A 131,944-nucleotide genomic window follows, 5' to 3' on the forward strand; every position below is an offset into this window, starting at 1 on the left:
TGGGCCGACTTCCGGGGGAATCCTTGAGGTTGAGCAGGACAGAGGCAGTAGACAGCACTAGAATGCCTCTGTACCTGGGACACTCCTCGAACTCAAGGAACTGGTGCGACCAACGTCGATACACCAGCCTGCTTGCATTTCTATGTTCGGCTCATCACTTACTTGAGTGCAACGAGCTTCTTGGGAAAGTTTCTTCTTTCAGCGAGCTGTTCGTTACTAATATTGTCACTACGCGAAATGGGCCGGAGAGTCGTCAAATAAACAGCAGACGGTTTATTAAACTACTTGGTAGCAAAAACACAAGAGTGATAGCTCTCTGAACATAACTGAATCCAAAGAATGAATGCTCCAGCCCGGAGCGCACAAGCATTTAGGCGTCGCGCCGAAAATTCTAGAAACAGCACGTGCGTTTGGCAGAGAGCAGGCGATGTGTACAGAATCTTCTTGCTTCTGCTCCAGCACACGCCGGGATGAGATGTACCGCTTCGTGCCTGCGCTGGAAGTTTCTCGAAGATGATTCGTGGCAATATGCTATTACTGTAAGTGCAGTTCTTTAAGTGCATACGATCGATCCTAGTTTATCTCAAACTCTCGATTCCCAAATATTAGGCCCCGATAATAGCGGAGCATCCAAATGTACGGAACTCTTCAGGAGGTGAGTCATCCGTCATCAACAACAGCTGTGTCTATTTGGGAGACCATAGGAAACTAGTCCATCGTGATACGCATAATTATTACTTGTTGGACCAGTTCAGATACCGCAGTGTTTCCCAAAGCGTCGGAACTTTGGAAATAAGAGGGGAAACCGACTATGTCCTTAGCGACATTGTGCCCTCCGACTGTTCTGGGTCTCCAGGAAGCTCGTGGTAGCTCACTCCGAGGTACAGAGAGAGACAAGCTCAGTTTCGTGAACAGAGGAACATCAATTCCCTCTGCCACGCGAACACGTGTTGCCCGGCTTGTTCACACTGACCATGTCCAGCGTCAAGTGAAATTTCAGCATCAATTTCGCGTATTACCGTTCATGCATTCAACATGAACAGCTTGTGGTATCGCGAAAAGCATCGGGGGGACAAGACACGATATCTATGTGTGATAAGTCGCGAGATAGCAGAGTTTAGGACGCCCTGGCTGTAAGAGATACGGCTCCTGTCAATACCCATCTGTGAGGTTGACTTTAAAAACATTGGTCTTCTGTTCAAGTAATGCCGGCGCAGATCTCATTGGACTTCGTGCAGGTTCGAGAGTCAACACGCGGTGTTCATAAACCTTAAATACTCGAACACTTCGTGGATGATTTTTTATTTTTTTATAATTTTATTATTTTTATTTTATTTTTACTCTTTATTTTTGCGTATTCTTCAGCTTCCTTGACGATAATCATGATGATCATAAAGCATGTTTCATAACGACATCAAACGACTGAACTGGTCAATGATATATGGGTGTATATGGGATATCGGGTGCATATAGATGTATGGTATAACTGGTCAACTGGTATATGGGTGAGATAGGAAAGGGGAAAAAATATCTGAAATCGGGGCGTGACGGAAGCTTTTATTTCGTTACAAAAGTGTTCGTCCGTTCCAGGAAATTCACGTGCAAATTGCTGTTAATGTTAATCTTTTCCCGGGACAACCGAGGCGATAGCCTGCTCCTTCACCCTCCGACATTTAAGGGTGAAGGAAAGAGGCGTCTCCCTAGATGCGCCATGAACAAACTAAAGCAGAAAAATTGTGTTCCCCTTCACAATCTCCTTCTTTCTTTTTTTGTTTTCTTTTTTACTTTTGTTTCTCGGACGATCTATCGTACTGATTTTTGTTCTCCGAACTGTCGCGGTATCTGGTGTACAATGTAATTATATGTTCTCATTGGGACGACCCTTTTGTAACTAAAAAGTTAATTAACGAGTCGTATTGCCTACAGCGTTACGTGTTTCGTGGAACGTACTGTCTGTACGAAACTGCACTGTACTGTGGAACGTGCACAGAATGCACTGTATACGAAGTCACGTGTCTCGTGGAACGTGCTCTATGTACGTTCCGTATTGCAACGTGGAACGTACCTAGATCCAGTGTTCGGAGATTGCTTGGAAAGGTAGTTAAACTATTGCATAGTGCCTGAAAAGTAGTTAGAGACCAACCCCTGGCAATGTAATTATAACTAATAGTTTAACCACCTTTTTCTGTAGTGAACTACAGTAGTTAGGTAACTGCGGCCTACAACTACTTCATATTTTCCAGATTTGGGCAGTTTTCACTTTGGCTCACTCAAGTCATCTTCCCGCTTTTCCAGAAGTTCTCATGCAACACGAACAACCCCAATTCTTTTTGGGATTATCCACGTATGCCATACGATCATCCAATTCTAGCAAGCACGAAGGATTCCTCGTAACAAGGACGGCTCTAAATTCATATTCTACCAAGGAAATTATGTTTTTTGAAAGTGAAACTGAAATGAACTGTACTGAAGTGACACTGGCTGAGCAACGATACAAAAGGGAAAACACCAATAGAAACAAACGGTAATGAGAATAGAATCGGAAAACGTAATCGCCCGTCACAAAATGCACAGGAAGATTCGCCCGCCTACAAGCAGGTGCAAAGTCAGATATAGTATATATATAGCCACAGAGAGCACTGTGATCAAATACGTGTTTATCTTTCGAATGTACACAATAACAGAGTGAAGATTCGTGCATCTTACAAGAAACCAGATTTCCGAGAACATCGCGTTAAGAGCATCCTTATTATAGTGGTACACAGTCTATGCTTTGTTTCGAAAAAAGCAGCTTGTCTCAGGCATAGTGAAAACAGGAACTGAAACTTACCACACGTCGATGCTGAAGGATTAACATCGAACAGCGTTCGCGTCCGTTTATACGGGCGTCTGTCGTGACTTCCGTCCGTCGCGCGCACCACACGGGCGTCGCCCTAATTGGCTACTCAACTTCAAATCGGAAGTGACGTCACCCCGAGATTGTAATGAGGGTCACGACGAAGGGAGAGAAGTGGATGTGAAGGAGATTATCTCTCAGGGTTCAGAATCGACTCTGAGGCCACATGGAGAGGAGGAGCCCCTTGCGATGACTGAACAGATGGCTGAAAGGAGAGCGAGTATTATGTATGCATGCAATGCAACATGTATACAACAGGAGTATGCAACAGGAGACACACACCTTTGTAGACCTCATTGTACGGAGATTACCTATCGGTAGAGATGATGGTTGCTTGTAGGGAAAGGTGTAACAGGTGGTCGTGGTCAGTGCGAAGAATGTGTGTTCGATAACGCTAATCGTCATCTTAGAGAAATAAAAATAAACGAAAAATGAAAACTCTCGAAAAGAACTAATCGCACGGTGGGTTTGCTGAACGAATGCTGATGCATTATCAAATGAATGAAGAATATGAATACTACAAAGTAAAGGAATGAAAAATACGAATGGGGTTCTGGTTCTATGAGATACACTACGTACGTACCAAATCACCAAATCACAAACAGGTCACTTCCAACCGACGACATGCACACGAACGCAGACATTTATAGAAAGGTGTTATCCGAATTGTCTCCCATGATCTCTCTCTTTGACGTTGTTCGAATAATTTGCACGGTGGATACACTAAAGCACCAACTAAAACCAAACAACGGTCCGTGAAGATTCTGAAAGGGACCGCGTCATCCGGGACGATACATCCGGGACTGCGTGTATGAGAATATGACAGTAAACAGTGCACTCACGCGAGCGACATCCTCATGAAATATTCTAGTGGAAGAAAAAGCGAAAAGACTGCTCCCATAGACCAAGTTCCGACCCGTGTTATTTTGAGCATTCGCATGCTGCGGAATTTCGGGGGTGTACGTGCTGCGCATTTAGCAGACGACACTTAGCAGACGACACCGTCGGCGTGTTTTCCTGTCGTCTGCTACGGAATATCTTATGGCTGTAAAGCGAGGTATTCCCCACGGTTGGCAGTGTACATTAAGACACGTGGTTTGAGCGCTCGCGATCACGTGACAGCAGAAAGCTATGATGCTTTTCGCACCTTCCGCTTCAGGGGGAATGTCGCTGGTGTGAGCGTCATGGTTGTGGTCACAACTGCACTCTAAAAACACAACTTCGCCACATAGCACGCTGTGCGCCAACCATTGCCGAGTGTGATAGGGGTTATATCTTCTGATTCCAACAGAGAAAGGGGTGTGGGACTTAGCCCTTTGGTGGCGATTTTCATATACGCAAATTGCCACAAAAAGGCATACGTCCACCTCTCTCGTTTGCATCGGCTTCGGGTTCTACCGCATGCACTCCAAGAAAAAAAAAAGGAATAAAGTGGGGAGTAATTGCAGCTTCTAGTCCCCTAGACTCCAAATACTCTACGTTTTGGTCCCCTCACCCCGACATTTACTCCCCAGGACTGCTAATTGTCACTGAGCTTCACAAATGATCTTCCGAACGGATTGTGTAAGTATGTGCTCTTGGTCAATTTGAAAGGCATAAAGCTGTATTACTCAGCCAAAGTTAGCGCTTCTTTCTTCGCAAATTGTTCGCTATGTACGGCGCAACATTTTATATCACGCGATATATCACGGTTGACGGTTTGCTTCAAAGTATTTTGATGCATGCATACCAATGATGTACCTGGGCCTGTTACAACACCGCGTGAAACGCAGTCTCCACTCTGTGACATTCATTTACTCCCGTGCATTTACTCCCGCAAGACACTATTTTTTGTTGCAATGCATTTAGTCCCCGGAAGGAGTTAAAGCACTCCTTTTTTTTCTTTGAGTGCATTTGGGTAATACCAGTAATTGAAAAAAAAAATAATGCAAAGCATTATTCATGTTGATAGGCATAAAATAATTGCTAGCGAACAATTTGGCTGCAGGAAGGGCCTCTGGACAAAACGTGCGCTTTTATATCAAAATGAGTGCATTTTTAAAAAGTCTTGAAAAGCGTATCCTAATGTTGCGTATTTTTTTAGGACCTCACAAAGGCACTTGGGTACAGCAGTCATGGTATTCTTTTGTCGAAGTTGTTCCTTTATGGGATTTATGTAAAAAAACATTGGAAATTATAACGTGCTATTTAGGGTGTTGGAAACAAAAGATGCATTTAACGAAGAGTACATCCACTTCGCTTGACGTTAGAGCTGGCGTTCCGCAAGAAAATATCATTGGTCCCTTGTTATTCATTTTGTACTTTGATGACATAATTTCAGTGGATCGCACGGTACAATTTATCTTATATGCGGATGATACCACTCTATTAATCCCCGCCGTAAATGAATTTCAGCTAATATCTGAAGGCAATGCGGTGTTACCTAAAATAAAATTATGGACTATAAAAAATGTTTTACACACACCTCAATACACCTAAAACAAAGGGTATAATTTTCAGGCAAAATGATAATTTTTTGTCATTTAGTAATTTCACGCGTATTAGCCGTGGCTTATGCGCAACTTTTTTTTTTCTCTCACTGGGCGCTCTGCGGCTTATCCACCGGTGCGGCTTATCTGATGACTATTTTTTCCTGCTCTTTTCCCCATACGTAGGTTCTAACGAAAGGGCCGACAGTGTTTCTGGAACGGCAGTGCCCTGCCGACGCAGGAACAGTGCGTAATAAGAACGGGTCCACGTTCGAGCAGCTTGATCGTCCTGGTACATTCCCGCAAGCAACTCTAAAGAAAGTGGTGACAGTGATTCACGTCTTCTGGAAGACCACCGACCCATCAATTACATGAGGAACGCCCGACAAGGACACAATCCTCCTTTGCAGTACACTATGCCGACCCAGGAGTATATGGACCACAGTGTTTATGGTCTTCTCTATGGTCTCGCTTGTTGCACAAATCAGTCGTCTCGTATTGCACGCGGCTTATCTGCAAGTGCGGCTTATCTGACAGAAAATTTTCAAAACATTCCTAAAAAACGGGTCCTGCGCCTTATCTGCGGTGCGGCTTGTACGCGTCAAATTACGGTACTTGTCTGTACTTTCGTGACCTAAAAATTGTGTATGTGAGCCGTGCAAAATCTCTTGCTGTAGTATTTTCTTGGAACGATCACCTTCAACACATGGTAAGTAAATTGTGTAAAGTAATCGGCATAATTAGTAAGTGGAGATATTTCCTTCAAAAAGATGTTAAGTTGGTTTTATACGCTTCCTTGTTTCTTTTTCAATTGTCTTAATGCGTACTGGTTTGGTGCACAACTTCGAAAACGAATCTATGTAAACTCGACGAAATTAAAAAAAAAAGGGCCTTGCGTATTATTGAAGACCTTAATTTCGTAGTCCACGAGGATCACTTGTTTTTATACACTTGAAGTTTTCAAAGTGGATTCATTATGTAACAGTCGTTTCCTGCAGTTTTACAAGAAGATCGTTAAAGCTGGCAATTCCTTTGAAGGTGTGTGTGTGTGTGTGTGTTTTACAACGGACTTACTGACTTCGGAAGCATCCTCCATTTCTTCATCCACCCTGTCGAACAGGCTACGAACTTCAATCTGTGCAACGTCAATTACCAATTCTCTTAAACGATATGGCATCGAGTGGCATTGACATCATTACTCTAAGCGATGTAAACATTAAGAATCTATTTCTCCGTTAGGTTTTCGTCGTTTTGTGTTTGTTTTCGTTGTGACATCATCTAAAACGTACATATTTTGTTTATTTCTAGGCGTCGTCTACACGTCGTTGTTTCTGGCTTGCAGCGCACTTTTTTTTCCCCTTGGTACTCATGTATAGTGTTTGTTACGGTTGGGTAGGGAACCTATTCAGTGTTTTGGGCTCTTTTTTTTTTGCCGTAGTTTGCCCACACCATTTCGAGTGTAAATAAATTCTATTTCGTTCAATTCAGTAACGAATTCCATTGACCGTAAAGTAAAAGTATGGTTGTAAAATGTTACAACGCAGTACCCGCCCTTCTTCGACTTTCAAGTACCCTGCTCACTGTGAACCCCTATTTGTGAAGAAGAAGACTAATGTCTCGTTGCGGCTCTAAGAAATGCACTTGGAGTGCAGGAATTGCTACTTACAAGAGAGAACTGATGTTCTGACGCTGGAGTAACATACGACGACAAATACACAAAAAGCCTCAAATTGCCTAAGAAATGAACGATGGAAGATGAAAGTCACTGAAAAGGTTAGCCAGCTGTAGGAGTCCTGAAGATGTGGGGTCGGCTCCTACAGCTGGCTAACTTTTTCAGTGACTTTCATCCTTCATGGCTACTTAGCAACACAAAACGAGCAAAGAAAATAGAAGAAAGCAGTAAAAGTCCTAAATTGAAAGTATACAGCGTAACGTGAGACTTAGGGATGGTGCACGGTAATTGCAGAGCCATGCGACAGCGACAGCAACGAACGCATTCTGCATACAGGGGGATATCCACACCAGCGACATCCTGACGGAATATTCCAGGAGAAGAAAAAGTGAATACACTGCTTAGAGAGCCCAAGTTCCGACCCGCGTTATGTTGGGCATTCACACGGCGCGGAATATCGGGGGTGGCGATCTGCGAATTTAGCAGAAGACGCTGAGCAGACGTCGTTTTCCTGTCGTCTGCAACGCAATATCTTCTGGCTGCGTCGCACGAATATGACCTACTAGAATATAACGACCATGTCATAATCAGCAACCCCTATGAGGAGCCCGTCCGCACAATCCGCTAGGGGCGCTACTCATCGGCACGCCACGATTGGACGATGGAAATTCGAATTCTGAACGCGCAGAAGGCGCAGAAGTGACTACCGTAGCAGACGACAGCAATAGCTCGTTTGAAGAAAACGCGTAAAATGATGATGATAATCAACCTCAGAATGAAACATCTGTGGAACGTCCACGATTTGTACAGAAATACTAAGGTAAGCTGAAGTACAAAATATTGTAGAAGTTGACGAAGCAATAACTGACGCGATGAGTGGCGCCACCGCTCTACCGTCCAAAAATGCGGCGCTGGGAAGTGGTGCCTACGACGTGGTCGTTATAATCTAGTAAGTCGTGAGCAGGACACGACATCGAGCGCTCGTGCTCACGTCTGTTACGTCACTTAGCAGACGTCGTTTCCTGTCGTCTGCTACGGAGTATCTTGTGGCTGTGTAGCAGGACACCCCCTTGAGCTCACGTGACAGCAGAAAGCTATGACGCTTTTCGCATCTTCCGCTTCTGCGGGAATGTCGCACGTGCGAAGACGAGGATGCGACAAGTTATGTCCAAAAGATCTCGAGCGATGCTCTTTATTTCACGTTAAAAGTGGGAGAACCACTCGTATCGATGACCCCTGGACGAGCGCCATCTATAGGTGCCGTCAGCAGTGTATCCAGGGACCATTCATAGGGCAGTGTTTCCTATGACGCCGAGCACTTCCAGAAGACCACTCCGGGGGTGGGAAGAATACTGTGGGAGAAACGAAGCGGACGAAAGTTAATCAAAATACGTTTTGCTTTTTATGCATTCACGTTCTTTTTCCGATTTTGATAGTCTCGTTCCACTTAAAAAGGATAGGAGTAGTCTAGTTGGTCGGCTATCAAGATATTACTGAGCCGGGGATAGGATGACAGAGGACACACAGGGTGCGTTTTCTTATTCAACTCTGGCAACTCCGAGTTACTCTCAGTCGGCGGGAAATAGCTAGAGTAACCGGAGTAGGGGGAAACGATGTCGTAACTCATACGGCGAAAATTAGCCAGAGTAGCCAGGGAGTGGCAACTGTTCTCTACTCTGCTGTGAAGCAGGGTAGCCGTTATTCTGACGTCACACACAAGATAGGAGACGACGATGCGTCGTCTGCTAACAAGCGTCCCGTTGAGAGGCCATACGGGTGGTGTTCAATTCCAGGATGTAGGACTGGTTAAAAACTGTCGAGCATTTTCAAAATCTGCTGCAGTGCACGCGTCTGCGTTAAGTTCCACGATGTAAATCAGTTACCACGATGAGAGTGCCAAGTCTGCCTTCGTATTTTCTGCGTGATTAGAATGTTACATCAGCAATAAGTGTGGGGAAAAATTAACAGCATGACCTTAATGGCTACGAAGAGAGAAGGCCTGAAAATTGCGAGCAAGCTGACTGCTTGAAATGGTCAGTCTTGAAGTGAAGGTTATCTTTAAAAAAATAAACGACGAATATATAAGATATTTTCAGCTATGTCCTCCGCCAACGTACTTTCTAAGCGCTGGACTTTAATATATATCGGTAAGAAATAAAGAAAAAAAAATCTCGGAGATCGACCGGACCACCCTGCCTGACTCTGCTTGAAATAAGCCAGAAGGAGAACGTACCAGTTGATCTTTCTTGTCAAAGCTGCGTACCGCTGCATGAAATTACCCCTCCTCGGCATGCATCAACGTTCCTCAAAGCGTAAAAAGACTTTCGATATACGCCCCCCCCCCACACACACACACTCTGTCATCTCATCTCCGGTTGGTAACACACAGCTCTATTTTGGATATTTTTAATGCACAAATTTCATAATCGCTGCACATTTTCATCATCCGCCAGTTTGTGCTTTTAACGTATGGTGCACTCTAAGAAGAAAACAGGAGTGAAACGGGGAGTAATTACAGCTTCTACTCCCTATTTTAGTCCACTAACCCGACATTTAGTCCCGACAGTTACTTCCCAGGACTGCAAATTGTCATCGGACTTCGCGAACGGTCTGCTGAATGCAACAGTCTACGTAAAGATGTACCCTTGCTCAATTTGAACGGCTGTATAACTCATCAGGCTGTATAACTCAGCCAACGTAGCAGTTTTCCAGCCAGACAGAGTAAGAAACAGTTACCGCACCTTTCTTGGCAGATTGTGCCCTATGACACGGCGCAAGATTTTATATACCTCGATATATCACGGTTGAAGGTTTGCTTCAAAGTATTTTCATGCGTGCGCACGAATTATGTATTTCGAACTCCTATAACAGGGCATGAAATGCAGTCTCCGCTCTGTAACACTCAGTTACTCCCGTGCATTTACTCCCGAAATGGAGTAAAAATACTCATTTTTTTCTTAGAGTGTGCATGGCGCGCCAGGCCTATGGTTAGTGCGTAGCTGCACCTATATTTCAGGAGTCTTTGACCCCTATTTCTCCGCCTCTACCCTATACGATCAGGGTTGTCTCGCCTCGTAAAGCCACGAATCTATCAAGAACGCCGACGAACGCTATGTTTAAACTAAGGCCATGTCAAACAGGATGCACAGAACGTGGCCGATACATCCGCAGACATTGATATCGAATGCGCTCGAACGCTGCTCATTACTTCGAGGAAGTGGCCGCATATTTCAGGACTGCTCATTCTCTTGGATCGTATCGAGAGCTTCACGAAACAGCGGGAAAGTTGTAGTCTGTGTTCCAGACGTCTACTCTGCATCCTGCTTCTGAGGTCGTAGCTTGGAAATGGGGGCCCATTACTGCTAGAGTTGTACGTAACGAACGTAACGTAACGTTTGTTACGTTAAAGGGAGCCAGCCAATATGACTGGTCTTCCACGATGATGCCGATACATAGTACGTAACGAATCAATTCCTTTCTTTAGCATTTTTTTAAACTTAATGAATGAATTTTGGGAGCGAGTAATTTTCTAAGTAATCTGATTACAATTTTCGGCAAGCAGTTACTGAGTAATCGATTACTTCCATTCTGTCAACTACCTACCTGTCAATTACTTCGATTAATCGATTCTGTCAACTGCGGCAACGCTTTTCAGCGAGCCAATCTGTTCTTCTGTTCCACCACGAGTTCGACCGAAGCAATGAGGCAGAGGCCGCTGTGACGGCCGTCTCTAGCCCACACGTGTTCCATGATAATCTCTTGCAACCGCGACCTACTGGAGCAACAATAAAATAGGTCACTGTATTGATAAATTGTGCGGTCTGAACATAACAATAGTAACAAACCGAAGAGGATGTTTGGATGTTGTTTTAAATGTGTATATAAATCTGTAATAAACGAGTGTACGTGTATTGTATATGTTGCTTTCAAATGTATTTGTGAATTTCACTTATCATGCATGTTGGTGTCTCATATTAGAATTTGCAACAACAGCTGCATGGTTGCATTCACTGCAGGCATATTGACTTTGCTATGGTCCACAATTTAAAAGTAACCGAAAAAGTAACGCGTTACGTTTTTTAAACGGTAAAGTATTACATTTTGGATGGAATAATTTGTAACGGTAAAGAATTTCCGTAGTAGTAAGGGTAATTGTAATCAATTACTTTTTTCGAGTAACGTGTACAACCCCGCCCATTAGTGGTTGCTATCGAGGCGCCCATAACGAGTACGGTATGTTAGGATCACTACGAGAGAAATGAACTGCTGCGTACGAGCGGAAGGGCTGCGGCCGCCAACACCACAGGAATATCAGGCCTCGCATGCGAGAAGCAGCGTTGTATCCGATACAAAAGAATGGTATCGAGTTACTGATACTCATGACCTGATTTATACGTAGGGTTTGTGGTTTTCGGCATTTATTTTCCACCCAATTCGGGGGATGTTTATCGGCATTGATATGGGGGACTATAAATCGACTAGAGTAGCTTGATGGGCTTGTTGGTACATGACTCGGAGAACAAGGAGCAGTCAAAAACAGGGACAACGACACAAGAAGACACACAAACAGAGGCTCCACTATCAACAAGTTTTTACTGAACTACACAAGCACATTTATAACCAATGGTGTAGAGGGGAGAAAAAAAAAGGGGGCAAAAACGGAACACACGTTGTGTCGTTGTCCCTGTTTTTGACTGCTCCTTGTTCTCCGAGTCCGAGACTATAAATCGATTTTTTCGGCATCTATATTCCGCCCAAAAAATAAATGCCCGAATACGGGCATCTATTTATTTCGCATGAAAGAAAGCCTATTTTGCGCGCGAAGTAACAACGAACCGAAAAGAAGTGAGTCGATTCATGGTTTCATTAACAATGTCTTTTATTGCCTGTGCCAAACCAGCAAACAAGGAGACTACCTCTTGTTGTAATACATGCAAGCGTACATCATCATGCTCGCATCTGTCATAGCGGCTCACTCCTTGCGATTAATAACACGCAGTTTAGAGAAGGCGCGCTCAACATTAGCGCTAGAAACAGGAATAGCCAGTATGCTTAAGGCGCACTGCGATAACAAAGGCCATGTGCTGGAACGGGCCGTCCAAAACTGAATAGGAGATATATCCACCTGAGGGGCAGGGCATACAGCATATTCGAAAAGCTCGCGCTTGCGTATAAATTATACGTAAGAAAAGATCTAAAGCATGCGGTGTTTTAGGTAGGCTGTCCTTGCCACTGTCCGGAAACGAATAAAGGTAACGAATATAACAGGCACAGGAAGGGCGGGATACCAAAGAATTGCCATTTAATTACACGATTAATTTCTAAGCGCAATAGTGTTCTGATATCGATAGAAAAAACGTTCGTGATACTTACGAGACAGACATGGACAATATACAGGGTGTGTGCAGAAAAACATGACCCGCATTTGTACATGTAACTCGTTGTCTACTTAGCCGAGAAACCTCCGGTGGCGCACGACGGCGTATTTATGCGTGCGAAAGCTACAAAAAAATCCTGGAAGCCATACTCAGTGTAAAAAAATAAACAGAGCGCGAAAACATGGGCTTCCATGCATTAGAATAGGGCGGTCATGACAGTGCATTGTAGTGCATTTCCGTCTCATGAGAGTTATGTGCAGGCACCGCTAGGGGTACTGCCGATGAGCATCCATGTGGGACATCGTTTCGATTTATGCACCGATAGCTCCCCTAGCGGTACTTGAACACAACTCTCCTACGTGTACCATGTTGCCCTTTCACATACACCCTGTTGTCCACCATGTTGCCCTATTCTTATGCACGGAAGCCGACGTTTTCGTTGTTCCGTTTATTTTTTAAGCTGGGTATGGCTTCCACAATTTTTCTACAGATTTCGCACGCATAAATGCGCCATCGTGCGCCACCGGAAGTTCGTTAGTTAGGTAGGCAACAAGCTATGTGCCTAAATGCGGGTCATGTTTTTCTGCACACACCCTGTACAATGTGTGTGTGTGTGTGTGTGTGCTTGCATAGTGTCATTTCATTTGATTTATTTAAACCAATCATGGGCGAAATTCAGCCGCAAGCAACTAGTGACTACAGGTTATGCTGCTGTGATTAATCCTCCTGTCGTAATGATTAATCCTTATACCAAGACATGTAAATCCTTTGCCATCGGAATTAATCCTTCCTGCATTATTTTTAATCATGATGTCACATAATTTACTTCATTTGTCTCGCAATTTTAATTCATTTTCATAATAAAATCACTAGGTCGTGACTATATACGTGGGTTACCCGACTTTAGGGCGTATTTTGGGACTATTCCCATGCATACGCAAATTACCCATTGTTTTCATTAAAAATGCAGGTTTCTGCACTGTAATGGGATACCGTGGGCCTGTGAATCTGAATCACGATATTGTGGGACCGGGCAATACCCATGCGTTGTGCGTGTGCAGCGCTGGAAGCTGCCATGTCACACAACAATATAGTATATTATCGCGTATTGCACTAGAAGTATGAAGTAGTACAGAAGTGTATAGCATAGTGCATAGTATTACACAGTAGGTAGTCCCACAGCCCCACATTAGAGTACAAAAAACACGCATTTTTGATGAAAAGCATGGGTAATACCCTCAGACAATGGAAATAGTCCCACAACATCGCAATCCTGATGCACTGTCCCCAAACCCCATTACAGTGCAGACACCCGTATTTATCGTGAGAAGCATGGGTAGTGCCCGCAGCCATGGGAATGGTCCCACAATATCGTAATTCAAGACAGAAAGTCCCCCGGTGTCCCATTACAGTGGAGACACCTGTATTTTTGATGAAAAGCACGGGTAATATCCGCAGCCATGGGAATAATATCCCACAATATATAGTAATCCAGATAGACAGTCCCCCAGTATCCTGTTACAGTACAGACACAGGTATTTTTGACGAAACGCATGGATAAAACCCGCAGACATGGGGAATAGTCCTGTAATATCGTAATACGGATAGACAGCCTCTCAGCGTTCCATTAGAGTTCAGACATCCGTAGTTTTGAGAAAAAGCGTGGGTAATACCCGCAGCGATGGGAATAGGTCCACAATATCGCAATTCCACATAGATAGTCTCGCAGTGTCCCATTACAGTGGAGAAACCCGGATTTTTAATGAAAACCATACATAATACCCGTGGACATGGGTTGCGTACAGTGCAAAGGCATGGGAATAGTCCCACAATATCACAAAGCCAGATAGACAGTCCCACAGTACCTCATTACAGCGATGAAACCCGCATTGTGAATGAAAAGCCTGGGTAATACCCGTAGAAATCGTAATAGGCCCACAAAATGGTAATCCAGATAGACAGTCCCAGAGTATCCATTTAAAGCGCAAAAACTTGCATATTTAATGAAAAGCATGGGTAATAACTGTATACTCGGGAATAGTCCCGTAATATCGTAATCCAGATAGACAGTCCCGCAGTGTCCCATTACAGTGGAGAAACCCGGATTTTTAATGAAAACCATACCTAATAACCGTGGACATGGGTTGCGTACAGTGCAAAGGCATGGAAATAGTCCCACAATATCACAAAGCCAGATAGACAGTCCCACAGTACCTCATTACAGCGATGAAACCCGCATTGTGAATGAAAAGCATGGGTAATACCCGTAGAAATCGTAATAGGGCCACAAAATGGTAATCCAGATAGACAGTCCCGGAGTACCCCATTAGAGCGCAGAAAGTTGCATATTTAATGAAAAGCATGGGTAATACCTGTATACTCTGGAATAGTCCCGTAATATCGTAATCCAGATAGACAGTCCCATAGCGTCCCATAACAGTTCAGAAACCCGCATTTTTAGCGAAAACATAGATAATAGCCGTAGACACGGGAATAGCAACACAATATCGTAATCCAGATTGACAGTCCCACAGTATCCCATTGCAGTGTCAAGAGTCAAGAGCCCTATCAAAGCGTGCTAGCACGTGGTTGTGGTGGTGGTGATAGGGCTTGCCGTCGTCGGCCTCACGTATGTGGGCAGCGTCACGACTCACGCCCTGGGGGAATGTGCGTCCTGGGCCGACTTCTAAGGGAACTGTGCCAACATATGTCTGAAAGCGTGTGAGGAAAACCCAGGAAAAACCCCAGACAACACAGCCGGCACCGGGATTCGAACCCGGGTACCTCCCAGTCTCGACGTGACATGGCCAGCACGCTAACCACTGAGCCCCTGACTATAGTTGCAAGAGATGACCAATGCACACGCCATCCTTCTGCGAGTATCTGTACCTAGTGTTTACAGCGCCGAATAAGCTTGGGGGACTGTGTTTGCGAGTAAATCGGGAAGGACCTTCTCTATTGGACTGCGGTAAGAAACACGCAAAGCCTCATGTCCAGTGCCGATGCAATGTTGTATACGAGATAAGCGTTTCCTGTGGCAGGACCTATGTGGACCAGTCAGGATGTGTTAACAATGTGTTAACGATGTGTTAACAATAGACTCCGGAAACACGTTGGGTCACTCACTACACAGAAGGGGAGCAACGTAGCCATTCATTGCCGTGATTGCAGATGCGGTCCTCTGCTTGAAGACACCCGTGTGTTAGGCCTGTATCGACATAAAAGAGCCAGGGAAATCTTCGAAGCTATTCAAACTCATAACAGAGATGGTAACAGTGTGGGCATGCCTTCCATTGACTTCCTTTCCCACGAGATCCGGTATGTCAACCATTAACTTGTTTTCATTCCTTCCCAATAAACCAGAGGTGTTAGTCAGCACTTCGTTTTGTCTACTCACGTCCTGTCTCTGCGCTGTTTTTTTTATCTTCTTTTTTTTGTGTCAGTTACACCGTTGCTTTGACTGGTAGAATGTGATTGATCGTGATGTTTTGATAGATGACGATCGAAAGTTGTGTGTCTGGCGCAATGGGATACCTGTTCAAAAAACAAGCAAAAAAACTACAAGTCCTTCCATTCATATAGGTCCTGTATAAAATTATATAGGAAGCTATACAATTTCCGTGTAGGGGATTATGAGATTATTCCATATGAGCCCATGCAGGAATCATGTAGAACAATGCAGGAGCCATGAGGTCCTATACTGAGAATCTAGATGTTACGTGGGGCCCTGTATCTAGGTCATGAAGGAGTCGTGTAGGGTCCTATACTGACCATATAGGACTTGCGCTATATCGACCAGTTGTGGGTCCCTGAAAACCCGAAACAGGAAAAAACGTGTAGCGGCACATATCAGCCCTCTGGAAATCAATATAAATTTGTTAGTGCTTAAAAAAAGGGGTGTTCCATTCATTTGTGGAACATCAATACGAGTCCATTACTAGTCGACCAAACATCAAACATGCGTCTTACACACAACGAAGCTTTAGCCTATATTCGTTTTTTTTTTTAATTTTGCGCACCTTGTACTTGAAAATATTTTGAACGATCATGCAGTGTATTCATGGCAGCGAAAATCGAAGACACGAAGCACCAGCACAACGTCACTTTCATTGAAGACGTTGAATTTTATTATTTATTTCTGATACCTCTTGCATAGTGCCGTAGAAGGAGGGGCATTCCCCAAATACAAATCGTTGGAACATCTTGAACAAAAGGAAAGAAAGAAGAAATACATATACAATACATAAGAGTAGAAGGAACACTCTATATTATATGTTAGCGGTTGCTAAAAATACTGTGTTTTATGAGTTGCTGTGTACCTGAAAATAAAATAAAAAACAGGCTAGTGACAACCTCAACGAAAGATGGCAGGGTGTTACATGCAATAACGTCCCCGGGTAAGTGGTTCCAAACATCTATGGTCAAAAGAAAAAAAAAACGAGTTCTTCAGACAGTTAGTGCGGAACCCATATTGCTCGTTGTACTTTGCGTGCTTCAGACGTGAACTACCTCGCTGAGAAAAACATACATATACATATTCATTCGCCTGGTTACAGGTTTGGTCATAGCAGATACTCCAATGTCACCAGATACTCCGTCCAGATACACTCTGCGAAAAAAAAAATAGTAAAACGGGGATTAATTGCAGCTTCTACATCCCTACACTGTAAACTTTTTCACACCTTTAAAGGTGTGCGCTATGCACATTCAATCTGGTTGCGTAACATTGCATCTCCAGTATGATATTTTACAAAATTCGGAAAGCATTACTAAAGATCAAGTGTCAGTGCAAATCTTGCTTTCATTATGTCTTGGATATCGTCGGTACGAGCTAATGCATATATGCATCGCTATCGATAATCGAGCACGCGCAAGTGTCTACAATACTGTTGAACAATGTTGAGATGTTGCAAGACTAAATTTTTGGAGGACAGACAACACTCGAGTAAAGAAAATTTGTGCGAAACCGTGCTCCATTATGATGTTACCAAAATTACACCTAAAAAGGCGTGCGCCATGCACGCTATTACACCTTTAAAGGTGTGAAAAGATTTAGAGTGTAGTCTGGAATTACTCCCCATTTTAGTTCCCTAACCCGACATTCAGTCCCGGCATTTACTGCCCAGGACTGCAAATCGTCACTAAACTTCGCGCATGGTTTCCTGAATGCAACACTCTACGTAAATATGCGCCCTTGGTCAATTTGAGCGGCACAAGGCTGTATAACTCAGACAACGTAGCAATATTCCAACCACACAGAGTAAGAAACAGTTAGCGCATCTTTCTCCGCAAATTGTGCCCTATGTATGGCGCAAGATTTTATATCACGCGATATATCACGGTTGACGGTTTGCTTCAAAGTATTTTCATGCATGTACACGAATTATGTACTTGGGACCTTTACAACTGCGCGGGAAATGCAGTTTACACTCTGTGACATTCATTTACTCCCCTGCATTTACTCCCGAAAGGGACTATTTTTTGTGCGAAGGCATTTAGTTCCCAAAAGGACTAAAAGTACTCCTTGTTTCTTAGAGTGTACTCCAGGTATTACGAATATCCGTGGTCTCACATTCTCAAAAGCAAAGTACATAAATGTTCAAAGAACATGTACGTTGCTTATCGCCATCGAAATACACCTAAACAGATGTATCTTCTACTGTCCGCTCATCATCTGTTCAATAACACGGTCCAAACAAGAACATACGGCCGCTATGACATTTCAGCGTTTTCTGCTGCTAGCGGTATACGCCGCCGCCGCCGCCACGCTAAACGGACACGGCGGCGGCGATCTGTCGTCCAGGAGCGGGTTTCGAAATATGCAACCAGCAGGGTTGTTAAAGGGAGACTCCGGGACAATCTGAAACTATTATAATGGCTGTGTAAATATGTCCGATACATTCTTCCAAAATGAGAAATACAGTTGGTTTGGCAATATGGGACTCATTAGTTACCAAAAGAGCTGGGAAGCTCAAAACGAAACCGAAACTGAAGTTGAAAGATGAAAGTCACTGAAAAGGTTAGCCAGCTGTAGGGATCGAACCCACATCTTCTGGATTGCCGGTCCAGAGCTCTACCAATTGAGCTAAGCTAACACGCCTCTCCAGTGACTTTCGGGGTGCGTCATCTGAAGGGACGACAAACCAGCCACTCACTCTCACTCACCCTCCTTTCACTCTTACATTTTTGCTCACTCATACACACATTCATACGACGGAAATCGACGCAAGCGGCACCTGTTGAACAAGAGATAAACTGATGTTCTGAGGCTGGAACAACATAGAAGGGACAGATACAATCCAGAATACAATCCGGCAATCCAGAAGATGTGGGTTCGATCCCTACAGCTGGCTAACCTTTTCAGTGACTTTCATCTTTCATCGTTGATTTCTTAGGCAATTTGAGGCTTTGTTTGTATCTGTCCCTTCTATGTTGTTCCAGCCTCAGAACATCAGTTTATCTCTTGTTCTTGAGGTTCCCTCTACTACCTCCTGTACCATGCGTGACGTCACCGGTAGTCTCGTGTGTGCTACCGGCTGTTTTTTGGGCACGCGCTTTGTAACTTTTTCGTGTCGCGTGGATGACCAGTCGTCTGGTTCTTCGATTTCGTTCTAATTTATTCGCCAGTTGTAAAAGCAAGACCTACAGAAAGCCGTACATGAGGAATACCGGTGAGGTGAAGCACAGTGTTGCTTGACTGCTTTTCCGTGGAGCAGCGCTTGGTCACTCGAAGCAAAATATTCATTTTCTAATCATCTGGGCCACTTGGGGGGTGAGAAATTGTATTCACGGAAATATCATAGGGTACGGATTGATGTCGCACGGTTACCTCAACACGTTTTTGTTGCGGAGTCTCCCTTTAAAAGTGACAGTAAAAGTAGTCTGATTACGTGTACTTAGATACTTTTTGTGTATCTCGAGGAAATATTAGATACATTTTCGAACGCGCACTTCTAACTGTAACTTCATTACTTTTTTCAGTAACTTGTATCTGTCTTTTTGAGTATTTTTTGAGTAAAAAAAACGACGAAACACCGTCGCCGAGCCGGACGTGGCGCGAAAGGCGCGCCGGCAGATCCTCCATGTAGCTGTGGAAAGGGGGGGGGGGGGATATGTTTAATGCGAAGTAAGAAAAAAAAGGGAAAGGTTAGCCACGGTGTGGGCTTGCTATTCCCTAATGTTTTCAAGCAAACAGAAAACAGCTGGGATACAGAACATTATCAAAAAATACAGAAGAAACAGCTCCTTCACTAATCGTTGCGCATAGGACGCATCAGAGAATGCCCAGGAGTTTAGATTCCCGAAGGAATCGTGTCAGCGCAGACGTGACTTCGGCGTGCTGGGTAGGGCCAAGTAACACGGCGAGGGAAAGCTCTCGGTAGCCTAGATGAGCAGGGCGGCGCCGGAGACTCGATCGGTGGTCTTCGTACCGCTGGCAGGCAATGAGAATGTGTGGCACATCGGCTTCTACGTTGCACGTTGGGCAAAGAGGTGATGGGTGCTGATTCATCTTAAATAGGAGGAGAGGAGTTCGGGCCACATTCAGCCGCAGCCGATGAAGCAGCTGTGGAAAGGCTTTACAGCCTTGGAAGGCTTGTGGGCACTTGTGGGCCACTTGTGTGGGCTTGTGGGCAAAAATGTGCAGCACGCATACAGTGCTGTGCTGCAAATTTTTTTTGCTTGTGTGATGTACTGCATTCATTGCATGCGTTTCATATAATTTACCCACCAGAATCTCAGTCTCACAGAGAAGTAGTGGAGGCATCAGATATTCAGTCCATGAATATGATGGCCATGCGAAGCTCAGTGAGATTTTTTTTTTGCAATTAAAATGTTTATTTCTTGCTCAGTGAGCCACTTTTTTTTCCCTACCTCGGTTACACCCAGTTTAGGCGATCCTTTCAACGTTTTGCCTGCAATTACGTACACTCTTAAAAATGAACTTCACCACATAGCACGCTCCTAGCCAACCATCATCCCGAATGACAACGTTCTCGCCCCTGATTTGTTGAAAACGGGAGGTGGAGCCTATTCTGTGCCGTGCATAATGGGCACAAAATAGGCTCCGCCTCCCGTTTTCAGCAAATCTAGGGCGAGAACGTTGTCATTCGGGATGATGGTTGGCTAGGAGCGTGCTATGTGGTGAAGTTCATTTTTAAGAGTGTACGATTACCCAAGATGGGATGTTCCTGCGGCTCCAGAGTGACACCTATTATGAGCCGAAGGCGAAGGATATGGTCTGGGTACAGAATATTCAAAGAGTAACTCCTCCCTTACTCGGTTACTTTTCCAAGGCATTTGTAACTGTATCTCAGTATTTTTTTTTCTAGTCAGTAACTCTAACTGTACCTTAATTACTTTTGAAGCTGAGTACAGTGAACCCTCGTTAATATGACCACCGCCGCTTCCGAAGATTTTGGTCATAAAGCAAATTGTCATACTAACGAGAAACTCGCAATCTGCTGACCTCAGAGACCGCTTCGTTCCGGCCATTCTTAGGTGCGCAGTGTGACCTGGTCTCGTGGTTACTGCTGTTTTAAGCACTACAGTGTTTTGGCAGTCCGAAAAGCGCTATGAGTAATTCCGAGGTCAACAATATCAGGAGTCACCCCAAACCTTGGCGCCCCACCCGTGTCAACCTCTGCCTGGGACTACTCTGCGGGTCATATGACGTGGTCATAATAACGAAAATATAATACCTGTGTTTGACCCTACTTGTGACAAAAATCTCAGTCATAGTCGGGTAAGCGGATTGTCATACTAACGAGATGGATTTACATGGCGGCGGAACGGTTCCCAAGAAAAACGGTCATAAAGCCAGTATGTCATATTATCGGGTGTCATATTAACGAGGGTTCACTGTATCTGTAACTGTAACTTAGTTACTTTTGAAAAGTAACTTTAACAACCCTGGCAACCAGGATATCTGCCGTTGGAAGCAGACGTGCCACAGCTGGATCACTGTGGAACCATCTGTAGAATGGGATAGACTAGTACGAGGAGGATTGGAGCGTCACACGACAACAGCGTGGAGAGCCAATGACACGCAGCGTAATTCCAAACCATTTCCAGAAACAACTGACGAATACCACCGACCGTAAAGTAAAATAATAACCCTGTCACACGGGCATTTCGATCCTTCTCGAATCCGATCTCCATCGAACTTCCCGAGCACGCTCGAGTTTTGACGCTGCTACACGGCCACTTTCAATGCTCATTGAATGGTTGACCTGTGCAAATGAATAAACGGAACTCATTAATTTCGCGTTTCCTATATAACAGCGATATTAGTGGTAATTTATCGTATATCGATGTAAGCATCACTTGTAGCTCCGCGCGCATGTCCGTCTTAAGTTATGACAGTCCACCGGGGTCGAGGATGCAAATGGCGGCCGTCGAGCTGTCTTGAAATTCTCAATCCTGTTATGGGAACTGTCTTTAGTCAAGCAGGATCAAAGTTCGATCCTGCTTGGAAGCGGCCGTGTAGCACCATCCGATCTGCATTGCGTTCAAGCAGGTTCGGTCGAGCAGGATCGAAAATGCCCGTGTGACAGGGGTATAAGGTTGTAAAATGTTACAATGCAGTTTTCCGCCATTCTTAGACTTTCAGATGCACTACCCACTGTGAACCTCGATTTATGAATTTGTTGTATGAACGATTTTCCGTGGAACGCGATTCATAGATCGAGAGTTGACTGTATCTAGGGTGGGCATGGCTACTTAGCCACGCAATACTAACAACACAAGAGCAATGGCAAAAAAAAAAGAAGAAGAAGAAGATAAAAAATCCTAAATTGAACGTACACTTATGGTTCTTCGTTGTCGGGTTTTATAATTTTTCAAATTCAGGAGGCAAAAATCGGGTACCATATACACACGAGAATTCGGGAAGAAATCGGGCGCTATGATCTCTGTCTGTCATGTTACCGGGTAGTTTTCGGATGAAACGAAAGACATACGAAACAAGCCACTGCTGTGACACAGGGACGAGAAACAGTCATCTTTATATTTCCGCTCGGAACCGGGATAATGAAACGACCGCGGTATTGAAACACTTGCTCGAGCTCTACAAAAGCTTGCCTTTGACTCCTGGAGGTGGGGATTATATACGGAGGACAAATAGATTGCCACAAAGAGCTCTCTTTGATGATATTATGAATGATTCACCTTTCCAACGGTTTACCGAGAAGGAGAAGTTGAAGTACCGCGAGGATTTCGGCTAGATATCGGGTTTTATGCTTGGTTCACACTGTTGCATTTTCATGCGTTACGTATGCGGCGCGACACGGTTGTCATGACAACGAAGCACGACACTCCGAAAAGCACACGCACCGCAAGAGTTGAGCTCGACCGAAGTCCATGCGGTACGGGCTACCTGCGGAGATGCAGCTGACCAATGAGCGAACGCGCTCCACGCAAGCGCATCACTGCTGTGCTGTCGCGTGCTTTTCCAACATGGCTGCCTCCGGTGAAAGCACGTTAGCAAAAGAAGAAGCTCTAATTTCAGAGATCGAGAAATACCCGTGGCTCTACGACCCACGCCGAGCCGAGTACAGAGATTCATTCGGAGATTCAAAGTTTCGCCGACCACATCACGTTGCCCGTTCATGGCTGCCTGTGGAATGGAGACGTGGTGGAGTGGAGACGTGATTGGTCAACCACAGGCGTTTGACGTATCAAGAAAGCATATGTCTGAACAGCGTGTCGTACGACAGCCGCCTCCGCACTGGATCCGCACCGTAACCGCAACGGAGAGAAGTTGTAGTGTGAACCACGCATTACTCGAATTCTTGAAAATTTGTTCGGGGGGGAGGGGGGAAATACCGTGAAATATTGGTCTTTAACCCCAAAACGAAGAACCCTACGTACACTGCGTGACGTCCGTCTTAAGTATGGTGTACGGTAATTGCCAAGCCATGGGACAGCGACACCAACGAATACGTTCTGCATGCGAGAAGTTTTGTCCAACGTATCTCGTGCAATGCATTTTTATTTCACGGTGAAAGTGTAAGAACCACTCGTATCGGTGACCCCTTGAAGAGCGCCATCCACGGTGCCGTCAGCACTTGCGGGGTACGACAACGGGACCATATGGCTCGTAGCAGGTCTTCCTACGGAGCCGACCAATGCCAGGAGCCCCCAGCGACGAAGGAGCGAAAGCTGTGGGAAAAAAACAAAGTGGACGAAAAGTATTCAAAATACGTTGCGCATACATGCGTTCATCTTCTTTTCTAATTTCGATAGTCTTGTTCAACATTGAAAAAAAGGAGCAGAAATCTAGTTCCTTCAGCTGTCAAAATATTGCGCCGCAGATAGCATGACTGGACACAGAGAGGTCACGTTCCTCCCTACGCCAGGTGATGGAATCCATCGTCCTCCCTCTGCTTCCGCATTGGTTGTTAACACTGCCCGCATGACACAGCGCTGCGGCAGAAAACGCGTTTTGGCGGCTGATGGTGGCGCTGCTGTAGTCTTCTGGCGCGCTATTGGGTCTGGTTATCTCCAACGGTGTACGTAGTTCACGGACTAGTTGAACGCGACTATAGTCATTGTTATACTGAATCCTTATCCGACCACCGGAACTGTGAACGTCCACAGTGTGTGTGACATAGGTACACCTCACAGGGTGTGAACTGTTGACGTCACCACGAGTGCCGAGCGGGTGGATCTTCCACAGTGGCCCCTTCGCACAGGAGCTGAGACCCCTGTTTCACCTGGACCTGGACCCTGGACCCTGAACCTTTCACCTGAAACCTGGACATTCCTAAAGGGATCCTCGGTGCAGATCAGGACATTCAGTCAAACCCAGGGGGTGTCGGACTTGGTCGCGGAAGGGTTACCATAAGGGAGGCACCATCCGTTGGTCGTGGAAGGCGTTACTTTCCGTTGGTTGCTTCATTCCGCTAAACTTGACTTCCGTTTTCCTAAGTTATCGTAAATTCGGCATATTATCTGCGCTTCTCACATAAATTTGCTCAACGAATAAATAAAAAGAAACATTATAAATAAAAATATATAAATAAATAGATAGTAGGCAATGAATATTTTCCACTACATCTCTTGCTCGTGTCCTGTCGTTCGTACGTGACTTTACCATTACAGGAACTCAACAGACCGAAACAAAATGGCGGACTGTTAACAATTCCCCGTCACATTCGGATTCGGGAAAAAAAAATCTTCCCGGGAAAAGGACCGCAAAGCATACAGATTGCTGTGTCCCTGCAAAATGCATGCATGTTCCTTACGACTAATTCCTTACTTATGTTGCTAGTGGGGCTGCTCCATATCGTGGCTTCAGCACTTCATACGCCGTAGACATGTTCATCCTTGCCGCTGGAAAGCGAAAGGTTCCCGTCCCGGCGCCGAGGACGATCTCACAGATAACATATCACTAATGACGCTTAAAGGGACTATGAAATTTCCTGAACCCCCATACTTTTATTCGATGGAAACTGTTCTTCCCGCAGAGAAACTAATATGCCACAAATTTTTGCGGACGAAATCGCTCCACTCTGCGAGGAGCGCGCGCTGGAAATGTCTCTTCCGCGTTCCTCCTCTCCCGCGCATATTTCCCTGCCGATGGTGTAACTGTACGGACCGCACTTCGGTTCCCCGTTACGTCACCGGTGTTGCACAATGGCAAGTAATGCCGCGAGCTCGCGCTGTGGCTGCCGCCACTGCCGAAACCTGCCGATCGCGCGAAAGCTGCTGTCATGAAGATTTCCGCTCCCGATGAACGCATACGCGGGATCCTACGGCGCATGCTCCTGGCGGGATTCCTCGGCTCGGCAACACGTCACGATGACGTGTTGCTGAGCCGGCCGTGGTCGCGTCAAGTTACCCGTTGTGTCTCCGCTCGGCAGCTCGCCACGGCGTGGCGCCAGCTGTCCTCCCTTCGCCGCTCCGTTTAAATTCGCTCCCGAGAAATCCGCTCGCGCGACGAAAGTAAAATTTCGGTTCTAGACCCAGAAAAATGTCTTCTTTCGAACGAAACGAAGAAAAAAATCATTTCATAGTCCCTTTAAGCTGTGAAAGCGATACCGCTGCTCAACTCAGTACGCTCCCGAAAGAGCCGTACTTGCCGAACACAATAGGTCTGTTCGATTAGACTTGCACTCCCTGAACCAGTTCCGGGCGCTGCAGAGCCAGTTCTGAACTAGCGCAACACTAGGCCAGCTCCACTTCAACGGTGCAACACTAGTTTGACTGCGAAACGAATATCGAAGTCCAGCGCTAGTGCGGACCTTCTGCTCTCCGCGAGTCTTAACACCGCTACGGATTGTAAGAACGCGTGTGACATCTCAATCACATGTGCATTGCTGCTTTTTAATTTCGAACACAATGAGCTGTTCAACTATGGTGCAAACAGACATGGAACTTGTGGATTCTGACAGCGAGGACGAAGAATTCGACGACCTCGTAACCGTGATAGCGTTGAATCTTCCGCGAACTGACAGGAACCATGTACCAATGTACACCGAAACTGTGGTGAATCGTTATTTCGACTTCGAATTCAAACCTCTCTCCCAGCATCTACATTAACTATTATTTACCTTGTGTCGTCTGCTGACATATTGCCGCCATCACTCTGCACTACCGTTGAACTGACCCCTGCGGGAAAGCAGAGTTTCCTTACACTAGGGCTACACCTGGCGTGCACTGGTTTGAAACGAACGAGACGGTGCAGAGGGCGCTCGGCTGTACTGGCGAAACAGGTCCCCCAAACTCACCTCGGAAAAGCGTGCAACGAAGAAGGCCGCCACTAGATACCCCACTGTTGCCGTTCCGGATCACTTCAGCGCGCTAAGTTTAGCGGCAAAATGTTTTTGTTGTTTCTGCGAATGAATCTAGTCTTTATATGTCCAAATAATACGCGTATAACAACTTTCTCTGTCGTATTTCACTTTTTGGTCCCGTTTTTAAACGTGTTGAGCGATCGGAAGGATCTAGTGCACGGCTGCGTGCATCACATAGCGTACCTGTCGTACCAGGCGCCGCAGGCGCTGCAGTCGTCCATTTCTCCTTCGGTGACTTGGCCTGGCTTGGATTGTGCTTCAACTGGATCTTTAGCGCGCTACAATCCAGGCAAGCCAACGTCTGGTAACAATGGGGTATCTAAGGGCGGCCTCCGGCATTGCACGCATCGGGATAGGAACAAATACATGGGAAAATGGCGACCTTGGGGGACCTGTGGCGAAACGAACGGGAGAGTGCAGCACCACCGGAACTGGTTCAGGCAGTGCAGGCCTAATGGAACGAACCTAATGGGCAGGGCTTGCTTCGCTACGTTCGCTAGCCATCGTTGCCGCCGTCCGTACCGCCATCGACCCGATCCTCTGTTCTGTTTCTGGCACGTGACTTCTCAGTGTTGCTCGCAAACGGTGCAGCTCGGGTTGCGCTTTCCGCTTTCCCCCTCCTCCCCCGCTACACGCTTGGACATAGAAACCTCCTCCCTCCTCCCCCACGTGATGATGTGGTTGCGCCCCTGTCCTTCCAGTTCCCGTGGAAGTGAGAATTTAGACACGCATTTTCATATCTAGCATCGCGACCGAGCAGTTCAGCACCCGTTGCACTTTTGTGAACCCAAAGCACTTCCACACTCTTTGCTGTGTCTCTAGGGCCTTACCTTGGGCAGCAGCCCTGATTGAACGCTGTAAGGCACCATGATGCAGCGCTTCTACCTCGGAAACGGCGCCTGCGGAAAGGGTCGCTATACAGTGCAGCTTATCATGCACGAAGGGCGACACGAATACCCACCCCAATCGACCAGGACGAACAGAATCACGATGGCCGTCTTCATGATGACAACAACAACTTTATTTTCGGTCTTGGAGAGTGGGGAGTTTCATCGCAACAGGCGATACTCTACCCCAGTGCTTGGTGGAATGGGGGGAATAAAATAACGAGCCCCTTTACAATAACGATCGAAGTCCGATGGTGTCCAGAAATGTCAGAAGAGCTCTGAGCGCAGAGCGTTGCTGGGCTGGATTGGGCCAGGGACCAAGCAATTTCGGTAGGGAGAGAGGGCGAGAGTCCAGCTGACGAAGAGACTCGGAGAGTGTGGTTCGGGAAGGTTCGTAGTGAGGGCAATGAAGAAGAATGTGCTCCAGATCCTCAAGAGCACCACAGTGGCAGCAGGTGGGAGAATCAATTTGTCTCAAGCGGTAACGCCACTGAGCTGTAAAGGCCACATCGAGGCGCATGCGGTGGATTAATGCAGCATCCTGACGAGATGTGTATCGTGGCATGCGGAAAGCGAGCGTGGGATCAACTCTGTTCAACATAGAGGGGGGAAGAATGTCGGTTGTCCGTTGGCGGGAAGCCAGGGGTGTCACTAGACGTCGCAGAATTGAACGGCGGTCTCCTCTGAGCAGAACAATGCGGGTCCGGTTCCGAGACGAGAGTGCTGCTTCTGCGGCGCTGTCGGCCTGCTCGTTCCCCACGACACCACAATGGGCTGGAACCCACTGGAGAACTAGCCTGTGGCCTGCGGCGTAGATAGTGTGGTAAGCCATTAACACGTCTGTGACTAGGGGTGCGGATGGGCCTCGGATGACTGTCTTCAGAGCGTGCTGTGAAAGGTGGAAAGTGGTGATATAACAACCCTTCCTGATCTCTGTGTTTCCGATTATCTAAGTTTCTGGGGCGGCGAACAACACTTTCTTGTGGTTCTTCATCGTTTTTTTTTCAAGGATTTTTTTTGCTTCCTTGTTAGCGCCGCGAAGCAACTGTGGCTATGAGCAGCGTACATACGTGGACACATGGAGAGAGGACAGCGGAAAGGAGTGGGGGGAACAGGAGGGTTAGTATGCGTCCTGGGCAGAGTTCACGGGGAATCCTTGAGATTGAGGAGATAATAGGGGCAGAGGCAGTAGACAGGAAGGAGAATTCCTATGTCCCTACGACGATCCTCAACCTTAAGGAACTGATACCGCCCACGTCCATACACCAGCCTGCCTGCATCTTAATGATCGACTCATCACTGTCTTGAGTGTAACGAGCTTCTTGGGAAAGTTTCTTAGTTCAGCAAGCTGTTCGTTATTAATATGTTGTTATTGTAAGTACAATTGTCTAAATGTGTATGGTCGTTCCATGTTTATCCCGTGCTCGACATTCCCTGATAATCGGCCCGGATAATAGGGACCGTGCGACACCTAAAAGGGGGGCGCTGCTCCATCGTGATACCACGCCGCCCGTTCTATGCATTTTCAGGTGGAACCGTACACTGTAAACCGGAAAACACCCTTATGGGTGTAAATGGCTTGTCCTATAACTGATACCTCTTTTTACACCGTACATGGTCTGGAACACCCTTTTTAGAGGGTGTATTCCGTGTAAATCACCCCTGGAAAGGGTGCTTTTCTTTGAAAATGCCCTCTTTTGCACCCTTTAAACACCTTTACACCCTTTAGGGTGTAAGATCGCTAAACACCCTCCTAAAAAGGTGTATAAAGGGTGCAAAAGACGGCATTTTCAAGGAAAAGCACCCTTTCAAAGGGTGTTTTACACGGGATACACCCTCTAGAAAGGGTATTCCAGACCATACGGTGTGAAAAGAGGAGTCAATTATAGGACAAGCGATTTACACCCATAAGGGTGTTTTTCAGTTTACAGTGTAGCTTGCGTGGCGACCGCCGTAATTAGAAGGGCAAACTTACCAAGTGCAAATAATGTGGAGCCTTTCTGAGGCGCGAACGATGAGAATGGAGACAAATTGCACAGAAGCAACCACCACCGTACTTATAATGTATCTAACAGTGCGGGAGGAGAACAGCCACTCGCGTCTGTTTGGTCAAAACATCTGTAAGTGATACGTCGAGAGGATGGTTATTTGACGCCTCACAAAATCCTGGCTTGCTAGCGAAGGCTATGTACGTGTATTTCTCTGACTCCAGCCATTTGTAATACCATGTTTTTGACTGAGTCTTGTGTTCCTGTTGTCCTCTTTGCACACACATAGCTTCGTCACTGAAATCTACATCGTGCGTCCGTTTTATCCGTACAAATAAACACGTCAGGTCACAACTTGTTGTCTGAACTTCTACTGCAGTTTTTCCAGTATCTTCAGTTACAATAACGTTAAAGAGACACTGAAAGAAGACATTATATGAGTTTCTACCTCAGCTACCGCTGTGAAATGGTCAGTGCGTAAGTACTGAACCTTTTGGACAACGCAGAACTCCTTTGTCACTGTGAGACTCGTCAATCAGATTACCGGGAGCAATATCGGCTCCGGGCATTGGCGATGAAACACCTCAATCACTAATCTCGAAATATGTTGCCGTTTGGTTGGCGAATTTGACGGCAATACAGTATCCAGCGGTGTTGCACCGTCACAAAAGTGGCAACTGTAAATCATTGATCGTTGTGCAGGTCCCCATTCAGTTTCATTGAAACTAGAACAAAAGAAATAAGATATATTCGCTCATGTTGTGCACACCTCGTCCAATGGCCGAACGCGCTTCACAAAGGATATTCGCTGCGACTCTAATGTCCTCGGTGGTATTGGAAGCATAGAAATCACGAGAAATGAAACATCTGGTCCCTAATGAAGAGTTCTTTTAGTTGCTGGCACAGTTAGCGATGCAACAGTTCCGGTGTGACAAAAGAAAGACGCCCGTACATCATATGTAAACAAAGCTGGCTACCCGGCGGCTATCACGCATGGAGGTAAGAAACTAAGGAGATGCCCTAAGCGCCTCTCCCAATGCAAGCGAGCGTGCTGTCACCCGCGCATGGAATTGTGGTTAGTTGCCCACACACGTGACCCATAAACGTCACGGCAAGACGTCATAAAACATGGCGTTCTCCATGTCCGCAGCGTATCTTACCTGAATACAGAGACGAGCTGCGGCCGAATAACTTGTTTCCGCTTTCATAACATCTTTGGAGTTAGAAGTTATGACACCCGTTGAAACACAAGATAGATCATCTGGGTGTGGAAGCAATAGATCACTAAATCGCTAGAAGACGTACGTCATCGTGACATTGCCTGACTTCCCTTCTGTTTTGCTCAACTTTTCCTGTGATTTATCACGCGGCAAATGTTGAAACAACCCATAACCTTCAAAGTATTGTGCGAATGAACTCTTTGAAGGTAAGACGTTTGCTGAAGATGAGGTTTGCTAAACTTCCAAGCCTCCGCGCAGACCGCCATAACGCCGAAACATGTGGGGATCACGTGAGCGGGCAACTAGATGGGCGTGGTATTGCCTGGAGCGACCGCTAGAGGGGTCCCACGGCCCTCCGATCTTATAGCCCTCTCCTTAGTTTCTTACCTCCATGCTATCACGCAAGGTACTTTCTCCGGAGGCCGCATCGAGGCGCCACCACTTTGTTACACAGTCCCTACACCGGGACATCCAGATAAGCCCTGCAGGAAATTAGTGATCCGTTATCAAGAACTCCGTCTATTTCAGACAACGTAAGAACCTAATAGACTAGTTTATGTTCTCTGAAATGGACGCAGTTCTTACGTCATCTTTAAAAATGCCTCGGTTCTGCATTAAAATCTGTAGGTTCCTTGCGTCGACGCGCGTCCCCATATGTTCGCGTGGAGCGCTGCCGTCATCACCGGGTGCGGTATTTCTATCGCATTCTGACCCCTAGTCTATTTAATTTATCAACATGATTTCTCTGATTCTAATAAAACAGGTAATGAGGTAACATGGTGGAAAGTTTCACGTTTGTACATAGAAATATTTCGCTGCCTTCGCCGGCGCGTTTCTCCAAATTTTCGTCATCTTGGCCGACTTTAGAGTCCTATATATCCCAAACTATTTTACTTATCAAAATGCACTCTGGGATTCTTATGCTGCAAGTTTAGAAGTGTCATCTTGAAAAAAATGTGTCAGTTCTGCATTAAAATCTGTAGGTTCCTTGCGTCGGAGCGCTTCCCCAAATTTTCGCGTGGAGCGCTGCCGTCATCACCGGGTGCGGTATTTCTATCGCATTGTGACCCCTAATCTGTTTATTTTTTCAAAATGATTTCTCTGATTCTAATAAAACAGCTAATGAGGTAACATGGTGGAAAGTTTCACGTTTGTACATAGAAATATTTCGCTGCATGCGCCTGCGCGTTTGGCCAAATTTTCGTCATCTTGGCCAAATTTGGAGTCTTATATATCCAAAACTATTTCACTTATCAAAATGCACTCTGGGATTCTTATGCTGCAGGTTTAGAAGTGTCATCTTGAAAAAAATGTCTTTGTTCTGCATTAAAATCTGTAGGTTCCCTGCGTCGGCGCGCTTCCTCAAATTTTCACGTGGAGCGCTGCCGTCATCACCGGGTGCGGTATTTCTATTGTGTTCTGACCCGTAAGCTATTTAATTTATCAAAATTATTTCTCTGATTCTAATAAAACAGGTAATGAGGTAACATGGTGGAAAGGTTCATATGTTTGTACATAGAAATATTTCGCTGCCTGCGCCGGCGCGTTTCTCCAAATTTTCGTCATCTTGACCGACTTTAGAGTCTTATATATCCCAAACTATTTTACTTATCAAAATGAACTCTGGGATTCTTATGCTGCAGGTTTAGAAGTGCCATCTTGAAGAAATTTCTCGGTTCTGCATTAACATCTGTAGGTTCCATGCGTCGGCGCGCTTCCCCAATTTTCGGGTGGAGCGCGGCCGTCATCACCGGGTGCGATGTTTCTATCGTGTTCTGACCCGTAAGCTATTTAATTTATCAAAATGATTTCTCTGATTCTAATAAAACAGGTAATGAGGTAACATGGTGGAAAGTTTCACGTTTGTACATTGAAATATTTCGCTGCCTGCGCCGGCGCATTTCTCCAAATTTTCGTCATCTTGGCCGAATTTAGAGTCATATATATCCAAAACTACTTCACTTATCAAAATGCACTCTGGGGTTCTTATGCTGCAGGTTTAGAAGTGTCATCTTGAAAAAATGTCTCGGTTCTGCTTTAAAATCTGTAGGTTCCCTGCGTCGGCGCGCTTCCCCAAATTTCCGCGTGGAGCGCTGCCGTCATCACCGGGTGCGGTATTTCTATCGTGTTCTGACCAGTAAGCTATTTAATTCATCAAAATGATTTCTCTGATTCTAATAAAACAGGTAATGAGGTAACATGGCGGAAAGTTTCACGTTTATACATAGAAATATTTCGCTGCCTGCGGCGGCGCGTTTGGCCAAATTTTCGTCATCTTGACCGACTTTAGAGTCCTATATATCCCAAACTATTTCACTTAACAAAATGCACTCTGGGGATTCTTATGCTGCAGGTTTAGAAGTGGCATCTTGAAAAAATGTCTCGGTTCTGCATTAAAATCTGTAGGTTCCATGCGTCGGCGCGCTTCCCCAAATTTTCGCGTGGAGCGCGGCCGTCATCACCGGGTGCGGTATTTCTATCGCATTCTGACCCCTAATCTATTTATTTTTTCGAAATGATTTCTCTGATTCTAATAAAACAGGTAATGAGGTAACCTGGTGGAAAGTTTCACGTTTGTACATAGAAATATTTCGCTGCCTGCGCCGGCGCGTTTCTCCAAATTTTCGTCATCTTGGCCGACTTTAGAGTCTTATATATCCCAAACTATTTCACTTAGCAAAATGCACTCTGGGATTCTTATGCTGCAGGTTTAGAAGTGTCATCTTGAAAAAAAAATGTCTCGGTTCTGCATTAAAATCTGTAGGTTCCTTGCGTCGGCGCGCTTCCTCAAATTTTCGGGTGGAGCGCGGCCGTCATCACCGGGAGCGATATTTCTATCGTGTTCTGACCCCTAATCTATTTATTTTTTCAAAATGATTTCTCTGATTCTAATAAAACAGCTAATGAGGTAACATGGTGGAAAGTTTCACGTTTGTACATAGAAATATTTCGCTGCATGCGCCTGCGCGTTTGGCTAAATTTTCGTCATCTTGGCCAAATTTGGAGTCCTATATATCCCAAACTATTTCACTTAGCAAAATGCACTCTGGGGTTCGTATGCTGCAGGTTTAGAGGGGTCATCTTGAAAAAAATGTCTTGGTTCTGCATTAAAATCTGTAGGTTTCCTGCGTCGGGGCGCTTCCCCAAATTTTCGGGTGGAGCGCTGCCCTCATCACCGGGTGCGGTATTTCTATCGTGTTCTGACCCGTAAGTTATTTAATTTATCTAAATGATTTCTCTGCTTCTAATAAAACAGGTAATGAGGTAACATGGTGGAAAGTTTCACGTTTGTACATAGAAATATTTCGCTGCCTGCGCCGGCGCGTTTGTTCAAATTTTCGTTATGTTGGCCAAATTTGGAGTCCTATATCTGCACTATAAATGCACTCAGGGGATCCTTATGCTCCAGGTTTAGAAGTGTCATCTAGTCGTCTAAAGTCTTTTCATTTCTCGTCGTCTCGCTATTTCTTCTCTAAAGTCGTCTTGACAAAATGTCTCGGTTCTGCATTAAAATCTGTAGGTTCCTCGCGTCGGCGCGCTTACTCAAATTTTCGCGTGGAGCAGGGTACACACTAAAAAAAAAATATCACACCTCTTTAGGTGTTAAAAGGGTGCATTGCACAATTTACACCCCACACTTAACTGTCTAACACCCATTTGAGTGTAAAAGTGGGTGTATCCTCCTGTTTACACCCTCCTGCCTGCTTTTTACACCCCTCCGTGAGAAGGTCATCAGGCCCATAGGGTGTAAAAGGCGGGTGAGCTGCACACAGCATTTCTGTAATTTTCGCAGCGATGGGACTTATGCACCTTAGGTTCTGTTCGTTCTGTGCTGTGAGGATGATCCATGCAGTCCAGTGTTTTTAAGTGTGGCACTGAACATCATGCACATTACTTAGAACTGCACAGAATTAAATGATATAGTTCAATAGTACAATAGTTTATTGAAAACATCAAAAACGTACATATAAGCAAATAAAGGACCGAGAGGGCAGGTCCTGTAAATCGGTCCTTATAAATAATAAGTGATGCATAAAATGAACGTGTGGGGAAATATTATTACACGTAAAAATTACATTCATCGTTACATAAGACAGCACTACATGCTACAACATATTATTATACATATTACAATGCTGCTATAAGAAGAAAAAAGGAAATAAAATAGAAAAAAAAGAAAAAGAATGCAAATGATGTCAGCCGACTTCTTACCCAGGCCAACTACCGAGACCCTATATATACAGTTTGGCGCAGGAAAAGTGGATCAGAGCACCCTAAGAGAGCGATACACAGAAACCTGAGGCTATATATTTATGGTACCAGAGTTAAACAGGTGTTACTGTTGACGTGCACCTGTATGCAACTCAAGTACCACAAGTATAGCCTCAGGTTTTCGTTGACTGCTCGTTGGGATCTGCCACTTTCCTTGGGACACCCTATCTAGTACGTTCCCAGTGGTCATTAGTGGGACGAACCAGGTACACCGCAGGGGGCATGGAGGTAAGAAACTAAGGAGAGGGCTAAAAGATCGGAAGGCCGTGGGACCCCTCTAGCGGTCGCTCTTGGCAATACCACGCCCATCTAGTTGCCCGGTCACGTGATCCCCACATGTTTCGGCGTAATGGCGGTCTGCGCGGAGGCTTTGAAGTTTAGCAAACTTCATCTTCAGCAAACGCCTTACCTTCAAGGAGTCCATTCGCACAATACTTTGAAGGTTACGGGTTGTTTCAACATTTGCCGCGTGATAAATCGCAGCAAAATAGCAAAACAGAAGAGAAGCCAGGCAATGTCACGATGACGTACGTATATCTTCTAGCGATTTAGTGATCCATTGCTTCCACACTGAGATGATCTATCTTGTGTTTCAACGGGTGTGATAACTTCGAACTCCAAAGATGTTATGAAAGCGGAAACAAGTTATTCGGCCGCAGCTCGTCTCTGTATTCAGGTAAGATACGCCGCGGACATGGAGGACGCCATGTTTTATGACGTCTTGCCGTGACGTTTATGGGTCACGTGTGTGGGCAACTAACCACAATGCCATGCGCGGGTCACAGCACGCTCGCTTGCATTGGGAGAGGCGCTTAGGGCATCTCGTTAGTTTCTTACCTCCATGGCAGGGGGTGTAACTGCTTACACCCTACAGACTTTACATCCAGGGTGTGAGTTATCAAACACCATTTTTACACTGGAAAGGGTGTAAAAAAGTTTAGTGTGTAGGTCAATAACCCTTCTTTTGCGTTTTTCGTGGGTGTCGATGTGACCTTTTTGTCATCGTTGAAGGGGAATTCCCGGATTCTGCTGGCACGGTCCTCGCTCAAGCTTTCAAGCTTAGACGATGAAGCAATGTTCCCAAACCCCCAGTAACGCATAACGCCGTAACGCGTTACTTATTAAAATGTAATAATGTTATGTTACTCATTACTTTCTCCCAAATGTAATGCGTTACCATATTTCACTCCACGAACGTAACGCGTTACCGTCTACGCTCTGCTTTGTAACGTGTTAGTCCCCACCTGTGCTGTGCGTATTGTACGTGCCATTGTATACAACGTCACGTGTTTCGTGGAACGCACTGTCCCTACACTCTAAATAATTTTACACCTTAAATAGTGTAAAAGAACATGTGCATGGCGTACACCTTTTAAGGTGTAACGGAACACCCTCAAGAAATCAAGGGTGTAATTGTGTGGAAGGGTGTAATGTAACCTGCAAACCATAGAAGAGGTAGCTGGAAATTATTACAGCTTCACTGCGAAAGTATAGTGTTTCTAGTTTTTACAGAAGCCACATGCTTGGTACTTTGGAGTGTCATTGTGGCTATCTTGGCATCACTCTTCGATCACAGCCATGCAAAATATTCTTTAAAAGGCCAATAATATACTTTTCTCACACTGAACTTGTAATACTTTCCAGGTATACGACTCAGCTGTACCCCATGTGACGCAAAAATACGACATTGCAGACACATGTTGCACAGCACACACATGTTATAGGTGATTGATGGGGGTATATGCGGGCATCATACATATAAGGCACAATCACGGGAACTGAATGGTTATGCTTTTATTAGGTTGACATTAGGCCATGCAGCACACATATCCTACATTACGTAGGCGAAAAGCTATACAAACGTATCACTTAATACAGCTTTATCACATAGTCCTCTAACCTTGAGGGGTTCTATGACACTGTACCAAATGTTGAGTAACTGGGCATTTGGTCTTTATATCACAACTTGTATCACAAGCTTAAGTTTTGAGCACCAAAAGCACTTCAACACCGCACAGAAACAGAAATACATTTAGCCTGTGTAATGGAGCCTGTCCCACCTCCAAATACACCCTTTGTTGCACCCTGATCACACCCTCCTGACAGTGTCTCATAAAAGGGTGTAATCCACCATAGTTACACCCTCGAAAATTTTCAAGCCAAGCTTATAGGGTGTAAAATAGGTGTAATACGTGTGAATACACCAATTTTACACCTTTAAAGGTGTGAAAATATTTAGAGTGTACGTAGTAGAGGTACAGTAGAATGTACGTAGAACGCACTGCATATAACATCACGTGTCTCGTGGAACGTACTCGCACTGTACAATGGAACGTACAGTAACAACTAGTGCTGGGAAGTTAGTTAGGAAGGTAGTTAAACTATTGTATAGTAGCTGAAAAGTAGCTAGAAACTAGCTCTGGGAATGTAATTATAGCTAATAGTTTACCCACATTTTTCTGTAGCTAACTATAGTAGTTAGGACACTGCGGGATACAACTACTTCATATTTTCCCCTTTCCCTTCAGCGGCGTGACGCAGCATAGTGTCCAGGGAACAGGCATGTTCCAGACCTTCCAGGCAGTTTTGGCTCTCCCTCACTGAAGTTATCTTCCCGTTTTTCTAGAGGTTCTTATGCAATGCGAACAACCCCAACTTTTTTGGGATCATCAAAGCAGGCCATGATCGTGCACGTCTAATACCCCTGTCACACGGGCATTTTCGATCCTGCTCGACCGAACCTGCTTGAACCCAATGCAGATCGGATGGTGCTACACGGCCACTTCCAAGCAGGATCGAACTTTGATCCTGCTTGACTCAAGATAGTTCCCATAACAGGATTGAGAATTTCAAGACGGCTCGACGGACGCTATTTGCATCCTCGACCCCGGTGAACTGTCATAACTTAAGACGGACATGCGCGCGAAGCTACAAATGATGCTTACATCGGTATACGATAAATTACCACTAATATTGCTGTTATATAGGAAACGCGAAATTAATGAGTTCCGTTTATTCATTTGCCTATATTCTCGACACCGCGCCACAACAGCCGGAACAGCTAATCGGATACGTACTCAGACGGCGACGGTTGCGCCGCCTCTCGCGCCACAGGTCAACCATTCAATGCGGATTGAAATTGGCCGTGTAGCAGTGTAAAAACTCGAGCGTGCTCGGGAAGCTCGATGCAGATCGGATTCGAGAAGGATCGAAATGCCCGTGTGACGGGGGTATAACAAGCACGAAATATGTAACAAAGTCGGCTATAAATTAATGTCGTACAACGGAACTTATTTGAAACTGAAACTGAAATGAACTGTCCTGAGAACAACGACACTGTTTGAACAACGACGCAAAAGCGACAACACCAATACATGTTCGGATTGTCGCCGCGTGCAGGAATAGAATCGAAAAATGTTATCGGCCGTCACCGAATTTACGAAAGATCCGTGTGCTTCCAAGGGGCCGCCGAGTCAGAGAAACCACATTTATAGACACAGGGGAGGGTGATGAAACATGTTGATCTTTCGACGGCACACTACTACAATCGACCAGTGATGGCCACTAACTACTTCTACACTAGTTCAACTATAACTACTAACTACTTTGTGATTGAGTAGTTTAACTAGTAGTTCAACTACTTTTCAGGGGAGTAGTTAAAACTAATTTTTTTAACTACTGCAATGTAGTTTAACTACATCTATAACTACTTAACGTTGTCCACGAACACCAATCCCTCGTAGTGTCCTTGGAGAGCTAAATATGAATCACAAGCAATAATAAACTTTGGCTCAAGCCGTTGCTACGATCATCAAATACAAAGCTTGCGGCGGGATTCTTTCTGTGCCTACGCGATAAACTAAGTTGCAGAATTATTTCGCAGCAAATGAGGCTTCACTATACAAGCATTAAAAGTGAAGATTTAGTACACATGCACGACACAATTGCTCTGCACCTCCGTTCTCATCAAACAAGTAGCTCAAGGTAAAAGTCGGAAGCACAATCGTGCCATAAAGCTTGCGGCAAAATCGGAAGTAGTTGGCGCCTTCAGTAACCTAACTACTGTAGTTAACTACTTCAAATAGTAGTTTAACTAGTAGTTGCCACTACATTTCTGCAAGTAGTTGATAACTACTTTTTAGCTACAATCAGGTAGTTTAACTAGTAGTTTAACTACATGTAGTTAACTACTGGCCATCACTGCAATCGACCAAGCTTAACATCCGTGAATCTTACGAAAAGTGTCCTTCTTTCGGGTAAGAACGCAGTTCGAGTCACTGCATTTCCGACAACGTCGCGTTAAGAGAAATCCTTACTATAGCGTTACACAGTTGATTTTTGTTTTGTAAAAGCAGCTCGGGTCAGGACTAGTGAAAACACGAACATAAACTTACCAGACGTCACTGCTGAAGAATTAATATCGAACAGCGTTCGTGGCTTTTCTAAGGGCGTCTGTCTTGACTTCCATCCGTCACGCGCACGACACGCGCTTCGTCCTGATTGGCTGCTCGACTTCAGATCGGAAATGACGTCATTGCGAGATTGTAATGAGGGTCACGACGGGAGGGAGAGAATGGGATGTGAAGGGGATTGTTTCTCGCGGTTCGGAAATCACTCCGAGGCGACGTGGAGAGGAGGAACCCCTGCGATGACTGAATTGATTGCTGAAAAGAGAGAGGGAAAGAGAGAGAGAGAGAGAGGTAGGTAATAGCAGTGATGGCCAGTAGTTAACTACATGTAGTTAAATTACTAGTTAAACTACCAGATTGTAGTTAAAAACTAGTTATCAACTACTTGCAGAAATGTAGTGGCAACTACTAGTTAAACTACTATTTTAAGTTACGAAGGCAGAAAAAATAGGCGATGTCAAGTTGCCGGTGGTGAGAAAATCAAAGAGTGATATTAAACGGTAGGAACAACTTATTTATTTACACATGGTAAACAAGACTTTCGTGCACGAGTCTGCACTTCTTCAGGTTACAAAAATATAAACATGGTTCTCGTTTCCTGTGTATAAGCCCTTGGGCTCTCGTTATGTTTCGCTTCTGATACCCTTGCTTTTGTATTTATGTTCTTTTGATTTTTATCTGTGTTTGCATCCTTTCCATCAACCTGTTACCTTCTCATGCCAGAACTCCCCCTTCAACTGTATATATGTGCCTGTACCATGTTTATATTTTTGTAACCTGAAGAAGTGCAGACTCGTGCACGAAAGTCTTGTTTACCATGTGTAAATAAATAAGTTGTTCCTACCGTTTAATATCACTCCTTAGTATTTTAAGTAGTTAACTACAGTAGTTAGGTTACTGAAGGTGCCTACTTGCGATTTTGCCGCGAGCTTCAGGGTAAGATTGTGCTTCCGACTTTTACCTTTTAGCTACTTGTTTGATGAGAACGGAGGTGCGGAGCGATTGTGTCATGCATGTGTACTAAATCTTCACTTATAGTGCTTGTCCAGTGAGGCCTCATTTGTTGTGAAATAATTCTGCAACTTAGTTTATCGCGTAAGCACAGAAAGAATCCCGCCGCAAGCTTTGTATTTGACGATCGTAGCAATGGCTTGAGCCAAAGTTTATCATTGCTTGTGATTCATATTTAGGTGTCCAAGAACACTACAAGGGATTGTTGTTGATGGACAACATTAAGTAGTTGTGGATGTAGTTAAACTATATTGCAGTAATTAGAGAAGTAGTTTTAACTACTTCCCTGAAAAGTAGTTGAACTACTAGTTAAACTACTCCATTGTGAAGTAGTTAGTAGTTATAGTTAAACTACTGTAGAAGTAGTTAGTGGCCGTCACTGGGTAATAGGCAACACACTCGTTTGTACATCTGAATGTACGGTTACCCGCTATCGCTAGAAGAGGGTTGCTTCAAGGAAAACGTATAACAAGTCGTTGTGGTCAGTGCGGAGAATATGTTTACGATAACGCTAACCGTCGTATAAAAAAAAAAAGAGGAATACTGCTTAAGTGAAATACACTACATATACGCACCAAGTCACGAAGTGAAGAGAACGTCCCTTCCAACCCATAACATACACGCCAACACACACACATTTTTGTAGAAAGTTGTCATTCGAATGGTCTCGCATGGTTCCCCCCTTTGAAGTCGTTCAAATAATTTGCACAGTGGTTGCACTAAAACACCAACAACAAGCCAAACAGCGGCCATGGAGGTTCTTAAAGGGACTATGAAACGATTTTTTTCTTCGTTTCGTTCGAAAGAAGACATTTTTCTGAGTCTAGAACCGAAATTTTACTTTCGTCGCGCGAGCGGACTTCTCGGGAGCGAATTTAAACGGAGCGGCGAAGGGAGGACAGCTGGCGCCGCGCCGTGGGGAGCTGCCGAGCGGAGACACAACGGGTAACTTGACGCGACCACGGCCGGCTCAGCAACACGTCATCGTGACGTGCTGCCGAGCCGAGGAATCCCGCCAGGAGCATGCGCCGTAGGATCCCGCGTATGCGTTCATCGGGAGTGGAAATCTCCATGACAGCAGCTTTCGCGCGATCGGCAGATTTCGGCAGTGGCGGCAGCCACAGCGCAAGCTCGCGGCATTACTTGCCATTGTGCAACACCGGTGACGTAACGGGACACCGAAGTGCGGTCCGTACAGTTACACCATCGGCAGGGAAATATGCGCGAGAGAGGAGGAACGCGGAAGAGACATTTCCAGCGCGCGCTCCTCGCAGAGTGGAGCGATTTCGTCCGGAAAAATTTGTGGCATATTAGTTTCTCTGCGGGAAGAACAGTTTCCATCGAAAAAAAGTATGGGGGTTCGGGAAATTTCATAGTCCCTTTAAAGCGACTATCTCATCCGCAAACGCGTCTATGAGAACGAGACAGTAATGAGAGGACAGAGCGTGTCATGGTTGTGGTCACACCTGGGCGAAGAAGCAGGTCCGAGGGAAAAAAAACTTGCAGAGTGTGGACAGAAGCGCACGGGACGGGATTCAGCGACGAAAAAGACTTCGCGCTGACAGTCTGCATCGGCTTCGAGTTCTAACCGCCCGGCTCTTACTTCTGACTCCTATCTGGTCTTGGGTTCTTGGTTCTGGCTGCTGTTCTGCCCATCAGGTTGCCGCCTCTGGCTGGGCGTATTGCTTGGATGCTGGCGTTGCGTTGCCTGCGCCGAGGGTTTCTTTACCTGGGTGTGCGTGCGAGATGCTTCCAGTAAAAAGGACAGGGTCTCGAACTATGCTCACACTCTAAATCTTTTCACACCTTTAAAGGTGTAACAGCGTGCATGGCGCACGCCTTTTTAGGTGTAATTTTGGTAACATCATAATGGAGCACAGTTTCGCACAAATTTTCTTTACTCGAGTGTTCGTTAACGTCGTGAACTTCGTTATTAACTTAGTTACATTTTGCACACGGTAACTTAACTTGTAACGAAGATGGGTAGAAATCCAGCGAACCGGTAGAGATGTAGGAAGGGAGTTGCCTCAGGACAGAAGCCGCCGATATTTCGAACGGAGACTGTCATGTACTCAAGTTTAATTATGTAAATATTTGCGAACTGAACTCGGAAATTTGCCAAGTAAAGGTCACTTTTTTACCCCACCAATATGAACAGCGTGCCGAATTCACTCAAATTCATGATAATTGACAGTGATGTTCACGAGCTATCCCATCGGAAAAAATAGCAGAATATCATGCTTTTCGGGGCACCGGACCATAACGCGCGATGACTTTTTGAGCGCAATCGCTCTCAGTGCGACGAAAGGAGGTTCCGAAGCCAGCCCACAGAGTGATAGTAGAAAAAGTAACAGTTCCTAAAATTGGGAGAGGGAAAGCATTATCCCAGCGAAAGTCGGACGTGATAAGCCCTGCCTGTTTTATCTCTTTCTACGATGTCGGGCAGGGCTGGGTTTCCAACCTCTTTTCGTCGGACTGACAAAGATTGCGCTGAAAAATTCATCGTGCGCTATTCTGTGCGACCTCCGTAGAGCATGATGTTCGGCTATTTTTTCCGATGGGATAGCTCCTGAATATCCCTGTCAATTATCATTAATTTGACTAAATTAGACACGCTCTTCAAATTGGTGGGGTAAAAAAGTGACCTTTACTAGGGAAATTTTCGACTTAAGGTCGCAAAAATTTACATAATTCAACTTTCGTTACACGACATTCACACGAGGAGGTGGCGAAAACCCAGTAAGAACAAATGCCATTGACCGCATGACCCTAGGTGGCGTAGTTTTTTTATTATAATTCAATGACACGTTTTCTGGGACATCCTGTATACCTGTGCGTCCTCCGTGTTTCCTGCCTTAGGACGCATTTGATGCGACGTAATTTCCTGGCAGGTTGATCTTGACGTGGTCTCAGATTTTGCTTGAAAAATTAATATTGGCCAATATTAGTTCTTGGCCAATATCCGTAGCTGACGAAGGCCGTTTGTTTCACGTCTCTATTTCGACTCGTTGCCTAAAATAAAATAAAATAAATAAATACATAAATAAGCGAGACGTCAGGCAGGATTTGCATTGTTATTCTTGTTATCCACATTGAGTGAAGTGAACTGAGGTGTACAAAACTGATCTACGATTTCCCAGCAATCTGTGAAGAAGAAAAAATGGCAAACGAGGCCAGTCGTTGACTTTATTGTTGTACTCAAGTCCGTACCGCGCAGCATCCGTGAAAAAAATCTCTCATGAGCAATGTGCCATTTTGTTCCATGACGAAAACCCGAGACTGGGAAAAAGACGAAAAACAGACGACACAACGTCTTTTTCCGTCTTCGTCTTCGTTTCCTCTCGTCTCCGTCCGTCTCGTCCGTCTCCTCCGTCCGTCTCGTCTCCGTTTCCGTCCGTTTTCGTCTTTTTCCCAGTCTCGGGTTTTCGTCATGGATCTTAGCCACCAGCTCGCTTGCTTTTTAACCATTTTATGTGTACCATTTTGTTAGTCGTGAAATGTGCTTTCCCGTGATGTGGGTGCAACGGGATGTGTACAACGAGTCATACACTGCAACCGATCAAATATGGGAAAAATAAGAAAGTAGGTAACACATTCGACCCCATTTCTGTAAAGCCGCATCATTTATCGCCTCGCTGTTGTTTTCACGGTTGTCTAAACGCTTGCAGTTGCAAAATGTACGTCAATAACGAAGACTGCTTTATTTTACCGGGCCAACCCCGATAAACTGCTGAGGTTTTGACTTTGTATTCAACGTCTTTCATAGGAAACACAAAGGAAAACATTCCCCATGACATTGCGGTGAATGAGGCAGTTAAGAAATAAAGGACGAACGCAACAGATGCCCGACAACGTCCAATTGTCATGGACAGTCCGACGGTGTGAGGTCGCATCCAACTATCGTTGTCTTTTCTTAAACTCTCACCATTCAATATTGCGTATGTAAGTATACAGTCAACTCTCGATTTATGAACACCCTCGGTTCCCCGAAAAATCGTTCGTAAATCGAGGGATTCATAAATCGAAAATTTCGTTAACTGAGTACAGCTCCGGTCAACCTTAATAATAACACAGGAAAAAATTTGGTCTCATTTCCGAGCGCGATAATAGCCACCCTTGGGGCACTGGGGGAATGTTAAATGAACAAAATCTTTGCGTTAAACTAACATAATAATTTTGTTCAATTAAGATTTCCTGATAGCCCCAAGGTTTGCTGTAATCGCGCTCGGGAACGAGGCCACATTTTTTCCAGTGTTATTATTAAGGTTGATCGGAGCTGTACTATCGAGCAAATGGAACAGTATTTCCGAGTTGGGATTGCGTTTATAATGCCATATATTGTGTAATTTTGCTTTTGACCATGCCTTCTGCTGTATCAACCTCACAAAGAACGGACGTTAGTGCATTCACACTCTGTTTATTATGGAATACTAAATTGTTTAATTTTGCTTTGTACCATGCCTTCCGCTGTGTCAATCTGGGAAAGAAGAGATGTCACCACATTCGCACTGGACTGCTCTCGGATTTCCTCCGGGATTTTTAACCTCCGTTTATTAATCTCCGGGTGACAGCGACCACCTTATTCATCAACTGAGGTCAGGAACACTCGCACATTGTGCGACCCCGCAAAAACCCGTTTGTTGTTCGGATTTCGAGGGGTTAAGAACCGAGGGTGCAATACCTGGAAAACGTTTTGTCCGTTCAGGCGTCATTCATAAGACCACGGAATAATCCCTTTGAAGGTTTCTGTTGACCTCGGAACGATCCGTTTATAAATTGAAGGCAAAAACGCTGGGCAACTTCTAGTTGGTTCCCAGAAATTCCGTTCATTACTCGAATATCGAGGTTCATAAAACGAGGGAAAAATGAATGGAAAAAGTTTGGTTCCCCGTACTCGTGTTCATAAAACGAGGGAATTCATAAATCGAAGGTTCATAAATCGAGGGCTGACTGTATTCAGGTTTTTCACTCCATATTTTGAATACGCTTAGTGCGTAGTTGCATGCGTATTTCAGAGGTCTTTAATGCGCATTTATCGGCCTCTGCCACATACGGTCAGGGCTGTCCCGCCACGTATAAGGCCACGAATATATCGAGTATTATTGTCGACGAACGCTATGCGAAACTAAGGCAGCTCGCCGTGTTAAACAGGATACACAGAACGTGGCCAGACATCCGGAGTTTTTGATAATCGAACGCGTTTGAACGTTGCTCGTTATTTCAAGGAAGTGGCCTCATATTTTACAACTGCTCGTTCTGATCATGTGTATCGAAACAGCCGGAAAGTTGTAATCTGCGTTATGGACGGCTATTGTACATCCTGCTTCTGAGACCGTAGAAGGGAAATGGTACCCAAATAGAAGGTTGCTATGCAGGGCCGCAATAAGCAGGGCGGTATGTTATACCCCTGTCAGACGTACTAATTTAGTGTCATTTTCAGCGAGTAGGTACACTTGCAGTAAGTGTCATTCTTCCGGAGTCACACGGCATCTTTTAGTGACACTAAATGCAAAGTACACTTACGATGAAGTGAGTTCGCCAAACTCACTTCACTTTGCCTGCGACAATCAAATACGTAGCCTCCACGGCAGGGATTGCGTAACAAAAAGCTTATTTTTGGAAAAGGAAAGAAACAACCCAATCGGAATTTATTTTTGGACAAATTTGTTAAGACAGCGCTGATTTGTATAAGAAAGACGTAAGGATTTTTGGCGTGATTTAAAGGTACTCTCGTTCACAGACTGCCCAGTAGAGTTCGTAATCCACTTCGCGGCAGCCATATTTGTTAACATTGCACGGTGGTTAAGTGTTACCGGCGATATCGCGAAATGCTCGCAGTGAAGCACTGAATAATGGAAGACAAAAAAGGCAGGCCATCGTGGTCTGAGATAGAAACCTATGCTATCAGAACATGGGAGGACCAAGCGAAACGCGAAAGTGTATGCTGACATCGCGGGCCAGTTGCACGCGCAAGACATAGTAAACACCACCAAAGAGGTGAAGAAGAAGATTGAAAAATTTGTCAAATAAATATACTTGGGTTGGTTCGCAACAATTATATTTATGACGTTCAATCGACTTCAACTGCGAAGAAAATCTTTATGAAATGTTTCTGGACGTAAGAAAAATGATTTTACCAAGAAAGCATGGCGCACTCCCCGATGTTAGGTGGGAGTTCAAGCTCGCCCATCGTCATCACCATGACTGCTTAGTGACACTTACTTATGCCGTGTAGCAGGAGCCTAGTGAAAGTGACATTACAGGACGGAGTGCACTTCAAATAAGTGACGTCTAAATTAGTACGTCTGACAGGGGTGTAACAATCAGTAAGAGAAAAATGAACACCGTGTCCGAGAGCAACGGGTGCGGCCGCCAAGACCACAAGAATATCAGGCCTCGCATGCGAGAAGCAGCGTTGTATCCGATACAAAAGAATGGTATTGAGTTACTGATGCTCATTACTCGATAAAAAGTAGCGAAATACTGATACTTCCGAGTAAGCTAACGATGTACACTCTAAGAAAAAAATGAGTAAAATCGGGAGTAATTGCAGCTTCTACTCCCCTAGTCTGCAATTACTCCCCATTTTAGTCCCCTAACCCAACATTTAGTCCCGACATTTACTCCCCAGGACTGAAAATTGTCACTAAACTTCGCGAATGGTCTCCTGAATGCAAAAGTCTACGTAAATATGTGCGCTTGGTCAATTTGAACGACATATGGCTGTATAACTCACACAACGTAGCAATTTTCCAGCCACACAGAGTAAGAAACAGTTAGCGCATCTTTCTTCGCACATTGTGCCCTAGTATGGGGCAAGATTTTATATCACTCGATATATCACTGTTGACGGTTTGCTTCAAAGTATCTTCATGCATGCGCACCAATTATGTACCTGGGACTCTTACAACAGCGCGTGAAATGCGGTCTTCACTCTGTGACATTCATTTACTCCCGTGCATTTACTCCCGAAAGGGACTATTTTTTGTGGCAATGCAATTACTCCCCCAAAGGAGTTAAAGTACTCCTTTTTTTCTTAGAGTGTACTGCTACGGTTATACAGCGCGTTTGCTCTAACGTGTCCAGAAATTTTGTTTAAAGCGAAACGATAAAGATAAAAGAGATACGAGCGCAACTTTTCAGCTACTTGAATAATCAACGTGTGCTACTAGCGGAGCAGTACCTCTTTCTTACTCAAGTAGAAGAACAGTACCACGTGCTTTTCTTCTGTCGCTCGCTTTAAATATAGGCTCTGGACAAGCAAACACCCTGTATAAATAGATATATGAAAAAAAAAAGTAAGCGCTGTACTGTAACCGACACTTTCGCTGAAAATACAAGCAAGTTGCATGACATGTACAACATGTAATTCTGGCCTACCTCAACGTTCCTTGGAGAACAGAGAGTTAGGAGAAAGCAGTCCTACAACCCCTGCTGGAAATGGTCCATTTCAAAATAGACCAGAAATCTCGTTCGGTTTAAGTGGATATCACATTCTAAGTTATCATGGAAAGTGACGAAAATGTATCATTCCGAGTCGACAATTTGGGACAAATACTGTATAGAAAACGACAAGAATTAAGTGGGTTTCAATGAGAAATCATTGCAAATGTCAATGCGATCGCGCCTCTTTGAGGCCAGCCTAGTTTCCCATTAGCCAAATGTACAGCAGTAAGGATTTTCCCATTGAAATTATCGTTGCCGATGCACTTTTTGAATGTGCAATGACTATTCTGTTGCATCAGAGAGCATGTTTTCGCTGTACAAATGAATTACAGAAGATACCGTTCCTGAGTGAAGATTTATTCTTCCACATGAAACAATAGATGTGAAAATATTGCAAGTGGCAGATACAAAGGCGAAAGTGATGTTTGTGATGTTTTCTATGAAAGCGAATATTCACCAAGCGGTTGAAACTCGCTTGCAAGACATAATAAACACCAAGAATAGAAAAACCATAGAAACCTAAATGAGCACTTACATGTTTTGAAAGTATTCTGTCCATCATCAACAGGCGCAACATAAATGCACAACGAGTAAGTCCATATAGAGATCCCCATATCCATCCCCATGTCCCCCATGTCCCCCATGTATACCCATGTCCAAACAGTGCCGACGAAAAAAAGAAAGCTGGACGGCATAAGTAATGCTCTTCTGTGTTTCGTAGGAGACTTCTAATGCCTCGTCCAGCTTGCCTTTCTTGCAGAATTGTACAGCGGAGCCAAATTGCTGCGGGTGTATGTGGCCTGCTAGTAGTAGTAAGCTCAGAGTAGTAAGCTCAGAAAAATAAAGCTGGAAAAGGAAAAAATCTCAGTTGGTTAGATTGCCGTGCTAATAACGCGGAGGCCACAGGTTCGATCCCTGTGCAGGCCAGCTGAGTCTCTTCATTTTTCTTTGAAAGGTTTCTCATAATTTGCGTCATTCTACGCGCGCCTCCCCCTCAGGACACGTACATCTTCACGGGGGTTTGTGGCCTGCTAGCTCAGTTGGTTAGAGCGCCGTGCTAATAACGCGGAGGCCACAGGTTCGATCCCTGTGCAGGCCAGCTGAGTCGCTTCATTTTTCGTTGAAAGGTTTCTCATAATTTGCGTCATTCTACGCGCGCCTCCCCCTCAGGACACCTACATCTCCACGGGGGTTTGTGGCCTGCTAGCTCAGTTGGTTAGAGCGCCGTGCTAATAACGCGGAGGCCACAGGTTCGATCCCTGTGCAGGCCAGGTGAGTCGCTTCATTTTTCGTTGAAAGGTTTCTCATAATTTGCGTCATTCTACGCGCGCCTCCCCCTCAGGACACGTACATCTTCACGGGGGTTTGTGGCCTGCTAGCTCTGTTGGTTAGAGCGCCGTGCTAATAACGCGGAGGCCACAGGTTCGATCCCTGTGCAGGCCAGCTGAGTCGCTTCATTTTTCGTTGAAAGGTTTCTCATAATTTGCGTCATTCTACGCGCGCCTTCCCCTCAGGACACGTACATCTTCACGGGGGATTGTGGCCTGCTACCTCAGTTGGTTAGAGCGCCGTGCTAATAACGCGGAGGCCACAGGTTCGATCCCTGTACAGGCTAGCTGAGTCGCTTCATTTTTCGTTGAAAGGTTTCTCATAATTTGCGTCATTCTACGCGCGCCTCCCCCTCAGGACACGTACATCTTCATTTGGGTTTGTGGCCTGCTAGCTCAGTTGGTTAGAGCGCCGTGCTAATAACGCGGAGGCCACAGGTTCGATCCCTGTGCAGGCCAGCTGAGTCGCTTCATTTTTCGTTGAAAGGTTTCTCATAATTTGCGTCATTCTACGCGCGCCTCCCCCTCAGGACACCTACATCTTCACGGGGGTTTGTGGCCTGCTAGCTCAGTTGGTTAGAGCGCCGTGCTAATAACGCGGAGGCCACAGGTTCGATCCCTGTGCAGGCCAGCTGAGTCGCTTCATTTTCGTTGAAAGGTTTCTCATAATTTGCGTCATTCTACGCGCGCCTCCCCCTCAGGACACGTACATCTTCACGGGGGTTTGTGGCCTGCTAGCTCAGTTGGTTAGAGCGCCGTGCTAATAAAGCGGAGGCCACAGGTTCGATCCCTGTGCAGGCCAGCTGAGTCGCTTCATTTTTCTTTGAAAGGTTTCTCATGATTTGCGTCATTTTACGCGCGCCTTCCCCTCAGGACACGTACATCTTCACGGGGGATTGTGGCCTGCTACCTCAGTTGGTTAGAGCGCCGTGCTAATAACGCGGAGGCCACAGGTTCGATCCCTGTACAGGCTAGCTGAGTCGCTTCATTTTTCGTTGAAAGGTTTCTCATAATTTGCGTCATTCTACGCGCGCCTTCCCCTCAGGACACGTACATCTTCACGGGGGATTGTGGCCTGCTACCTCAGTTGGTTAGAGCGCCGTGCTAATAACGCGGAGGCCACAGGTTCGATCCCTGTACAGGCTAGCTGAGTCGCTTCATTTTTCGTTGAAAGGTTTCTCATAATTTGCGTCATTCTACGCGCGACTCCCCCTCAGGACACCTACATCTTCACGGGGGTTTGTGGCCTGCTAGCTCAGTTGGTTAGAGCGCCGTGCTAATAACGCGGAGGCCACAGGTTCGATCCCTGTGCAGGCCAGCTGAGTCGCTTCATTTTTCGTTGAAAGGTTTCTCATAATTTGCGTCATTCTACGCGCGCCTTCCCCTCAGGACACGTACATCTTCACGGGGGATTGTGGCCTGCTACCTCAGTTGGTTAGAGCGCCGTGCTAATAACGCGGAGGCCACAGGTTCGATCCCTGTACAGGCTAGCTGAGTCGCTTCATTTTTCGTTGAAAGGTTTCTCATAATTTGCGTCATTCTACGCGCGCCTCCCCCTCAGGACACGTACATCTTCACGGGGGTTTGTGGCCTGCTAGCTCAGTTGGTTAGAGCGCCGTGCTAATAACGCAGAGGCCACAGGTTCGATCCCTGTGCAGGCCAGCTGAGTCGCTTCATTTTTCGTTGAAAGGTTTCTCATAATTTGCGTCATTCTACGCGCGCCTCCCCCTCAGGACACCTACATCTTCACGGGGGTTTGTGGCCTGCTAGCTCAGTTGGTTAGAGCGCCGTGCTAATAACGCGGAGGCCACAGGTTCGATCCCTGTGCAGGCCAGCTGAGTCGCTTCATTTTTCGTTGAAAGGTTTCTCATAATTTGCGTCATTCTACGCGCGCCTCCCCCTCAGGACACGTACATCTTCACGGGGGTTTGTGGCCTGCTAGCTCAGTTGGTTAGAGCGCCGTGCTAATAAAGCGGAGGCCACAGGTTCGATCCCTGTGCAGGCCAGCTGAGTCGCTTCATTTTTCTTTGAAAGGTTTCTCATGATTTGCGTCATTTTACGCGCACCTTCCCCTCAGGACACGTACATCTTCACGGGGGATTGTGGCCTGCTACCTCAGTTGGTTAGAGCGCCGTGCTAATAACGCGGAGGCCACAGGTTCGATCCCTGTACAGGCTAGCTGAGTCGCTTCATTTTTCGTTGAAAGGTTTCTCATAATTTGCGTCATTCTACGCGCGACTCCCCCTCAGGACACCTACATCTTCACGGGGGTTTGTGGCCTGCTAGCTCAGTTTTCTCCAAGAACTTCTTCACAAGATTCTACACGGAGACGCTCCCGGTAAATAGCTGGCTGGTGTAAAAGCATTTTTCGCTACCTCGCGGAAGTCAATGCGGGCTATGCGACGCAGAAGAGACGCTGCAACACGTTTTCCTGGGTTGCAAGATTGCCTTCTTCTTCTGGGGAGATCTCGGAGAGGCACTAGGGAAGTCTATGAGGCCTGCCTGGCTGGAACTAAAAACGTTGAGGCCTGAGAGGGAAGACGAGTGAGAACGAATTATTCTGATATTAGGTCTACAAGCTATTTGGAGCACGAGGACTGCGCTTGAACATAAGCGCGAAAATATCATTGAGGCCTGGGACAGTTTCTTCATCAAGATCCGAAGGCTAGCGGAAATCCTGAAAGACCAACCGCAGAGGGCACCGGAAGGATGGGAACATATAGTTAAACAGATAGTGAAGTTCAACAAGCTGCGCATGGTCCGTGAAGAAAAGAGAAGGGCCAGGAAAAGAAAACAAACTTGCTACATATATGGGTCATGACGGCGAGCAAGCACACCCGACAGCGTACGAGGGAACAGAAGTACCCTTCGGCATTGCGTGCTCAAACCTAAAAGTGGCAGCTGTTTTTCTACCTCTGCTGAAAGACTGACAAGGGTGTATGCCTGTGAACAGCAAGCTGCATTTCAGTGCCATGAAGGCATAAACGCCGAAAAGAAATTCGGTATTATGTACATATGTAAATATATGTAAATACACAAATAAAGAATTTTGAAAAAAAAAAAAAAAAAGCCTGCTAGCTCAGTTGGTTAGAGTGCCGTGCTAATAACGCGAAGGCCACAGGTTCGATTCCTGTGCAGGCCAGCTGAGTCGCTTCATTTTTCGTTGAAAGGTTTCTCATAATTTGCGTCATTCTACGCGCGCCTCCCCCTCAGGACACCTACATCTTCACGGGTGTTTGTGACCTGCTAGCTCAGTTGGTTAGAGCGCCGTGCTGATAATGCGGAGGCCACAGGTTCGATCCCTGTGCAGGCCAGCTGAGTCGCTTCATTTTTCGTTGAAAGGTTTCTCATAATTTGCGTCATTCTACGCGCGCCTCCCCCTCAGGACACCTACATCTTCACGGGGGTTTGTGGCCTGCTAGCTCAGTTGGTTAGAGCGCCGTGCTAATAACGCGGAGGCCACAGGTTCGATCCCTGTGCAGGCCAGCTGAGTCGCTTCATTTTTCTTTCAAAGGTTTCTCATGATTTGCGTCATTTTACGCGCGCCTGCCCCTCAGGACACCTACATCTTCAAGGGGGTTTATGGCCTGCTAGCTCAGTTGGTTAGAGCGCCGTGCTAATAACGCGGAGGCCACAGGTTCGATCCCTGTGCAGGCCAGCTGAGTCGCTTCATTTTTCTTTGAAAGGTTTCTCATGATTTGCGTCATTTTACGCGCGCCTGCCCCTCAGGACACCTACATCTTGACGGGGGTTTATGGCCTGCTAGCTCAGTTGGTTAGAGCGCCGTGCTAATAACGCGGAGGCCACAGGTTCGATCCCTGTGCAGGCCAGCTGAGTCGCTTCATTTTTCTTTGAAAGGTTTCTCATGATTTGCGTCATTTTACGCGCGCCTGCCCCTCAGGACACCTACATCTTCAAGGGGGTTTATGGCCTGCTAGCTCAGTTGGTTAGAGCGCCGTGCTAATAACGCGGAGGCCACAGGTTCGATCCCTGTGCAGGCCAGCTGAGTCGCTTCATTTTTCGTTGAAAGGTTTCTCATAATTTGCGTCATTCTACGCGCGCCTCCCCCTCAGGACACCTACATCTTCACGGGGGTTTGTGGCCTGCTAGCTCAGTTGGTTAGAGCGCCGTGCTAATAACGCGGAGGCCACAGGTTCGATCCCTGTGCAGGCCAGCTGAGTCGCTTCATTTTTCTTTCAAAGGTTTCTCATGATTTGCGTCATTTTACGCGCGCCTGCCCCTCAGGACACCTACATCTTCAAGGGGGTTTATGGCCTGCTAGCTCAGTTGGTTAGAGCGCCGTGCTAATAACGCGGAGGCCACAGGTTCGATCCCTGTGCAGGCCAGCTGAGTCGCTTCATTTTTCTTTGAAAGGTTTCTCATGATTTGCGTCATTTTACGCGCGCCTGCCCCTCAGGACACCTACATCTTGACGGGGGTTTGTGGCCTGCTAGCACGAAGACATGTGGGGGAAGTTGGCCTCGACAGTGCAGTGGCTCGATATCAACACCTTCGGGCGCGTGTGCAACAGCAAACTGTGAACGCCATGAACCATAACTATCTTAGTGCGGTAGCGTGAGACCCGTAGATTGCTGCGAATCTTGCAAAAGTTTGTTTGGTTTTAATTGTCAGGTACACAAGCAGTGTGCGATGTCACCCTTACGGTTTTTAGGCAAATAAAAATGTCAAAAAAAAAGGTTTGTGGCCTGCTAGCTCAGTTGGTTAGAGCGCGGTGCTAATAACGCGGAGGCCTCAGGTTCGGTCCCTGTGCAGGCCAGCTGAGTCGCTTCATTTTTCTTTGAAAGGTTTCTCAGGATTTGCGTCATTTTACGCGCGCCTGCCCCTCAGGACACCTACATCTTCACGGGGTTTTGTGGCCTGCTAGCTCAGTTCGATATGCGGATGACGTAGCCATCATCTGTTCTTCCAAGCTCCAAGTCTGTGAAGCCATCGCCATCATCAAGGACTTCACGAGAGTATCGGGTGCAGCACTCAACTTGAAGAAATCATCAGGAGCCTGGGTAGGAAGCTGGAGACATTTACCGGAGAAGTTTATGCGAATAACGTGGACGACAACGGTGGGAAAGTATTTGGGAATCCACTTCAATGAAGACAGGGGCGGTATGTGGGCAAAGAAATTGAGTCTGGTATCGGCAAAACTGCTCGCATGGCACGGCAGATATCTGTCGCTCCCCAGTAAAGCTTACGTATGTAATTCCGTCTTGTACCCGGCACTTTTTTATGCAGCACAGTGCATCAGCATCGACAAGGGCGCCATGAACAGGTTTCACAGGAAATGCGCTATGTTCATTTGGAAATCGCCAATGGAGAAGATGAGGCGGTCAAACTTGTTCCTAAGCCTGAAGAAAGGAGGCATCGGATTGGTCAACGTTATCATCAAACTGCAAGTACACAGATTTATGTATTTCCGAGATCAGAAGGACCCGCTGCTAAGGTCTGCACTTCAGTTGCTCGGGAACCCTTATCACAGCAGATGGACAGTCACAGGAAACTGTAGCTACCGTCGTTCCGCCGTCCTTTCCTTTTACAAAGAGGTAGCAGATGCTGTAGGTTTCTTTGAAGAACGGTTTTCGTGGGACTACCTCGCAACGGTAAAGAAGAAGACTCTGTACTGGGATACAATATCTGCAATAGTACCGACTCCTCTGTACAGACAATGTAACCCTCCGAAAGGGGCAGAAGGCGTATTAAGAAGGGTCCGGAAAATGTTAATTCCAACTGGTTCGAAGGACTTCTTTTTTCTGTTCCACTAATAAGTTTTGCCAGTAAAAGCATGGCTAGAAAGAAAGGGCTTCTTAATACCTTGGGCACCAAATTGCACAGCATGTCCGCAAGAAGAGGAAACACTTTTGCACGTCTTCCTGCACTGCAAGAGGGCAATCCAGTTTTGGGACATCTTCAAGGGCTTCATAGACCAAGACTTGAAGCTTCGGTGGCAGAACCTTAAGTACCTCCGAGTTGCAAGCACGCAGGACGAACATATAGTCTCGTGCCTGGTAGTTCTCGGCCTTCATTCTCTTTGGTCTTTCAGAACGGACGAAGTAGAGTGCCGGGAAAAACCAACGCCACCCTTAGTGAAGTTCAAACAGAAGTTGAAGTGGTTGCTAAGTGTGGTGCCAAAAGAGGAACTGGACGGACAGTGGCAGGGGATAAGAAACAAGCTTGAGAGGGGGGACCTGGACTTGAGGACAGCACTGTATGGAAAAGGGGGGCTCTGCTGAACGGCATCTTCGGCTGACAGGAGATATGTCAGCTTTTTTTACTGAGTGTTACTTTTAAACTATATGAATAAAATAAAAAAAAAAGCCTGCTAGCTCAGTTGGTTAGAGCGCCGTGCTAATAACGCGGAGACCACAGGTTCGATCCCTGTGCAGGCCAGCTGAGTCGCTTCAGTTTTATTTAAAAGGTTTCTAAGAATTTGCGTCATTTTACGCGCGCCTTCCCCTCAGGACACGTACATCTTCGAGGGGATTTGTGGCCTGCTAGCTCAATTGGTTAGAGCGCCGTGCTAATAACGCGGAGGCCACAGGTTCGAACCCTGTGCAGGCCAGCTGAGTCGCTTCAGTTTTATTTGAAAGGTTTCTAAGAATTTGCGTCATTTTACGCGCGCCTTCCCCTCAGGACACGTACATCTTCGAGGGGATTTGTGGCCTGCTAGCTCAGTTGGTTAGAGCGCCGTGCTAATAACGCGGAGGCCACAGGTTCGAACCCTGTGCAGGCCAGCTGAGTCGCTTCAGTTTTATTTGAAAGGTTTCTCAGGATTTTCGTCATTTTACGCGCGCCTTCCCCTCAGGACACGTACATCTTCAAGGGGATTTGTGGCCTGCTAGCTCAGTTGGTTAGAGCGCCGTGCTAATAACGCGGAGGCCACAGGTTCGAACCCTGTGCAGGCCAGCTGAGTCGCTTCAGTTTCATTTGAAAGGTTTCTCAGGATTTTCGTCATTTTACGCGCGCCTTCCCCTCAGGACACGTACATCTTCAAGGGGATTTGTGGCCTGCTAGCTCAGTTGGTTAGAGCGCCGTGCTAATAACGCGGAGGCCACAGGTTCGGACCCTGTGCAGGCCAGCTGAGTCGCTTCAGTTTTATTTGAAAGGTTTCTCAGGATTTTCGTCATTTTACGCGCGCCTTCCCCTCAGGACACGTACATTACAAAATATACGCCAAAGTTATGGCTGCTCGACTACAACTTGTGTTACCTCAATTGATAGGTGATCACCAAACGTGCGGAATAAGGGGTAGGACTATACTGACGAATATCCATGTGGTGCGTACCATTCTGGATTGGTGTCGGTACGAGGGGGACCATGTGGCCATGTTGCAGCTGGACCTTTCTAAGGCTTTTGACCGCGTATGTCACACATATTTGTTTGCGTTGCTGGAATACGTCAACGTGGGAGCTCGCTTTGTCGGCCGCATCAAGCTTTGTTACGAGCAAGTTGCCACGAGCCTCATCATTAACAACACTCTTGCCGCACCGATAATGCTGCGATCCTCGGTTCGACAGGGCTGTCCCCTGTCACCACTGCTCTTTGACTAGTACCTGGAGCCGCTGTGTCGGCGAGTCATCCGTCTGAATGATATCCACGGGTTCGAACTGGCCGGTACTGTGATCAAGGTGGCCGCATATGCTGATGATCTTGCATTCCTTGTCAAGGACAAACCTAGCGTAGTGAATGTCATGGAACAAATTGATTTGTTTGGCCAAGCGTCTGGAGCGCGTGTAAACAAAGAGAAGTCCTTAGGCGTTTGGTGCGGCCACTGGGCGACAACACCTGGAGCTTTTTGCGGAATTCCGTGGCAGGAACAAAACCCTCGTTATCTTGGTGTCCCGTTGCAAGAAACCAGGAACCCGAGTAGAATGTGGTCCCAGAGGCTCGACAACATAAGGAAACACGCTTTCATCTGGAGGAAGAAAGACCTTTCAATTTTTCAGCGAGCGACAGTATGCAACGTGTTTCTAGCTGCTAAACTGGTTTACCTTTTGCAAGTCTTGCAATGCCCGCGCAAAGTAGTGCACGCCTGTCACAGGATTTTTGCCACCACAATCTGGTGCTCTACATTTGAGAGGATGCGTCGCGACTATCTTTTTCGAAAACTTCGTGATGGAGGCCTCGGCCTACAGCACCTCTTTGTCAAACAACTGGTCATGAGACTCTGGTTCATTCGTGAGGAGCTGCATCCAGTTCTCGAGGGAGTAAAACGCATCCTTACATATAATTACATCCCGGAGTTACACGTCACGTTCACAGAGGGAACGATGCGGTTAACAGGCTTTTTCAAGGAGGTCGTTGAGTGCATGCAGTTTTTGAAAGCCAGGTTTACCCTTGAATACCTCTTGTCTGTGAACAAGAAAACGCTGGCCGCCCACTTGATCGATACATTGTTCCCTGTGCCTGTCTATCGAGATATTCCACCCACTTGGCCAGGCAGGGATGTTTTGGTTCGAGTCCAAAGGATGCCAATCAAACCAAACATGAAGACATTCTTTTACAAACTTCATACGTCAACACTACCTGTCAAGGCATGGCTCGCGCAGAAGGGCATATACGTGCCCTGGTCGGCAGACTGCAGGTTCTGCAAAGTTCCTGAAACGCATGATCACCTTTTCTTAGACTGCACAGAAGCCCAGTTCTTCTGGGACGATCTCCAGTATAAAGTTTTCAAAACTCGACTTCGGCTTAACCCACACACCATACGGTTTCTCCCATTACACCCGGGGGAAACAGTCAGGTACGATATTGTCATGCTTATAGCCTTGTACTGTCTGTGGAAACTTCGTATGGCTGACAGGAACGAAGAACCGTTAATGCCTCCTATGAAATACTTTAAGATAGAAATATCCCAACTTAAGCTGTGCCTTATGCGATGTTTAGAGCTGCCTGATTGGTTAGAAACATTGTCTGATGCCCTTACGTACTTGTAAAATCGTATGGACAAATTCAAAAGGTCTTCAGTTTCCTCTTTAGACGTTTTGTAATGGCCCACGGCGTTGCGACGTACTTGTAGTTGTGTGCACTTGTGTGTTTTGTTAATAAAAGGTGGAAAAGAAAAAAAAAAAAGCCTGCTAGCTCAGTTGGTTAGAGCGCCGTGCTAATAACGCGGAGGCCACAGGTTCGATCCCTGTGCAGGCCAGCTGAGTCGCTTCATTTTTCTTTGAAAGGTTTCTCATGATTTGCGTCATTCTACGCGCGCCTGCCCCTCAGGACACCTACATCTTCAAGGGGGTTTATGGCCTGCTAGCTCAGTTGGTTAGAGCGCCGTGCTAATAACGAGGAGGCCACAGGTTCGATCCCAGTGCAGGCCAGCTGAGTCGCTTCATTTTTCTTTGAAAGGTTTCTCATGATTTGCGTCGTTCTACGCGCGCCTGCCCCTCAGGACACCTACATCTTCAAGGGGGTTTATGGCCTGCTAGCTCAGTTGGTTAGAGCGCTGTGCTAATAACGCGGAGGCCACAGGTTCGATCCCTGTGCAGGCCAGCTGAGTCGCTTCATTTTTCTTTGAAAGGTTTCTCATGATTTGCGTCATTCTACGCGCGCCTGCCCCTCAGGACACCTACATCTTCAAGGGGGTTTATGGCCTGCTAGCTCAGTTGGTTAGAGCGCCGTGCTAATAACGCGGAGGCCACAGGTTCGATCCCTGTGCAGGCCAGCTGAGTCGCTTCATTTTTCTTTGAAAGGTTTCTCATGATTTGCGTCGTTCTACGCGCGCCTGCCCCTCAGGACACCTACATCTTCACGGGGGTTTATGGCCTGCTAGCTCAGTTGGTTAGAGCGCCGTGCTAATAACGCGGAGGCCACAGGTTCGATCCCTGTGCAGGCCAGCTGAGTCGCTTCATTTTTCTTTGAAAGGTTTCTCATGATTTGCGTCATTCTACGCGCGCCTGCCCCTCAGGACACCTACATCTTCAAGGGGGTTTATGGCCTGCTAGCTCAGTTGGTTAGAGCGCCGTGCTAATAACGCGGAGGCCACAGGTTCGATCCCTGTGCAGGCCAGCTGAGTCGCTTCATTTTTCTTTGAAAGGTTTCTCATGATTTGCGTCATTTTACGCGCGCCTCCCCCTCATTACACGTACATCTTCAAGGGGTTTTGTGGCCTGCTAGCTCAGTTGGTTCAAGCGCCGTGCTAATAACGCGGAGGCCACAGGTTAGATCCCTGTGCAGGCCAGCTGAGTCGCTTCATTTTTATTTGAAATGTTTCTCAGGATTTGCGTCATTTTACGCGCGCCTCCCCCTCATTACACGTACATCTTCAAGGGGTTTTGTGGCCTGCTAGCTCAGTTGGTTAGAGCGCCGTGCTAATAACGCGGAGGCCACAGGTTCGATCCCTGTGCAGGCCAGCTGAATCGCTTCATTTTTCTTTGAAATGTTTCTCAGGATTTACGTCATTTTACGCGCGCCTCCCCCTCATTCCACGTACATCTTCAAGGGGATTTGTGGCCTGCTAGCTCAGTTGGTTAGAGCGCCGTCCTAATAACGCGGAGGCCACAGGTTCGATCCCTGTGCAGGCCAGCTGAATCGCTTCATTTTTCTTTGAAATGTTTCTCAGGATTTACGTCATTTTACGCGCGCCTCCCCCTCATTCCACGTACATCTTCAAGGGGATTTGTGGCCTGCTAGCTCAGTTGGTTAGAGCGCCGTCCTAATAACGCGGAGGCCACAGGTTCGATCCCTGTGCAGGCCAGCTGAATCGCTTCATTTTTCTTTGAAATGTTTCTCAGGATTTACGTCATTTTACGCGCGCCTCCCCCTCATTCCACGTACATCTTCAAGGGGATTTGTGGCCTGCTAGCTCAGTTGGTTAGAGCGCCGTGCTAATAACGCGGAGGCCACAGGTTCGATCCCTGTGCAGGCCAGCTGAATCGCTTCATTTTTCTTTGAAATGTTTCTCAGGATTTACGTCATTTTACGCGCGCCTCCCCCTCATTCCACGTACATCTTCAAGGGGATTTGTGGCCTGCTAGCTCAGTTGGTTAGAGCGCCGTCCTAATAACGCGGAGGCCACAGGTTCGATCCCTGTGCAGGCCAGCTGAATCGCTTCATTTTTCTTTGAAATGTTTCTCAGGATTTACGTCATTTTACGCGCGCCTCCCCCTCATTCCACGTACATCTTCAAGGGGATTTGTGGCCTGCTAGCTCAGTTGGTTAGAGCGCCGTGCTAATAACGCGGAGGCCACAGGTTCGATCCCTGTGCAGGCCAGCTGAATCGCTTCATTTTTCTTTGAAATGTTTCTCAGGATTTACGTCATTTTACGCGCGCCTCCCCCTCATTCCACGTACATCTTCGAGGGGATTTGTGGCCTGCTAGCTCAGTTGGTTAGAGCGCCGTGCTAATAACGCGGAGGCCACAGGTTCGATCCCTGTGCAGGCCAGCTGAATCGCTTCATTTTTCTTTGAAATGTTTCTCAGGATTTACGTCATTTTACGCGCGCCTCCCCCTCATTCCACGTACATCTTCAAGGGGATTTGTGGCCTGCTAGCTCAGTTGGTTAGAGCGCCGTGCTAATAACGCGGAGGCCACAGGTTCGATCCCTGTGCAGGCCAGCTGAATCGCTTCATTTTTCTTTGAAATGTTTCTCAGGATTTACGTCATTTTACGCGCGCCTCCCCCTCATTCCACGTACATCTTCAAGGGGATTTGTGGCCTGCTAGCTCAGTTGGTTAGAGCGCCGTGCTAATAACGCGGAGGCCACAGGTTCGATCCCTGTGCAGGCCAGCTGAATCGCTTCATTTTTCTTTGAAATGTTTCTCAGGATTTACGTCATTTTACGCGCGCCTCCCCCTCATTCCACGTACATCTTCAAGGGGATTTGTGGCCTGCTAGCTCAGTTGGTTAGAGCGCCGTGCTAATAACGCGGAGGCCACAGGTTCGATCCCTGTGCAGGCCAGCTGAATCGCTTCATTTTTCTTTGAAATGTTTCTCAGGATTTACGTCATTTTACGCGCGCCTCCCCCTCATTCCACGTACATCTTCAAGGGGATTTGTGGCCTGCTAGCTCAGTTGGTTAGAGCGCCGTGCTAATAACGCGGAATCTACAGGTTCGATCCCTGTGCAGGCCAGCTGAATCGCTTCATTTTTCTTTGAAATGTTTCTCAGGATTTACGTCATTTTACGCGCGCCTCCCCCTCATTCCACGTACATCTTCAAGGGGATTTGTGGCCTGCTAGCTCAGTTGGTTAGAGCGCCGTGCTAATAACGCGGAGGCCACAGGTTCGATCCCTGTGCAGGCCAGCTGAATCGCTTCATTTTTCTTTGAAATGTTTCTCAGGATTTACGTCATTTTACGCGCGCCTCCCCCTCATTCCACGTACATCTTCAAGGGGATTTGTGGCCTGCTAGCTCAGTTGGTTAGAGCGCCGTCCTAATAACGCGGAGGCCACAGGTTCGATCCCTGTGCAGGCCAGCTGAATCGCTTCATTTTTCTTTGAAATGTTTCTCAGGATTTACGTCATTTTACGCGCGCCTCCCCCTCATTCCACGTACATCTTCAAGGGGATTTGTGGCCTGCTAGCTCAGTTGGTTAGAGCGCTGTGCCAATAACGCGGAGGCCACAGGTTCGATCCCTGTGCAGGCCAGCTGAGTCTCTTCATTTTTCTTTGAAATGTTTCTCAGGATTTACGTCATTTTACGCGCGCCTCCCCCTCATTCCACGTACATCTTCAAGGGGATTTGTGGCCTGCTAGCTCAGTTGGTTAGAGCGCCGTGCTAATAACGCGGAGGCCACAGGTTCGATCCCTGTGCAGGCCAGCTGAGTCTCTTCATTTTTCTTTGAAATGTTTCTCAGGATTTACGTCATTTTACGCGCGCCTCCCCCTCATTCCACGTACATCTTCAAGGGGTTTTGTGGCCTGCTAGCTCAGTTGGTTAGAGCGCTGTGCCAATAACGCGGAGGCCACAGGTTCGATCCCTGTGCAGGCCAGCTGAGTCTCTTCATTTTTCTTTGAAATGTTTCTCAGGATTTACGTCATTTTACGCGCGCCTCCCCCTCATTCCACGTACATCTTCAAGGGGATTTGTGGCCTGCTAGCTCAGTTGGTTAGAGCGCTGTGCCAATAACGCGGAGGCCACAGGTTCGATCCCTGTGCAGGCCAGCTGAGTCTCTTCATTTTTCTTTGAAATGTTTCTCAGGATTTACGTCATTTTACGCGCGCCTCCCCCTCATTCCACGTACATCTTCAAGGGGATTTGTGGCCTGCTAGCTCAGTTGGTTAGAGCGCCGTGCTAATAACGCGGAGGCCACAGGTTCGATCCCTGTGCAGGCCAGCTGAGTCTCTTCATTTTTCTTTGAAATGTTTCTCAGGATTTACGTCATTTTACGCGCGCCTCCCCCTCATTCCACGTACATCTTCAAGGGGTTTTGTGGCCTGCTAGCTCAGTTGGTTAGAGCGCCGTGCTAATAACGCGGAGGCCACAGGTTCGATCCCTGTGCAGGCCAGCTGAGTCTCTTCATTTTTCTTTGAAATGTTTCTCAGGATTTACGTCATTTTACGCGCGCCTCCCCCTCATTCCACGTACATCTTCAAGGGGTTTTGTGGCCTGCTAGCTCAGTTGGTTAGAGCGCTGTGCCAATAACGCGGAGGCCACAGGTTCGATCCCTGTGCAGGCCAGCTGAGTCTCTTCATTTTTCTTTGAAATGTTTCTCAGGATTTACGTCATTTTACGCGCGCCTCCCCCTCATTCCACGTACATCTTCAAGGGGTTTTGTGGCCTGCTAGCTCAGTTGGTTAGAGCGCTGTGCCAATAACGCGGAGGCCACAGGTTCGATCCCTGTGCAGGCCAGCTGAGTCTCTTCATTTTTCTTTGAAATGTTTCTCAGGATTTACGTCATTTTACGCGCGCCTCCCCCTCATTCCACGTACATCTTCAAGGGGTTTTGTGGTCTGCTAGCTCAGTTGGTTAGAGCGCCATGGTAATAACGCGGAGGCCACAGGTTCCATCCCTGTGCAGGCCAGCTGAGTCTCTTCATTTTTATTTGAAATGTTTCTCATGATTTGTGTCATTTTACGCGCGCCTCCCCCTCATTCCACGTACATCTTCAAGGGGTTTTGTGGTCTGCTAGCTCAGTTGGTTAGAGCGCCATGGTAATAACGCGGAGGCCACAGGTTCCATCCCTGTGCAGGCCAGCTGAGTCTCTTCATTTTTATTTGAAATGTTTCTCATGATTTGTGTCATTTTACGCGCGCCTCCCCCTCATTCCACGTACATCTTCAAGGGGTTTTGTGGCCTGCTAGCTCAGTTGGTTAGAGCGCCGTGGTAATAACGCGGAGGCCACAGGTTCCATCCCTGTGCAGGCCAGCTGAGTCTCTTCATTTTTATTTGAAATGTTTCTCATGATTTGTGTCATTTTACGCGCGCCTCCCCCTCATTCCACGTACATCTTCAAGGGGTTTTGTGGTCTGCTAGCTCAGTTGGTTAGAGCGCCATGGTAATAACGCGGAGGCCACAGGTTCCATCCCTGTGCAGGCCAGCTGAGTCTCTTCATTTTTCTTTGAAATGTTTCTCATGATTAGCGTCATTTTACGCGCGCCTCCCCCTCATTCCACGTACATCTTCAAGGGGATTTGTGGCCTGCTAGCTCAGTTGGTTAGAGCGCCGTGGTAATAACGCGGAGGCCACAGGTTCCATCCCTGTGCAGGCCAGCTGAGTCTCTTCATTTTTATTTGAAATGTTTCTCATGATTTGTGTCATTTTACGCGCGCCTCCCCCTCATTCCACGTACATCTTCAAGGGGTTTTGTGGCCTGCTAGCTCAGTTGGTTAGAGCGCCATGGTAATAACGCGGAGGCCACAGGTTCCATCCCTGTGCAGGCCAGCTGAGTCTCTTCATTTTTATTTGAAATGTTTCTCATGATTTGTGTCATTTTACGCGCGCCTCCCCCTCATTCCACGTACATCTTCAAGGGGATTTGTGGCCTGCTAGCTCAGTTGGTTAGAGCGCCATGGTAATAACGCGGAGGCCACAGGTTCCATCCCTGTGCAGGCCAGCTGAGTCTCTTCATTTTTATTTGAAATGTTTCTCATGATTTGTGTCATTTTACGCGCGCCTCCCCCTCATTCCACGTACATCTTCAAGGGGTTTTGTGGCCTGCTAGCTCAGTTGGTTAGAGCGCCGTGGTAATAACGCGGAGGCCACAGGTTCCATCCCTGTGCAGGCCAGCTGAGTCTCTTCATTTTTATTTGAAATGTTTCTCATGATTTGTGTCATTTTACGCGCGCCTCCCCCTCATTCCACGTACATCTTCAAGGGGTTTTGTGGTCTGCTAGCTCAGTTGGTTAGAGCGCCATGGTAATAACGCGGAGGCCACAGGTTCCATCCCTGTGCAGGCCAGCTGAGTCTCTTCATTTTTCTTTGAAATGTTTCTCATGATTAGCGTCATTTTACGCGCGCCTCCCCCTCATTCCACGTACATCTTCAAGGGGATTTGTGGCCTGCTAGCTCAGTTGGTTAGAGCGCCGTGGTAATAACGCGGAGGCCACAGGTTCCATCCCTGTGCAGGCCAGCTGAGTCTCTTCATTTTTCTTTGAAATGTTTCTCATGATTTGCGTCATTTTACGCGCGCCTCCCCCTCAGGACACCTACATCTTCACGGGGGTTTGTGGCCTGCTAGCTCAGTTGGTTAGAGCGCCGTGCTAATAACGCGGAGGCCACAGGTTAGATCCCTGTGCAGGCCAGCAGAGTCGCTTCATTTTGCTTTGAAATGTTTCTCATGATTTGCGTCATTTTACGCGCGCCTCCCCCTCAGGACACCTCTATCTTCACGGGGGTTTGTGGCCTGCTAGCTCAGTTGGTTAGAGCGCCGTGCTAATAACGCGGAGGCCACAGGTTCGATCCCTGTGCAGGCCAGCTGAGTCGCTTCATTTTTCTTTGAAATGTTTCTCATGATTTGCGTCATTTTACGCGCGCCTCCCCCTCAGGACACCTACATCTTCACGGGGGTTTGTGGCCTGCTAGCTCAGTTGGTTAGAGCCCAGTGCTAATAACGCGGAGGCCACAGGTTCGATCCCTGTGCAGGCCAGCTGAGTCTCTTCATTTTTCTTTGAAAGGTTTCTCACGATTTGCGTCATTTTACGCGCGCCTCCCCCTCAGGACACCTACATCTTCACGGGGGTTTGTGGCCTGCTAGCTCAGTTGGTTAGAGCGCCGTGCTAATAACGCGGAGGCCACAGGTTCGATCCCTGTGCAGGCCAGCTGAGTCGCTTCATTTTTCTTTGAAATGTTTCTCATGATTTGCGTCATTTTACGCGCGCCTCCCCCTCAGGACACCTACATCTTCACGGGGGTTTGTGGCCTGCTAGCTCAGTTGGTTAGAGCCCAGTGCTAATAACGCGGAGGCCACAGGTTCGATCCCTGTGCAGGCCAGCTGAGTCTCTTCATTTTTCTTTGAAAGGTTTCTCACGATTTGCGTCATTTTACGCGCGCCTCCCCCTCAGGACACCTACATCTTCACGGGGGTTTGTGGCCTGCTAGCTCAGTTGGTTAGAGCGCCGTGCTAATAACGCGGAGGCCACAGGTTCGATCCCTGTGCAGGCCAGCTGAGTCGCTTCATTTTTCTTTCAAACGTTTCTCATGATTTGCGTCATTTTACGCGCGCCTCCCCCTCAGGACACCTCTATCTTCACGGGGGTTTGTGGCCTGCTAGCTCAGTTGGTTAGAGCGCCGTGCTAATAACGCGGAGGCCACAGGTTCGATCCCTGTGCAGGCCAGCTGAGTCGCTTCATTTTTCTTTCAAAGGTTTCTCATGATTTGCGTCATTTTACGCGCGCCTCCCCCTCAGGACACCTACATCTTCACGGGGGTTTGTGGCCTGCTACCTCAGTTGGTTAGAGCGCCGATTCCACTTCCGGCGCTTGTGCTAACCGGTTGTGTGCGACATGAGCTCTGTTGGAGCGGCTGTTACGGCTAACCCTAGCCGGGATGAATCGTCTACTGTGCCTCGGAAGTCCTACAGGATGATTATGCCTACGTTACCAAAAGGCGAAATTTCACGTAACACTGTTTTTCTGCACGCGGACCCTGATGGGAGGCCGTATAAAGTTCAAGACTTCATAGTCCCTCTTGGAGTGGCAGTGAACAAGGCGGACATCGCGGGATTCGGTTCGTACCTCTTCAATCATGTGTGGGTGGTTACCTTCCACTCGGAGACGACAAAAGAGAAATTCCGGCAACTTGGCGAACTGGTAGTCAAAGGAAGACGGTGTGTTGTGGTGGACCCAAATTCCAATGACGTTACGTTTAAACTGCATTGGCTGCCAACGAATGTGACTGACGAGGCGGTTCGTCGTTGCCTGTCATTGTACGGGAAGGTTACAGATATCGTGCGGGAAAAGTGGAACTGTGCGGGTCTGGAGGGGGTGGAGACGACGACACGTTCCGTCACCGTGCAGCTTCACGATGGTGTAACTTCGGAGAGCATCCCATACCAACTGAAGATAATGGGTGTGACAGTGCTGGTGTCGGTCCCTGGAAAACCTCCCCTCTGCCTACGATGTAAACAGGTAGGCCATATACGCAGTCAGTGTCGCACAGACTACTGTCGTAGCTGTAAGGGCTACGGCCATCTAACGGAAGACTGTGTCCGCTCCTATGCTTCGATGACAAAGGGCACGTCGAGGAAAAGTAACGAGGAGATGGTAATGGACATTCAAGATACTGAGGCGACCTTGCAAAGTGAAAAGGAAAAATACCCGCACACAGAAGAAAGTGGTCCACCGCAAGGAAACTCATCGATAGGACTTCAAGAAGAGGAGGGAAATGTTTCGCACAAAGACAAAAGGACAGATGAACAACGAAAGATGGACTGCTCACAGGAGTCGACCGGAAAAAGGAAAGGTGCTGAAATTGAGAAAACTTTGGACAGATCCGTTGAAAGCCATCTGGGAAAATCTGATATTACGGGGAAGAAGAAAGTAAAGCAGGTTCAGGTGCTGGAAAGGCAGCTGCCCCTTCAAGAGGTAGGGTTGTCACAACTGGACGACCCAGGTTTCTTCTAATGGTAAACAGCATTGCGATTGTCGGCCGAGATAGCAGTATGATAAGAAAGAAGAAAATAAAACTTGCAACACTTAATGTCGTCAGCCTGATATCAAGCAGACGGAAGCACTGGATTGGAAACATGTTAGCTGCTGAGAAGGTCGACGTGGCATGCTTTCAAGAAACTAAAATTGCAACGATAGAGCAAGAAAGAGAACTTGTTAATTTTTTCCAGTCAAGATTCTGGTGTTATTGCTCGTCGGCGATAGGAGGAAGTGCGGGTACTCTCATTCTTATTAGGAAGAAAGCAGGCTTGGCGGTGGTGGACTGCGTGCTGGACGAGAGCGGTCGGCTGTGCGTGGTGGATTTTTTGTTCCGACAAAATATGATACGGCTTATTTCTGTATATGCACCCAATGTACATTCGGAAAGAAAAGACTTTTTCGCGTCACTGAGTCAGTTTGTGAACGTATCATGGAACGTCATATTGTGCGGGGACTTCAACTGTGTTCTCAAGAAAGCGGACTGCAGTTACAGGCAGGTAAAGAGTGACGTGAGCAGAAAGGAGCTGATAAAACTCACAACGAATGCCGACCTGACCGACGTCTGGGAAAAAATGCCCGGAGGTAATATCGAATTCACGCATTTTCAAGGAACCTCCCATGCAAGGCTCGACAGGTTCTATACATCGGGGCTGCTTCTCCCTATGATTGGAAACTACCAAGTAAAGCCACAGTTTTTTTCGGACCACTCTTTAGTCAGCATGACAGTTCAATGTCAGAACCGTACAAGTAGGGCCGGAAAAGAGAGCAGAACCTGCTGGAAGATGAATGAGAGTATACTGGAGGAAGAAAGTTTCTGCGACAAAATGAGAAGTATGATAGAAGAATATCAGAAAGAAGGAAATGCCAATGCCGTGACCTGGGAAGAATTTAAGCATGCGTTAAGGAAAGAAGCCATTGAATATTCACAAATAAGAGCCTTCGAAAGGAATCAGCGGATAAGGGATCTGATGCGGACACTGACGTCTTTGGCAGAGGTTGAGTGTAAACACCCAGGCTTCTTTAAAGAAGACATCAAGAAAGGTAAGGAAGAACTTCAGAAACTGTTTGAAGAGAAACACCGTGGAGCGCTCATACGAAGTAGGGTGCAGACACTAGTACGTGAAGAAACACCATTTACGATTTTCCGGTTTAAGGAGCGTGAACGAGCAGAGGGCAACGCTATCAAGTTTATTGATACAGGCGAGCGCATCGTCAAGGAGGATAACGAGATTGAAGATATCTTTTATAAACATTACCTCAGCCTTTTTCAAGAGAAGGACAGCGACCGGAAGCAGTACGAAATCTGGTTACAAGTTTTACCAACAGTAGGTGAGGAATGTATGGAAACGAACAACGCAGAAATAACGGAAGAAGAAATCACGAAAGTCATAAAAAAAATAGGAAGAAATAAGTCTCCTGGGATTGACGGGATTGGAGCAGGTTTTTACAAGGTGTTTTCTGAGCAGATATGCAGTATACTGAAAATTGTGTACGACGACATTTTAAGAAGAGGAATGTTACCGCCAAGCATGAGACAGTCACTCACGGTCCTGATTCCAAAAAAGAGAGAGGGCAAGGAGAACCCATCCGTCACTGACTACCGACCCATTAGTCTTCTGTGCACGGACTACAAGATCTTCGCAAAAATTCTGGCGGGCAGACTCGAAACAGCACTTCGGGGAATTATTGGAAATCATCAACCATACGGTCTCCACGGCAGATCCATTGCCAGAAACCTCCACGTAATGAGAACAGTCTGTGAAATAGCCAACTGTACTTCTCAGCAGTTTGCAGTGCTCCAGACGGATCTCAGGCAAGCCTTCGATAGAGTTAACCACGGATTCCTCTTTGCTGTTCTACAACATTGTCGGGTAGGGGACTATCTGAGTAGGTGGACCAAGATATGTTATAATGAAGTCACCACTCGGCTTTTGGTAAACGGAAAGCTCGGAAAAAGCATACCGATCCGGTCCTCCGTCAGACAAGGCTGCCCACTTTCACCCATTCTGTTTGCCATGTACCTCGAACCCCTCTGCCGCAAGCTAGCTATGAACAAGAACATTACAGGTGTAGTGATCGGTGCAGAGCACGTCAACGTTCTGGCATATGCGGACGACGTCGCAATAATCTGCTCAACGAAACTGCAAGTATGTGAAGCTATAGGTACCATTCAAGATTTCACTAAGGTTTCTGGAGCTGAGTTGAACTTGAGGAAATCAACAGGAGCCTGGCTAGGGAATTGGACATATACACCGGAGCAGTTCATGCAAATCACCTGGACCACAAGCATTGGAAAATACTTGGGTATTGCCTTCAACGGGCAGGGTACCTCAAACATGTGGTGGACACAAAAAATGAACCTTCTACGTGGAAGTCTGGTCCCCTGGCAAAGCAGATACTTGTCTTTCTGCAACAGGGCATACGTTTGCAATGCAGTGTTGTACCCTGCTGTACTTTACGCAGCTCAGTGTACTAGCATTAACAACGCTTCCAAGCCAAGTTCCACAGGATCTGTGCGACTTTCATTTGGCGTTCGTCTATGGAAAGCATGAGACGTTCAAACCTCTTCCTTAACCTGAAGCAAGGGGGCATAGGCCTCGTAAACCTACCGATCAAGATAAGAGTGCAAAGATTCTTTTACTTCAGAGAACAGAAAGATCCGTTCCTTAGAGCAGCACTTCAAGTTCTAGGCGGCGTATACCTCAGGAAGTGGACAGTAACATCTGAAGATAGAAGCCACCACATTCAATCTTTAACTTTCTATAAAGAAATAGCAAGTGCAATATCCTTTTTTGAGGACCTCTTCTCACAGGATTATCTCGTATCTGTTTCAAGGAAAAGACTGTATTGGGACACTATAGCTAAAGTTACGCCAACTCCGTTGTATAGACAGTGTAAGCCACCCTACGGCTCACAAGAAGTGCTCAGGAAAGTGAGAAGGCTAATGATCCCAACAGGGTCAAAGGATTTCTTCTTTCGGTTCCATTGGGAGGTCTTACCGGTTAAAACCTGGATGAGACGGAAAGGCTTCATAGTTCCCTGGTCCCTTAACTGCGTTGTGTGCCCCGAGGAAGAGGAGACTCTCATTCATGTGTTCTTGCTGTGTAAAAGAGCCATACAATTTTGGGGTGCATTCAGGAATTTCATTGACGTGGACATGGATCTGCACTGGACTCGCATGAAGTTTCTCCATTTTGGTGACACACTGGACAGTTTTTTAATTCTTGCACTACATTCCCTCTGGAGCTATCGCATGGACTATGTTGAATGTCGTGAAGGAAACGGAACGGCGTGGGAGAAGTTTGTGCAAAAGGTGTTATGGACAATTACTGTGCTACCAAACGAGGACTTGGTGGGTTTGTGGGCCGAGGTCCAAAGCAAGATCGAACGCGGTGAAGGCAACCTGAGTTGCCAGGTGTATGGTAGGAGAGGAGCAACTCGTTTGTAAGGCGGAAGCCAGCAAGGAACCGGAAGAAATGTAGGGGGGTTTACATATTTTAGTAATAATAAAAACGTTAAAAAAAAAGCCTGCTAGCTCAGTTGGTTAGAGCGCCGTGCTAATAACGCGGAGGCCACAGGTTCGATCCCTGTGCAGGCCAGCTGAACCTCTTCATTTTCCTTCGAATGGTTTTTGCATAACTTGCGTCACTTTACGCGCACCTCCCCATCAGGGCAACGACATTTCGGCGGGTATATGTGGCCTGCTAGCTCAGTTGGTTAGAGCGCCGTGCTAATAACGCGGAGGCCACAGGTTCGATCCCTGTGCAGGCCAGCTGAACCTCTTCATTTTCCTTCGAATGGTTTTTGCATAACTTGCGTCACTTTACGCGCACCTCCCCATCAGGGCAACGACATTTCGGCGGGTATATGTGGCCTGCTAGCTCAGTTGGTTAGAGCGCCGTGCTAATAACGCGGAGGCCACAGGTTCGATCCCTGTGCAGGCCAGCTGAACCTCTTCATTTTCCTTCGAATGGTTTTTGCATAACTTGCGTCACTTTACGCGCACCTCCCCATCAGGGCAACGACATTTCGGCGGGTATATGTGGCCTGCTAGCTCAGTTGGTTAGAGCGCCGTGCTAATAACGCGGAGGCCACAGGTTCGATCCCTGTGCAGGCCAGCTGAACCTCTTCATTTTCCTTCGAATGGTTTTTGCATAACTTGCGTCATTTTACGCGCACCTCCCCATCAGGGCAACGACATTTCGGCGGGTATATGTGGCCTGCTAGCTCAGTTGGTTAGAGCGCCGTGCTAATAACGCGGAGGCCACAGGTTCGATCCCTGTGCAGGCCAGCTGAACCTCTTCATTTTCCTTCGAATGGTTTTTGCATAACTTGCGTCACTTTACGCGCACCTCCCCATCAGGGCAACGACATTTCGGCGGGTATATGTGGCCTGCTAGCTCAGTTGGTTAGAGCGCCGTGCTAATAACGCGGAGGCCACAGGTTCGATCCCTGTGCAGGCCAGCTGAACCTCTTCATTTTCCTTCGAATGGTTTTTGCATAACTTGCGTCATTTTACGCGCACCTCCCCATCAGGGCAACGACATTTCGGCGGGTATATGTGGCCTGCTAGCTCAGTTGGTTAGAGCGCCGTGCTAATAACGCGGAGGCCACAGGTTCGATCCCTGTGCAGGCCAGCTGAACCTCTTCATTTTCCTTCGAATGGTTTTTGCATAACTTGCGTCACTTTACGCGCACCTCCCCATCAGGGCAACGACATTTCGGCGGGTATATGTGGCCTGCTAGCTCAGTTGGTTAGAGCGCCGTGCTAATAACGCGGAGGCCACAGGTTCGATCCCTGTGCAGGCCAGCTGAACCTCTTCATTTTCCTTCGAATGGTTTTTGCATAACTTGCGTCACTTTACGCGCACCTCCCCATCAGGGCAACGACATTTCGGCGGGTATATGTGGCCTGCTAGCTCAGTTGGTTAGAGCGCCGTGCTAATAACGCGGAGGCCACAGGTTCGATCCCTGTGCAGGCCAGCTGAACCTCTTCATTTTCCTTCGAATGGTTTTTGCATAACTTGCGTCACTTTACGCGCACCTCCCCATCAGGGCAACGACATTTCGGCGGGTATATGTGGCCTGCTAGCTCAGTTGGTTAGAGCGCCGTGCTAATAACGCGGAGGCCACAGGTTCGATCCCTGTGCAGGCCAGCTGAACCTCTTCATTTTCCTTCGAATGGTTTTTGCATAACTTGCGTCACTTTACGCGCACCTCCCCATCAGGGCAACGACATTTCGGCGGGTATATGTGGCCTGCTAGCTCAGTTGGTTAGAGCGCCGTGCTAATAACGCGGAGGCCACAGGTTCGATCCCTGTGCAGGCCAGCTGAACCTCTTCATTTTCCTTCGAATGGTTTTTGCATAACTTGCGTCACTTTACGCGCACCTCCCCATCAGGGCAACGACATTTCGGCGGGTATATGTGGCCTGCTAGCTCAGTTGGTTAGAGCGCCGTGCTAATAACGCGGAGGCCACAGGTTCGATCCCTGTGCAGGCCAGCTGAACCTCTTCATTTTCCTTCGAATGGTTTTTGCATAACTTGCGTCACTTTACGCGCACCTCCCCATCAGGGCAACGACATTTCGGCGGGTATATGTGGCCTGCTAGCTCAGTTGGTTAGAGCGCCGTGCTAATAACGCGGAGGCCACAGGTTCGATCCCTGTGCAGGCCAGCTGAACCTCTTCATTTTCCTTCGAATGGTTTTTGCATAACTTGCGTCACTTTACGCGCACCTCCCCATCAGGGCAACGACATTTCGGCGGGTATATGTGGCCTGCTAGCTCAGTTGGTTAGAGCGCCGTGCTAATAACGCGGAGGCCACAGGTTCGATCCCTGTGCAGGCCAGCTGAACCTCTTCATTTTCCTTCGAATGGTTTTTGCATAACTTGCGTCACTTTACGCGCACCTCCCCATCAGGGCAACGACATTTCGGCGGGTATATGTGGCCTGCTAGCTCAGTTGGTTAGAGCGCCGTGCTAATAACGCGGAGGCCACAGGTTCGATCCCTGTGCAGGCCAGCTGAACCTCTTCATTTTCCTTCGAATGGTTTTTGCATAACTTGCGTCACTTTACGCGCACCTCCCCATCAGGGCAACGACATTTCGGCGGGTATATGTGGCCTGCTAGCTCAGTTGGTTAGAGCGCCGTGCTAATAACGCGGAGGCCACAGGTTCGATCCCTGTGCAGGCCAGCTGAACCTCTTCATTTTCCTTCGAATGGTTTTTGCATAACTTGCGTCACTTTACGCGCACCTCCCCATCAGGGCAACGACATTTCGGCGGGTATATGTGGCCTGCTAGCTCAGTTGGTTAGAGCGCCGTGCTAATAACGCGGAGGCCACAGGTTCGATCCCTGTGCAGGCCAGCTGAACCTCTTCATTTTCCTTCGAATGGTTTTTGCATAACTTGCGTCACTTTACGCGCACCTCCCCATCAGGGCAACGACATTTCGGCGGGTATATGTGGCCTGCTAGCTCAGTTGGTTAGAGCGCCGTGCTAATAACGCGGAGGCCACAGGTTCGATCCCTGTGCAGGCCAGCTGAACCTCTTCATTTTCCTTCGAATGGTTTTTGCATAACTTGCGTCACTTTACGCGCACCTCCCCATCAGGGCAACGACATTTCGGCGGGTATATGTGGCCTGCTAGCTCAGTTGGTTAGAGCGCCGTGCTAATAACGCGGAGGCCACAGGTTCGATCCCTGTGCAGGCCAGCTGAACCTCTTCATTTTCCTTCGAATGGTTTTTGCATAACTTGCGTCACTTTACGCGCACCTCCCCATCAGGGCAACGACATTTCGGCGGGTATATGTGGCCTGCTAGCTCAGTTGGTTAGAGCGCCGTGCTAATAACGCGGAGGCCACAGGTTCGATCCCTGTGCAGGCCAGCTGAACCTCTTCATTTTCCTTCGAATGGTTTTTGCATAACTTGCGTCACTTTACGCGCACCTCCCCATCAGGGCAACGACATTTCGGCGGGTATATGTGGCCTGCTAGCTCAGTTGGTTAGAGCGCCGTGCTAATAACGCGGAGGCCACAGGTTCGATCCCTGTGCAGGCCAGCTGAACCTCTTCATTTTCCTTCGAATGGTTTTTGCATAACTTGCGTCACTTTACGCGCACCTCCCCATCAGGGCAACGACATTTCGGCGGGTATATGTGGCCTGCTAGCTCAGTTGGTTAGAGCGCCGTGCTAATAACGCGGAGGCCACAGGTTCGATCCCTGTGCAGGCCAGCTGAACCTCTTCATTTTCCTTCGAATGGTTTTTGCATAACTTGCGTCACTTTACGCGCACCTCCCCATCAGGGCAACGACATTTCGGCGGGTATATGTGGCCTGCTAGCTCAGTTGGTTAGAGCGCCGTGCTAATAACGCGGAGGCCACAGGTTCGATCCCTGTTCAGGCCAGCTGAACCTCTTCATTTTCCTTCGAATGGTTTTTGCATAACTTGCGTCACTTTACGCGCACCTCCCCATCAGGGCAACGACATTTCGGCGGGTATATGTGGCCTGCTAACTCAGTTGGTTAGAGCGCCGTGCTAATAACGCGGAGGCCACAGGTTCGATCCCTGTGCAGGCCAGCTGAACCTCTTCATTTTCCTTCGAATGGTTTTTGCATAACTTGCGTCATTTTACGCGCACCTCCCCATCAGGGCAACGACATTTCGGCGGGTATATGTGGCCTGCTAGCTCAGTTGGTTAGAGCGCCGTGCTAATAACGCGGAGGCCACAGGTTCGATCCCTGTGCAGGCCAGCTGAACCTCTTCATTTTCCTTCGAATGGTTTTTGCATAACTTGCGTCACTTTACGCGCACCTCCCCATCAGGGCAACGACATTTCGGCGGGTATATGTGGCCTGCTAGCTCAGTTGGTTAGAGCGCCGTGCTAATAACGCGGAGGCCACAGGTTCGATCCCTGTGCAGGCCAGCTGAACCTCTTCATTTTCCTTCGAATGGTTTTTGCATAACTTGCGTCATTTTACGCGCACCTCCCCATCAGGGCAACGACATTTCGGCGGGTATATGTGGCCTGCTGGCTCAGTTGGTTAGAGCGCCGTGCTAATAACGCGGAGGCCACAGGTTCGATCCCTGTGCAGGCCAGCTGAACCTCTTCATTTTCCTTCGAATGGTTTTTGCATAACTTGCGTCATTTTACGCGCACCTCCCCATCAGGGCAACGACATTTCGGCGGGTGTATGTGGCCTGCTAGCTCAGTTGGTTAGAGCGCCGTGCTAATAACGCGGAGGCCACAGGTTCGATCCCTGTGCAGGCCAGCTGAACCTCTTCATTTTCCTTCGAATGGTTTTTGCATAACTTGCGTCATTTTACGCGCACCTCCCCATCAGGGCAACGACATTTCGGCGGGTATATGTGGCCTGCTAGCTCAGTTGGTTAGAGCGCCGTCATTCCAGTTCCTGGCACCGAGGTGAACGGACGCGGAATGAGCTCCCTGCGAGCGGCGGCAACGGCTCCGAGCCGGGATGAAGTTAGGCCTAGTGTTTCCCAGACAGAGTACAAGACCATCCTACCTACTATTACGCCAGGTAACTTATCGCCTAACACGGTTATCATGCATGCGGATCCCTCCGCTAAACCGTACAAAGTGCTGGACTTTGATGCCCCACTGAGAGACGTGGTTGATAGACGAGAGATTTGTGCATTAGGGGCTTACCGCTATAACCACGTGTGGGCCATAACGTTCAGGAGCGAGATAGAGAAGGCGAAGCTGCTGAAGCAAAAGGAGATGCTTGTGAAAGACAAACGGTGCATCGTAATCGACCCAAACGCAAAAGAAATAACTCTGAAGCTTCACTGGGTCTCTACGATTTTAGCTGATGACGTAATCCGCAACGCTATGACAGAGTATGGTGACGTCCTGGATACGGCAAGAGAGACGTGGAAGTGCGCTGAATTTGCTGGCATAGAAACGACGACTCGGATAGTCAAGTTGCGGCTACGCGAAGGATCCACCGTCGACCAAATTCCATACATGATCCATATCAGGGGCGACCCGTTACTTGTTTCGGTGCCGGGGAAGCCGCCATTGTGCCTGCGGTGCAAACAGGTAGGGCACATACGCAATCAGTGTACGGCGACATGGTGCAAGAAATGTAAATCGTTTGGTCATGACCCAGAAGACTGTGTGCAAACCTACGCCAGCAAGACTCGGGGGCAAGGTAGCGACACGATTACAGAAAATCTAATGGACCAGGAAGAAGCGGATAAAACTGAAGATAGTACCCAGGAAAACAGGGACGTTGAAAAAGTTCCATCCCAAGAAGAAGGCACGAGCAAGAAGCGAACACAGATACCAAATGAGGAATGTGATAACAAAGACACAGAAGATAGCGACGCAGATATGGCCGAAGTAGAGGAAAATTCAATGAAAAGGAAAAGAGAGTCAGAGAGGCATGCTACCACTGTAAAGGACTATCTAAGAGAGCAGAGAAAGGACGCAAGGTTTGAAAGTAGATGGAAGAAAGGGGACGCCCCGATGCCGGTGGTCCCGCTGGAGGAAGCTGGTGCATCACAGCTGAACGACCTTCACTTCACGGCCACCCAGTAACCAGCGGTCGCTTTCCAAACTCGTTCCATGTCAAGAAAAAAAATAAGAGTGGCAACTTTTAACACGTTCAGTCTGATTCGGCAAAACAGAAAGCACTGGCTCATGGAAATGATAAAGGAACACAAACTAGACATTATCTGCCTCCAGGAAACGAAGATCTCTACAGCGGAACAAGAAAAGGACCTTGTTAATTTCTTTAAACGTAACTACTACTGCTACCACTCCGCAGGCACTGGTCACAGTGCGGGGACAGCGATATTTGTGAAGAAGGACAGTATCGTCACCGTCGTCGACACCATCCTTGACCAAACCGGCCGATTTACCTGTGTCGATCTCCTCATCGCCAACCAGTTAGCGCGAGTAATTTGTGTCTACGCGCCAAATATAAGGGACGACAGGAAAATGTTCTTCTCTGAGCTGAGAGCTTTCGTGGACACACCGGCAAAAGTTGTATTCTGTGGCGACTTCAATATGGTAACCAGCAAGTATGACTGCAGCTACCCCTTCAGGAGGGACGCTAGTGTGACGGAATTCAAGAAGCTGGTGACAGATTTCAGTTTGGTCGACGTTGCTGCGGTAGGAACGGAACCCAGTCAGCGGTACACTCACTGGCAAGGTGCGTCCCATGCAAGACTCGACAGAATCTATTTCTCCGCTGACTGGGACAAGACGGCCTGCAACTACACCGTCACGCCGGTACCTTTCTCGGACCACGGACTTGTCAGCGTCGACATCGATCTCAGCGCTCAGGCCACAAGTTGCATCAGCAAGGCAAGGTCTTATTCGTGGAAGCTCAACGAAAGTATCCTGGAAGAAGAGACTTTCTGTCAGGAAGTGGAAAACATGATCACAGAATACAAGAGCGGAAACAGTATCAACGCCGTTACGTGGGAGATCTTCAAGACAAACTTCAAAAACAAAGCAATATCCTATAGTCAGTCAAGAAGCTTCAAGGAGAGGGAACAGGCCCGGTCACTTACCAAAGACCTCCGTGTGTTAGTCGCAGAGGAAGACCACACCCCTGGACGGTATACACAGGAAATTGGAGAAGTGAAAAAGCAGCTTCTTGAAATTTTGAAAAAACGATACAAGGGTGCAGCAATTCGGAGCCGGCTAAACACGGTGTCGCGTGAGGAAACGCCCAGCAAAGTATTCCTCCTACGGGAAAGAGAAAGGGGATCGTTCAACGCCATTACAGGTTTGAACAGTCCAGACGGCACTGCGACATCGCAAGAGGAAATCGAAGGACTGTTCTACGAGAAGTTCCGCGGTCTGTTCTCGTCATCAACTGGGACAAACGTTACCGATGCTATAAGCGGCCTCGATTTGCCGGCAGTAAAGACAGAAGTAGCAGAAGCAGCGAACGGCGAAATAACAACGGGGGAGATAGAGAGAGTTATCCGAAAGCTGGGAAGAAACAAAGCTCCGGGCCCGGATGGAATTGGATCAGCATTCTATAAAAGGTTCGCTACCTTGCTCTCCCCAATCTTGAAGTTGGTGTTCGACGACATCGCTTCGAGAAAGTTGCTCCCGCCATCAATGCGTCAATCCTTCACCGTCCTTATCCCTAAAAAGAACCCCAAGAACAGCGAAGCTCCAACAGTTAACGATTTTCGACCAATCAGCCTTCTCTGCGCTGATTACAAGATATTTGCCAAGGTTCTCAATAACAGATTAGAGGGTTGCCTGCGGACTGCCATTGGTCAGCATCAAGTCTACGGAGTCAAGGGCAGGTCGATCGCACGAAACTTACACGTGATGCGGGCGGTGTGCGAGGCTGCCGAAACACTACCTGCCCGGCTGTGCGTTCTCCAGGTTGACCTGCGGCAGGCGTTCGATAGAGTCAGTCACCAGTACCTCTGGGCGGTTCTTGAAAAACTGAAGGTCGGGAGCTCCCTAATGGCCTCGATAAAGCTCTGCTACGAAGACATCAGCACCAGATTAGTAGTGAACGGGAGGTTAAGCAAACCCATACCGATTCATTCATCAGTGAGGCAGGGGTGTCCACTTTCACCGCTTCTGTTCGCCGCATACCTGGAACCGCTATGTCGCATGATCAGTTCCAACGAAAGTATTCAAGGGCTCAAGATAGGCGCGGAAAGCATCAAGCTTCTCGCGTATGCCGATGACGTAACCGTAGTGTGCACCACTGTTGAGGGAGTCCAACAAGCACTAGACACCATTCAGGAGTTCTCGAAGCACTCCGGAGCAGAGCTCAACCTCAGCAAGACATTAGGCAGCTGGCTTGGACCGTGGGAAGAAACTCCAACCAATCTTCTTGGCTTGCAGTGGACAAACAAGGTTGACAAGTACCTCGGAGTCGAGTTCGACTTAAGAAAGCAAGCAGCACACGTATGGAACCCCAAATTGAACCGGCTCAGGCACTCGCTGACTCCCTGGCACGGACGGTTCCTCACGCTCTTCAACAAGGCGTATGTATGCAATTCCTGCTTGTACCCAGCAGTGCTGTATACCGCCCAATGCACGAAATACAACAATGCAGTGGTCAACAAGTTCCACCGACTGTGTGCCACCTTTGTGTGGAATTCTCCAATGGAAAAGATGCGACGATCGAACCTCTTCTTGAGCCCAAGCAAAGGTGGATTTGGACTTGTGAACCTCGACATTAAGCTCAAAGTACAGAGGTTCCTCTACTTCAGGGACCAGGGCGATCCATTCCTCAGAAGCTGCACACAGACACTTGGAGCACACCACCTCCATAGGTGGACAGTGCCACTAGAAAATCCGGCAAGGGCAAAGGAGACCCGGGCGTTCTACAGGGAGATCGGAGCGGCTATTGCCTTCTTTGAAATGCGTTTCTCTTGGGACTACCTCAGCAAGGTTAAGCGGAGAAAGCTCTACTGGGATACTGTAGACAGCGTGACACCAGAACCGCTCTATCGGAAGTTCCCTCTCACAACAGAAGCCCAGAACGTCTTCAAAAGGCTACGCAAGCTCTGCGTACCATCCGGCGCGAAGGACCTCTTCACAAGGTTCCACTGCGAAGTGTTGCCGGTCAAAGTCTGGCTGCAGAGAAAAGGATTCTTTGTCCCGTGGTCAGTGAGGTGTGACCTGTGCAGCGCTGAAGAAGACCTGTTTCATGTGTTTGTAAACTGCAAACGAGCTCGAGATTTTTGGGAGCAGTTCAGAGCGTGCACCGGTCTGGACATAAACATTGACTGGTTTTCGCTAAAATTCCTCGTGTTCGACGGCTGCGAAGACAACAACACGTCGGCCGCTCTGGTGGTCATCGGTCTCCACTCCTTATGGCGGTACAGGATGGCCATTTCTGAAGGCAAAGCCAAGCCGAAGACACCATGGAACCACTTCCTCACCAGCCTTGAATGGGTGCTCACGGTGGTGACAGCACGGGAAGACGATATCACTTGCAGCGGACTCAGGAGCCTGCTGCACACCATCACAGCAAGGAACAAGAACGCCAGCTGGTGAAAGACAGCGATGTGAAGGCACCTGCTTCGAGCAACAAGAGGGTACGGAAGAGTACCACGGTGAAGACGCCGCAGACCAAGCTGAACACGAACAAAATTAGGAAACGGCACACCCTACTAACTTACAGAATGGCGAAGTAGCCATTGAGGTTTTATGTACGTTTTAGCATGGAATAAAAGTTCGCAAAAAAAAAAAAAAAAAAAAAAAAAAGTTGGTTAGAGCGCCGTGCTAATAACGCGGAGGCCACAGGTTCGATCCCTGTGCAGGCCAGCTGAACCTCTTCATTTTCCTTCGAATGGTTTTTGCATAACTTGCGTCATTTTACGCGCACCTCCCCATCAGGGCAACGACATTTCGGCGGGTATATGTGGCCTGCTAGCTCAGTTGGTTAGAGCGCCGTGCTAATAACGCGGAGGCCACAGGTTCGATCCCTGTGCAGGCCAGCTGAACCTCTTCATTTTCCTTCGAATGGTTTTTGCATAACTTGCGTCACTTTACGCGCACCTCCCCATCAGGGCAACGACATTTCGGCGGGTATATGTGGCCTGCTAGCTCAGTTGGTTAGAGCGCCGTGCTAATAACGCGGAGGCCACAGGTTCGATCCCTGTGCAGGCCAGCTGAACCTCTTCATTTTCCTTCGAATGGTTTTTGCATAACTTGCGTCATTTTACGCGCACCTCCCCATCAGGGCAACGACATTTCGGCGGGTATATGTGGCCTGCTAGCTCAGCGGGATTCTACTTCCGGCTGTTGTGCTAGCAGGACGTAGGAAGGATGAGCTCCGAGCGAGCGTTGCTTACGGCTAACCCTAGCCGGGATATCACCGTCGATTCTGCAGGAAAGGCTTCGACCGAGAACTACAGAATGCTACTTCCTACATTGCCCACGGGTAACATATCCTTGAACACCATCTTCTTGCATGCGGACCCAAGTGGCAGGCCTTATGGCGCAGACGATTTTGCGGATGGAGTGTTGGGAATTATTGATAAAGAAGACGTGGCCCAGTTCGGAGCATATATCTACAATCATGTCTGGGCATTGACATTGCATTCAAGATTGCCAAAAGAAAAGCTTGTCGCAAAGGGCGAAATTGTCGTGAAGAACAAGAAATGTGTAATCTTGGACCCGAACAAAAAGGAGGTCGACATATCGCTGCACTGGCTTCCCATGCATGTGCCGAACGACGCCGTGGTTAATGTTTTCAACACCTTCGGTAAAACTGACCAGATTGAGAGAGAGAAATGGAGGTCAACTGCCTTCTCGGGAGCAGAGACAACGACACGCAGGCTCAAGTTAGTGTTGCACAATGGAATCTCAGTTGAAACGATTCCGCATATGACAAAAATCATGGGCTGTCAAGTTTTGATAGATATCCCTGGCAGACCGCCACTATGCCTGCGGTGCAAAAGAATCGGCCATCTCAGGAGGCAATGCAAGGCGCCGTGGTGTAAATCCTGCAAGAGATTCGGTCACGAGGAAGAGGACTGCGTCAGTACGTATGCATCCAAGACGAGAGCCCAAGGCGTGGACGCTGGGGCAGGGGATATGATGGACGTGGATGATTGTACTCAAGCAGGAGAAAGGTCGGGGGACAGCAACGGAACGCGGCACCAACTGCCTCTTCAGCAAAATAGTTTTTCTGCTCACAAAGAAGATCAAGACAATGCCATGCCAGGTGGAATGAATGACGCAGATGGGCCAACGGAGCACGTGCAGCCGAGGGAAGGGGCGGAGAGCAAAGGTAGCCTTGCGGCAGTACAGGAGACAACAGAACCAAAAGACAGGGAGGACCCCGAAATCGGGCGAGGAAAAGCAACGGATAGGGAGGTCCCCTCGCAGCCCATCAACTTAGAGTCACAAGAGTATAGAGAAGCCGGCCATGCGCAAGCAGTTGCAGACACCGGAACTGAAGAGCCCCCAGAGAGCGGGAGACCAGACCGAAAATGGAAAGACACGGTTAGCAACTGGAAGAAATCGAGGTATTCACCAGCACCCCTCGTCACTCCGGAAGAAAGAAGACGGCTCCAAAAAGACCAGAAGAAGAAAACATGAAAAGGAAAAACACGCTGAAAATAGCTACCATTAATGCTAACAGCCTACTTCGGAAGGAAAGAAAGGACAGCTTCATCAGCTTAGTGCTCAGCGAGAGATTTGACATTGTTTGTGTTCAAGAAACAAAAATATCATCAAGGGAGCAAGAAATCGAAATGGTCAAAGCCTTCCAAAAGTGGTTTTTTACCTTTCACGCTACTGGTGTCAGCGGGAGTGCGGGTACCGCCGTAATGGTGAAAAGAGACAGTGAGGTAATTATAGTTGACTATGAGCTAGAGCAAAATGGGAGGGTCGTCAGTGTAGACTGTGTGTGGGGCGGAGAAATTGTGCGGCTAATAAGTGTGTACGCTCCAAATGAAACTGCGGAACGCAGGGCCTTCTTCGAAACTAGTGTGGACCACTTCTTGGACACAGAAAGCAAAGTAATAATTGCGGGGGATTTCAACTGCGTCACTCGGAAAGAAGATAGCACATATAAAAGAGAGAAGAAGGACTGCAGTGCGACGGAGCTTAAAAAGCTACTGCGTAATCAGGACTTGCACGACGTAGCTATCGGGAACGACACAGCGCTGAAGTTCACGCACTGGCAGGGCATGTCACACGCTAGATTGGACAGAATCTATATACCCGGAGAGTGGGCGTCGCGCCAAGCGGGCTACAATGTCATGCCGGTAGCTTTCACGGACCATGCTTGTGTGAGTGTCCTGTTGAGTTTTGATAATCAAGGGCCGAACCAGTCCCGCAACACAACATGGAAGCTGAATGAGAACGTCCTTGAAGACGACAAGTTTACTGGTGAGATAAGGAGTATGATAGGCGCTTTGCATGAGCGCGGGGCAAACGCCCCAGCGTGGGAATTTTTCAAGGAAGAAGTGCGAGCGAAGGCTATTGAATACAGTCAAAGACGAGCAGAAGAGAAAAGGCAGGAAATGAAGGCCTTAATGAAAAGTCTGCTCATCATTGTAAAAGAGGAGGAGAAAAGTCCTGGGACATTCACAGAGGACATTAAACAAATCAAAAATATGATAACAGAGAGGCTACGGGAAAAGTTGGCTGGCGCCCAGGGGCGTAGCCGAATACAAACTGTAGAACGGGACGAAGTGCCGACCAAGGTGTTCTTGGCACACGAAAGGGAGAAAGTAAAAAAGAACGAGGTCACGACACTAATGTATAATGGAATTGTAGTGGAAGGAGCAGAAGCTGTTGAGGAAGCGTTTCATGAACACTACAGAAGGCTGTTTAACTCTACGCAAGACGGGCCACTAAAGCCCACTGCCCTCTTTCGGAACGTTCCGACACTAACAGACGAAGACCATTCCTCGGGCGAAGGGAAGATAAAAAAAAAGGAAATCCGCGGCGTAATCCGTAAGCTGTCCAAGAACAAAGCGCCCGGCCCAGACGGCCTCGGGTCAGCCTTCTATAAGAAATTCGAAGAGGAGTTGAGTGCTGTCCTGGAGGTAGTTTTTGAAGACATCAAAACTCGTCAGCTAATGACCCCTACCATGAGGAAAAGTCATACTATCCTGATACCGAAGAGGGGGAGCTCGGAAGAAGTGCCCTCTACGTCGGACTTTCGTCCCATTTCATTGTTATGCACTGACTACAAGATACTCGCAAAGGTTCTAGCGCGGCGATTGGACAGCGTTCTGTGGAAAGTAATAGGAGCGCACCAAACCTACGGAATAAAGAAGAGGTCCATCGCCACCAACCTACATGTGATGCGCACTATTGTCGAGGCAGCAAAATCGGTGGGCGCTAGGACAGCAGTGTTTCAGGCCGATCTTAAACAGGCCTTCGACAGGGTGCGTCAACAGTTCCTATTTCAGCTTCTGAGCCACGTGAACATAGGGCAAGACCTGAAAGCGTGGATTACTATCTGTTATCGGGACATCACCGCTCAGCTACTTATCAACGGAAGGATAGGCCTTCGCTTCCCCATAAGGAACTCAGTGCGGCAAGGTTGCCCCATGTCTCCGACGCTCTTCGCTCTTTACCTGGAGCCGCTATGCCGCGCGATTGTAAACAATCAAGAGATCAAGGGTCTCACACTAGCCAAGGAAGAAGTGAAAGTGCTCGCCTTCGCCGACGACCTTGCAATCATCTGCAACGACCAGGAGCAGGTCTCGGCCGCTCTAGAAACAGTTCATGACTTCTGCGAGTCATCAGGGGCTTTGCTAAACCTGAAGAAGTCGAAGGGTACCTGGCTAGGCGACTGGGACACGCAGCCTCACATCTACATGGGGATCCAGTGCACTCAAGTGATAGGGAGGTACCTTGGGGTTTTTCTGGATGATACCTCAGCGGCGGGAGAAAAATGGCAGCTAAAGTTGCAGTCAGTTAACGGGAGGTTGCAACCGTACAAAGGAAGATATCTTTCCATTCTTCATCGCAGCTTCATCTGCAACACAGTCCTATATCCGTCCATCCTCTATTCGGCCCAAGTCATCCCCATCGACTCCGGGACTATGCAACGTTTCCATAGAATCTGTGCTACTTTTCTGTGGGATTCAAAGTTCGAAAAGATGCGCCGTACGAACATTTTTTGGCCGCTGCAGGCGGGTGGTCTAAATGTCGTAAACCTCGGTATCAAGGTACAAGTGCAGCGTTTTTTCTACTTTAGGGACATCAAAGCGCCGGTACTGCGAGAGGCGCTGCAAATTCTCGGAGCGAGGTCACTGTGCAAGTGGGTGATAAGTACCGCAGTTCCTTCCCTGGGAGCACCCGAGTCACAATTCTACAAAGAAGTGGCCAACAGCATCAGGTTCTTTCTTGAAAGGTACTCGTGGGAGCACCTAACAGTGGTGAAAAAGAAGACACTCTACTGGGATACGGTGATGAGCGTGTTTCCCCCTCCGCTCTACCGGCAAAGTTTCGCCGCATCCGACGGACAAGACGTGTTGAAGCGGGTCGCAAAGCTTCCGATGCCGACGGGCACGAAAGATTTCTTCGTGAGATTCCACACCGAAGTGCTCCCCGTCAAGAAATGGATGGAAGCCAAAGGCTTCTTTGTGCCATTAGAAGGAAATTGCCACATATGCGGGACATCGGAAACCCTGAGGCACGTTTTCTACGAGTGCAGAAATGCAGTGCTCTTCTGGTCGGACCTCCGAGCTTCGCTGCTACTTGGCGATGACATTTCGTATGAAAGCCTAAAATTCCTAAAGTTTGTGAACAAGCAGCACGAAGAGTTCATGAGCGTGGTGACTGCTACAGCTCTACAGGCCCTTTGGAAAGCAAGGACGGCCAGAGTGGAATGCGATGCGAAAGCAAAACCACCAGTTACCTATATGAAGGAAAAGCTGATGTGGACGATATCACTGATCGGAACAAAAAAGCTCCGTGAAGAAGAGAAATGGAAAGAACTTGCATCCGTAATCATGGCTCTGGAACCAAAACATTTCGGCCGTCACCCGAAACTGCGAGGTAATCAGGGTCTTTCAAACAGCTGCCGCTCATGAAGAGATGGGAAGACAGGGCGACGACTAGTACTTAGGTTTTAGCAGGCAGTGCACTAGTCGTGCACAGCACTTTTATACTTCTTCCAATCCTTGCCTTCATGTCAATAAAGGTTTTACATATATAAAAAAAAAAAAAAAAAAAAGTGGCCTGCTAGCTCAGTTGGTTAGAGCGCCGTGCTAATAACGCGGAGGCCACAGGTTCGATCCCTGTGCAGGCCAGCTGAACCTCTTCATTTTCCTTCGAATGGTTTTTGCATAACTTGCGTCATTTTACGCGCACCTCCCCATCAGGGCAACGACATTTCGGCGGGTATATGTGGCCTGCTAGCTCAGTTGGTTAGAGCGCCGTGCTAATAACGCGGAGGCCACAGGTTCGATCCCTGTGCAGGCCTGCTGAACCTCTTCATTTTCCTTCGAATGGTTTTTGCATAACTTGCGTCATTTTACGCGCACCTCCCCATCAGGGCAACGACATTTCGGCGGGTATATGTGGCCTGCTAGCTCAGTTGGTTAGAGCGCCGTGCTAATAACGCGGAGGCCACAGGTTCGATCCCTGTGCAGGCCAGCTGAACCTCTTCATTTTCCTTCGAATGGTTTTTGCATAACTTGCGTCATTTTACGCGCACCTCCCCATCAGGGCAACGACATTTCGGCGGGTATATGTGGCCTGCTAGCTCAGTTGGTTAGAGCGCCGTGCTAATAACGCGGAGGCCACAGGTTCGATCCCTGTGCAGGCCAGCTGAACCTCTTCATTTTCCTTCGAATGGTTTTTGCATAACTTGCGTCATTTTACGCGCACCTCCCCATCAGGGCAACGACATTTCGGCGGGTATATGTGGCCTGCTAGCTCAGTTGGTTAGAGCGCCGTGCTAATAACGCGGAGGCCACAGGTTCGATCCCTGTGCAGGCCAGCTGAACCTCTTCATTTTCCTTCGAATGGTTTTTGCATAACTTGCGTCATTTTACGCGCACCTCCCCATCAGGGCAACGACATTTCGGCGGGTATATGTGGCCTGCTAGCTCAGTTGGTTAGAGCGCCGTGCTAATAACGCGGAGGCCACAGGTTCGATCCCTGTGCAGGCCAGCTGAACCTCTTCATTTTCCTTCGAATGGTTTTTGCATAACTTGCGTCATTTTACGCGCACCTCCCCATCAGGGCAACGACATTTCGGCGGGTATATGTGGCCTGCTAGCTCAGTTGGTTAGAGCGCCGTGCTAATAACGCGGAGGCCACAGGTTCGATCCCTGTGCAGGCCAGCTGAACCTCTTCATTTTCCTTCGAATGGTTTTTGCAAACTTGCGTCATTTTACGCGCACCTCCCCATCAGGGCAACGACATTTCGGCGGGTATATGTGGCCTGCTGGCTCAGTTGGTTAGAGCGCCGTGCTAATAACGCGGAGGCCACAGGTTCGATCCCTGTGCAGGCCAGCTGAACCTCTTCATTTTCCTTCGAATGGTTTTTGCATAACTTGCGTCATTTTACGCGCACCTCCCCATCAGGGCAACGACATTTCGGCGGGTATATGTGGCCTGCTAGCTCAGCATTCTACTTCCGGCTGCGAAAGCATACGGACGTACGAAACATGGGCTCCGTGGGAGCTGCGACTAATACGGCTAGGCCTAGCCGGGATTCTTCGAATGGTTCTGCTGCGGCACCCGAAAACTACAGACTACTTCTGCCCACCCTGCCTACAGGCAATATTTCGCTCAACACCATTTTTCTACATGCTGACCCTTCAGGTAGGCCTTATCGTGCAGACGACTTCGCAGAGGGCGTGTTTTCTGTGATCAGCAGAGAGGATGTGGCCCAATTCGGCGCGTACCTGTACAACCACGTTTGGGCGTTGACGCTTCATTCCGCATTGCCGAAAGAAAAGCTGGCTACAAAGAAGCATATCACCGTAAAGAATAGAAAATGCCTTATCATCGACCCCAACCAGAAAGAATTGAACATCTCCGTGCACTGGCTGCCCATGCACGTCTCGGATAATGCGGTTATAAATGCGCTCAGCGCCTACGGCAAGGTTGACAAGATTGAAAGAGAGCGTTGGCGATCAACAGCGTTCGCCGGAGCGGAAACCACGACGCGTAGGATTGCTCTTGTTCTACGAGATGGTGTGAGTGTCGAAAGTATTCCCCATATTTTGAGGATTCTTGGAGGGCAAGTTTTGATTGACATTCCCGGAAGACCACCCCTGTGCCTACGTTGCAAAAAAGTTGGACACCTCAGGAAAGTGTGCAAGTCGCCATTTTGCAGGGTGTGCCGAAGCTTCGGCCATGAGGCCGAGGACTGTGTGAGCACTTACGCGTCAAAGACAAGGGCATCTGTCGATGATAGCGCTGCAGTGGATATGATGGACGTAGAAGAAAGCGCAGCAGTGGGAAGCAGAGAAGAACAGGAGAATGATCCATCGGAGACGCAGGAGCGAAAGAGCGAAGGTATAATCGATGGCAATATTCGACGCACAGAGGAGGTGCACAGTCCAGAAACAGTCGATAATGCAGGGAACGATACGGAGCCCATTCAGGAGGGAACTTCAACCCGAAAGGAAATGGACGGCGGGGATCAGCAACCAACAGATGATCCAAATGAACAGCAGGCAGCTATTGACATATCGGCAGAAACAGCGTCGGACAAAACTGACTCGGCACAAAATCCTGCAGAGCCCGTGGAAGAAGTTGTGGAAAATACACAACCTTCAACTTGGAAGACTTCGGAAAGAGAGGGAAAAGGGGACGATGGTGCTGGATCTACAAATCAACTACCGCTGATCTGCAATGAGGAGAGCGGACGATGTGCAGATAGTGGCCGAAATGATCTGAAATGGAAGGACGCCATCTCAAACTTAAGGAAATCGAGGTACACACCTGCCCCGCTAATAACCCCAGAAGAACGAAGGCAACGACTTCAGCTTCTCAAAGGCCAAAAGTAAGCATCTTATTTAAGACCATACACCATGAAAGCCAAGTTAAAGATAGCAACGTTGAACGTAAACAGTCTGATACGGAAAGAAAGGAAAGCCTGGCTGAAGACTGCAATTTTTGAAAACAGCCTCGACATAATTTGCATACAAGAAACGAAGATATCGTCGAAGGAGCAAGAGGTCGAGTTCGTAGAATATTTTAAACAGCAATTCATCGTGTTGCATGCATCGGCTGTTAATGGAAGTGCAGGGACAGGGATCATGATCAAAAAGAGAAGCGGTGTCACCGTCATCGATTATGAATTGGAGCAGAACGGGCGTGTGGTGTGTGTGGACTGCGTCTGGAATGAAGAGATCATACGCGTGATAAGCATCTATGCCCCGAATGAAGATAACGAACGAAAACTTTTCTTCGAAACCAGCGTGTCTCATTTTCTAGACACAAGAAGTAAACTGATAATAGCCGGAGACTTCAACTGTGTCTGCCGACCTCAAGATTGCACCTACAAAAATCTGAAGAAGCAGAACAGCGTGAAACAGCTAAAAAGGTTGCTGCAGGAACATGACCTTCAAGATGTAGCAATTGGAAATGAAGATGCCGCGGCAAAATTTACGCACTGGCAAGGCAGCTCACATGCAAGGCTGGACCGTATCTACCTCTCCGGTGAAATTAAGCTGCGCACAACCATGTACAGAGCCGTACCAATGGCTTTCACAGATCACGGATTAGTAATCGCTGATCTTAAATGGGACAACAAGGGCAATCTGCACCGCAACTTACCCTGGAAGCTAAACGAAAAAATTCTCGAAGATGAAAAGTTCAAGAAGGAGATAAGGGACCTGATTAACAGTATGAAGGGGGATGGAGTGAACGCCGCTTCCTGGGAAATCTTCAAGGAGCAAGTGCGGCTGAAGGCCATTGAGCGCTCAGAAGCAAGAGCTTTTGAAAGCAGAAGCGAAATGAAAACATTATATGGAAGCCTGATGACGATATTAAAAGAAGAGGAGGCATGTCCTGGAAGATTTACAGCAGATATTAAAGAAATAAAGAAGCGCATACTGGAGCGGATGCGGGAGCGCTACGTCGGAGCACAGATACGAAGCCGTGTGGAAGTCATTGAACCCGATGAAGCACCAAGTAAAGTATTTCACGCACGTGAACGGGAAAGAGTTATGAAGAATGAGATAAAAAGCTTAAAGACAGAAAGTGGACTATTGAAGGGCAATGAGGCGGTGGAGGTAGCACTGTACAACCACTACAAAGACCTGTTCGAGAAGCAGGATAACGCACCAGGATTGAATGCAGAACTCTTCAAGCACATGCCAAAGCTCACCGATGCTGACAGAGAAAAAGTGGACGGGAGAATAACGCAAAGTGAGATCAGCCGTGTGATTAAAAAGCTTCCAAGAAACAAAGCTCCGGGTCCTGACGGCCTAGGCTCAGCGTTCTACAAGGCTTTCCAGGAAGATCTAACGCCGATCCTCGAAACAGTCTTCGAGGACATTAAATGCCGGCAGTTGATGCCACCGTCCATGCGGAAGAGCCATACCGTGCTAATACCGAAAAAGTCGACTCCGGACGGCGCCTTCTCAGCGTCAGATCTGCGCCCTATAAGCTTACTGTGCACAGATTATAAAATCCTGACTAGGGTGCTCGCTCGACGACTTGACAGTCTACTCGACAAGATCATTGGTGGACATCAGAGCTACGGAGTCAAGGGTCGAACAATCGCGGTCAACCTCCATACCATGAGAACGGCATGCGAAATAGCAAGAGTGACGGGTTGCCCGTTGGCCGCCTTCCAAGTAGACTTAAGTCAGGCATTCGACCGAGTGTGCCACGAGTTTTTGTTCCACCTCTTACAGTGGATCGGCGTAGGAGGAAACCTGGAGCAGTGGATTCGAATCTGCTACACAGAGATCTCAGCACAGCTGATTGTAAACGGGAACATAGGGCGAAGGTTCGCCGTCAAGAGTTCCGTTCGGCAAGGTTGTCCAATGTCACCGGCCTTGTTTTCACTTTACCTCGAGCCACTCTGTCGCCTGATTATGAACAACAAAGAAATCAGCGGGCTCAATCTAGCCCAACAGGAGATCAAGATCCTGGCGTACGCAGACGACGTGGCTATCATCTGCATGGATGAAGAACATGTGAAGAGTGCACTGCAAACGTTGCTATCATTCTGTGAAGCATCAGGAGCTAAAATCAACACTGCGAAGTCGAAAGTCTCCCTGCTGGGAGAGTGGCAAAGCAAGCCCACAAACATCATGGGTATCGAGTGCTCGCCGGAGCTGGGAAAGTACCTGGGAGTGAACATGGACACGACAAATGATGATTCTGGACCATGGCCAGTAAAGCTCAACGCGCTACACGGGAAATTGCAGTCTTACAATGGAAGAGAGTTATTCCTGCTACACCGAAGCCATATATGCAACACAGTCCTTTATCCTACTGTGCTGTACACGGCCCAGGTTGTTCATGTCGATACGAAGACTGTGCAGCGCTACCACAGAATCTGCGCCACATATCTATGGAAATCTACTTTCGAGCGCATGCGTAGGACGAATCTGTTTCTGCCCCTGCAGGCTGGAGGACTTAATTTGGTGAACTTGGAGATAAAACTGAAAGTTCAGCGCTTTATATACTTCCGCGATCAGCGCGCACCGGAGCTGCGAGCTGGGCTACAAAAGCTGGGCACGCGGAACCTGATAAAGTGGATTGCAACCACCGAAGCTTCTGTAGGAGTAGCAGGCGGTCTGACGTTCTACAAGGACATCGAGCACAGCATAGACTTCTTCCTGGAGAAATTTTCGTGGGAATACCTTGCAACGGTTAAAAAGAAGACGCTCTATTGGGACACTGTTACCAGTTCCTTCCCGCCACCTCTCTACAGGCAGCAGTATACAGCGCTCAGTCAGCAAGATGTACGTGCTAAAGAGAGTCCGGAAATTGCCTGTTCCCACCGGAACCAAGGATTTTTATATCCGGTTCCACATTGAAGTGCTCCCAGCAAACCAGTGGCTTAGGGACAAAGGCTTCTTCGTGCCTCAGAACGCAAGATGCGATGTATGTGGCCAAGAGGAGACCATTCGCCACATAGTTTATGAATGCAGGAACGCCATACTTTTTTGGAGCGACTTGAGGGCAACTCTGCGTCTGAATGAAGGTTTTACGTACCAAAGCCTGAAGTTCATTGTCTTTGCAGACACCAACTACATTGAAACGCTAAGTGTGATAGCAATGGCGGGGCTACAAGCTCTTTGGAAAGCAAGAACAGCACGCGTTCAATGTGATGTTCGCCGGAAGTCATCCGTGGAATACCTCAAACATACGCTCATGTGGACGATATCCCTAATTGGGACAAATAACTTGCGAGACGAGGAGAGATGGACTGAGCTAGCCCCTACGATAAAGCGACTTGAACCAAGGACATTCGGGTGCAAAATAAAACTGTAAGGCCGACAGTGGAACAGACAGGACGGAATGTGGGCAAGCATGTACGAGGCAGTGATTTTAGTGATCTAGTACAAAAGGGATGTACGAAATAGTGGTTTTATAGAAACGCAATAAAAAAAAAAAGTGTTTGTGGCCTGCTATCTCAGTTGGTTAGAGCGCCGTGCTAATAACGCGGAGGCCACAGGTTCGATCCCTGTGCAGGCCAGCTGAGTCTCTCCATTTTGCTACGAATGGTTTTTCATGATTTGCGTCATCTTACGCGCGACTCCCCCTCAGGACACCTACATCTCGACGGGTGTTTGTGGCCTGCTAGCTCAGTTGGTTAGAGCGCCGTGCTAATAACGCGGAGGCCACAGATTCGATCCCTGTGCAGGCCAGCTGAGTCTCTCCATTTTGCTACGAATGGTTTTTCATGATTTGCGTCATCTTACGCGCGACTCCCCCTCAGGACACCTACATCTCGACGGGTGTTTGTGGCCTGCTAGCTCAGTTGGTTAGAGCGCCGTGCTAATAACGCGGAGGCCACAGGGTCGATCCCTGTGCAGGCCAGCTGAGTCTCTCCATTTTGCTACGAATGGTTTTTCATGATTTGCGTCATCTTACGCGCGACTCCCCCTCAGGACACCTACATCTCGACGGGTGTTTGTGGCCTGCTAGCTCAGTTGGTTAGAGCGCCGTGCTGATAACGCGTAGGCCACAGGGTCGATCCCTGTGCACGCCAGCTGAGCCTCTCCCTTTTTCTGCGAAAGTTTTTTCTTGATATCCGTCATTTTACGCGAGCCTCCCCCTCTGGGCAACTACATTTTGGCGGGTGTTTGTGGCCTGCTAGCTCAGTTGGTTAGATCGCCGTGCTGATATCGTCGAGGCCACAGGTTCGATCAAAGGCGTACGCCTTTGTTTGCGACAATTATGAACAGCATAAGTGTCACAGAAAATGCGTACGTCCCCTGTTTTCAACAAATCAGGGCAGATAATGCTAACATTCGAGATTATGGTTGGCTAAGCGCGTGCTATGCGGCGAAGTTCATTTTCAAGAGTGTAGAAAGAAGAAAGAATGATGCTCTGCAGATGGGATCCGTCGTTAACATAGCAGACGAACTTAGCGAAGCCAATATGGTGTCCCCACACGGCGCCCCCTGGCGCAGAACTTGCAGTTGTATATGAGCTGCAGTACTCTGAAGCAATTCGGGGACTCTAAAGTACGGGTCGTGATTAACACGTCGGACGTCATCACAGTGCTTTTGCTGTGTACGGGCTGCTAAAAAGCAAGGGTCGTTTAAAGGGACAGTCCGGGAAAACCGGAAGTTGATTTTTTCCCACTGCCACGGAAGCTTACATGCTGGGTGGAAAGTTTCAGCTAAAAAAATGGCGTGGTTTTCGAGATATCGAATAAAAAATACTCCTCTGAAAACATCCGGTTTCGTTTTTCTCCCTCGCATACTGCTTGCCCCAAGGATCATCTATGTACGTCAGCCGTCACGTGAGCATGACGTCCCCAATGGGCAAAGTGGAGCGGAGGACTGCGCCGTTGCTGGGAATGCAGAGAGGTGTTTTTGTCTATGAGTGTAAAGAACAGAAGGCTACGTCATGATACCTGTGTTTACGTTGACGCTACTCTGCATTTTAGTCTACATAACGCGTGATTGCTACTCAAAAACATCATAATGGACAAATGCTAGCACGCAACAATCAACTATCGCGCAAGCAGGCATGCGCAAGTCACGTGCGGCATTGCTCTTATGCACGTCACGCGAGAGCTCGCTGCGGCCTTTACTCGGGACCAACTGCGGCATAGAAAAAAGTCGATTATAAATCGTCCGATACGATTTCTTCTGAAATATTTTGCACAGTTGTTGTGAGGAGTATTAGAAATCATAAGGCGGTGTTTCCCAGACCTATGTTTTCGACCGGACTGTCACTTTAAGTCATATCAGTTCGAAAGTTTCCTTCAATCGAACGAATTATGACACACTGTAACACCTCCATACAGTGCTGCGTCAAATTGATCACTGCGGCGTACCGCGCAAACAGTTAAAAGGGCCATCCTTAAGGCAACTTTAGAGTTGGGGAGAAGGGATTTAGTCGTTTACTCCAACATCGTGCCAATAACTTTCTCGTCGAGTGCCGGACTACTCCGCACACATTTACCAATAAGACGCGCAGTGACCTTATTCCTAGGGCGTAGGATACGGACTAGGTTGGCTGAACTAAAGCCCAGTATGGCTTCTGCAATGAAAGACGAGTTCCAAAACGTTATACTGCGAGCAGACGAGAATCGTCGCCAGAGTAAATTGTACAGTGCTAGTGAGAAGGGCTTTCTAAAAACTGCGCGACGCGAAAAGAACAAAATGGTTGCCAGGAGGAATTCCTAGTGAAGCTACATGACCAAACTGAGTTTGTAGAAGTAGGTCGCTTCAGGCGCGCATCTAACAATGTAACGCATGGGGAACAGCAGAGTGGTGTTGGTCATGGAACCCTACTACGGAACCCGTCTCAGCCAGGGCAGTCACCTGCACGACCATCACCATCTCCACGACCGTTATAGGGAAACTCCGCACCAAGAACGTGATGCGATAACAGTGCGACATATATCCGTACCATACGATATTTCAGTGAATACAATTTATCATCCCCAAGTGGCACAGATAATTAGAAAAGGAGTTTTTCCTTCGAGACGCCCCTCCAGGGAAAAGCAGTCAAGCAACACTGGACTTCACCTCACCGGTATTCCTCGTGAACGGCTCTCTGTAGGTTTTGCTGTTACTGCTGGCGAATATTTTAGAACAAAATCGAGAAAGGAATGACTTGTCACACATGTGGCACGAAGAAGTTAGAAAGCGCGTGGCCGAAAAACACCCCGTGTCCCACACTGAGACTGCCTGTGGCGTCACGCATGGTACAGGAGGTAGCAGAGGGAACATTGAGAAGTTTCGGTTTCGTTTTCAACTTCCCCGCTCTTTTGGCAACTAACGAGTCACGGACGATGAATCCAACTTTATTTCACATAGAACTTATTTGATTGTAATAGTTTCGGATTGTCCCGGAGTCTCACTGTAAGACGAAGCATAAGAGCTCGACGCCAACCGGACTGCTGTGGACAGTTATGAACTGAACGTGTCGTACGGAACTGTTTCTGTTGTTGTGGTTAACACTTCGCTATTTCGTATGGAGTAAAAAGTGTTGTAAACGACGATGAGCACACTAGTGAACTGACGACGATGAAGTCTACGGTGCATGCGCGTGTCATCACTCTTCATTGCGACCACAGGGGTGGCATCCAATGTACTGCTCCCACGGAGTAAGAAGACTAGGAGATGACACTGCCCATAGAAGCAAGCGCCGGCGCGCGACCAGAGAGTGTCACGTTGGGGGAGACAAAAAAGGCAGTTGCTGACTTTACGCGACAGATGGCACGGCGGCACTGTCTTCCATTTTGCGCTTTTACATGGAAGGCTATGGGGAAAGCAATGCTTTTCGCGAGTCGTACGGCAGCCTCTACGGACGAAGACAAACTGATGAACGTGAACGATGTTTTTCTTGGCAATAAAGGTCGCGCTTGTCAACTACATAGCGCATCCTGTTTAGTGAAACCAACGGAAGACAATTTCATTCTCTTGCCTCTCGGTTCTGTTGAGCAGACGACAGGAGCAAGATGATCGAGTAAGCGTTTCATCTTCTTCTTCTTTTCTTGCGTTTAATTCACGTGCTTTCACGTGTTTTAGTCACGCCGCCAGACAAGGGACAGTATCACGTGACCGCATGCTTCGGAAATTATGCGTCCTCGTGCAACAGATGGCACTGCGGCACGGGCCGCGGAGCGCGCGCCTCTCGTACATTCTCTGGTCGCTGGAAACAGTGAAGTTTCATCTCCTAGTCTTCTCACTCCGTGACTGCTCCGTAGACGAAAGCGTGCTGGGCGAACGCAATGCATCCTGGACACGTCCTGGTCACACGACGCAGAAAACGTCATGGCGCACGTGACATTAAAGATGGCGGCGCCCGTGATCGGCTACCAAACCGTTTGTAAACAATGCGGTTGTTGTTTCTGCGCTACGTTTTGGATGTTTTTCGATCACGGTAGTTATTTTTATTCGCTAATATCGCAGTAAAAAGCGCAGTTTTGCACATAAGGCCTCGTACTGTTGACGACTTCCAAAGATGTGATGGCGACCGCGCGTTAAAACACACTGAGCCTATATGCGACGTACTTAAACTAAAGAGAAATAGGCTTCCATGTTGCGGAAGAAGCACTGCATAGTTTACGGTGGAAAAATACATTCATCTCTTCTCGCTATGACGATGGAAATATGTCGGTAAGCGGCGAAACGACATGCAAACAAAGTCACATGACCTCAAAAAATGACGTTCTCTATGACGTGCGACCAGGACGAGATGGTAGTTTTGCCAAAACCACTCGCTTGAGGGTAGTTACAACAATGGTGGGTTTGTGTCACCCCTGTGATTGGGACATCGTTCTGTATGGTTATAATAATGGTAATGGTACCTGATCTTACACATAAGGTTTGTCTGCCCAGTGTGGGGCGACATATTGCACGTGGGTAGGACTGCGGATAATTTGGACCACCTGGAGTTCTTTTGACGTGCGCTGGAAATCTCCGGCATACGGTGCTGGAACCATCGTTTACCTCCCCCGCGTTGCTGCCGCCCTCGGCTGGGTTCTGTATGGTTGGGATGAGTAAACCTGAGGTCTTTGAATTCGCTGTCAGTATTTTCCTAAGCGTCGGTCACCCGACTCCTATACAAGCTAAGGGCATGGGGAGGTGCGAAATCTCAGCGTTGGTCACGTTCTTCCACACGCCGCATTCTAAGAAAAAAAAAGGTGTGATTTTCTACCCATTTCGGTAGAGCTGCATTGCAATCACATTTCTACTCCAACCAGTTTTACCTTTTGCGCATAACCGCAGAATAGAAACAAACTCCAGAGTGGAATCTGTCGTTCTACCAGCTTGGATAGGAAATTCTACCATTTTCTCTTAGAGCAAAGGTGAGAGAGAGGAGGAAGCGAAAGGGACGCCGCCATTTATTCGCGACTCCAGTGAACTATAGGTGGCGCACGCCGAACCTGGACTCGAGGGTTGCCAGTTCCACCACTAGGTGGCTACGGCTTCGCTGGAGTCGCGAATCGCGACTCCAGTGAACTATAGGTGGCGCATGCCGAACCTGGACTCGAGGGTTGCCACTTCCACCGCTAGGTGGCTACGGCTTCGATGGAGTCGCGAATCCCCGCGGGGGAGAAGTCGCGCGTGGAATGGCACAAAATGGTAGAAGTACTGTCCTGCTTCAACTTTTGGTAGGAAATTGTACCTTTTTTGCTTACAGTGTGGCAACGAAACGTGCACACGCGAGACCTTTAGATAATCGTAAATGTACCCCGCCTCCCTCTCCTTGTACGTCTTGCTAACTGGATACGGAGCGCCCTTCGAAACGCTTCAGTGAAACGGGTGCCTTCCCATGGTAAGATTCCGACTAGGACACGTGGCGGCACCAATGAGCGCTGGGAGGAATCAAATGGGTCACTGTGAAATTCTGTACGCTTAGCTGTTTTGTTTAATCGCGGTGTCATCTCTTTATCTTTCCGATGAAGCACTTCACGAATGAGGAATAACTAATCATCGTTCTCCGTTGAGCGCCTGCATGCAATTTGTGACAGTTCGAAAGAGAGGCGGAGAATTTTCATTTTCCCGGGGCGGCGGGGGGGGGGGGGGGGGGGGGCAAGGGCACACCGCGAAGTAAGTACTCTTGCTGGGGGCGGGGATATGTTTATTAAGAAAACAGAAAGAAAGAAAACGTAAGCCAGATGGATGTCGGCTTCTTATTTAAAAAAAAGTGAAAGGCGGAAGTAAAAAAAGGCAAAGAAAAGAAGAAAGCAAAAGAAAACAAAAAGAAGGAAAGAAAAGCAAAAGAAAAATGAAGAACACAAAACTAAAGCTGAAGAATCATACACTCTGGCTTGATATCATGAGTATGGTGGGCGGATACATATTTTGCAAATTGCAAGATGCATTTTTGGGGTCGGTGCCTCTTCACTCTTTTGACCCGGGCGCGCCGAGCCCCAAAGGTTGGTGTCAGTCTCTTAGCGGGACTTGCCGGAGGAGGCGCCCCCCCCCCCCAGATCATGTTCCTGGGGGGCAAGGGCCCCCGCGCCCCCCCGCAGTCGGCGCCTATGGTTCGAAACAATTCGAAGCAGTGACAGTGATTCGTGACGATTCGAAACATTTGCCAAGCCTTGTCGGTTCCCATATTGATTTCACGACACGTTTTCGGAAAGGGGCTTTCTTTAACGCTTAGGAAGTGGTTGGCCGGTAAAACGCATCGGTCTCCGGCTCAGTGCGCTGCATTCCGAGGGTGCTTACGATTTTTTTTTAAGTATCCACTACCGAATCAGCCGCCTGAGTCCTCAGATAACAGGTACCACACACCAGGGTTCCGGAGTTGCCACTCCGGAGTTCGAATGATTCCGGACTCATTCCAGATTTATCAGAGCCCGGAATGGAATAAGAATGGAATGGGGGAAACTGTCCTGGGAATGGAATGGGAATGGAATTAGACTTTTTTTTTTCGCAGGAGGAATGGAATTGGAATGTAATGGTCTGGGTGCCACATGTGGTGTAATCCGGGTGTAACTGGGGTGTAAACTAATTTTTACTCCCAAATTACACCAGCTCGAAGAAACATCCTCGGATGAGGGGTGTTAACTGGGTGTAATAATAACGTAACACCTTATTTACAACGTCCACTGAGCTCGGGTGTAAAAGAGGCGTAAAATGGGTGTAGCGGGCATAGAGCTTTTACATGAACTGTATTTCTTTTGAAAGCACAATGATATGCTTCATGTTACCTACAGATGCATACAATAGGGCACCTCAGTAGAAATTTTGAGTCTACACTCTAAATCCTGTGACGAACATGCGCCAGTTAAAAAAGTTCCCTCAGAAAGTACAGCCGGTACACAGCCGTAACCGTCTGGAAGCAGCCGTAACAGCTATCAAATAGCAAGCTCACCGATCCCTATCGCCAAATATGTCTGCCCCACTGAATAATATGTGTGCCTCCTGAGCCGTATACTCGTGTGCTTGTCGAATAATCCGTGTTCCGGCTGAATATGTGTGCCTTCGCTGGAGCGTACTACGTTCTTCCGCGCTCCGCCCGTGAGGAGTGACGTGGCACCGCGTATTCTACCGCAGTGCATTCGTCGCTGCGTTCGTGCCTGTTATGTGCGCTGCAACCTCGCCTTTGAAAGGACGACAACCTTGCTTTTTAATTACAAGTTTAATGTTTGCTTAAGGTAAGTCAACCTGGCTGTGATGCAACGTACGACGCCTGCGTTTTACTTGTGTTTAACAATCGTTCTGTTGCAGACGATGGACACATTGCCAGAAGAAGAACAGTCTCTCTTCGAAATATCGGCGGCTTCTGGCCTGAGGCAACTCCCTTCCTACATCTCTACCGGTTCGCTGGATTTCTACCCATCTTAGTGAGGTTAGGTTAGGTTAGGTCACGTCAGTACATATTACACGCGCGGGGGGGGGGGGGGTCCGGGGGGGTGTATCCCTCCCCCACGCAGTTGTTCGAGACTGTGCTCACTTCCGTCTAAGCCTCGTTCCCAGGGTTAGATCGGAGCGTGTCCAATGTGGGATATCTGGCTTACCCTCTGGTGCCACATGCTCGGACAATTATTCGTCGGCCATTTCGTTTGAGGAACTGTCGTGTTCGTCACTAAGGATGATCTTGGTTGAGCTTTGCAGTGCCAGCCTGGTGCATCGGAGGGGTTGTGTCCATGCAGCGTGTGCTCCATATGTGTGTGTTGGGATTAGTGAACCGTGTATGCTTTCCATTCGGCCAACGATGATGTACTGGATGAAATTTAAAGGTATGTGCACGCCAATAAAATTTGGTGTTTCAAGTTCAATGTCCTTGGTGCATTTTTTTCCCTATTTTCTTCTTCTTCTTCTTTCTTTTTCTTTGTTTTTTTGCGAAGCCTGGAGATCATTTTCTGTTAGAGAACTCGAGAGGCACAATGTGTCTGGCGTATTAGTTGGTACAAGTATTCATTCATTACGTCGAGTACACTGTGGCTCCTGCCGTCAGCAGCGATGTCGTGGCAGTTGTTTCACGGGCCACAGGGCACCTACAGCTTTCGCAGGCTTCTTCTTGAAGTCATCTGGTGCACTTTTTGAGAAATGTGCCAGTTGATCAAGCGGCACCTATCCGTCAATGGGTTTAGAATGTACATTGTACCTATTTGAGATGTACTTGTCTGAAGTTTGGGTTTCGGGCTTTCACAACATTCTGCAGCCTCTGTGATGAGTCGTTGCAAGTAGTAAGCAGCAGGCAGGTCGGGAAAAATCTGCTGTGCCTGTTTATTACTCACTACCTGCAGCATGCCGCAGAAAGCAGCGAAACCATGAAACTCAAATGACAGACAGTATGTCGCCAGCAGTACATGTCCAGCTCAATATGACTTTTTTTCAGAGCACTCAAGAAAACCTGTGAAGCGAAAAAGCCGCTGCTCCTTGCTCGTTCTTTCGCTGCTCCTTGAGGGCACATTAAGCTTTGGCACACTTTGATATACTGGCGTCAGGAGTTTTAAAGCAGCGTTGCCCAGCAGGACTTCACATCATTCTTGTTGAATGTTTCTTTTAAGACCCCAGAACTAAGGGAGACCGAGCTTTGTTATGCAATGCACAAAGCAGGTGCTTTGTATCTTGGCAAGCAAGAGTTTCATGCCATATATAGCTTCGGTGGTAATTACGGTTCTAGTATTGATATGTGGTGTTTGTCTGGTTTGGCCTCATTAGCAATACAAAGGATTGTAACTGCGGTAGCAATTGGACCTCAAGCACTATGAAATAAAGAACCTGTATACTTAATCCACGTCTGGAATTTTCTTTTCAGGTGCATTTCTCAAATGCTGCAGTGGCTCTGCATTTGGTGCTCGTGGAAATTTCTTGTGTCCACAGTAATTAGCAGAGAGGCACTCCCCTGAATTATGTATGAGTAATTCAACTCCTCATTTATTGGACTGCGTACATGTGCATAGATTCACAGTTTCTGGCTGCTGGCATTTATGAGAACTATATCATCTATCTCTCAAGTAGCACGCGTATTACTTGACATATAAACAACACCTTTTTGAAGGGTGTAATATTACCAGGGGTGTTAAATTAAACCCTAAAGGGAGCGAGTTATAGCACTTTTGGATTACACCCTAAAGGGTGTTTTTGAAGTAGCAAATTACACCCTTTTTTGAGCTTGTAGCCGGTGGAAAAGGGTGTGATATTACACCCTAAAGGGAGTGAGTTATCGCACTTTAGGGTTACACCCTTATTACACCCTAAAGGGTGTAAAAAATTAAGAGTGCAGTTACTTTAGTGGAAAACTCCTGTAATGATGAAGCCAATGAAGAGGAGGAGGAGGGCGAAATAACCTTTTCTTTGTGCCCTTTCCGCGCTAGGTAATGTCAATCTCTCCTATAGCACTGCTGGGCTAGCTGGTACGGTTACCGGTCCTAATTCTTTTATTGGTGGAATTAAAGTAACGGAATGGGGTTGCCAAGTCATTCCAGCAGTGGGATTTTGACCATACCTTTTCATTCCGAGGAATTGAAAGGAATGGAATGGGTGATCCCACTCCGCAACCCTGCCACACAAACCATCGAGACTTGTTTACTCATTAACCATATTTTATTACACTCCTAACGACAACGTTGACGTAGATGACACACGGAAGCCCAAAAATGCGCACGAAATGTACAAAATGTACAGGGGTGATGATGAGTTATTACATAGTCCCGATGAAAAGAGGTATACAACAACGTCTTCCTGCGACATTTACACTAGTACTTGCTGTAGCCTGAAGACAGGACGTGGCCTCTGCCGTGGCCGTAAGCCGCCCCGTAGGCAGCGCCTGCACCGTGGACTCCGTATCCGGCTCCGACGCCGTGCCTAATGGCAGTAACGTGTCCATAACCTGCTCCACCTGCGCCGTAGCCTCCGAACCCGGCTCCAACGCCGGACTTAACGGCAGCAACGTGTCCATAACCTGCTCCACCTGCACCGTAGCCTCCGAACTCGGCTCCAACGCCGGACTTAACGGCAGCAACGTGTCCAAGACCTGCTCCACCTGCAAGTCCCGCACCTGCGCCGTAGCCTCCGAACCCGGCTCCAACGCCGGACCTGACGGCAGCAACGTTTCCAAGACCTGCTCCGGCTGCAAGTCCAGCGCCGGCGCCACCTACCGGAGCATCGTGGTATAAGACGATGGGCCTAACGTGGTGATCGACAGTGGTGACGGGAAGCCTGACGAAGTTCACGATCGCCTTGGTGACGTAGTGTTGCTTCACTATGGGTTGCTTGACGACACCCAATGTGGCTACGGGTCTTTTTACAGGGTGGCCGACGTTCACTGATCCCCCGTGGACATAAGCAGGACCGACGTAGCCGTGGCCCACGGGTGCCCCGTGGCCGTAGCCTCCGCTGTAGCTCCGGACGTATCCTCCACCGTGGCCTCCGGCCCCGGCTCCGTAACCGGCTCCAACGTGGCCAGCATAAGTGCAGGCCACGAACGCACTGAGGACTATTACCTGAAAATGAACCAGATGTTGTGAATTGTGGCAGGGTAACCTCTTGTTGGTTGATTGGTTGGTTGATTGGTTGTTTGTTGGTTGGTTATTTTGATATAAAAACGAAGGACGTGGCGTGTGGTCGAGTCATACATTAAGCGGCGATTAAAAATATAGCTCAATGTTTAACAGTGGAAGTAGGAAGAAAGAATGTTTCAGAGACAGCCTCGGTGATTTTCAAATCTGATAAGACTTTTTAAATCTAACGTCACTGATTATTGTTCTTAGTTGATGATCGTAATTGTGCTCTCAATCGAATTTTTGTGCCCTAAAATAATGACATGTCTCCGTTGTCTCCGTAGTCTCCGTTGCCGCAAGTTGATTTGTCCAAGGCGACAGTTAAAGGTACTGTAAAGCCGCGGGCATACAATTTTATACTGGTCGCTCATTTGACAGCATGGGTGCTCAGTATACAAACACCACAAACTTCATTCAGATCCACCTCGTAGTTCCTTAGAAAATTCATACATATTATTACGGACAACCCCGTGTCTAAGACCCGACAGGAACTCCGGAGATCCTGCCACGCAGGCGCGGCGAACTTAAACATTTTAAGGTCAGCTTGCTTCTTTTTTTAATTCAGCCTCAGCGCCGCGAAACGACTATGGCTATAAGCGGCGTGCAGACGTGGACGGATGGTGAGAGGGAAGAAGGAAGGAGAGGAGGACGGGACAGGGGTGTTAGTATGCCTCCTGTGGCGACGTCAGGGGGAACTGTGCGGACATTCGTATGGAAATTCTTCGGAAAACCCAGGGAAAACCTCAGGCAGCACAGCCGGGGGTAGGATTCGAACCCGCGACCTGCCAGTCTCCAGCACGACTTAACCCGCTCGGCCGTGTCGCTGGTGTCACCTTGTTTGGCTCGGCAATTCACGTGCGCCCTTCACTGCAGGTTATGACTGTGCTCATGTAAATGACAGAATGTTCGCACTGTTCCCCTGAAGTCGGCCCAGGACGCACACTAACGCTGCTCTCCCCCACTCCTTCCTCCTTTCCAACGTCCATCTGTCCAGATTCGTACGCCGCTCAAAAATAGATACCGAGCACACACTATACTGAGCACAAAGAGTCGATATGCGAGCGTCGGCTATAAAAAAACCACGTGACTCGTGAAAGCGTTTCTAGCCTTCAAGCATTGGCCAAAGGAGTACTTGTCGCTTTTGTTCACAAGTTTGCGATCTACGATGTTCTGCGGGAACAAGAGAAATGTTGGGGCGATAAACTGAACGCTTCCCCGTACTTGATTCCTTTTTCCGCAAATTCCCTATCCGGAGGATACAGAGTGGGTGCAGCCGAGGCGTTCGGATAAATTATACGTGAACTGTGTCCTTCTATCACTATACTCTAACGTGCGGTGCGTAGAGATGCAAAATTTCCGGAAATTTTGGATCGCTCGAAAAAAAAAAAGATTTCGTTCGTTTTTTTTTCTCGAAAAATTGGAGAAAATGCAAACAAACGCGGTTACCGCTGGGTCTGTTATTATTAACTGTTATTACGCATGTTGTAGCGGGTATCGGAACAATAGGGGAAGCATAAAATATTTAACTACAATATCACCTCCCCGCAGTAAGAGTGTTATACTATACAATTTACAACGAGATAAGTATTTAAAGTGATTGAAACATTCAAATAATTTATTTTACTAAAAAAAACAAGCTTTCGGACGGAGTCCGTCCTTCATCTGGTGCTCCGTCCGAAAGCTTGTTTTTTTTTAGTAAAAGAAATTATTTGAATGTTTCCATCTCTTTCACTACCTTATTTATCTTACCTTATATACCTTATTACCCCTAGTTACCTTATACAGGGTGTCCCAGAAAACGTGTCATTGAATTATAATAAAAAAACTACACCACCTAGAGTCATGCGGTCAATGACATTTGTTCTTACTGGGTTTTTGCCACCTCTTCATGTGAATGTCGTGTAACGTAAGTTTAATTATGTAAATTTTTGCGACCTTAAGTCGGAAATTTGCCTAGTAAAGGTCACTTCTTTACCTCACCAATGTGAAGAGCGTGTCTAATTTAGTCAAATTAATGATAATTGACAGGGATATTCCGGAGCTATCCCATCGGAAAAAATAGCCGAACATCGTGCTCTACGGTGTCGCACAGAATAGCACACGATGAATTTTTGAGCGCAACCTTTGTCAGTCCGACGAAAGGAGGTTGGAAACCCAGCCCTCCCCGACATTGCAGGAAGAGATAAAACAGGAACGGCTTATCATGTCCGACTTTCGCTGGGATAATGCTTTCCCTCTCCCAATTTTAGGAACTTAGGAACTGTTACTTTTTCTACTATCACTCTGTGGGCTGGCTTCAGAACCTCCTTTCGTCGCACTGACAGCGATTGCGCTCAAAATGTCATCGCGCGCTATGGTTCGGTGCTCCGAAAAGCATGATATTCGGCTATTTTTTCCGATGGGATAGCTCGTGAATAGCACTGTGGATTATCATGAATTTGAGTGAATTCGGCACGCTCTTCATATTGGTGGGGCAAAAAAGTGACCTTTACTTGGCAAATTTCCGAGTTCATTTCGCAAATATTTACATAATTAAACTTGGAGTACATGACATTCATATTAGGAGGTGGCAAAAACCTAATAAGAACAAATGCTGTTGACGGCATGATTCTAGGTGGCGTAGTTTTTTTATTATAATTCAATGACACGTTTTCTGGGACACCCTGTATATTCCTACCTTATATACCTTATTCGCTCGCGAGTGCTAGACTTTTCCCATCTTTGCCGGTACGTTACAACGGGATTAAAGAAGACCAAAGTACCCGTGCGCACCATCAGAACTCTACCATCGTTCTTCCGCGACTGAATGGTTCTCATTGGCACCCAGGAGGAGTACGTAATATGCAAGGAAGGTACTTACTATGGGACTCATGACTGGATCTGATGCACTGTTGCTAGAATGGGAACGATGAATGCGGTCAGCACTGCCCCGCACCCACTTCTTATACGAAGTGAGAGGAGGAAGGTTCTGTGGAAAGGGTTAAACAAAGAGAAAGAATCCCCCCCGACCGCCGGGCATCCCAGGAAGTGGTCGGTTTCCATCTCTTTCCTCTTTGCCGTCTCGCTCTTCGTTTAGAGATAACACTCTTATTTCGTTCTACTTTTTTTTTTTTTTTTCTTAAAAGCCACTTTCCGAAAGGCGAATTCCACGTCCTCGATTGAGTCGATGTAAAGTAGGTGAACATTGCAGCAAGCGACACGCTCGTGGCTATACACGCGTTCCCACACGCTTTGACGCGTAGAAATCGCAGAAATCGCGTAGAAATCGCGTAGAAATGTGTGTGAGTGAAAGCTTAGGCATTGCAAGGACGTCCTCGGGACGACCCTTTCTCTAGAGCAACGTTTGTTCGCGCAGCGCACAGAAACGACGTAATGTACACTGTAAACTGGAAAACACCCTCGTGGTAAATGGCTTGTCCTATAACTGACACCTCTTTTTACACCGTACATGGTCTGGAACACCCTTTTTAGAGGGTGTATTCCGTGTAAATCACCCCTGGAAAGGGCGCTTTTCTTTGAAAAAGCCCTCTTTTGCACCCTTTAAACACCCTTTTAAGAGGGTGTAAGATCGTTAAACACCCTCCTAAAAAGGTGTATAAAGGGTGCAAAAGACGGCATTTTCAAGGAAAAGCACCCTTTCAAATGGCGTTTTACACGGGATACACCCTCGAAAAAGGGTGTTCCAGACCATACGGTGCAAAAAGAGGAGTCAATTATAGGACAAGCGATTTACACCCATAAGGGGTGTTTTTCAGTTTACAGTGTATCATCAAAAACAGAAGTATATACGCGTGTCTTCGCAGCTTTGCCAGTGTCAATGACAAATTTTTGTAGAATTCCCGGACTACTATCCGTTGATTCGTATGGAGCCCAGATTCGCGAATGTTTTAGTGTGCGACACTCCATCGAGATGGCAGCACTTGTTCGAGAGGCACCAAATTTTAATCTATTAAAAATCATCTGCTTAACCTTGCCCCCTAAAAGATGCGTCACTGCATGAATACCCAAGCAGCACAACATTTTAGCCCTATATTGGTCCAATATTGGCAATACCGGTCCAGTATTGGTTCAAGATTGGGCCAATATTATGACGATAGTTGAGAGCGTTCACGTGCGTTGTGCGAACGAAAATCACCCATAGATTTCTGAAGAACTGATTCCCCCTTAACGCATTGAAATCGCACGGATAGACGCTTCGATGAATGTGAGAGAGAGTGAAAGCTGATGAACTGCAAGGACGTCCCAAGGACGTCCCTTTCTCTAGAGCGTTGGACGGACCCCGGTTAGCCGAAACAACAACACATCCTGATTCCTGCCGCGGATCCGATTTTTTTAAGCATCCCTCTCGTTCTGACACCTGCCGCGGGCACAACACGCGTCGTGTTCGATAATTTTGTGGAAGTCCGTAGAGTATAGCACTTAGCTCAGAAATAAACTCGCTCTATTTGTTTTATCAGATAGCGCTGCCCCCTGCAGGTTTTCGCTACTTAAATTAAAGCAGGAAACAACGAGGCATTGTGTCAAGTTTGGCCGTCGAAAGGAGGGGTTAGACAGCGTCCCGCAAGGTAAGCCTGCGGGGTGGGAAGGTACGAGCTCATTTAGCAGGCACGTCAATAGGTTGCGCAGTAGAAAGAAAGCGATTAGATCGCGCAGCTTAAGCGGGCACCTTGCACGGCATATTCCACAATACTGAGTGAAAGTAAAAAGACGAAGTTCACAGCGCCCAGAAAGTGCTTTCTTCAATAGTGAGTTTTATAGCGAATTCTGGTGGCCATTTCGTAGCAAAACGGCCGAGCGCTCGGAAATTGCTAGGTCGGCGACCGAGCTGGATCACGTGACCGTTGCCACCCGAACATGATTGCTAGGAATCTAGCGGTTTTAGGTACTTGGATCACGCTAGGGGCGTCGCGGTCGCAAGTCTTCGCGTTCTGTCGTCTGCTAAACCACGTGATTTCAACATGCGGGCCAATGAGGGCACTCGCCACCGTTGCAGTGCGGATGTGACGACACCGGATACAGTCGAGCAATCTGCTGCTCGATCGTTTTGAGACCGGGCAAAAAAAGTGCTAGCTAGCGAATTCCGAGCGCTCGGAAAGCGCCACGCGAACATGGAAGATTTGCTTCATTTTGACCAAGCGAACATGACTGCTCGAGATCTGGCAAAAAAAGTTGCTCCGAAATGACCACCCGAATTCGCCATTAGAGCATCGTTCCCTAGCGCCTTTGCGTACGTAAGTGATAGCGTTGGTGGCTCTGCGCATGCGCAAAACATAGAGACAGCTTCGCGCATTGCGCAGAACCGCCACGCTATCCTTTGCGTATGCGTAAAGGCGATAGTGTACGACGTACTAAAACGCTCTAATGACGCTCTGCTGATGGGTAAACAAATTTTCAGCGGAGTTGCCGAATTCCTTTAGGGGGTGGGACACTCGCATCTGCCTGTCATTGGGCATTTTTGGTCTGCTTCGAAGGTATTTTCGCTCATTTTGGGACGTACGTACTTCTGTGATATGGTAAGAGCTTCGAGGGTATAATTAGAGAGTGACTTTTTCGGGTTAAACCCGATTCCGCCGGGTTATTCCCCCCCGAACTGACCTCCGACCAATTCGGGTTAAACCCGATTTCTCCCCGAATTCCAGTCACTATGAAATCCTCAAGTGACGTTTTCACTGAAGACGAACAAAGGTCGCCACGTGTAACACATGTAAGAACGGGTCACTTACCGTATTTTCACGCGTATTAGCCGCGGCTTATGCGCGACTTTTTTTTTCTCACGGGCGCCCTGCGGCTTATCCACCGGTGCGGCTTATCTGATGCGTATTTTTTCCTGGTATTTTCCATATACGCCGATTTTAACGAAAGGGCCAACAGTGTCTCTGGAACAGCACTGCCCTGCCGATGCATGAACAGTGCGTAACAGGGACGGGTCCACGTTCGAGTAGATTGATCTTCCTGGTGCATTCCCCCAAGCAGCTTTAAGGAAAGTGGTGACAGTCCCAAAACGTCCCAAAAAACGCGTCCTGCGGCTTATCTGCGGTGCGGCTTATACGCGTGAAATTACGGTACCTTCCAAGCAATACACCCAGGTGTGTCAACACTGTCTATACCTTCGGTGATTACGGCTGAAAGGTCACGATCTCGCAAACACAACAACAAAAGAACAAAAAAGAGAGACTAATGGAAAGGACTTAATAGACAAGAGGAGAAACAAAAACACCCGATAATACCCGAATACACAATTATCGCCCGATTTCTCCCCGAATTACAGCTTTAAAAATAGCGCCCGATTTTTACCCCCCGAATCTGAGAAAGGCATTTAACCCGAAAAAAGTCACTCCCTAGGTATAATGTGCACTGTGGTTTAATGCATGTGGGTTAATGTTCACTGCTACTGAGGGTTGTCTGTTTGCAGGCACACTGTGAATAAAGCATCATTATTATATAAAGGAGGCTCGTTATTATTATGTGGTGAGGGAGGCTTGAAAAATGCAAGATTTCGAGTGTTCTCCTGTATGCTTCGGTGTTTTCAGAAAAAAAAACGAAAAAAAAAAAACGAATGAGCACAACATTGTATTGCAGCGCTCAGGCGGTTGAGCCTCTGTCCTACATCGTGTGATTCTCTCACTTTGTTAATGCACGCTGTACAGTGTATCAGCTAACTTTCGACCAATGGACCCCCTTGTGTTCCACATTGCTGGCACCATGAACACACCTAGTCCGAGCAAGTTGTCGCGTTTGTGTGCCGGTAAGGGGAATATTTAATTTCAAATTCCGTAAGGATATCTTTTTTTTTTTTTCCTTCTCAGAAGTGTTGCTTCCTAGACTTTGTTCAGAAGTCACATAAAAGTGGGTTATAGCGTCCTAAAATTTGCGTATGAATCGCATCTACAACGCTTGACAACATTCGCATTTCTAATTTGACGAGTTTGCGCTCTAGAAAAGTGTTGACGTATTGCATGGACGGGTTTTATAAATTAGGGTCGCCCTCTACGGCTCAAGAAGCTCCAGCGCAAAAAAAAAAAAAAAAAAACGTCGTGATTACATATACCTGTGCGTTTGAAGGTCGAATTACAGGCACGCGTGCAGACAATGGACACTATTTCCGGGTTCGTCCGCTTTTCTTACTACGCGCCTCGCAGGCATCGAAGACGCTCAGTATATCGTCAAGGGCGATCTTTCCATGTCATCATGACGTTTTCTAATATTTCGAGTGTTCCAGAGTAAGTTTCCCCGATAATCTCACCATCTGGCGTTCGCTCTCTTGGTGTATTTCGTAAAAAAAAAACTTGTGTGTGTGTGTGTGTGTTAGCGCCGCGAATCAACTGTGGCTGTGAGCGGTATACAGACTTGGACAGATGGAGAGAGGACAGCAGGAAGGAGTGGCGGACAGGGGAGTTAGTATGCGTCCTTGGCCGACTTCACCGACTTGTGCCGACATATTCGTCTGTCTTGTCGACATTCGACAAAGTCTACGGAAAACCCAGCGAAAACGTCATATAGCACAGCCGGTGACAGGGTTCGAACCCGTGTCACCTCCCAGTCTCGACGTGGAAAGCGACCGTCCCGCAAAAGCTACGCCACTGGTACGCGTGGGATGTTCGGTGTCATCGTGTATACTACCTACAGGGTTAGTCTCACGAACGTTACACATTTTGATCGCATCGTAAAAATAGAAGACGGGGTTTATCCAACACCAAACTTTGCAGACTCGTAGCCATTTGTCTGAAGTTTTGTTGGAATTTTTTGTGGGCATTATGGTCCTGTAGAAGAAAAATTAAAAATCGAGCAAAATTTCACTCCATGCATTTTCTATGGCCCATCTCACTCAAAAGCCGACATTTTCTGTTGTGTGCGCTTCATTTTCATTTCACCACACACAGGTGGCACCAGCATATGGAACAAGACTGGAACATGAGGATTGGTGCATAACGTCAGAATTAGCCTGTCAGACCGTTGTAGGCAGCGCTACCTGTGTGAAGTGATGTGAACGTGGAGCAGACACAAGAAAAAATGGCGGTGTTTGTGTGGGATAGGCCATTGAAAATGCATGGGGCGAGATTTTGCTTTATTTTAAATTTTCTTTCTACATGAATAGAGCGCTTACAAAAAAAAATGAGAATGAAATGAAAAAAGAAAGAATGAAACTTCAGATAAATGGCTATCAGTCAGCAGAGTTTCGGATGGGTCAAACCTAGTCTTCTATTTTTACAGTGCGACCGAAATGTAGTAACGTTCGCTAGAATAACCCTGTAGTTGTTGTAGTACTACTAACTACTACAACTACAGGGTTATTCTAGCAAACGTTACACATTTCGATCGCACCGTAAAAATAGAAGACTAGGTTTGACCCATCCGAAACTCTGCTGACTGATAGCCATTTATCTGAAGTTTCATTCGAATTTTTTGTAAGCGCTATATTCATGTAGAAAGAAAATTAAAAATAAAGCAAAATCTCGCCCCATGCATTTTCAATGGCCTATCCCCCACAAACACCGCCAGTTTTTCTTGTGTCTGCTCCACGTTCACATCACTTCACACAGGTAGCGCTGCCTACAACGATGTGACATGCCGATTCTGACGTTATACACCCATCCTCTTGTTCCAGTCTTGTTCTGTATGCTGATGCCACCTGTGTGTGGTGAAATGAAAATGGCGGCTTTTGAGTGAGATAGGCCATAGAAAATGCGTAGAGTGAAATTTAGCTCGATTTTTAATTTTTCTTCTTCCGCGCCGTAATGCTCACAAAAAATTCCAACAAAACTTCAGACAAGTGACTACCGGTCTGCAAAGTTTGGTGTTGGATAAACCCCGTCTTCTATTTTTATGATGCGATCAAAATGTGTAACGTTTGCGAGACTAACTCCCTGTAGGTAGTAGTCGATGACACCGAACGTCCCACGCGTACTTGATGTCACGAAAAGGGCGGCGTACTTCATACCTACACTCTTAAAAATGAACTTCACCGCATAGCACGCTCCTAGCCAACCATAATCCCGAATGACAACGTTGTCGCCCCTGATTTGTTGAAAACGGCAGGAGGAGCCTATTCTGTGCCGTGCATAATGGACACAAAATAGGCTCCTCCTCCGGTTTTCAGCAAATCAGGGGCGAGAACGTTGTCATTCGGGATGATGATCGGCTAGGAGCGTGCAATGTGGTGAAGTTCATTTTTAAGAGTGTAGTTACAGAATCAACGGGTACACTCTTAAAAATGAACTTCACCACATTTCACGCTCCTAGCCGACCATCGTCCCGAATGACAACGTTCTCGCCCCTGATTTGCTGAAAACCGGAGGAGGAGCCTATTTTGTGCCCATTATGCACGGCACAGAATAGGCTCCTCCTGCCGTTTTCAACAAATCAGGGGCGACAACGTTGTCATTCGGGATGATGGTTGGCTAGGAGAGTGCAATGTGGTGAAGTTCATTTTTAAGAGTGTATGTAGTACACCGTCCTTTTCATGATACACTCTAAATCTTTTCAGGTGTAATAGCGTTCATGGCGCACGCCTTTTTAGGTGTAATTTTGGCAACATCATAATGGAGCACGGTTTCGCACAAATTTTCTTTACTCGAGTGTTGTCTGTCCTCCAAAAATTTAGTCTTGCAACATCTCAACATTGTTCAACAGTATTGTAGACACGTGCGCGTGCTCGATTATCGATAGCGATGCATATATGCATTAGCTCGTACCGACGATATCCAAGACATAATGAAAGCAAGATTTGCACTGACACTTGATCTTTAGTAATGCCTTCCGAATTTTGTAAAATATCATACTGGAGATGCAATGTTACGCAACCAGATTGAATGTGCATAGCGCACAGCTTTAAAGGTGTGAAAAAGTTTACAGTGTATGAAGTATGTGCATTGCTAATGAGCCTTGAGACTCCGGAGTAGGCGAAGTAAGACAGCACAAACATGAATCAGAAAACAGCATGTATCCTACTGACTACTCGCTCAGTATAGTAATCAGTACAACGTACACGTACTCAGAAAATAGACTGATATCATGGGTGATCGGAGGGATGGGAGGGTGATAGCACCGTAGAAATCTCTGGAGTTAGAGTTTACCCCTGAGTTTCAGGCTGATTTCCCTAATGACTGTGCCATGTAAAAAATGCTCGAACGCATAATATTAACTTTTATACAATTTTAATGTCAACCATTGATAATTTCACTCATTCATCTGTACACATCAGCACAGATTTCATGAATGCTTTCCTTGTGTAATCCAACTAATTTCGCCCGGCATGATCTTGTCGTTACTTTCGACCGCGTGTCAGAAGCCGACTATAAAGAGGGTGCTAATTTTTTTTAGTCTTTACAGAGTTTTAATTTTAAAAAAAACTATGAGAGCAGCATATATGTCTTTTTATTACTTCTTTTTTTATTATTTATTTTATTTATTTTTATTTTTTATTATTTTCTATTTTATTTATTTTTATTTATTTTTTTTATTTTATTTATTATTTCTTCCCCCCCCCCCCCCGAATGGAGCATACACTCTAAATCTTTTCGCACCCATAAAGGTGTAAAACGGGTGCAAAATGGCTGCACACATGAGTAATACACCCTTTGTGCACCCCAAAAATCTGTTTGAGAGCTCTTGAGGGCGTAACAATGGTGTATTACACCCTTTTCTGGAAAATCTCGGAGAGGGTGTAATACAGGGTGTATTCTAGGGTGTGTTTGAATCTTGAACATACATTTACTTTGTTCACTGAAAGGAGATCGAATACTGCAGACATGACAGGAGAACATTATAAAGGAGCGCATTAATTAACAACAACAACAACAATTATATTTTGACGATGAAGTGGGCAGGTTTTCCACATTACGTAAAATTATTTACGAAACACTAGAAGAACGGACGTCATGAAGAAATAATAAACACGTGGCATGATTAACAGCCAGGCGTGGATTAATTCAGGCACACTAAGGAGTGCTTGACATCAGTTAAGAAATAACATAGGCAATCTGAGAGCGCGTCACATGAATTGGCATAAGTAAGGCACACTACAGAAGCGCATGACATGGATTGATACACTGTAAACTGAAAAACACCCTTATGGGTGTAAATCGCTTGTCCTATAATTGACTCCTCTTTTTACACCGTATGGTCTGGAACACCCTTTTTAGAGGGTGTATCCCGTGTAAAACGCCCTTTGAACGGGTGCTTTTCCTTGAAAATGCCGTCTTTTGCACCCTTTATACACCTTTTTAGGAGGGTGTTTAACGATCTTACACCCTGCTAAAAGGGTGTTTAAAGGGTGCAAAAGATGGCATTTTCAAAGAAAAGCGCCCTTTCCAGGGATGATTTACACGGAATACACCCTCTAAAAAGGGTGTTCCAGACCATGTACGGTGTAAAAAGAGGTGTGAGTTATAGGACAAGCCATTTACACCCATAAGGGTGTTTTCCAGTTTACAGTGTAAGGCGCCTGCCATCCGGGAGTTTGTGCAGGTTCAGCACCGTCAGGTGAAACGCTCTTCCAATTTTCCAAAACAGTGGATTCCTGAGTGGTGGTTACCACATGGACATGCAAGAGGTAATCGTATTCAACGGTGGGTAAACACAGGGCAATGAAAAGAATATAAGAATTTACAACATATACAGTCAACCCTCTATTTATGAACACCCTCGGTTCCCGGAAAAATCGTTCATAAATCGAGGGATTCATAAATCGAAACTTCCGTTAAGTGAGTACTATCGAGCAAATGGAGCAGTATTTCCGAGTTGATATTGTGCTTATAATGCAATATATTGTGTAATTTTGCTTTGGACCATGCCTTCTAATTTTCAGTCTCACAAAACACATATGTTAGCGCATTCACACTCTGTATATTATGCAATACTAAATAGTTTAATTTTGCTTTGGACCATGCCTTCCGCTGTGTCCATTGAGGTCAGGAACACTTCTGCAAAAACCCGTTTGTTGTTCGGATTTCGAGGGGTTAAGAACCGAGGGTGCAATACCTCGGAAACGTTTTGTCTGTTCAGGCGTCATTCATAAGACCACAAATAATCCCTTTGAAGGTTTTCGTTGGCCTCGGAACTATCCGTTCATAAATTGAGGGCAAAATCGCTGGGCAACTCTTAGTTGGTTCCCAGAAATTCCATTCATTCTTCGAATATCGAGGTTCATAAAACGAGGGAAAAATGCATGTAAAAAGTTTGGTTACTCGTCCTAGTGTTCATAAAACGAGGGAATTCATAAATCGAAGGTTCATAAATCGAGGGTTGACTGTATTCCTAAGATCTCTGAAAATACCGGCAAGTCATTTTCAGGAATTTCTTTTACAATTACACAACTTGTTGAAACTGCAAAGCTATCAATCGTGACACTTCTGACAGACATCACAACGTCAACATCAACTATGCGATTGTCAGAAAAATAGTTTCTTATGTGACATTCTGGTACCTGTTCAAGCGACACCTCTCTTGTTCCATCAGTTTTCAGTAAAAAAAGAAAAAAGAAAGAAAACAATTCAGAGCATATAACAAGCCATGCATACCATTTTTCATATAGCTCATTGAAGTGTGTTCTGGTGAATTGGACTATTTTTGAGTTGGCTATGTACAGCCGTATATATTTCCTTCACATTACATTCTTATACACATAGTTGATCGCATTAGAGTTCACCAATTGCCTATAGACATGCTGCGCAACTTTTACTGAATACAGATGCAATATAGATGCAGTGAAACTTTTTATAGATATGTTCATTTGGTGATTATCAAAATGACATACAAATACACTTCATTCCTAGATGATCCTGACCACATAGGCAGACAGTGTTGTCAGCTCGATGCGAAAAAAGTAGTTTTTTCGCATCAAGCTGACAACATTTGCTGCGTATTTTCTTAATCGGCGTTGAGAATTACACCCTTCCATATGGTTACACCCTAACAATGTTGACAGTGTTGAACTACACCTCAAAAGGTGCGTGCCCTGCACATTTGGGTTTACACCCTTTAAGGTGTGAAAAGATTTAGAGTGTATGTATAACTACTTGATGATCACTTACCTAAAATTCATTAATTAACCCATTAATTAGGGAATTTCGGGCAAAGCCATTAAAATCTTGCGCCATACTAGGGCACAATTTGCGAAGAAAGTTGCGCTAACTGTTTCTTACTCTGTGTGGGAGGAAAATTGCTACGTTGTCTGAGTTATACAGCCTTATGTCGTCCAAATTGACCAAGGGCACATATTCACGTAGACTGTTGCATTCAGGAAAACATTCGCAAAGTTTAGTGACAATTTGCAGTCCTCAGGAGTAAATGTTGGGTTAGGGGACTAAAATGGGGGGAATAACTGAGGGCAGACTAGGGGAGTAGAAGCTGCAATTACTCCCAGTTGTACTCCCTTTTTTTTTTCTTCTTAGAGTGTAGATAACACGATGCAAGCAAGCCAGTGTAATCTTGACAGAGGGACAGTGACCTTCAGTCTGAGGGCAACGAGGAGACAGGACGAAGGAAAGGAGTCACGTGAGCTGCTTTGTGACGGAAAGTGATGGGAAGTAGCGGGTTGTGAGTCGTGATGGAAAGCAAGAATCGTTTTTGAGCCGTTCGTGTGTGTTCCTTAGTAGTTCCTGTCTCGTTGTTGCCGTGAGACGCAAGGCCATGCTGCCTCTGCCTAAATACTGCACGTATAGCTTTCTACTTCAAACATGTATTATCGTACGAATCTCCAGGTGTATAACTCTCCCGTCTAAACGGTCCCGCGAAATACATGTTGGTTACATTGTTAACAAAGTTAATTGTATGGGCGTGGATTATTTAAACGTAACATATCCCGCGTTCCCAGTGACCTGCAACTACCTCCGCACAAACGGCTGGTTAAACGTCACCTTCTATGTGCTTAGGTGCTCTGGGAACCCAGGCATCCTATGTTGACTAACACACAGGACATAATAACAGAACAGAGTCGAGTGGTTATTATTATTACTATTATTTGCTATGCAATTACCGCGACCTTACAGTGTGATGCCAATTAAGATGCATGTAAACGTTATAAACCTCGTAAAATCACATTCAATTTCCAGGACTCACCAGTCACGGCGTCATAACCTCTTACCACAACATGAGTTTCTCCGCTCTCAGCGTTACACCTTCATTGGACGCCAACTTGAGCTCCTTGACCATAGGCCGTTCAGCTTGTCCAAAGTACTTGACCCTGTTGTCGCTTCGCGTTCACCATAATTCGACCTCTCATATCAACCTCTGTGAAATGGGATAGGGTCCCGTAGCTACCACGTGGGAACATCCCAAGTCATCATCAGTTCTCCTCCATTTATTATATTCGTTGGTCATTGGACTAAACCGCGTTCATAAGCTTTTTGTTTCTCTAGCTATGACTAACATACGGACTCGGTGATGCCTTTGCCCCCCTGGTGCGCATCATGAAGCGCATCATGAAGAAATGGTCTTCCCTCGTCAGTTTGTGGCATTATATTTTAGTACAAGATTTTAATGATGTGCACAACTAATAATATATTTATTGTAGTCCTTAAATAGGCTGCGAAATTATATTTTCTAGTTTTTGTTTTATTTTGAAGAAGAGCCGATAGAACCGATGTTTTACGCCGGGCAGGCGAACGTTCTTATCATGCATAGTTTAACCCGAGTTCCAAACCTTAACCACACACACACACAGGTTTCTGTCTCTCACAGACATACACACCATGAACAGGTCTCATAAACAGCCTGTGAACTCGTCCCCATTCTTATTCTCACCTTTCACCCGGTTTCGGTTTTTTTGCAGTAGCTTCCAGAAGGCGCTCACCTCACGTTAGTGAGGTTACGTCAGTTTGGGTTTCACAGATTTCACAGGGGGGGCGACCCCCCCCCCCTCCCTCCCGCCAGGCTCGCACTAGGCGGTGCGGGCGTAAGACTGTGCTGCCGATTGGGTCAGTAAAGCGGACTCCCCTTCTGGAAGCTACTGCGAAAAACCAGCTCCCGTGGCTCAACCAGCTCAACCGTGGAAAAACCAGCTCAGTGGTTAGCATGCTGGCCATGTCACGTCGAGACTGGGAGGTACCCGGGTTCGAATCCCGGTGCCGGCTGTGCTGTCTGGGTTTTTTCCTGGGTTTTCCTCAGACGCTTTCAGACATATGTCGGCGCAGTTCCCTTAGAAGTCGGCCCAGGACGCACAATCCCCGAGGGCGTCAGTCGTGACGTTGCCCACATACGTGAGGCCGATAACGGCAAGCCCTATCGCCACCACCACCACTACTGCGAAAAACCTCTCCCCTTTCACCCTCATATGCATAACCCTCATCTTTTTTTTAAATACATCTTTGTCCTTAATCTCCCTTTGTCTTTGTCTTTCTCTTTGTCTCATCTTTGTCTTTCATCGTTTGTTAGTTTACCATTTATACCCCAATTCTTTTATTTTTCTTTTTATTTTACTTTTATTTAATTTTCTCTTGTTCTTTTCTTCCTTTTTTTCGGAATACCAAGCCGACATGCCGTTTGGCTAACCTCTCCTTCCCTTTTTCTCACTTTGTCCTAATAAATATATCCCCCCGAACCTTAACGAGGTTATACGGAGGTGATACACCTGGCGACGCTCCGCGGCGAGCGGCGGCATCAAAGTCGTGTAGAGAGACTTGACCCTGGCATTGCTATGAATCGTTCCGTCACCCACGACCAGTGTTGTGTGTAACGTCGTTAGAAGTGACGCCGTCACCGTAATCCGTTTTCTTTCAATTCAATTCAATTCAGTTCAATTCTATGTTATTATTAGTATTTGCCGTACAGAGTACACAGTGGGGGCCCCGTAGCATAGCTAGAGGTGGGCCCTCCCGGAAACAATCTGAATATCATATCATATGTGGTGACAGCATCAGAACAAGTTATCCAATATAAGGATGCACTGTCACAGTAAGGGACGAAGCACAATACGCACAAAAGAAAAAGAAGAACAAACCAATTAAATGAATATCAGAAACAAAACAACTGAGAATGAGCAAAAATGTGACGTTTATGAAGGTGAACAGCGTAGGCGCAAAAGCCCATGGGAGAGAGAAGACAAATAGTTGAAAAAGCGTGTATGAAAAAAAAAATGTGTATGAAAATGAGTAACTAATTCATGAGATGGTTTCGGATCGAAGTGTAATTCGCGATTGTTTTTAAATCGGTATCGGAACGTGTTACCCTTGCAAATTCATGATTAAGAGATCTCCGTATAGCCCGAATCCCATAACAAGCGACACGCGGCATATACACGCGAGAAGCGACAAACTCGACGTCACCGCCGCCAGGGGAGCGTCAAAAAAAGTTTTGTCGCGGCTCAATATTTCTGCATCTACTCCCAGTAGATATTTGTAGCATGTCGTTGAGCTGGTTGCCTGTTGTTTGACAAAACCAGCTAGATTTGACGGCGTGAAACAAGAACTGAACGCGTGGGCAAGGGAAAGGGTGGAGAGGGCAACCCACAAAAGTAGCAGACGAAGAAGTGGACGGGGCGTTGGGAGCTTCAACCGCAGCGCCACTGCGTTACGGCGAATATTACGTCGCACCTTCATTACAACTTCTCCTCGTTTTGACGAATGAAATACTATTTTCGGTATATTTATGGCAATTTACAACTTAGCTTGAATAAAATGAGCATTGCTTCTCCAAAAAACATCATTTCTCGGTGACGAAATGTCGCTGCTCAAATGGACCGGGAAGTCGCGCCATGACCAGACGCGACAGCGACAAATTCTGCAGCGCGTCGCTTGTCGCTTGTTATGGGGTCCGCGATTATCGCTACCGATAGGATATTTTTACGGTGCCCCCACCATTTCTTCGTCTTTCATATTACTTAATCTTATTAATTGTCGCCGGTTCCCCTACCGCGTACAAGAGAAACTATAACCTCTCCGAAAGTTCACCGTGCCTTCAAAAAAAGTGAACACAAGAGTTTCCTCTACACTCTAAGAAAAAAAGGAGTAAAACGGGGAGTAATTGCAGCTTCTACTCCCCTAGTCTGCAATTACTCACCCATTTTAGTCCCCTAACCCAACATTTAGTCCCGACATTTACTCCCCAGGACTGCAAATTATCGCTGAACTTCACGAATGGTCTGCTGAATGCAAAAGTCTACATAAATATATGCCCTTGGTCAATTTGAACGACATCAGGCTGTATAACTCGGACAATGTAGCAATTTTCCAGCCACACAGAGTAATAAACAGTTAGCGCATCTTTCTTCGCAAATTGTGCCCTAGTATTGCGCAAGATTTTATATCACTCGATATTTCACGTTTGACGGTTTGCTTCAAAGTATCTTCATGCATGCACACCAATTATGTACCTGGGACTCTTACAACAGCGCGTGAAATGCGGTCTTCACTCTGTGACATTCATTTACTCCCGTGGATTTACTCCCGAAAGGGACTATTTTTTGTGGGAATGCAATTACTCCCCAAAAGGAGTAAAAGTACTTCTTTTTTTCTTAGAGTGTAACGCTTCAGCGGAACGACTGTTCGGCGTCGGTGCCGACACGTTTGAGCGCTGTACTACCGTTCCAGATCGTTTCGGTTTCGGTTTCCGCTCATTTGCATATCATGGATTGATAAGTTGATTGATAAATTGATAGTTTGACGCACGTGCTTCGCTCAGTATTTGTTAAACTTGAGATGGCTTACAACTAGGACAGACTCTCAATCCGTCGTCTTACTTTTACACGAAATACCCTAATTAAAACGTTAATGAATTAATTTTAGATAATTATAGTCATCTTCTATAGTTCCACACTTTCTTCAAGAGGATGTCCGCCTGGAGATACAATTGGACTGCAAAGCAGGGATCGGAACGGGAACTGCTGCTTCGTGCAGTTTTTTGCACTGGGCCGCCCACATTGTACTTGGTACAATGTAAAATAAAAGTTTCAGTTCAATTCAATTGAATTCAATTCAACTGAAAACCGAAAAAAATTGATCCGGTTACCGGTTCGGGAATCGGTTCAGAGGTGAAATACCTAATTGTACTATCGACCGACCTTTTTTATTCTTATTTATTTTTTGTATACGATGCCAGATGAGAGTAAAAGTTTGTGTAACTGTGTCGCCAGTTTTTTTTTTTTTTTGTCGGAACAAATGAGGGTCCTGACTGAGTTCAGCCAAAAGGTTTTCCAGCACTTCGCTTTTCGTTTTCAGCAGACGACCGCGGGAGTGCAATACAATAAAATATCAGAGCCGCGCTACTCCCTTCGGATGCCCTGACCACCTTGTGCAACGTAGCGGCAGAGAGCGAAACCGAAACTATGCAAAACTTCTTGCGTTTCCCTAAGAACGCTTCGTCTTGTCAACCAAGTGGTCGTGCAGGTGAGGCTGCGGTATACACTCTTAAAAAAAAGGGTGTACTTTAACACCTTTTTTTTTGCCACGTATATAACACCCTTTTGGAGAGTACAATTACGCTCAAAAGGGTGTCTCGTCACTCCCTCAAGGGAGTAGCGTATACACCTTTCTATCTTCTGGAGAGTAATATTACTCCCCGGCAGGGAGAAGGTGTTATGCTACTCCCTTGAGGGAGTGAGGAGACGCCCTTTTGAGCGTAATTGTACTCTCCAAAAGGGTGTTATACAGGGTGTCCACGCGAAGTGTGAACAGATTTTTTAAAAATATATATAACACTTTTTCCAAGGTGAAATCAATTGCAATATAGCATATGCTCAAGGGCACTCCCTAGCAGGGCATTAGCAAAGTCCAAAGGCAATGTCTTAATTAACTTTCATTAATTAACTTTTTAATTATAAAAGCTACAAAGTTGTCCCAATGAGAACATCTGTTCCTTTCGGTCACCTGATATCGTAGCCGTTTTCAGAACAAAAATCCGTTAGATAGATCGCCCGCAAAAAATTCGTGAAGGAACGCCATTTTTTTCTTTATTTTGTTCATTGCGCTTCTTAGAAGACGCGTATTTCCTTCATCCCCAACGGGAGAGGGGGAAGGAGCACAGCGCCGCCTCATGCGTCGAAGATGAGCTTTAACTTGCGGAAAAAAACAAAGACAAATGTATCGGGTGACTCTATCAGAACTGGCCTTATCTTGGGTTGCATTTTCTGTTTCCTTTTAATTTTTTTCCAGGACGCGAGAGGCGATAGTGTGCTCTTTCTCCCTCTCACATTGGGGGTGAAAGAAAGACGCGTCTTCTAAGAAGCGCAATGAACAAAATAAAGAAAAAAATGGCGTTCCTTCACGAATTTTTTGCGGGCGATCTATCGAACGGATTTTTGTTCTGAAAACGGCTACGATATTAGGTGACCGAAAGGAACAGATGTTCTCATTGGGACAACTTTGTAGCTTTTATAATTAAAAAGGTAATTAAAGAAAGTTATTTAAGACATTGCCTTTGGACTTTGCTAATGCACTGCTAGGGAGTGCCCTTTAGCATATGCTATATTGCAATTGATTTCATCTTGGAAAGTGCTATATATATATTTTTTTAAATCTGTTCACACTTAGCGTGGACACCCTGTATATGTGGCAAGGAAAGGAGTTAAAGTACACCCTTTTTTTAAGAGTGTATAGACGCTTCCTGAAACGGTTATCTCAAACCTTTCTCTTACAACCGTGTGCGGTGAGGGTAAGCCGACTTTCATGTAGCAAAACTACTGCCGATGAGCCGGTTAAACCAGGACCGGAAAAAGTAACGGTTCCAATCCCTGTAAGTGTCCCGACCGCTGACCGCTTTTTTTTTTTTTTCGTTTCTCCCGGAGGCGAACCTGAACCGAACCGATATACCTGAACCGGTTCAAGCTGATAATTTCGGTTCAGCGGAGCTACAAAACCCGAACCGAACCAATATGCCTGAACCTGAACCCGAACCGGACTGAAAAAAAAATAATACCGGTTCCGATCCCTGCTGCAAAGACGACGTCGACATGCTGCCCTCATAGCTCTTTACACAACATCCTGGAAAAACACAACGCATTTGACTTCTCCGAAATTACGTTAGGGTGCCTAGCTACAGGTGCTTGGCACCGCTAACACCAAATCGAATCATCGGGGTTTCAAAAACCGTGAGTTGAATTATATCGCTAGTATTCTGATTTTTGCCTATACAACCCCATACCTTCTGTAACTTTGGGTGTATGAGGCCATAGACTTCTACCCGAGAAACGTCATCATGACGTTGGTAGACAAACTGAACCCGAAACAAATCCCAAGGGAAGGGCGGGGTTCCATGGATGGACACTTGTTCGCTGCCTCATACTGTAAGGAAAGTAGAACTAAAGGTTGCGTTCCTTTCAGGGACCATCGTAATCCCCTCAAGATCGTGGCTTTCGGGCAGGACCTTGTTCTCCACTAGCTTGGACGGTAGTTCAAGTCTACCAAGTTGGTGGCGCTGTCGAACACTATGACGTCATTTGTCTACAAACAAGGAGAGGCCTATTGCACATTCTTGTTACGATGACCAGCGCGGCCGCTAATACCCCTGTCACACAGGCATTTTCGATCCTGCTCGACCGAACCTGCTTGAACCCAATGCAGATCGGATGGTGCTACACTCAAGACTGTTCCCATAACAGGATTGAGAATTTCAAGACGGCTCGACGGCCGCCATTTGCATCCTCGACCCCGGTGAACTGTCATAACTTAAGACGGACATGCGCGCGAAGCTACAAATGATGCTTACATCGGTATACGATAAATTACCACTAATATCGCTGTTATATAGGAAACGCGAAATTAATGAGTTCCGTTTATTCATTTGCACAGGTCAACCATTCAATGCGCATTGAAAGTGGCAGTGTAGCAGCGTCAAAACTCGAGCGTGCTCGGGAAGTTCGATGCAGATCGGATTCGAGAAGGATCGAAATGCCCGTGTGACAGGGGTATAAGATGGCACCATGGGATATCATCGCTGCCTCGAAAACCTGCGGAGAAAAATCCGCCTTCGTATCAGATAACGGTGATAGGTAGAAAGTCACGACTCAGAATACGTGACAGTAATACCCCGAGACTAGGGCGCCAATAGAAAACGGGTGTAGTACACAAACGCACACAAAAGTCAGGCAAAACAACAACCACTTTGTTTATTTAACTTCCTGCAGTCTCGGGGTTTCTGACTGCCTCGTATTCTGGTCACAAACTCGCTCGCTTGTTAGCAATCATTTGGGTCATTGCTGGTGGTAACTTCTCCACTTTATTTTTCCATTCATTATCATCATCTTCCATATGGTAGAAATAATCTCGAGTATCGCAGGGATGGACGGTGGACGACGTCCGTTGACTTACGATTACGACATAGAATTGCCGTCTTTTGGAGCGCTTTGGCATTCCAGCTCGGTGTAGGGCGACATTGCTTTTTTTAAGTTGTTACCCAATTATCATTAATTTATTAAATTAATAATACCGTATGTTACCTGACACGCAGTAATCAATTTCTCGCATTTGACGGGTGCACCATCAGACGAACAATCAATAAATCGAGGAATTCCACAAGGTTCAGTATCGGGACACTTTATGTTTTTTTGTCTACGTAAATGATTTGCCCGACTTTCTGGAACATACTACTGTGACGTGCGCCGACGATACAAATATATTTGTTGGCGCAATAATTGATTAGTAAAACAAACGCTGTTTCGATAGGTCGGGTTATGAAACTTAATTAAAGGTGGTGTCCAGAAAGCAAATGCAGTTGAACTGAAGATGAGATCGGAATAGTTTGTGCGTGAAATACATGTAACCGGAATATTTCGTTTTGAAACAGTCGGGAAGATTAGAAAATGAATTTAATCGGATTTTGCAGCCGGCTGCGCGCTCCCGGCTGAATTCAGGCAACAGTGTGCGTACCCACATCACTGGAGTCGGTTACGAAGTCAAGCTGTGCGTCAGCAAATGCGGTCCTCCGACTCTCAATCTGCTGCCGAGCAGTCGCTACAAAGACCTCCGTTTCGTTGGTATCGGATCACAACTAGCCAGGCGACGCCGTCAGCTGAACGACTAGGAAGCTCGCCGGCAATACCTAGTAGAGAGTATGTACCTAGTGTATGTAATAGAGAGTATGTACCTAGTGTATGTAATAGAGAGTATGTACCTAGTGTATGTAATAGAGAGTATGTACCTAGTGTGTTCTTATATGTGCTGTGTCCGGTGTCCGTTATGTAGTGCCCAATGGCCTTTAACGTACCACGAAATAAAAAATAAAAATAAAAATACCAATTACGTCACGGAAGAGCCGAAACAGGGAAGTTGTGTTTAAACCAAAAGCTGGCAGTTGGTTTCGAACTCGATATTTTGGATGTTTTACAAAAAAAAAAACCCGAACGAATTTTTCGAAAGTTTTATGCTGTTTTCTTCTTGGAAGGTATTTTCAAGTGGACATATATCACATAAACTTTAGAATTCTGGATTCGCCGAAGGCACGACCTTTCAATGAAAAGGAAAAGTCAGCCAGAAAAAGTCAGCTTGCTATTCAAAAAAAAAATCAAAGGTATAAGAAAAGATAAAAAAGCAGACAAATCACAGTCACGGAGCAGGGCGGTAGGTGTCGACCCACTGGGTAGACAGGTATCCAATGAGAGAGTACTGTAGCCGGCTTGTAATAGACGACGGCTGAGGTCGTCACAGTTCCCACTACAGGTTTTCCCGTCAATTTTAATCCAAGCGCCATCGAAATTAATCCATGTGCCATGCAAACTTTATGGGGCATGACTTAATTTAGCTGGCACTTGGATTAAAATCGCCGGGAAAACTTGTAGATTGTCTACGTGGTTCACCGCAAAAAAAATAAAAAAAAAAATAAACACTGATTAATCTGAATATGACATGCTACTTCTTATTCACGTCATCACAGAGGAGCGTTCACACGGCGTCAGTGTTGTTTCGTAACCAGTCAATATCAGAGGTTGAGCTGTCCAGTGTTTTAACCAGCCCACTTGCACCCCCTCCAACACGCCCCGAATTCTGGGAGACACCTCCTAAAATTTTGTGAGATTGCGCAATGTTTCTTCAAAGAGCATGAAAATATATCAGAGTAGTGACGTGACCCCCCCCCCCCTTGCGGAGCCCGACACATTCCCAGGCACAAAATTCTGGGTCAACCACTGGTTGAGTACAATTTTTTTGGGGGGAGTGTACTTCCTCGAACATCTGCATTCGTCAACACAGTGAACTTGCGGTTACGATACACATTACATATATTACGAAAACATTTGTCCATACGTGTTCTTCTGGTAGCATATGATGCCATAATTAAGTAGAATTTGTAATATGATGTTGAAATTTACGGCAGCGCATTCAAATCTGTACTCATGTACTTGCACACACCTCAAAACCGTGCATTGGAAATCATGCTGTTTATAACACCGCCTGGATCAGTTACATTTGCCTTCGATTCCTTGTGTGTTACATCTATGTATACGGAGTGCGTCACTTAAGACTCACCAGAATTTTCTTAAATTTTTAGTTTATTTTTCTTTCGGAGAAATCAAAGAATATATCTATTCCCAATGGGGCCTAATCAAAGGTGGTTGTGTATCCGTAATTAGCGCAGCCGTTAATTAACTTTCGCAATTAATCATTAGAATTAGTGAAAATATAGGTTGAGAACGGCATTGGAAAGTTGTAGGTCGCAACCCTGAGGAGGTGAATTGAACACGAATTGAACACGCAGCGCCTTTTGTCTGTTGTAGTAACAAAAAAAAAAAAACTGCAAAAATGCACAGCTTCCGAGCGTTGCCCGAAATCGGCGGTCGAATTTTCCTATCCCCCTCTCGGTATCACCTTTCTCAACTGACAGCAGGCTGTTCCTCAAACCATGAAGCACGTCCACCTCAGGTGTCTCAGTGGATACCGCTATTTTTTTATATATTTTTTTTGTTAGAGCTTGTATGAACGTACCACACGTATCGAGCGGCGGAATAAGTGATTTTATTTTCGCTATCTGTGTGGTTTTTGGGAACGTCTGGAAGCATTGCAATCAGCTTTCGGGCGACGTTTTAGCTACAACGTAGGTTGAAAATGGCATCGCTACTTCCTGTCACACCCACTCCAGGGGACAGAGTGGGTGTGATGAACATGTTTTGAGGAACAGCCTGACGTAATTTGGGAGGGCGACACCGCTGCGGTTTCAATTCTAGCGGGTGAGACTCCTTAAAGTGACAGTCCGGTCGAAAACATAGGTCTGGGAAACACCGCCTTACGATTTCTAATACTCCTCACAACAACTGTGCAAAAGATTTCAGAAGAAATCGTATCGCACGATTTATAATCGACATTTTTCTATGCCGCAGTTGGTCCCGAGTAAAGGCCGCAGCGAGCTCTCGCGTGACGTGCATAAGAGCAATGCCGCACGTGACTTGCGCATGCCTGTTTGCGCGATAGTTGATTTTTTGCGTGCTAGCATTTGTCCATTATGATGTTTTTGAGTAGCAATCACGCGTTATGTAGACTAAAATGCAGAGTAGCGTCAATGTAAACACAGGTATCACGACGTAGCCTTCTGTTCAGTACACCCATAGACAAAAACATCTCTCTGCATTCCCAGCTACGGCGCAGTCCTCCGCTCCACTTTGTCCATTGGGGACGTCATGCTCACGTGACGGCTGACGTACATAGAGGATCCTTGGGGCAAGGAGTATGCGAGGGAGAAAAACGAAACCGGATGTCTTCAGAGGAGTATTTTTTATTCGATATCTCGAAAACCACGCCGTTTTGTGAGCTGAAACTTTCCACCCAGCATGTAAGCTTCCGTGACAGTTGGAAAAAATCAACTTCCGGTTTTCCCGGACTGTCCCTTTAAGGTTGGGGGCCTACAACTTTTAGCAATTTCGTGGTCAATCTATCGTCGCTAATTATTGAGATTAATTATCAACGATACTTAACAGCGGTACTAATTACTGACACACTACCACCTTTGAGAAGACCCCACAGGGAATGGATATATTCAACGACTTTTCAGAAAGAAAAACAAAGCGCGAATTTAAGAAAATTCTGGTGAGTCTTACGTGACGCACCGTGTGTATATTATATTGTAAATGTGAAAGTAACTTCATACACACACAAGTTATATTATTCGTACAGAACTAGTCCCTCCGTAACACTACGAAATAAAAGGCCGTCGTTACAGCACCCGTCAAAACGAGCTCTCGCTGTTGTTACCATAATGCCGTACAAATTATGGTCTTTTCTAAATATGTTACATGCAGACTTGTACGTATCTTGAGTACGTACTCAAAATACAGTATTTTAAATACTTTTTCCGGTATTTTGGTACTCTACTCAATACTTTTTTGCGACAAGTATTTTTAATGTATTTAAAATACTTTTTTCGGTATTTGCTACTCAGTACTCAAAATACTTTCGTTCCTCGTCAAGCCATATCCAGCACGCTTCCCGCTGTGCCGAGATTTTCAGCTCACTGGAATTTAACCTCCTTTTTCTTCGTTTTCTTTTTTTCGGGAATTCGCGAATCTGTCATTTATCATCTTGTACAATAGGCTGGTCCCAAGCCTGGCCTTGCTTCTCAATAGCCAGCTTCGTCAGAAAACCGTTCCTATTCATATTGGCAGGTGAATCACCAGGGGATTAGGTACAAGATAATCCCGGCATTTATTTCCTTGGTCATCAAAGCAATAAACACATGCCAGAGGTTGAAAGACCCGAACCGACATACAGGAGGGATTACGAAGTTTTGGGTCAGAACGTATCAACGAAGTTTACCTGGGTTCACCAAAGTTCACCAAACATTACTTGACACCAAGACGTTGCAAATGAAAGATATGCATGGCTGATGAAGTTTATTCTTTTCATTTGTAAGGCCACGTTCAGAATACGCGTTTCACTTACTGCTAATACTAAAGTACTGTAAATAGTATCTTAAATACTTCTTAGAGTATTTAGTACTCTACTCAAATTACTTTCAGTTTTGAGTATTTTGTATTCTATTTTAAATACTTTTTCCGTAGAGTATTTAGTATCTCATTTTAAATACTTTTGCGCAGTATTTTGTACAAGTCTGGTTACATGGGGCTCACATCACGAAACCAACACTTAAACGTGAGGTATAACGGCACTAGAGTTATGATTTCCTACATAAGGTACTGCTATTGACACAAAGGATGCATATATCCTCAAAATGCAATAGTTGTTATTACACAGATGCACAACAAAACACCTGAGTGTGTGATTGCTACAAACAATTTTTTTAGTATGCTGACGTTCACTGTGTGGCTTTCTTTCTGTCTTTTCTTTCATTTTTTTTTTTGAGAACGAAGAATCTTGAGCATTTGTTCCTATGGTTTGGTCAGCTATTATTCCGTCTAGTTCCATATTGTTGTGGTCACGCTCTAAGGAGAAAAAAAAAGTAAAGATAGGGAACAATTGCAGCTTCGGTCTCCTAGACTACAATACCCTAATCCCGAAATTCAGGAATAGCAAGTCGGCCTACGCCTGACTAACCTTTCCTGCCTTTCTTCTTCTTTTTTGTTTTTCCAATAACCATATCGCCCCCTCCCCGAAATTTACTTCCCAGGACTGCAAATAGTCGCTAAACTTCGCAAATATTCCCCTGAATGCAACAGTCTACGTAAATACGTGCTGTTCGTGAACTTGATGGAATAACGCTACATCACTTTGCCAACTTAGGCGATCAAACTCCCCACCCATTATCCTGAAATAAAGTTGTTGTTGTTGTTGTTAGCAATTTTCCACCCACACAGAGGAAAAAAATAGGTGGTGGTGGTTCTAAGAAAATAGAAGTTGTTGCTGGCAAAATTTGGCCCAATGGATTTCGCAATAACTTGTACCGTTTCAAATATCACGCTTGACGGCCTAATTCAAAGTATTTTCATTCATGCACATGAATTGTGCAACTAGGACTGTTATGACAGAGCGTGAGATGCAGTCCCCACGCTAGGACATTCATTTAGTCCCGTGCTTTTATTTCCTAAAGGAACTAATTTTTATGGCAACGCATTTAGCCGCCAAAAAGACTAAAATGGTCCTTTTTTTTTATTTGAGTGCAGGGACATTTTTCGCATTTTCAATATTTGTGAGTTTATGACTGCACATCTGGCTATGCCTCGCAATTGCTCGCACTATTCTAACAAGGACTGAAATTGAACATAAACGCGAGTTCAACGTGAACGTATTGTGAGCAGGAATTGTCTTCTTCATCGCGCTGTTTCCGGTTCCCACATTCCAGTTTCTACGATCAATCTATCTGACATGTTTTTCTATGTTCTTGTTTGTTTTTTGTTTTGTTTTGTTTTTGTCGTCCTACTTCAGATGGACTTCTCCGCTGCGCGACAACATTAGCATTATTGGGTGCAATTGATGAGTAGGCACACTGCCTGCAGAGGAACGTAAGCGGTATTTACGTTCAAACTCTGGAGTGTCTCGCTCGCCAGAGCGGTATATTAAACGGTAGTCTGGCCGTTAATGAGTCATGCATAATACCTGAAGCTCCACCCACTTTTTCAGCTTTCTGACCAATGACGTCTTGAAATATGGGACACTATCAATCAACCTATCCTCACTATTTCTCCCCCTATCCAACATGGGCAGCGCCATCTTCGGTGGCAAGTGGATTGGATGGGATTGAAATGGACACCCCTCGCGATTTGCAAAAGTAGTGGATTTTTTATGTAGATTTGTTGAGCGCCACCTAGGCTGCGCAAGGTACGTCGGGAATTGTCGTCTGCTTCCATCGTCGTACCGCTGCCTTCACCACCTTCTGGTACACATCCTGTCGTCGTCGGCACGACCTTTTAACCTATCGACATGAGTTGCATTAAAAAAGGCAAGAATGTTTATATCCATAAAACTCGGTCAATAAATTCAAAATTATAGAGCACAGTGCCGTTTTTTGATATGATTATTTCGTTGTGATCGCTGTGTTCACTAGGCCTAACACCGGCGACAAAACGTATTATTTTCAGTTAGATATCGATAGCGGAGCATCCGTTAAAAATTTTCCGAGGAACGTACACCTGCATCGTAAAATCAGAGAAACCTGTGAACATTTTTTTGTCACGAAACATCCGCTTCGACGTGTTTGTTTTCGTCCCCATTTTGGGTGGCAGTCAGTTGTCATGGCGGCCCCCGTGGTGAAAGGCAAACCAATGAGAGGAGCGGAACTGTGATTGAAAGGTCGAGCCCCTTGTGGGGGCTCCTCTCAATGGCCAGACTCTCTTTTAATATACGGCTCTGTCGCTTGCATGCGCAAGGCGCTCCCAAGCATGGAACGTGCGAACTTCGCAAAGAGCATTGGATCCCATCGTGGATCCAATGCTCTTTGCGAAGTTCATTGCATGGGATGCAATTGGATGAGAAGTTGACCCGCTAGTCGCTTGTAGAGATGCAAAATTTCTGGAAAATTTGAATCGCTCAAAAAAAAAAACGGCTTTCTTCGGTTTTTCCGCGAAAAATTGGAGAGAATAGAAACAAATGCGGTTACTGCTGAGTCGAAGCATTGCCGGCCAAATCACAGCATACAATGAGCTAGATGCTTTAATAGTGTTCATCCTCTAGGCATCAATGCAGAGCAGATGCATCCCATGAGACTGCTGTCTACTCAGCGATAGATAATTAGAACAACCCGTCCACTCCGACCAGAACTCCGACATTATGTGAACGCGATGGCGATCGCTTGGAGCAGCCAGACAGAGCCCTGGGTTGGTGGTTGCTGGCAGATTAGAGGCACCTAAGGCACTGTTGGAACGCATCAAAGGCACGAAAATTTACATTTTTGAATTTTGTCGCCTGGGAATTTTGGGCTATTTTTCCGGAGACGAGGAAAAACTAGAAAGAAACTGTTTTTTCCCCAAAAATTTCCGTTTTTTTTTTTTTTTTTTTGTCGGGGCTTCGCATCTCTAGTCACTTGGGGGCGCTTCGCGAATATTCAATGGCTTCAGTGTTCATTGTCAATGACCATTGACCATTGTCGATGTCAGTGACCATTGGCTTGAATGTTCATTGGAGACTGCCAGTGTGACAGAGGTACCGTAGGGTTCCGCGTTCTCGGCATTTTAAAAAAACATGCCGAAAAAATACCCGCCGAATATTTTTATTTTGTAATCCCTTCCCTCTCCACTCACAAGATCTAAACCGTTCATACACGTACTCGTCAAGCTCTGACGTCAGAGCACTGCCCACTCCCATTGGTTGTCTTAAGCACGTGGCCTTTCACGTGCTTCCTCACGGGCAGAGAAGCTTGCCCCGAAGTCAGGGTCGCATGAGTTTCGACGTTCTCGGTGCGAGTTTTCTACGTGGTTATCAGCCCCGTTGCAGTAAAAATTTGAAATGCAGGTTCACATTGATGCAAATCGAGAATGGCTAACAGATGGCGCGAATTGCATCGATATTTCTCACAGGCACATCCAAGAAGGATGTCTTAGTGAACTGCTAAGATATATATACAGTGAAACCTTCCTATGTTGTACACCCGCGGTGCAGCCGAAGCGTGTGCTACTTATTGAGGTGTCAGAGTTACGGAATATGAGGGTAACAGGAAATGGAAAAGATCACAGCTGCGCTGCCTGAAATGTCCCCCTTCTTCAATTTATGGTCCTTAGTGGTACCTGGTGGTGGTGCCTGGTAGTTGTACCTGGTCGTAGTGGTATCTCTGCC

At 46.8% G+C, this 131,944-nt stretch overlaps 1 protein-coding gene, 1 long non-coding RNA gene and 105 other non-coding genes across 107 annotated transcripts; 104 read left to right on the forward strand and 3 right to left on the reverse strand.

The window, feature by feature from the left end:
• Window positions 1-18,436: 18,436 nt before the first annotated feature.
• Trnaa-ggc (transfer RNA alanine (anticodon GGC)) lies at window positions 18,437-18,509 on the reverse strand. The gene has a single exon. It is a non-coding gene; the product is annotated as a tRNA-Ala (tRNA).
• Window positions 18,510-23,352: 4,843 nt separating this feature from the next.
• On the reverse strand, window positions 23,353-27,127 carry LOC135377183 (uncharacterized). Its single transcript, XR_010418090.1, has 2 exons — window positions 27,041-27,127; window positions 23,353-23,574 (listed from the first exon to the last, which is right to left on the reverse strand). It is a non-coding gene; the product is annotated as an uncharacterized LOC135377183 (long non-coding RNA).
• Window positions 27,128-48,468: 21,341 nt separating this feature from the next.
• Window positions 48,469-48,542, forward strand: Trnai-aau (transfer RNA isoleucine (anticodon AAU)). The gene has a single exon. It is a non-coding gene; the product is annotated as a tRNA-Ile (tRNA).
• Window positions 48,543-48,640: 98 nt separating this feature from the next.
• On the forward strand, window positions 48,641-48,714 carry Trnai-aau (transfer RNA isoleucine (anticodon AAU)). The gene has a single exon. It is a non-coding gene; the product is annotated as a tRNA-Ile (tRNA).
• Window positions 48,715-48,812: 98 nt separating this feature from the next.
• On the forward strand, window positions 48,813-48,886 carry Trnai-aau (transfer RNA isoleucine (anticodon AAU)). The gene has a single exon. It is a non-coding gene; the product is annotated as a tRNA-Ile (tRNA).
• A 270-nt stretch (window positions 48,887-49,156) lies between these two features.
• Window positions 49,157-49,230, forward strand: Trnai-aau (transfer RNA isoleucine (anticodon AAU)). The gene has a single exon. It is a non-coding gene; the product is annotated as a tRNA-Ile (tRNA).
• Window positions 49,231-49,328: 98 nt separating this feature from the next.
• Trnai-aau (transfer RNA isoleucine (anticodon AAU)) lies at window positions 49,329-49,402 on the forward strand. The gene has a single exon. It is a non-coding gene; the product is annotated as a tRNA-Ile (tRNA).
• Window positions 49,403-49,499: 97 nt separating this feature from the next.
• Trnai-aau (transfer RNA isoleucine (anticodon AAU)) lies at window positions 49,500-49,573 on the forward strand. Its single transcript has one exon. It is a non-coding gene; the product is annotated as a tRNA-Ile (tRNA).
• A 442-nt stretch (window positions 49,574-50,015) lies between these two features.
• On the forward strand, window positions 50,016-50,089 carry Trnai-aau (transfer RNA isoleucine (anticodon AAU)). The gene has a single exon. It is a non-coding gene; the product is annotated as a tRNA-Ile (tRNA).
• A 270-nt stretch (window positions 50,090-50,359) lies between these two features.
• Trnai-aau (transfer RNA isoleucine (anticodon AAU)) lies at window positions 50,360-50,433 on the forward strand. The gene has a single exon. It is a non-coding gene; the product is annotated as a tRNA-Ile (tRNA).
• A 98-nt stretch (window positions 50,434-50,531) lies between these two features.
• Window positions 50,532-50,605, forward strand: Trnai-aau (transfer RNA isoleucine (anticodon AAU)). The gene has a single exon. It is a non-coding gene; the product is annotated as a tRNA-Ile (tRNA).
• Window positions 50,606-50,703: 98 nt separating this feature from the next.
• On the forward strand, window positions 50,704-50,777 carry Trnai-aau (transfer RNA isoleucine (anticodon AAU)). Its single transcript has one exon. It is a non-coding gene; the product is annotated as a tRNA-Ile (tRNA).
• Window positions 50,778-51,839: 1,062 nt separating this feature from the next.
• Window positions 51,840-51,913, forward strand: Trnai-aau (transfer RNA isoleucine (anticodon AAU)). Its single transcript has one exon. It is a non-coding gene; the product is annotated as a tRNA-Ile (tRNA).
• Window positions 51,914-52,011: 98 nt separating this feature from the next.
• On the forward strand, window positions 52,012-52,085 carry Trnai-gau (transfer RNA isoleucine (anticodon GAU)). The gene has a single exon. It is a non-coding gene; the product is annotated as a tRNA-Ile (tRNA).
• Window positions 52,086-52,183: 98 nt separating this feature from the next.
• Trnai-aau (transfer RNA isoleucine (anticodon AAU)) lies at window positions 52,184-52,257 on the forward strand. Its single transcript has one exon. It is a non-coding gene; the product is annotated as a tRNA-Ile (tRNA).
• A 98-nt stretch (window positions 52,258-52,355) lies between these two features.
• On the forward strand, window positions 52,356-52,429 carry Trnai-aau (transfer RNA isoleucine (anticodon AAU)). Its single transcript has one exon. It is a non-coding gene; the product is annotated as a tRNA-Ile (tRNA).
• Window positions 52,430-52,527: 98 nt separating this feature from the next.
• Trnai-aau (transfer RNA isoleucine (anticodon AAU)) lies at window positions 52,528-52,601 on the forward strand. The gene has a single exon. It is a non-coding gene; the product is annotated as a tRNA-Ile (tRNA).
• Window positions 52,602-52,699: 98 nt separating this feature from the next.
• Trnai-aau (transfer RNA isoleucine (anticodon AAU)) lies at window positions 52,700-52,773 on the forward strand. The gene has a single exon. It is a non-coding gene; the product is annotated as a tRNA-Ile (tRNA).
• Window positions 52,774-52,871: 98 nt separating this feature from the next.
• Trnai-aau (transfer RNA isoleucine (anticodon AAU)) lies at window positions 52,872-52,945 on the forward strand. Its single transcript has one exon. It is a non-coding gene; the product is annotated as a tRNA-Ile (tRNA).
• Window positions 52,946-53,043: 98 nt separating this feature from the next.
• Window positions 53,044-53,117, forward strand: Trnai-aau (transfer RNA isoleucine (anticodon AAU)). Its single transcript has one exon. It is a non-coding gene; the product is annotated as a tRNA-Ile (tRNA).
• A 1,979-nt stretch (window positions 53,118-55,096) lies between these two features.
• Trnai-aau (transfer RNA isoleucine (anticodon AAU)) lies at window positions 55,097-55,170 on the forward strand. The gene has a single exon. It is a non-coding gene; the product is annotated as a tRNA-Ile (tRNA).
• A 98-nt stretch (window positions 55,171-55,268) lies between these two features.
• On the forward strand, window positions 55,269-55,342 carry Trnai-aau (transfer RNA isoleucine (anticodon AAU)). The gene has a single exon. It is a non-coding gene; the product is annotated as a tRNA-Ile (tRNA).
• Window positions 55,343-55,440: 98 nt separating this feature from the next.
• On the forward strand, window positions 55,441-55,514 carry Trnai-aau (transfer RNA isoleucine (anticodon AAU)). Its single transcript has one exon. It is a non-coding gene; the product is annotated as a tRNA-Ile (tRNA).
• A 98-nt stretch (window positions 55,515-55,612) lies between these two features.
• On the forward strand, window positions 55,613-55,686 carry Trnai-aau (transfer RNA isoleucine (anticodon AAU)). Its single transcript has one exon. It is a non-coding gene; the product is annotated as a tRNA-Ile (tRNA).
• Window positions 55,687-55,784: 98 nt separating this feature from the next.
• Window positions 55,785-55,858, forward strand: Trnai-aau (transfer RNA isoleucine (anticodon AAU)). Its single transcript has one exon. It is a non-coding gene; the product is annotated as a tRNA-Ile (tRNA).
• Window positions 55,859-57,851: 1,993 nt separating this feature from the next.
• Trnai-aau (transfer RNA isoleucine (anticodon AAU)) lies at window positions 57,852-57,925 on the forward strand. Its single transcript has one exon. It is a non-coding gene; the product is annotated as a tRNA-Ile (tRNA).
• Window positions 57,926-58,023: 98 nt separating this feature from the next.
• Trnai-aau (transfer RNA isoleucine (anticodon AAU)) lies at window positions 58,024-58,097 on the forward strand. The gene has a single exon. It is a non-coding gene; the product is annotated as a tRNA-Ile (tRNA).
• Window positions 58,098-58,195: 98 nt separating this feature from the next.
• Window positions 58,196-58,269, forward strand: Trnai-aau (transfer RNA isoleucine (anticodon AAU)). Its single transcript has one exon. It is a non-coding gene; the product is annotated as a tRNA-Ile (tRNA).
• A 98-nt stretch (window positions 58,270-58,367) lies between these two features.
• On the forward strand, window positions 58,368-58,441 carry Trnai-aau (transfer RNA isoleucine (anticodon AAU)). The gene has a single exon. It is a non-coding gene; the product is annotated as a tRNA-Ile (tRNA).
• Window positions 58,442-58,539: 98 nt separating this feature from the next.
• Window positions 58,540-58,613, forward strand: Trnai-aau (transfer RNA isoleucine (anticodon AAU)). The gene has a single exon. It is a non-coding gene; the product is annotated as a tRNA-Ile (tRNA).
• A 98-nt stretch (window positions 58,614-58,711) lies between these two features.
• Trnai-aau (transfer RNA isoleucine (anticodon AAU)) lies at window positions 58,712-58,785 on the forward strand. Its single transcript has one exon. It is a non-coding gene; the product is annotated as a tRNA-Ile (tRNA).
• A 98-nt stretch (window positions 58,786-58,883) lies between these two features.
• On the forward strand, window positions 58,884-58,957 carry Trnai-aau (transfer RNA isoleucine (anticodon AAU)). The gene has a single exon. It is a non-coding gene; the product is annotated as a tRNA-Ile (tRNA).
• A 98-nt stretch (window positions 58,958-59,055) lies between these two features.
• Window positions 59,056-59,129, forward strand: Trnai-aau (transfer RNA isoleucine (anticodon AAU)). Its single transcript has one exon. It is a non-coding gene; the product is annotated as a tRNA-Ile (tRNA).
• Window positions 59,130-59,227: 98 nt separating this feature from the next.
• On the forward strand, window positions 59,228-59,301 carry Trnai-aau (transfer RNA isoleucine (anticodon AAU)). The gene has a single exon. It is a non-coding gene; the product is annotated as a tRNA-Ile (tRNA).
• A 98-nt stretch (window positions 59,302-59,399) lies between these two features.
• Trnai-aau (transfer RNA isoleucine (anticodon AAU)) lies at window positions 59,400-59,473 on the forward strand. Its single transcript has one exon. It is a non-coding gene; the product is annotated as a tRNA-Ile (tRNA).
• A 98-nt stretch (window positions 59,474-59,571) lies between these two features.
• On the forward strand, window positions 59,572-59,645 carry Trnai-aau (transfer RNA isoleucine (anticodon AAU)). The gene has a single exon. It is a non-coding gene; the product is annotated as a tRNA-Ile (tRNA).
• A 98-nt stretch (window positions 59,646-59,743) lies between these two features.
• On the forward strand, window positions 59,744-59,817 carry Trnai-aau (transfer RNA isoleucine (anticodon AAU)). Its single transcript has one exon. It is a non-coding gene; the product is annotated as a tRNA-Ile (tRNA).
• Window positions 59,818-59,915: 98 nt separating this feature from the next.
• On the forward strand, window positions 59,916-59,989 carry Trnai-aau (transfer RNA isoleucine (anticodon AAU)). The gene has a single exon. It is a non-coding gene; the product is annotated as a tRNA-Ile (tRNA).
• Window positions 59,990-60,087: 98 nt separating this feature from the next.
• Window positions 60,088-60,161, forward strand: Trnai-aau (transfer RNA isoleucine (anticodon AAU)). Its single transcript has one exon. It is a non-coding gene; the product is annotated as a tRNA-Ile (tRNA).
• A 98-nt stretch (window positions 60,162-60,259) lies between these two features.
• Window positions 60,260-60,333, forward strand: Trnai-aau (transfer RNA isoleucine (anticodon AAU)). The gene has a single exon. It is a non-coding gene; the product is annotated as a tRNA-Ile (tRNA).
• A 98-nt stretch (window positions 60,334-60,431) lies between these two features.
• Trnai-aau (transfer RNA isoleucine (anticodon AAU)) lies at window positions 60,432-60,505 on the forward strand. The gene has a single exon. It is a non-coding gene; the product is annotated as a tRNA-Ile (tRNA).
• A 98-nt stretch (window positions 60,506-60,603) lies between these two features.
• Window positions 60,604-60,677, forward strand: Trnai-aau (transfer RNA isoleucine (anticodon AAU)). The gene has a single exon. It is a non-coding gene; the product is annotated as a tRNA-Ile (tRNA).
• A 98-nt stretch (window positions 60,678-60,775) lies between these two features.
• On the forward strand, window positions 60,776-60,849 carry Trnai-aau (transfer RNA isoleucine (anticodon AAU)). Its single transcript has one exon. It is a non-coding gene; the product is annotated as a tRNA-Ile (tRNA).
• A 98-nt stretch (window positions 60,850-60,947) lies between these two features.
• On the forward strand, window positions 60,948-61,021 carry Trnai-aau (transfer RNA isoleucine (anticodon AAU)). The gene has a single exon. It is a non-coding gene; the product is annotated as a tRNA-Ile (tRNA).
• A 98-nt stretch (window positions 61,022-61,119) lies between these two features.
• Window positions 61,120-61,193, forward strand: Trnai-aau (transfer RNA isoleucine (anticodon AAU)). Its single transcript has one exon. It is a non-coding gene; the product is annotated as a tRNA-Ile (tRNA).
• Window positions 61,194-61,291: 98 nt separating this feature from the next.
• Trnai-aau (transfer RNA isoleucine (anticodon AAU)) lies at window positions 61,292-61,365 on the forward strand. Its single transcript has one exon. It is a non-coding gene; the product is annotated as a tRNA-Ile (tRNA).
• A 98-nt stretch (window positions 61,366-61,463) lies between these two features.
• Window positions 61,464-61,537, forward strand: Trnai-aau (transfer RNA isoleucine (anticodon AAU)). The gene has a single exon. It is a non-coding gene; the product is annotated as a tRNA-Ile (tRNA).
• Window positions 61,538-61,635: 98 nt separating this feature from the next.
• Trnai-aau (transfer RNA isoleucine (anticodon AAU)) lies at window positions 61,636-61,709 on the forward strand. Its single transcript has one exon. It is a non-coding gene; the product is annotated as a tRNA-Ile (tRNA).
• A 98-nt stretch (window positions 61,710-61,807) lies between these two features.
• Trnai-aau (transfer RNA isoleucine (anticodon AAU)) lies at window positions 61,808-61,881 on the forward strand. Its single transcript has one exon. It is a non-coding gene; the product is annotated as a tRNA-Ile (tRNA).
• A 98-nt stretch (window positions 61,882-61,979) lies between these two features.
• Trnai-aau (transfer RNA isoleucine (anticodon AAU)) lies at window positions 61,980-62,053 on the forward strand. Its single transcript has one exon. It is a non-coding gene; the product is annotated as a tRNA-Ile (tRNA).
• A 98-nt stretch (window positions 62,054-62,151) lies between these two features.
• On the forward strand, window positions 62,152-62,225 carry Trnai-aau (transfer RNA isoleucine (anticodon AAU)). Its single transcript has one exon. It is a non-coding gene; the product is annotated as a tRNA-Ile (tRNA).
• A 98-nt stretch (window positions 62,226-62,323) lies between these two features.
• Trnai-aau (transfer RNA isoleucine (anticodon AAU)) lies at window positions 62,324-62,397 on the forward strand. Its single transcript has one exon. It is a non-coding gene; the product is annotated as a tRNA-Ile (tRNA).
• A 98-nt stretch (window positions 62,398-62,495) lies between these two features.
• Trnai-aau (transfer RNA isoleucine (anticodon AAU)) lies at window positions 62,496-62,569 on the forward strand. The gene has a single exon. It is a non-coding gene; the product is annotated as a tRNA-Ile (tRNA).
• Window positions 62,570-63,011: 442 nt separating this feature from the next.
• On the forward strand, window positions 63,012-63,085 carry Trnai-aau (transfer RNA isoleucine (anticodon AAU)). The gene has a single exon. It is a non-coding gene; the product is annotated as a tRNA-Ile (tRNA).
• Window positions 63,086-63,355: 270 nt separating this feature from the next.
• Window positions 63,356-63,429, forward strand: Trnai-aau (transfer RNA isoleucine (anticodon AAU)). Its single transcript has one exon. It is a non-coding gene; the product is annotated as a tRNA-Ile (tRNA).
• Window positions 63,430-63,871: 442 nt separating this feature from the next.
• On the forward strand, window positions 63,872-63,945 carry Trnai-aau (transfer RNA isoleucine (anticodon AAU)). The gene has a single exon. It is a non-coding gene; the product is annotated as a tRNA-Ile (tRNA).
• A 270-nt stretch (window positions 63,946-64,215) lies between these two features.
• Trnai-aau (transfer RNA isoleucine (anticodon AAU)) lies at window positions 64,216-64,289 on the forward strand. The gene has a single exon. It is a non-coding gene; the product is annotated as a tRNA-Ile (tRNA).
• A 98-nt stretch (window positions 64,290-64,387) lies between these two features.
• On the forward strand, window positions 64,388-64,461 carry Trnai-aau (transfer RNA isoleucine (anticodon AAU)). Its single transcript has one exon. It is a non-coding gene; the product is annotated as a tRNA-Ile (tRNA).
• Window positions 64,462-64,559: 98 nt separating this feature from the next.
• Window positions 64,560-64,633, forward strand: Trnai-aau (transfer RNA isoleucine (anticodon AAU)). Its single transcript has one exon. It is a non-coding gene; the product is annotated as a tRNA-Ile (tRNA).
• A 98-nt stretch (window positions 64,634-64,731) lies between these two features.
• On the forward strand, window positions 64,732-64,805 carry Trnai-aau (transfer RNA isoleucine (anticodon AAU)). The gene has a single exon. It is a non-coding gene; the product is annotated as a tRNA-Ile (tRNA).
• Window positions 64,806-64,903: 98 nt separating this feature from the next.
• Trnai-aau (transfer RNA isoleucine (anticodon AAU)) lies at window positions 64,904-64,977 on the forward strand. Its single transcript has one exon. It is a non-coding gene; the product is annotated as a tRNA-Ile (tRNA).
• A 98-nt stretch (window positions 64,978-65,075) lies between these two features.
• On the forward strand, window positions 65,076-65,149 carry Trnai-aau (transfer RNA isoleucine (anticodon AAU)). Its single transcript has one exon. It is a non-coding gene; the product is annotated as a tRNA-Ile (tRNA).
• A 98-nt stretch (window positions 65,150-65,247) lies between these two features.
• Window positions 65,248-65,321, forward strand: Trnai-aau (transfer RNA isoleucine (anticodon AAU)). The gene has a single exon. It is a non-coding gene; the product is annotated as a tRNA-Ile (tRNA).
• Window positions 65,322-65,419: 98 nt separating this feature from the next.
• Window positions 65,420-65,493, forward strand: Trnai-aau (transfer RNA isoleucine (anticodon AAU)). Its single transcript has one exon. It is a non-coding gene; the product is annotated as a tRNA-Ile (tRNA).
• A 4,836-nt stretch (window positions 65,494-70,329) lies between these two features.
• Trnai-aau (transfer RNA isoleucine (anticodon AAU)) lies at window positions 70,330-70,403 on the forward strand. The gene has a single exon. It is a non-coding gene; the product is annotated as a tRNA-Ile (tRNA).
• A 99-nt stretch (window positions 70,404-70,502) lies between these two features.
• Trnai-aau (transfer RNA isoleucine (anticodon AAU)) lies at window positions 70,503-70,576 on the forward strand. Its single transcript has one exon. It is a non-coding gene; the product is annotated as a tRNA-Ile (tRNA).
• A 99-nt stretch (window positions 70,577-70,675) lies between these two features.
• On the forward strand, window positions 70,676-70,749 carry Trnai-aau (transfer RNA isoleucine (anticodon AAU)). Its single transcript has one exon. It is a non-coding gene; the product is annotated as a tRNA-Ile (tRNA).
• Window positions 70,750-70,848: 99 nt separating this feature from the next.
• Window positions 70,849-70,922, forward strand: Trnai-aau (transfer RNA isoleucine (anticodon AAU)). The gene has a single exon. It is a non-coding gene; the product is annotated as a tRNA-Ile (tRNA).
• Window positions 70,923-71,021: 99 nt separating this feature from the next.
• On the forward strand, window positions 71,022-71,095 carry Trnai-aau (transfer RNA isoleucine (anticodon AAU)). Its single transcript has one exon. It is a non-coding gene; the product is annotated as a tRNA-Ile (tRNA).
• Window positions 71,096-71,194: 99 nt separating this feature from the next.
• On the forward strand, window positions 71,195-71,268 carry Trnai-aau (transfer RNA isoleucine (anticodon AAU)). The gene has a single exon. It is a non-coding gene; the product is annotated as a tRNA-Ile (tRNA).
• A 99-nt stretch (window positions 71,269-71,367) lies between these two features.
• On the forward strand, window positions 71,368-71,441 carry Trnai-aau (transfer RNA isoleucine (anticodon AAU)). The gene has a single exon. It is a non-coding gene; the product is annotated as a tRNA-Ile (tRNA).
• Window positions 71,442-71,540: 99 nt separating this feature from the next.
• Window positions 71,541-71,614, forward strand: Trnai-aau (transfer RNA isoleucine (anticodon AAU)). The gene has a single exon. It is a non-coding gene; the product is annotated as a tRNA-Ile (tRNA).
• Window positions 71,615-71,713: 99 nt separating this feature from the next.
• Window positions 71,714-71,787, forward strand: Trnai-aau (transfer RNA isoleucine (anticodon AAU)). The gene has a single exon. It is a non-coding gene; the product is annotated as a tRNA-Ile (tRNA).
• A 99-nt stretch (window positions 71,788-71,886) lies between these two features.
• Window positions 71,887-71,960, forward strand: Trnai-aau (transfer RNA isoleucine (anticodon AAU)). Its single transcript has one exon. It is a non-coding gene; the product is annotated as a tRNA-Ile (tRNA).
• A 99-nt stretch (window positions 71,961-72,059) lies between these two features.
• Trnai-aau (transfer RNA isoleucine (anticodon AAU)) lies at window positions 72,060-72,133 on the forward strand. Its single transcript has one exon. It is a non-coding gene; the product is annotated as a tRNA-Ile (tRNA).
• A 99-nt stretch (window positions 72,134-72,232) lies between these two features.
• On the forward strand, window positions 72,233-72,306 carry Trnai-aau (transfer RNA isoleucine (anticodon AAU)). Its single transcript has one exon. It is a non-coding gene; the product is annotated as a tRNA-Ile (tRNA).
• A 99-nt stretch (window positions 72,307-72,405) lies between these two features.
• Trnai-aau (transfer RNA isoleucine (anticodon AAU)) lies at window positions 72,406-72,479 on the forward strand. The gene has a single exon. It is a non-coding gene; the product is annotated as a tRNA-Ile (tRNA).
• Window positions 72,480-72,578: 99 nt separating this feature from the next.
• On the forward strand, window positions 72,579-72,652 carry Trnai-aau (transfer RNA isoleucine (anticodon AAU)). The gene has a single exon. It is a non-coding gene; the product is annotated as a tRNA-Ile (tRNA).
• Window positions 72,653-72,751: 99 nt separating this feature from the next.
• Trnai-aau (transfer RNA isoleucine (anticodon AAU)) lies at window positions 72,752-72,825 on the forward strand. The gene has a single exon. It is a non-coding gene; the product is annotated as a tRNA-Ile (tRNA).
• A 99-nt stretch (window positions 72,826-72,924) lies between these two features.
• On the forward strand, window positions 72,925-72,998 carry Trnai-aau (transfer RNA isoleucine (anticodon AAU)). The gene has a single exon. It is a non-coding gene; the product is annotated as a tRNA-Ile (tRNA).
• Window positions 72,999-73,097: 99 nt separating this feature from the next.
• On the forward strand, window positions 73,098-73,171 carry Trnai-aau (transfer RNA isoleucine (anticodon AAU)). The gene has a single exon. It is a non-coding gene; the product is annotated as a tRNA-Ile (tRNA).
• A 99-nt stretch (window positions 73,172-73,270) lies between these two features.
• Window positions 73,271-73,344, forward strand: Trnai-aau (transfer RNA isoleucine (anticodon AAU)). The gene has a single exon. It is a non-coding gene; the product is annotated as a tRNA-Ile (tRNA).
• Window positions 73,345-73,443: 99 nt separating this feature from the next.
• On the forward strand, window positions 73,444-73,517 carry Trnai-aau (transfer RNA isoleucine (anticodon AAU)). Its single transcript has one exon. It is a non-coding gene; the product is annotated as a tRNA-Ile (tRNA).
• Window positions 73,518-73,616: 99 nt separating this feature from the next.
• On the forward strand, window positions 73,617-73,690 carry Trnai-aau (transfer RNA isoleucine (anticodon AAU)). Its single transcript has one exon. It is a non-coding gene; the product is annotated as a tRNA-Ile (tRNA).
• A 99-nt stretch (window positions 73,691-73,789) lies between these two features.
• Trnai-aau (transfer RNA isoleucine (anticodon AAU)) lies at window positions 73,790-73,863 on the forward strand. The gene has a single exon. It is a non-coding gene; the product is annotated as a tRNA-Ile (tRNA).
• Window positions 73,864-73,962: 99 nt separating this feature from the next.
• Window positions 73,963-74,036, forward strand: Trnai-aau (transfer RNA isoleucine (anticodon AAU)). Its single transcript has one exon. It is a non-coding gene; the product is annotated as a tRNA-Ile (tRNA).
• Window positions 74,037-74,135: 99 nt separating this feature from the next.
• On the forward strand, window positions 74,136-74,209 carry Trnai-aau (transfer RNA isoleucine (anticodon AAU)). The gene has a single exon. It is a non-coding gene; the product is annotated as a tRNA-Ile (tRNA).
• A 99-nt stretch (window positions 74,210-74,308) lies between these two features.
• Trnai-aau (transfer RNA isoleucine (anticodon AAU)) lies at window positions 74,309-74,382 on the forward strand. Its single transcript has one exon. It is a non-coding gene; the product is annotated as a tRNA-Ile (tRNA).
• A 99-nt stretch (window positions 74,383-74,481) lies between these two features.
• Trnai-aau (transfer RNA isoleucine (anticodon AAU)) lies at window positions 74,482-74,555 on the forward strand. The gene has a single exon. It is a non-coding gene; the product is annotated as a tRNA-Ile (tRNA).
• Window positions 74,556-74,654: 99 nt separating this feature from the next.
• On the forward strand, window positions 74,655-74,728 carry Trnai-aau (transfer RNA isoleucine (anticodon AAU)). The gene has a single exon. It is a non-coding gene; the product is annotated as a tRNA-Ile (tRNA).
• A 99-nt stretch (window positions 74,729-74,827) lies between these two features.
• On the forward strand, window positions 74,828-74,901 carry Trnai-aau (transfer RNA isoleucine (anticodon AAU)). The gene has a single exon. It is a non-coding gene; the product is annotated as a tRNA-Ile (tRNA).
• Window positions 74,902-75,000: 99 nt separating this feature from the next.
• Window positions 75,001-75,074, forward strand: Trnai-aau (transfer RNA isoleucine (anticodon AAU)). Its single transcript has one exon. It is a non-coding gene; the product is annotated as a tRNA-Ile (tRNA).
• Window positions 75,075-80,185: 5,111 nt separating this feature from the next.
• Window positions 80,186-80,259, forward strand: Trnai-aau (transfer RNA isoleucine (anticodon AAU)). Its single transcript has one exon. It is a non-coding gene; the product is annotated as a tRNA-Ile (tRNA).
• A 99-nt stretch (window positions 80,260-80,358) lies between these two features.
• On the forward strand, window positions 80,359-80,432 carry Trnai-aau (transfer RNA isoleucine (anticodon AAU)). The gene has a single exon. It is a non-coding gene; the product is annotated as a tRNA-Ile (tRNA).
• Window positions 80,433-85,471: 5,039 nt separating this feature from the next.
• Trnai-aau (transfer RNA isoleucine (anticodon AAU)) lies at window positions 85,472-85,545 on the forward strand. The gene has a single exon. It is a non-coding gene; the product is annotated as a tRNA-Ile (tRNA).
• Window positions 85,546-85,644: 99 nt separating this feature from the next.
• Trnai-aau (transfer RNA isoleucine (anticodon AAU)) lies at window positions 85,645-85,718 on the forward strand. Its single transcript has one exon. It is a non-coding gene; the product is annotated as a tRNA-Ile (tRNA).
• Window positions 85,719-85,817: 99 nt separating this feature from the next.
• Window positions 85,818-85,891, forward strand: Trnai-aau (transfer RNA isoleucine (anticodon AAU)). Its single transcript has one exon. It is a non-coding gene; the product is annotated as a tRNA-Ile (tRNA).
• Window positions 85,892-85,990: 99 nt separating this feature from the next.
• On the forward strand, window positions 85,991-86,064 carry Trnai-aau (transfer RNA isoleucine (anticodon AAU)). Its single transcript has one exon. It is a non-coding gene; the product is annotated as a tRNA-Ile (tRNA).
• Window positions 86,065-86,163: 99 nt separating this feature from the next.
• On the forward strand, window positions 86,164-86,237 carry Trnai-aau (transfer RNA isoleucine (anticodon AAU)). The gene has a single exon. It is a non-coding gene; the product is annotated as a tRNA-Ile (tRNA).
• A 99-nt stretch (window positions 86,238-86,336) lies between these two features.
• On the forward strand, window positions 86,337-86,410 carry Trnai-aau (transfer RNA isoleucine (anticodon AAU)). Its single transcript has one exon. It is a non-coding gene; the product is annotated as a tRNA-Ile (tRNA).
• A 99-nt stretch (window positions 86,411-86,509) lies between these two features.
• Window positions 86,510-86,583, forward strand: Trnai-aau (transfer RNA isoleucine (anticodon AAU)). Its single transcript has one exon. It is a non-coding gene; the product is annotated as a tRNA-Ile (tRNA).
• A 98-nt stretch (window positions 86,584-86,681) lies between these two features.
• On the forward strand, window positions 86,682-86,755 carry Trnai-aau (transfer RNA isoleucine (anticodon AAU)). Its single transcript has one exon. It is a non-coding gene; the product is annotated as a tRNA-Ile (tRNA).
• A 5,084-nt stretch (window positions 86,756-91,839) lies between these two features.
• Window positions 91,840-91,913, forward strand: Trnai-aau (transfer RNA isoleucine (anticodon AAU)). Its single transcript has one exon. It is a non-coding gene; the product is annotated as a tRNA-Ile (tRNA).
• A 98-nt stretch (window positions 91,914-92,011) lies between these two features.
• Window positions 92,012-92,085, forward strand: Trnai-aau (transfer RNA isoleucine (anticodon AAU)). Its single transcript has one exon. It is a non-coding gene; the product is annotated as a tRNA-Ile (tRNA).
• Window positions 92,086-92,183: 98 nt separating this feature from the next.
• Trnai-aau (transfer RNA isoleucine (anticodon AAU)) lies at window positions 92,184-92,257 on the forward strand. The gene has a single exon. It is a non-coding gene; the product is annotated as a tRNA-Ile (tRNA).
• Window positions 92,258-92,355: 98 nt separating this feature from the next.
• Window positions 92,356-92,429, forward strand: Trnai-gau (transfer RNA isoleucine (anticodon GAU)). The gene has a single exon. It is a non-coding gene; the product is annotated as a tRNA-Ile (tRNA).
• An 8,970-nt stretch (window positions 92,430-101,399) lies between these two features.
• Window positions 101,400-105,295, reverse strand: LOC135377184 (uncharacterized). Its single transcript, XM_064609461.1, has 2 exons — window positions 105,229-105,295; window positions 101,400-102,311 (listed from the first exon to the last, which is right to left on the reverse strand). Exons 1-2 carry the CDS (start codon window positions 105,238-105,240, stop codon window positions 101,565-101,567), a joined length of 759 nt encoding a protein of 252 aa, XP_064465531.1. The 5' UTR covers window positions 105,241-105,295; the 3' UTR covers window positions 101,400-101,564.
• Between the last annotated feature and the right edge of the window lie 26,649 nt (window positions 105,296-131,944).

Source organism: Ornithodoros turicata, chromosome 1 (genome assembly GCF_037126465.1).
Source record: "Ornithodoros turicata isolate Travis chromosome 1, ASM3712646v1, whole genome shotgun sequence".
Lineage (NCBI taxonomy): Eukaryota > Metazoa > Arthropoda > Arachnida > Ixodida > Argasidae > Ornithodoros > Ornithodoros turicata.